Here is a 132,779-nt window from a genome sequence, read left to right as displayed (position 1 = left end):
CACCTGCATAACAGCTCTAGCCAACAGCTCACAGATATAATGTGGGTTTAGTCTACTACATCAGTGGTTCCCAAAATGTGGGGCGCACCCCCCTGGGGGTTGGCGGGTGGGGCGGGGGCGCATGGATATGCCCACCCATCCCTCAGTCTGCGGGATGTTCCCCAATGCTGGAATGGGGGTCTGAGTAAAATGGTTTAGGGACTTCTGTACTAGATTATTATGGACAGAAGAGAGAGATTACTTTTGCTTGTCAAACAGCAGTCAAGCACGATCAACATGTCACCAGAATAAGACCCTCATTTACTGGAAAGGAGAATTTTCACCAACTTGTGAAACTCATCGTAATTCATTTAATCTGTAGCCTAATAAACTGTTTGCTTTCCCAAGTCTTAGTGGGAGGATCACACACCATATCATAGTGTAACTCCAAGTTTACTTTGATATAACGGTTGGTTATTATATCAATATTTGTTCTTGCATGCGTTCCCACTGATATTTCTCGCATCATTTACCAACACAAAAAGATCCCCCGTTTGTCTGGCATATTTAGTTTTGTCGACATTTGGAAAGTTTACTGACAAATTAGATGTTTCCATCACGCCTGTCATCACATTTTTTATCTGAGGTACTTTACTCATATAAAAAGGTTGGATGGAAACCTAGTTACTGGTGGGTAATTAAGTGATAATGCCCGAGAAGCAAGTGTTTGGAGGATATATTGTCACCGGTGTTGTTTATACAGCTGGTTAAAGAGCAGTGTTACTATCAAAAGCTGTGTGCGAGTTTCTTCTTTTTTCTCATTTTATTCAACTGTTGCCATGCGACTTCAAAAGAAAAGATAGCTCAGATGTGCGAGTGCTTTTGGAATTTTGAAATACAACGGGTTACCAACATATTCAAATAATGATGAACATATTTTAATTAAAAACATTATTTTGATGAATTTATTCATACTATTTCATCCTTCAACAAGATATAGTCCCAAAGCAAATTTAGGGTTGCTACCCATGCCGGCTGATCGTTTGCCAGTCGTTCAGTCTTTTTGTCTATGGACGCGACCCAGTTGTTCGTTCTAAATGATCCATTGCCACACTGGCTGACAACGTTATTATCCCTTGCATACTAGCTGGCCAACTACAACTAACTTACAGTCATGTCAAACAGTGCAGACAGAATAACAGCAGTAGCTGCATTTGTTTAAGCTGTTTTCTAGTGACATTTATTTGGATACAGTGCCTTGCGAAAGTATTCGGCCCCCTTGAACTTTGCGACCTTTTGCCACATATCAGGCTTCAAACATGAAGATATAAAACTGTATTTTTTTTGTGAAGAATCAACAACAAGTGGGACACAATCATGAAGTGGAACGACATTTATTGGATATTTCAAACTTTTTTAACAAATCAAAAACTGAAAAATTGGGCGTGCAAAATTATTCAGCCCCCTTAAGTTAATACTTTGTAGCGCCACCTTTTGCTGCGATTACAGCTGTAAGTCGCTTGGGGTATGTCTCTATGAGTTTTGCACATCGAGAGACTGAAATTTTTTCCCATTCCTCCTTCCCATTTCCATCAATTTCCATTATTAAAGTGGCTGGAGTTGTGTTGGCAGCAGCCACTCAATGTTAGTGGTGGCTGTTTAACAGTCTGATGGCCTTGAGATAGAAGCTGTTTTTCAGTCTCTCGGTCCCTGCTTTGATGCACCTGTACAGACCTCGCCTTCTGGATGATAGCGGGGTGAACAGGCAGAGGCTCGGAAAGTTGTTGTCCTTGATGATCTTCATGGCCTTCCTGTGACATCGGGTGGTGTAGGTGTCCTGGAGGGCAGGTAGTTTGCCCCCGGTGATGCTTTGTGCAGACCTCACCACCCTCTGGAGAGCCTTACGGTTGTGGGCGGAGCAGTTGCCGTACAGCCCGACAGGATGCTCTCGATTGTGCATATGTAGAAGTTTGTGAGTGCTTTTGGTGACAAGCCAAATTTCTTCAGCCTCCTGAGGTTGAAGAGGCGCTGCTGCTCCTTCTTCACAACGCTGTCTGTGTGGGTGGACCAATTCAGTTTGTCCGTGATGAGTACGCCGAGGAACATAACTTAATACCCTCTCCACTACTGTCCCGTCGATGTGAATAGGGGGGTGCTCCCTCTGCTGTTTCCTGAAGTCCACAATCATCACCTTTGTTTTGTTGACGTTGAGTGTGAGGTTATTTTCCTGACACCACACTCCAAGAGCCCTCACGTACTCCCTGTAGGCCGTCTCGTCGTTGTTGGTAATCAAGCCTACCACTGTAGTGTCATCTGCAAACTTGATGATTGAGTTGGAGGCGTGCATGGCCACGCAGTCGTTGGTGAACAGGGAGTACAGGAGAGGGCTCAGAATGCACCCTTGTGGGGCCCCAGTGTTGAGGATCAGCGGGGTGGAGATGTTGTTACCTACCCTCACCACCTGGGGGCGGCCCGTCAGGAAGTCCAGTACCCAGTTGCACAGGGCGGGGTCAAAGCACTTCATGATGACGGAAGTGAGTGCTACGGAGCAGTAGTCGTTTAGCTCAGTTACCTTAGCATTCTTGGGAACATGGACAATGGTGGCCCTCTTGAAGCATGTGGGAACAGCAGACTGGGATAAGGATTGATTGAATATGTCCGTAAACACACCAGCCAGCTGGTCTGCGCATGCTCTGAGGACACGGCTGGGGATGCCGTCTGGGCCTGCAGCCTTGCGAGGGTTAACACGTTTAAATGTTTTACTCGCATCGGCTGCAGTGAAGGAGGGTCCGCAGGTTTTGGTAGCGGGCCGTGTCAGTGGCACTGTATTGTCCTCAAAGCTGGCAAAAAAGTTATTTAGTCTGTCTGGGAGAAAGACATCCTGGTCCGCGATGGGGCTGGTTTTCTTTTTGTAATCCGTGATTGACTGTAGACCCTGCCACATACCTCTTGTGTCTGAGCCGTTGAATTGCGACTCTACTTGGTCTCTATACTGACGCTTAGCTTGTTTGATTGCCTTACGGACGGAATAGCTACACTGTTTGTATTCGGTCATGTTTCCGGTCACCTTGCCCTGGTTAAAAGACAGTGGTTCGCGCTTTCAGTTTCACACGAATGCTGCCATTAATCCACGGTTTCTGGTTTGGGAATGTTTTAATCGTTGCTATGTTTGTCAATGTTGTTGTTGGACGCAATGCGGAACATATCCCAATCCACATGATCGAAGCAGTCTTGAAGCGTGGAATCAGATTGGTCGGACCAGCGTTGAACAGATTTGAGCCCGGTAGTTTTTTGTTTTAGTATCTGTCTGTAGGCTGGGAGCAACAAAATGGAGTCGTGGTCAGCTTTTCCGAAAGGAGGACGGGGAGGGCCTTATATGCGTCGCGGAAGTTAGAATAACAAGGGTCCAGGGTTTTACCAGCCCTGGTTGCGCAATCAATATGCTGATACAATTTAGGGAGTCTTGTTTTCAGATTAGCCTTTTTAAACTCCCCAGCTACAATAAATGCAGCTTCAGGATATGTGGTTTCCAGTTTGCATAGTCAAATAAAGTTAGTTCAGGGCCAATGATGTGTCTACTTGGGGGGGACTATATACGGCTGTGATTATAATCGAAGAGAATTCCCTTGGTAGATAATGCGGTCGACATTTGATTGTGAGGAATTCTAAGTCAGGTGAACAGAAGGACTTGAGTTCCTGTATGTTGTTATGATCACGCCACGTCTCGTTAATCATAAGGCACACCACCCCGCCCCTCTTCTTACCAGAAAGATGGTTGTTTCTGTCGGCGTGATGCGTGAAGAAACTAGCTGTCTGCACTGACTCCGATAGAGTCTCTCGAGTGAGCCATGTTTCCGTGAGGAAAAGAACGTTACAGTCTCTGACGTCTCTCTGGAATGCTACCCTTGCTCGGATTTCATCAACCTTGTTGTCAAGAGACTGGGCATTGGCGAGTAGTACGCTAGGGAGTGGTGCGCGATGTTCCCGTCTCCGGAGCCTGACCAGAAGACTGTTGTTGTCGTTGTTTTGGGTGGAAGGCAGAACACAGGATCCGCTGTCCTGGTTGGAAGGCAGAACACAGGATCTGCTTCAGAAAGTCATATTCCTGGTCGTAATGATGGTGAGTTGACGTTGCTCTTAAGTTCAGTAGTTCCTCCCGACTGTATGTAATGAAACCTAAGATTACCTGGGGTACCAATCTAAGAAATAACACGTAAAAAAAAATACTGCACAGTTTCCTAGGAACGTGAAGCAAGGTGGCCATCTCTGTCGGCGCCGAAACAATCTGCTGTCTCAGCCACTGCCTGTCACCAAGAGAGTACTCCAAGGATTGATCCTAGGCCCCACGCTCTTCTCAATTTACATCAACAACATAGCTCAGGCAGTAAGAAGCTCTCATCCATGTATATGCAAATGATACAGTCTTATACTTAGCTGGCCCCTCCCCGGATTCTGTGTTAAACGTTCTACAATAAAGCTCTCTTAGTGTTAAACAAGATTTTTCTGCCCTTAACCTTGTTTGGAACACCTCCAAAACAAAGGCCATGTGGTTTGATAAGAAGAATGCCCTTCTCCCCACAGGTGTGATTACTATCTCTGAGGGTGTAGAGCTTGAGGTAGTCACATCATACATGTACTTGGGAGTATGGCTAGACAGGAACACTGTCCTTCTCTCAGCACATATCAAAGCTGCAGGCTAAAGTTAAATCTAGATGTGGTTTCCTCTATCATAATCGCTCCTCTTTCACCCCAGCTGCCAAACTAACCCTGATTCAGATGACCATCCTACCCATGCTAGATTACGGAGACGTATTTTATAGATTGGTGAGTAAGCGTGCTCTCGAGTGGCTAGATGTTCTTTACCACTCGGCCATCAGATTGCCACCAATGCTCCTTATTGGACACATCACTGCACTCTATACTCCTCTGTAAACTGGTCATCTCAGTATACCCATCGCAACACCCACTGGTTGATGCTTATTTATAAAACCCCTCTTAGGCCTCACTTCCCCCTATCTGAGATATCTACTGCAGCTCTCATGCTCCACACACAACACCCGTTCTGCCAGTCACGTTCTGTTAAAGGTCCCCAAAGCACACACATCCCTGGGTAGCTCATCTTTTCAGTTTGCTGCAGCTAGCGACTGGAACGAGCTGCAAGAAACACCCAAACTGGACAGTTTTATCTCAATCTCTTCATTCAAAGACTCAATCATGGACACTCTTACTAACAGTTGCCTCTACCTTCTTGCCCTTTGTGCTGTTGTCTGTGCCCAATAATGTTTGTCCCATGTTTTGTGCTGCTACCATGTTGTGCTGCTACCGTGTTGTGCTGCTGCCTTGTTGTGTTGCTACCAGTCTGTGTTGTCATGTGTTGCTGTCTTGCTATGTTGTTATCATAGGTCTCTCTTTATGTAGTGTTCTGTTGTCTCTCTTGTCACGATGTGTGTTTTGTATATATATATATATATATATATTTTATTTATTTATATATATATTATATTATATTTATTTATTTATCTTATTTATTTCTTTATCCACCCTTTTGGTAGGCCATCATTGTAAATAAGAATTTGTTTTTCACTGACTTGCATTGTTAAAAACGGTCAAATAAAATAAATATAAATTCCATTTAGGATACTGTTTGTTTTGTCCACATAATTGAGGAAACACAAATGTTATGATTTTGTGAAGGGCGTGTATGTATTTATTTTATTTTTATAAAGAGGTCATCATGGTTTAAAAGGCATGACATTTAGACATGCGGCTATTAGTTCAATCATGGATGATTTGTAAGGTATTTTTAGTTGATAAAAATGTATTTTCTAGCCACGAAATTGCGTTAGAGCTTTTTGCGCAATCTGTGGGCAGACAGTCTTCACAAACGTTGCTTCACCTTTGCCCTTTCATTCAGAAGCAAACTAACCAATCAGATTGCACGTTATTGTAGCGTGGCTGCTGGATGCGCATCGTGAAGTCAATATGGTGAGTAAAGTGTATTGACAATATTGCCAAATGTTGTATTACTACTCATTTATATCGCCTACTGTATGAAGCGTTTATCATAAACAATTGTTTTATGAATGGGTATAACCCACATAGCTATCTGTATTTAATTATTTTGGTGTGTTTCTGACTGCAATGTTGTTAGCCGGCCAGCTAGGTAACTTAGCTAGTAGCTAGCTAAACCAACAGTTAGCTAACTAGCATCTATTCCGCTTAAGTTAGCGTGCTGTTGTAAGGACACCTTTTTCATAAGCTAGCAAGTTAAAGTTAAACGAGGCAAGTGGCTAGCGACCTAATAATGTTGTATGTGCAGGACTTAGACGTATGTGGTGTGAACAAATCACGTGTAGTAGTAGCAGCAGCAGCCATATACTTTGCCAGTTAACAAGCTTACAGCTAGCTAAGTTAGCTACAAGATGCAAGTACGCATTGTGTATGCTGATGGATAAATAGCCATTTAGCTAACTATCTAGTTAGGAATGACTGAATGTACCTACTATCGACAGTGAAAGAATGGCAAGCAGACGCTTCAGCTTCTAGGTAGCTACACCTAGTCGTGGACAGAACTGCGTCTGTGTAGTTGCCTAGTAGGCTAACTAGTTCGTAGTATGCGAACCTGGTTCTGTCCAGGGCCAGCTCCTTACCTAGCCCAATATGTAATAAGTAGGCGCGCTCCTTTCCCAGATCACGATACATGATTGAGTAGATAGAATAGCAAGAACAGAGATCACTGACATATTCAACTCTCTTTTTTTTGGCAAATGTAGCAAGATGTTATGGCACATACTAGCAGCATGTGTTATGTAGCTAGTTATTTATATAATGTACAATATCAGTACTTGTATCAGAATGTCTTTATGTACCCTACATCAGTACGCCTCGGTTAAATGTTACTGTGCATAGCAGTAAAGGACAGATATGAGCCTTAAAATAAAAGTTATAGTAGTAACTGTATTGGGCCTCTTGTTCATGTCCAGTCTTCAGATGATAATAATGGCCAGAGCCAAGCACCTTCTTTTGCTGGGGTCCCACCCTCAGGGATGCCACCACCTTTTGTAAGTTGGTGTTGGAAAATCTTCACTGTGTTCCCAATGGCATCTCAAAATGAAGTTACATTGAGTGTGTTGAATCTCACAGCTTTGTTTCTCAATTTTCTCCTGTCTAGATGGGACCACCAGGAATGCCGCCTCATTATCCACCAATGGGAATGCCACCCATGGGACAGAGGCCTCCCAACATGGCTCCCATGCCACCTGGTATGATGCCACCTGGCATGATGCCACCAATGGGAGGGCCACCCATGGGACAGGTGAGCCTACTATCAAGCTTAGATGTCCACTTGGAGTCCCAGAACATAGGCTAGACCTACAGATTAATAATTTTTCCTTTGTTGGAATTTTCCAGTTTAGCGCTCAACAACCTAACTCACCAATATGTGCCCCGTGTAATGGTTCAAATTTCATTTGTAAGTCGCTCTGGATAAGAGCGTCTGCTAAATGACTTAAATGTAATGTAATGTAAATGGTAGCCTATTGATTTGGGCCTGAGAACAAGAAAATACAACGTTGGGGTGGGATCAGCTTTGGTTGACTTTCCAGTTACAGTACCTTCAAAAAGTATTCACACCTCTTTACCTTTTCCAAATTTGATGTTACAAATTGGGATTAAAATGGATATAATTTAACTTTGTTTATGATCTACTCAAAATACTCATGTCAAAGTGGAATATTCTTTTTTAAATTATATATTTTTAAATTAATGACACGGACACTAATATCTATATTTGGAAAATCATAATTGGTCGACGTCTACTGAGGAACATGTATAAAAGAGTTAGGGTAATGTGGCTGAATTGTCTTTTCATGAGGTCACCCACGTGAGTCAGAACGGGCTGGGTCTTAGCTGGCTTCTCCACCGACTGTTTCCACATTCTATAAATTAGGAATAATGTTTAGTTCTCCAATTTGGGGAGGTAGGAGAATTTGTCAGGAGAGTCCCTTTGTCTTACTGTGACACGGGCGGCAGGGTAGCCTAGTGGTTAGAGCGTTGACTAGTAACCGGAATGTTGCAAGTTCAAATCCCCGAGCTGATAAGGTACAAATCTGTCGATCTGCCCCTGAACAGGCAGTTAACCCACTGTTCCTAGGCCGTCATGGAAAATAAGAATTTGTTCTTAACTGACTTGCCTAGTTATATAAAGGTAAAATAAAATAAAAAATATATTTAAAAAACACTGCATGTTGCAAGGGAGAAGAGAGCCTCTGCCAGGAATTTATGACACCGTTGTAAAGTCACAAAACTGCCCCCTCCTGACAAAGAGAGGGAGGGGGGAGGTCACATCTCTGCTACAGGGCTAGCAACATGATAGTTTAATACTTATAATAATTGACTCAAGACATTTCAGCTTTACATTTTTTTATGAATTAGAAAAAAGAAAATAAACATTATTCCACTGGGCTATTGTTTGTGTAGATCAGTGGCACAATCTAAATTTAACCCATTTTAAATTCAGGCTGTAACACAACAAAATGTGGAAAATATCAAGGGGTGTGAATACTTTCTGAAGGCACTGTATGCAGGCTGAATTAGAAATGTACATGTCTAGATCATTCTTATATATTATATACATTTGAAGTCGGAAGTTTACATACACCTTAGCCAAATACATTTAAACAAACATTTTCACAATTCCTGACATTTAATCCTAGTAAAAAATTCCCTCTCTTGGGTCAGTTAGGATCACCACTTTATTTTAAGAATGTGAAATGTCAGAGTAATAGTAGCAAGAATGATTTATTTCAGCTTTTATTTATTTCATCACATTCCCAGTGGGTCAGAAGTTTACATACACTCAATTAGTATTTGGTAGCATTGCCTTGAAATTGTTTAACTTGGGTCAAATGTTTTGGGTAGCCTTCCACAAGCTTGCCACAATAAGTTTTGGCCCATTCCGCCTGACAGAGCTGGTGTAACCGAGTCAGGTTTGTAGGCCTCCTTGCTCACACACGCCTTTTCAGTTCTGCCCACAAATGTTCAATGGGATTGAGGTCAGGGCTTTGTGATGGCCCACTCCAATACCTTGACTTTGTTGTCCTTAAGCCATTTTGCCACAACTTTGGAAGTATGCTTGGGGTCATTGTCCATTTGGAAGACTCATTTGTGACCAAACTTGAACTTTCTGACTGATTTCTTGAGATGTTGCTTCAATATATCCACATCATTTTCCTCCCTCATGAAGCCATCTATTTTGTGAAGTGCACCAGTCCATCCTGCAGCAAAGCACCCCCACAACATGATGCTGCCACCCCCGTGCATCACGGTTGGGATGGTGTTCTTCGGCTTGCAAGACTCCCCCTTTTCCTCCAAACATAACGATGGTCATTATGGCCAAACAGTTATATTTGTGTTTCATCAGCCCAGAGGCCATTTCTCCAAAAAGTACGATCTTTGTCCCCATGTGCAGTTGCAAACCGTAGTCTTTCTTTTTTATGGCGGGTTTGGAGCAGTGGCTTCTTCCTTGCTGAGTGGCCTTTCAGGTTATGTTGATATAGGACTCGTTTTACTGTGGATATAGATACTTTTGTACCTGTTTCCTCCAGCATCTTCACAGGGACCTTTGCTATTGTTCTGGGATTGATTTGCACTTATCGCACCAAAGTATGTTCATCTCTAAGAGACAGAACGCGTCTCCTTCCTGAGCGGTATGACCACTGCGGGTCCCATGATGTTTATACTTGTGTACTATTGTGTGTACAAATGAATGTGGTACATTCAGGTATTTGGAAATTGCTTCCAAAGAATTAACAAGACTTGTGGAGGTCTACACAATTTTTTTCTGGGGTCTTCTGGGGGTGATTTCTTTAGATTTTCCCATGATGTCAAGCAAAGAGGCACTGAGTTAGAAGGTAGGCCTTGAAATACATCCACAGGTACACCTCCAATTGACCCAAATGATGTCAATTAGCCTATCCAAAGCTTCTAAAGTAATGACATAATTTTCAGGAATTTTCAAAGCTGTTTAAAGGCACCGTCAACTTAGTGTATGTAAACTTCTGTCCCACTGGAATTGTGATACAGTGAAATAACTGTAAACAATTGTTGGAAAAATTACTTGTGTAAAATAGATGTCTTAACTGACTTGCCAAAACTATAGTTTGTTAAAAATAAATGTGTGGAGTGGTTGAAAACAGTTTTAATGACTCTAACCAAAATGTATGTGAACTTCCGACTTCAACTGTATTTGACATATTTCTGCTGTTTGGAAGAGAATAAGATCTTATGCAGAAAAATATGTTTGTAGGACAAGGCTATGTACAGTGGGGCAAAAGTATTTAGTCAGCCACCAATTGTGCAAGTTCTCCCACTTAAAAAGATGAGAGGCCTGTAATTTTCATCATAGGTACACTTCAACTATGACAGACAAAATGAGATTTTTTTTCCAGAAAATCACATTGTAGGATTTTTAATGAATTTATTTGCAAATTATGGTGGAAAATAAGTATTTGGTCACCTACAAACAAGCAAGATTTCTGTCTCTCACAGACCTGTAACTTCTTCTTTAAGAGGCTCCTCTGTCCTCCACTTGTTACCTGTATTAATGGCACCTGTTTGAACTTGTTATCAGTATAAAAGACACCTCTCCACAACCTCAAACAGTCACACTCCAAACTCCACTATGGCCAAGACCAAAGAGCTGTCAAAGGACACCAGAAACAAAATTGTAGACCTGCACCAGGCTGGGAAGACTGAATCAGCAATAGGTAAGCAGCTTGGTTTGAAGAAATCAACTGTGGGAGCAATTATTAGGAAATGGAAGACATACAAGACCACTGATAATCTCCCTCGATCTGGGGCTCCACGCAAGATCTCACCCCGTGGGGTCAAAATGATCACAAGAACGGTGAGCAAAAATCCCAGAACCACACGGGAGGACCTAGTGAATGACCTGCAGAGAGCTGGGACCAAAGTAACAAAGCCTACTATATCAGTAACGCACTATGCCGCCAGGGACTCAAAATCATGCAGTGCCAGACGTGTCCCCTGCTTAAGCCAGTACATGTCCAGGCCCATCTGAAGTTTGCTAGAGAGCATTTGGATGATCCAGAAGAAGATTGGGAGAATATCATATGATCAGATGAAACCAAAATGTAACTTTTTGGTAAAAACTCAACTCGTCTTGTTTGGAGAACACAGAATGCTGACTTGCATCCAAAGAACACCATACCTACTGTGAAGCATGGGGTGGAAACAGCATGCTTTGGGGCTGTTTTTCTGCAAAGGGTCCAGGATGACTGATCCGTGTAAAGGAAAGAATGAATGGGGCCATGTATCGTGAGATTTTGAGTTTATCTTACATTTTTATTTTACCTTTATTTAATTAGGCAAGTCAGTTAAGAACAAATTCTTATTTTCAATGACTGCCTAGGAACAGTGGGTTAACTGCCTGTTCAGGGACAGAACGGCAGATTTGTACCTTGTCAGCTCGTGAAAACCTCCTTCCATCAGCAAGGGCATTGAAGATGAAACGTGGCTGGGTCTTTCAGCATGACAATGACCCCAAACACACCGCCCGGGCAATGGAGTGGCTTCGTAAGAAGCATTTCAAGGTCCTGGAGTGGCCTAGCCAGTCTCCAGATCTCAACCTCATAGAAAATCTTTGGAGGGAGTTGAAAGTCCGTGTTGCCCAGCAACAGCCCCAAAACATCACTGCTCTAGGGGAGATCTGCATGGAGGAATGGGCCAAAATACCAGCAACGGTGTGTGATAACTTTGTGAAGACTTACAGAAAACGTTTGACCTCTGTCATTGCCAACGGTATATAACAAAGTATTGAGAAACTTTTGTTATTGAACAAATACCGTAATTGCTGGACTATTAAGCGCACCTGAATATAAACCGCACCCACTGAATTATTAAACAAATATGTATTTTGTACATAAATAAGCCCCACATGTCTATAAGCCGCAGGTGCCTACCGGTACATTGAAATAAATGAACTTTACACAGCCTTTAAACGAAACACGGCTTGTAACAAAAATAAATAGGCTTTAACGAAACACGGCTTGTAACAAAAATTAAAACAGAAGACTACCAAGAAAGTCATTGGTCACTATCTTCCTCCTCCTGTGCACTGAAACCACTGAAGTCATCTCCTTCGGTGTCGGAGTTGAATAGCCTCAGAATTGCTTCGTCCGATGTTGGATCGTTTTCATTGTCGCTCTCGTCACTTTCATCCGGAGGCAAATACCCCGCTGAGCTCATGCTGCCCCTTCAACACGCAGCAGTCCAGCCTTTCGAAACCCGTTGATGATGGTGGATTTTTTGACAATGCTCCACGCTGTCAGGACCCACTGGCAGACTTGACCATAAGATGCTCTTTGCCTGCAGCCCGTTTTAGTGAAGGATTTCTCCCCACTTGTCATCCAAGCCTCCCACTGACCAAGGAGCGCCACCTTAAATGCACAATTTACACTGATGTCGAGTGGCTGCAAATACTTTGGGCCATCTGCTTTTCTTCCCTCTGAAAGCTTTTGTTGTCTTTCTGCACTGAGTCAGTTCCTCACGCTGCTGTTTCAAACGTCTTATCATTGACTCATTAAGGCCAAGCTCCCATGCAGCAGCTCTTATTTCCTTTTCCAACAGCCAGATTTATCGCCTTCAACTTGAAAGCTGCATCATATGCATTTCTCCGTGTCTTTGCCATGATGAGGATGACAATTACTACCGTAATCAGAATGATGGGAAGTTTGAGCGCGCTCGATTTACGTCACATTATGTGACGGTGCTCAGTTTTTTGGCGTCATGAATCTTGTGAAAGCGGGAAAAATCCATAAATTAGCCGCGTCATTGTGTAAACCACGAGGTTCAAAGTGTGGGAATAAAGTAGCGGCTTATAGTCCGGAAATTACGGTACTTATTTTCCACCATAATTTGCAAATCATTTAATGAAAAATCCTACAATGTGATTTTCTGGATTTTTTTTCTCATTTTGTCTGTCATAGTTGAAGTGTACCTATGATGAAAATTACAGGCCTCATCTTTTTAAGTGGGAGAACTTGCACAATTGGTGGCTGACAATACTTTTTTGCTTTTAGTAAAATGATTAAGACTATACTAAGTCTTAGAAATGGTGCCAAATATTTCAATCACTTTGGTCATCATTTGCGATTGCATTATCCGGAAGAAAAGGCTGTGTGATCCGGCTGCCTGACTGAGAAATGGGGCTCAGGAGGTGGCGAGGAGCTGCAGATTGTAGCGTCACCGCTTCAGAGTACAAGCCGAAGCTCGATTCGCTTTGTAAAAGACTGTCAGTCGCTCTCACCCCGCCACGGCGTCTCTCACTGTGTATTAATACCCAGCGTGCGCCTGGCGGGAGGGAAATGAACGGGTCAGATGAATATTTCATGGTACTCTTTTATTAGATGCCAGGCATGATGCCACCTATGATGCCCGGGATGATGATGCCACCTCGCATGCCAGCTGCGACGATGCAGCCAACAGGACCGGTAAACTGACTCGCCTTACTGTTCTGCTTCACACTTTAAAAATAGAGCCCGCAAGCTGTCACGACTGACATTAGCATAACTAACACGGCAAAGTGTAGGAACACTTACCAATATAGACATAGGCCACCAATATAGAGGGATTAAAATATGCATCACACAACCTGAATGTGTACATCCCATCTCCATATTAAGTATACACTCCTCGTTATAAAAATGTAATTAGGCAACTTATTTTCTTCTTTGAATCTATGTGTACACTTTATTTCTTCGTTTAAGACAATAACACATTGGTTCTCTTGTATTCCTGCCACAATAATCTATTATCAAATGATCATTTGGTGTTGTGTTAGGAAAAGTATTTCTGTTTGTTTACTTTGGATCAATGCTATCTCAAACAAATACCATTTGTATCTCAGTAGACATTAAGGGACAAGATCATTTCAATCTTAAATTGGAGAAAAGTCCAAGAAAAAAGCACCTTGTTTAATGGAACATTTCCTCCTCCAGTAGATGGTTGAGTGAGTTATGAAAGGGTTCTCTACATTTTAGTCTGTTTTGCTTTCGACAGCAGCCAGCTGTTTAACTCGATGCACTTGCCTGCCAAATAAATGTTTCACTTGTCAACTGGGATGCATCAAGGCTGGAGAGAAGTTTGTATTCATGTTAGAAGCTCAAAGGTACCGTGTTGTGTTAAAGAGCAACTGCTACTAAAAACCAATGTGGCGTCAATGATTCTAACATTTTATTATACAGTAAAAATGTACTACAAAGTGTAAATAGGATAATTTAGTTCATAAAGTCTTGTAGTTGTGACTGCATAACAATGTAAATTAAGGTTGGGTTGGTTTCAATTCTGCCCACAGCTGGCAGCACACAAGTAATCATCCATTACAAGTAATCATCCAACCCAGTTCCGCTAGCGGAACCCCTCGCCAACAGCCAATGAAATTGCAGGGTGCAAATACAAATCAACAGAAATATCATAAATCAAATTTCTCATACAAGTATTAGGCACAATTTTAAAGATATAATTCTCGTTAATGCAGCCACAGTGTCTGATTTAAAAAATGCTTTACAGCGAAAGCTCCACAAATGATTATGTTAGGTCACCACCAACTCACAGAAAAACCCCGCCATTTTTCCAGCCAAAGAGAGGAGTCACAAAAAGCACAAATAGAAAAAAAATGAATCACTAACCTTTGATGGTTTTCAGCAGATGACACTCATTGGACTTCATGTTTCACAACACATGTATGTTTTGTTCGGTAAAGTTCATATTTATATCCAAAAATCTTATTTGGCTTGTTATGTTCAGTAGTTTCAAAACATGCAGTGATATTGCAGAGAGCCACATGAATTCACAGAAATACTCATTATAAATGTTGATTAAAATTCAAGTGTTATGCATGGAACTTTAGATAAACTTCTCCTTAATGCAAACGTTGTGTCATATTTCAAAAATACTTTACGGAAAAAGCATAATCTGAGAACGGCGCTCAGAGCCCAAACCAGCCAGAGAAATATCTGCCATGTCGGGTAAGTCAACATTATTCATAAATAGCATTATAAGTATTCACTTACCTTTTGATCTTCATCAGAATGCACTCCCAGGATCACAGTTCCACAATAAATGCTTGTTTTGTTCGATAATGTCCATAATTTATGTCCATTTATGTCCAATAGCTTCTTTTGTTAGGGCGTTTTGGTAAACAAATCCAAAATCGCGTTCAGGTCCAGTCGGATGAAAAGTTCAAAAGTTATATTACAGGTCGAAGAAACTTGTCAAACTAAGTATAGAATCAATCTTTAGGATGTTTTTAATCATAAATGTTCAATAATGTTCCAACCGGAGAATTCCATTGTCTGTAGAAAAGCAATGGAACGAGAGATGACTCAACTATAAACTATATATTGTAGAAATACATATGCATCTATTGAAAGCATTTAATGACAACTAAAAGGTGTGCCACACAAATATTGTCTCATTTACATTGTGTAATTTATTGACGGCCCCTTAACTAGCCCCAGAGAGAGGCTATTCAAAGTCAAAACAACTTTGCTTCAGACCATCCGGCTGAAGCAAATTATCTAAGCAATTCAGTTAACTCTTTCTACCTGCGAACACACACACACACACACACACACGAGACACCCACATGAAACCACACCAGGAAGTGCAGTTTTCCTTTAATGAGCAAATTTGGGTCATAATAATTTTGTTAACTAATGAAGATATCTCTTCCACAGCCTGGAGTGGACACAACTGGTAAGGCTGAAACAACATATTCTTGAAAAAAAAATATATAATTTGAGTGATTTTAATTCATTTTAATTACTGCGTTGTTTTTTTATAGTCATCGCTATGCCTGGAACAGTTGTAAGTACAACCTATTTTTTGTGGATAAGTTCATTTAGTGTAATGATTCTAGCACTATATAAATTACCGACCCTACTATAATATATCTGTTGTTCAACAGGGTACCACAAATGGCTCGCCACGGGATGACCAACCAAAGAATGTTAGTGAACATGTCTTTAAGTGGAAGCCTTTACTCTTCCTGACCTCAAATGAACTATTGTTTTCTGTCTGAAGATATAGCCTTAAAGGAAAGACTCACCCATTTTGAATGTTATATTGTTTTTGTGCGGCTCTGCGCGATGTTCTGTCGATTCCCGGGGTCATTTCATGTTTTCGTGTATATCAGAGCTATTATCAGAGAAAATTCAGACGTTTATGACAAGTTTTGCATAATATGAATAGCTCAGATAAACATGAAATTATCCTGGGAATCGATGAAACATCACTCAGAGATCCACAAAAAAATGATAAAACACTCAATGGGCGACTCTTTCCTTTAAAAACTTTCACACTTACTGCTTGCTTAAGGCTTTTTGAAGTATAATAATTTCCATGGAAATGTAGAATTTGTATCACAGTGCCTCCTGTTGTCGTGTGCTTAAGGCAAAGTGTTGTCATCCTCAGAAGTCTGTGTGGACAGAACATAAGTCCCTGGATGAGAAGACCTACTACTACAACACAGAGACCAAGCAGTCTTCCTGGGAAAAGCCAGACGACCTGAAATCTCCTGCAGAAGTAAGGCCCCACACATGTCTGCGTCCCAAATGACACCCTATTCCCATAGAGCTCTGGTCAAAAGTAGTGTGCTATATAGGGAAAGGGTGCCGTTTGGGACACACAACCACACTGTTTTTGCATTAACAGTACAGGCCATTCCCAGACTCTAGCTGCTGCCACAATTTGTCCCCACTGTATTGTGGAGCGTGTCTAGATGTACTGTTTTCGCTTTGTGTTTTGCAGCAAATGCTGTCTAAATGCCAATGGAAGGAGTACAAATCAGACAATGGGAAGGCGTACTACTACAACTCCCACACTAAGGAGTCCCGGTGGACCAAACCCAAAGAGCTTGAAGATCTGGAAGGTGAGCCGGGCATTAATGATCCTTTTCTACTCTACTCTACTGTAGCGGACTGGGCCCGTATCCGCCCGTAAACCTGTTTAAAAACAAAAAAGCTCCCAGCTCAGTGTAGGTTTTAGGATGATGTTAAGACACTGCCCAGACAAACTCTGAGCCAGGTGAAACATCAACTCCTAAAAGTTTCTCAGCTGATTTCCACAATATTTTGAGGTACCGCAAAGATTGTGAGAACGCTCATTGACATTGTTGCAAATGATGGTGAACCAATCGAGATGAGGCATCGCCAGCTGTAAACTCTATAGCACACTTCAGACAACCACAGTGAATGTGACTGTACATCAAACATTGCAATGTTAAGTGTTTTTTAGCCTAGTGGTTATAAGTATTAGGCATATCATGTGAAATTGGCCTTGTGAAATCATTGTCAAAAGCGCTAGAGATACTGTCGCATGTACAGTACATTTGGGAAAGTGTTGCTGCACAGCTATTCTCGGGTCTCTCCAGAGATGTTCGATAAGGTTCATCTCCGGGCACTGGCTGGGCCACTCAAGGACATTCAGAGACTTCTCCGGTGTTGTCTTGACTGTGTGCTTAGGGTCATTGTCCTGTTGGAAGGTTAACCTTCACCCCGGTCTGAGGTCCTGAGCAGGTTTTTGAGCAGGTTTTCATCAAGGAACTCTCTGTACTTTGCTCCTTTCATCTTTGCTTCGATTTTGACTAGTCTCCCAGTCCCTGCTACTGAAAGATATCCCCACAGCATGATGTTGGCACGGCCATGCTTCACCGTAGGGATGGTGCCAAGTTTCTTCCAGATGTAACACTTGGCATTCAGTCCAAAGAGTTCAGTCTTGGTTTCATCAGAACAGAGAATCTTGTTTCTCATGGACTGAGAGTCCTTTGGGTGCCTTTTAGCAAACTCCAAGCAGGCTGTCATGTGCCTCTTACTGAGGTGTGGCTTCCGTCTGGCCACTGCCATAAAGTCCTGATTGGTGGAGTGCTGCAGAGATGGTTGTCCTTCTGGAAGGTTCTCCCATCTCCACAGTGAAACACTGGAGCTCTGTTAGAGGGACCATTGCATTGGGTGCTTGGTCACCTCCCTGACCAATGCCCTTCTCCCCCGGGCAGCCAGCTCTAGGAAGAGTCTTGGTGGTTCTAAACTTCTTCCATTTAAGAATTATGGAGGCCACTGTGTTCTTGGGGACCTTCAATGCTGCAGAAATGTTTTTGTATTCTTCCCCAGATCAGTGCCTCGACATAATCCTGTCTCTGAGCTCTATGGACAATTCCTTAGACCTCATGGCTTGGTTTTTGCTCTGACATGCACTGTCAACATTATATAGACAGGTGTGTGCCTTCCCAAATCATGTCCCGACAATTGAAGGAAGACTCCAATCAAGTTGTAGAAACATCTTAAGGATGATCAATGGAAACAGAATGCACCTCAATTTTGAGTCTCATAGCAAAGAGCCATTAAATAAAGGTTACATTTAAATAACTAATAGAAAATATTTAGAAATATCAAAACATTTTATTTTTAGCAAATCCAAAGCAATTGCGTGTGGGGCAGAAACCATTGACTTGCTGCACTTTTCTATTATCAAGGCGCCTGCTGTAACTGGTTAGGACAGCTCACGAGGTGTCCTAAATATCTGTCAACTAGGTGTGACACTTACTCCTACCCATAAGAGTAGGAGTAAAATGTCTCTTCTCAGCACTTACGACCAATTTTCTACTCATAAGACGCTTTGTGAATACGGGCCCTGGCCAGGTGAAGCATTTACTCATCATCTAGGCCAGTGTAAATGGTAGCAGTGTCATCAATGGATATAAACAGCTATTGGTAATGATAGATCAGCCAGCACTTTGCACAAACTCCTCTTAATGCCAAATTTGTTCCTAAAAATATCCTGCGTAGGCATTGTTAACATGCGTTTCTTCTTTTTTAGCCATGATAAAAGCTGAGGAGAATGGGTAAGAGCTGCTTATTATTACCAGTGCTCAACAAACTTTGTCGCCAAAGCATTTTACTTTGTATCACAGCCAATTACCTTTTAGAGCATAAAAGATCTTTGTAGATGACGGAACACATTACCTTCATCAAATGATTTTAAAAAAACATATCCTTTTTAATATTTTGATCTATTATTTACAGATGTGTGAATGGAATGACCTGATTCTTTTTGACATATTTGAGAGGCACTCTGCTGTTATGTCTAACAACAACATGGTGGATGATGCTGTATGAAGGTCCACCGTCAATAACAACCAAACTGATTATAGGATGGCGGAGGTATGTGCTCCTGGCACTGTCATCATCACCCCCAACCTTCAGCTCGACAGCGCTGCTTCGATGGCGACCATGATGATGGAAATGCCGGCCATGAGGCCAGCTCCAACCGTCTCAGTGGAACAGATGTCCCTGGTGCCCATGCTTGTAGCTGAGGTCAACGCTGACTCGCCTGTCAACTCCACAGAGGACTTGGCCGGCATGGAGGCCTCAGCCAGGTTGGTACTACAGACAGACCCTTTAACCCCAGAGAGTTTAGAGACAGGCACTCAGCACAGGCTTACAATGAACTCACCAGGAATAGCAAGAAAGCACGGGCCCGTTTACCTATTTCCCTACCAAAAACATGATTTTGTTTTTATCTTAGGACAATGGTAAGGTCTTTCTCTTTCCTTTCTGTCTTTCTTTTCTTTAGTAATGACGCCTCAAAAGAGGAGAGGCCAGAGCTGGTGAAGAAAACGTACAAGTGGAACACGAAAGAAGAGGCCAAGCTGGCCTTCAAAGAGCTCCTGAAGGAGAAGGTGAGCCTTCCGGGATGGGTTTTCATTATTCCCCGGCTCCTCAGTCGGGGCTCCTGCGTGAATCATCAGCATGCATCATCTCAATGATCGTTTCGAAATTACAATCTGAACATTACATCAATACAACGAGCACATAAAGGCAAAGAACGGTCATCGACTGTGTCCATGAAGCCCCGCAGCTCTGCTAGCTAGCCGTCATCATGAATCACACCCACACACTTCTGTCTGAGAAGCACTTTCACTGGGCTTGTAAATAAGGTGCTCAACGCGCTATGACTTGACTGTAATAAAGCTGGAGTGTCCTCCCGACCTAAAGATTGTTTACCAAAATGGCCCTCTTGGACTCTAATTAATCCATCTCGCTCAGCGTGAGCACTCTCCGGGTCTTTCGCGTGATTGCTAAGCCTCGCCGCTCCTCCTGTTGCCATTGTGGCGACGGATGTGTTGTTTTTGACCAAGGTGGCTCGGCGTAGCTATATTTAGGTACTTTTAATTTGGCACACAACGCTCGCCTCTGAGATTGCTCCTTGCCATTTCCCTGCGAGCTCTTGATGGCTCTGTCTTTGTGATTGGCGTTATTGGGTGAAAGCACGTGTCCGGATTAGGACAGCGGAGGTTGACATGCTCCACTGGATTAGAATAACTCTGGTTGCGTTTTGAAATAACAGTCTATTCCCAGTTTAGTGCGCTACTTTTGACCAGGGCCTGTAGCCTAACTAGTGCATTTATATAGGGAATAGGGTGTGTCTCTTGGAGACAGATGGACAAAAAGTAACCATAGCAACTATTAGTAATTAAGGAAAATGAATCGCCGTGCCTGGAACAAGCCAGAGAATTGCATCACCGCTCATTGTTGCATCTTTCAGATAGGCTACACAGGCATACGGGTTCCTCTACACGGGTGCATAGATTCAATACATAGGCTACTCCCAGCATAATCTATTGTTTACTGTTGATGGAAATGTGAGCTGTCCTCTTACACAGTTTTGCTATATATGAGCTGTGATGCAGATTATACAGCTGGGTTGATTTGTGTTGACTAGAATACTTGATATTTTTCATTCAAATCTTAATGCTCGATATACTCTTTCTACATGTCAGGGCGTTTCATCCAATGCGTCTTGGGAACAAGCCATGAAAATGATCATCAATGACCCACGCTACAGGTATCCACCAACTTCCTCAGTTTTCTGATAATGCTAATGTTCGTCCATGAATATTAAACAACGTCTCTAACCAGCTGTTTGTCCCTATTTCTCATTTGAAGTGCTCTGCCGAAGTTAAGTGAGAAAAAGCAGGCCTTCAATGCTTACAAGGTGCAGACGGAGAAAGAGGAGAAGGAGGAGACTAGGATCAAGTACAAGGAATCCAAGGAAATGTATCAGCGATTTTTGGAAAACCACGAGAAAATGACATCTACAACCAGATATAAGTAAGTACCTTTCTTGGTCAGGTCAAGGTGCGTCCCAAATGGTACCCTATTCCCTATATAATGTGCTGCTTTTGACCAGGGCCCATAAGCATATGGTGCCAGTTGGGATGCAGGCCTCAGTCTTTATACTTCTACATTTCTGTCATTGATATGTGCTTCCTAGAGTTGCTAATATGTGGAGATATTGAGATGATCAATATAAAATTGTAGTTAAAAAAATCAAGTTGTTTAAGCAATAAGGCCAGAGGGAGTGTGATATAGGGCCAATATACCACGGCTAAGTGCTGTTCTCAGGCACGGAGCATTATAAACTGGGTGGATCGAACCCTGAATGCTGATTGGCTGACAGCCGTGGTATATCAGGACGTATACCACGGGTATGACAAAACATATTTTCTTTACTCTTCGAATTTCATTGGTAACCAGTTTATAACTAGGTTTGAGTGGCGTAGCACTGCATCTCAGTGCTAGAGGCGTCACTGCAGACCCTGGTTCGATTCCAGGCTGTATCACAACCGACCGCGATTGGGAGTCCCATAGGACAATTGGCCCAGCGTCACGCCGGAGTAGGCTGCCATTGTAAATAAGAATTTGTTCTTAACTGACTTGCCTATTTAAATAAAGGTAAAATAATAATAGCAATAAGGCACCTTGGAGGTTTGTAGTATATGGCCAATATACTACAGCTAAGGACTGTATCCAGGCACTCCTCATTGCGTCGCGCCCAACAGCCCGTAGCAGTGGTATATTGAGCATATACCACAAACCCAAGAGGTGCCCCATTGCTTAATTATATGCCCAGAGTACCAATAATATACCCCCACTTAATCTTTGACGCTGACCATTCTGTTGTGCAGTTGTTGTGGCCAGTCCATGGCCCATATCTAGCCATCCCAGACTTATTATTAGCAGGGGGAAAACATTTTTTATTGTCACGTACACCGGATAGGTGCAGTGAAGTGTGTTGTTTTTACAGGCTCAGCCATAGTAGTATGGCGCCCCTGGAGCAAATGAGGGTTTAAGTGCCTTGCTCAAGGGCACATCCACAGATGTTTCCCCCTCTTCGGCCCGGGTATTCGAACCAGCGACCTTTCGGTTACTGGCCCTAGGCTACCTGCCGCCTGACAAACCCTAATAGATGAGTAAACACTAGTAGTACACAGACTGATTAACTCACAGGCAGATTGGCTTCTGAACTTCCCCATCCATCCCTAAAACGAAACATTGCTTTATCAGATAGGTTGTAGCATTTTGACTTCCCCTGCATGTGAATCCACCACATTACCATGCAGGCTCTCGCTCTCTCTCCCCCTACTTGCTCGCTCTCCCCCCCTACCCCTCTCCTGTCTGTCTTCCTGGGTGTGAAAGGCACTGACATGGCTCCAGGCGAAGTGATTGACCTTGACAACCAGCCAGTTTGTGCGCACGCTGGCCTGGCTTAAGACGGGGGGGGGGGGGGGTGACATCAGGGTCGTCAGACTGTGTCTTTATTCCTTTTCATGTTTTTAGGACTCACTCATTCCAGAAATACTACTACTCTGCTGGCCTCCCTGGTAGCGTGGAGATGAGGAACTTGATATGGTTTCACCGCGTTGTGACGTATTTTGAATCTACGTTTCTTCTCATGAAGAATTGTAGGCAAATGTTATGTCTTGTAAAAGTTTAAATTCAAATGGTCCTTTTTTTGGACAATTGTAATCGTCTCCAACAATAGCAGCAGTGCTTTGAGCTGGGCGAGCAGCAATAGTGATGGTTTTAGCTTGTGTAATGCTGCCCCCGTGGGGCGCAAAGTGTCATTGCATTTGGAGTCTGGATTTCCAACTTATTCCTTAATGATTTTGGCAATCTTGCAAACGGGATATCTGAAGTTAGCGGAATTTCGCAAACCCTATTTGTCATGCATGGCATTTTATTTATTTTTATCGAGAGCGGGAGGTCATGAGCAGATGAGCATCCCACAATTTTCAGCATGTTTAAAGGAAAAAAAGATTTAGAGTTAGACAAACTTAGATTTTTTTGGCAGGGACTTATACAGAATGCTACCCTAAACAACATAACCTTCACTCCAAATCAAAACTCCAAACCTACAACCTGATTTTGGATGGAATTACCTGGAATCATCTGGAATGCTTCCTACACCCAAGGATTATTATTCCCAAACTACACAGTAAATTCTCTGGGAAACAAACAGAAACCTGAAAACAACATCCAACCTGGAGCTGAGTGAGTAATGTTTAGTCTGAAGCTATTTTTTACTTTCAAAAGCCAAGAAAAATACATTACAAGGATATATTTGACTTTATATGGACTGAAAGCTACCAAGCTTGCGAGGACTAAGAAATTCAACTGACGTGTGAAGCGAGAGGCGTCGAAGCCTTTGAGCCCGACAAATGGCAGACTACCCCACCGAAACCCAGAGGTCTTGAAGTCCCCTCCTGCTGTTCAGAGACTGCCATTTTCCTCAAATCTGCCTCCAGAAATAAAAGCTTTTCCCAGGTGGGTTTGACACCTACTCCATTTGCCTGCTTCACTGCTGCTTGGATTCCACCTGCAAATCTGTTCACCGTCTCCCCTGGTTGCCCCGTCCTCTCTCCCGAGCTTTCGCTCGCCTCCAGCACTGTTGGGGCGAGTGACTCTGAACTTACAATGACTAGCCCCAAGTCGTTATAAATTAGATTTTTTTCTTGTGTATTTTGCTATTTGCCTCGTGACTCCTGCATGCTTTGTTGACTACGAACTTTCTTTACCTGACCGTGGGACAGACTGTTTGTTCCCACACTCGGGACTCTGGCTTTGGCCTCCCATCTCATTCTAACCATCTCTCGCCGTCTTTGTATTCATCTTACCTTATGAAATTGCTGTACAATATTATCTTGTTGCCATCTGATGCACATTCAGATGTCATAAATTAGCACGGCAGAGCTCTCCCTGTACTATGCCGTGCCATGATTGTATTACTGTTGATGATATCTGGAAATGTGCATGTACACCCTGGCCCATCTATAGTTGCTAGCCCTAATTGTGACTTGTGCTCTGATATCTGCTTCACTGATTTCTGCTCTTGTAAAAAGCCTGGGCTTTCTGCACGTTAACACGAGAAGCTTATTACCTAAAATGGATCAATTGAAAGTGTTGGTTCACAGCTCCAATCCAGATGTGTTGGTCATTACTGAGACATGGTTAAGGAAGAGCGTTTTGAATACAGATGTTAACCTTTCTGGACATAACCTTCTTCGGCAAGTCCGATCAAGTGGCAATCTTTACCAAGGATCACCTTCAGTGCTCGGTTGTCTCCACCAAATCTGTCCCCAAGAATTAAACTTTCAAATATCTCTTTGTTGACTGTTGCTGGGTGCTATCGTCCTCCATCAGCACCGGCCTGTACCCTAAATGCCCTAAGCTCTCTCCTGGCCCCTTATAATAAGTCTGAATTTGTCTTGCTAGGTGACCGAAACTGGGAAATGCTTAAACCACCTGACCAAGTCCTAAAGCAATGAGACTCCCTAAATGTTTCTCAGATTATTACCAATCCCAAACACCCAGAAAAGGCTACTCTCCTCTGCTATCCTCACAAATCAGTCTGGCGTTTTCTGTAATGACCTTAGTGATCACTGTTTTACAGCCTGTGTTTGTAATGGCTGCTCAGTGAAACGACCTGTCCTAATTTGTCATAGACGCTTGCTAAAAAACCTTAGTTTAGTTACTTCAAGGAGCAGTTCTCTCTCTGTGGGTCTAACCCCAAGAAATTCTGGAAAACGGTTAAAGACCTGGAGAATAAACCCCCCTCCTCACAGCTGCCCATGTCCCTTAATGTTGATGATGTGATTGTTACTGACAAGAAGCACATGGCTGAGATCTTTAATCACCACTTTATTAAGTCAGGATTCCTTTTTGACTCAGCCATGCCTCCTTGCCCGTCCAACATTTCCTCATCTCCCAGCCCTTCTAATGTGACTATCCCCGATGTGTCTCCTCTCTTTTTCTCCTGCCCCGCTACAAAGTTTCTCCCTGCAGACGGTCACTGAGTCCGAGGTGCTAAAGGAAGTCCTGAAACTTGACCCCAAAAAAAACATCTGGGTCAGATGGTTTACACCCTTTCTTCTTTAAGGTTGCTGCCCCTATCATTGCCAAGCCTATCTCTGACCTTTTTAACCTGTCTTTGCTTTTTGGGGAGGTTCCCATTGCTTGGAAGGCAGCCACAGTTCGTCCTTTATTTAAAGAGGGAGATCAAGCTGATCCTAATTGTTATAGGCCTATTTCTATTTTGCCTTGTTTGAAGTATTGGAAAAACGTGTCAATAATCAACTGACTGGCTTTCTTGATGTCTATAGTATTCTGTCTGGTATGCAATCTGGTTTCCGCTCAGGTTATGGATTAGAGGTTGACCGATTGTGATTTTTCAACGTCGATACCGATTATTGGAGGACCAAAAAAGCCGATACCGATTTAATCGGCCGGTATTACAAATAAAGTTGCAAAAAAATAATAATGACAATTACAACAATACTGAATGAACACTTATTTTAACTTAATATAATACATCAATTTAGCCTCAAGTAAATAATGAAACATGTTCAATTTGGTTTATATAATGGAAAAACAAAGTGTTGGAGAAGAAAGTAAAAGTGCAATATGTGCTATGTAAGAAAGCTAACATTTCAGTTCCTTGCTCAGAACATGAGAACATATGAAAGCTGGTGGTTCCTTTTAATGTGAGTCTTCAATATTCCCAGGTCAGAAGTTTTAGGTTGTAGTTATTATAGGAATTATATGACTATTTCCCTCTATACCATTTGTATTTCATTAACCTTTGCTTATTGGATGTTCTTATAGGCACTTTAGTATTCCAGTGTAACAGTATAGCTTCCGTCCTTCTCCTCACTCCTCCCTGGGCTCGAACCAGCAACACAGCGACAACAGCCACCATCGATGCAGCGTTACCCATGCAGAGCAAGGGAAACAACCACAGGCTCAAAGGGAGTGATGTTTGAAACGCTATTAATGTGCGCTAACTAGCTAGCCATTTCACTTCGGTTACATCAGCCTCATTTCGGGAGTTGATAGGCTTGAAGTCATAAACAGCGCAATGCTTGACGCACAACAAAGAGCTGCTGGCAAAACGCACTAAAGTGCTGTTTGAATGAATGTTTACGTGCCTGGTTCTGCCTACCACCGCTCAGTCAGATACTTAGATACTTGTATGCTTGTATGCTCAGTCAGATTATATGCAACGCAGGACACGCTAGATAATATCTAGTAATATCATCAACCATGTGTAGTTAACTAGTGATTATGATTGATTGTTTTTTATAAGATAAGTTTAATGCTAGCTAGCAATTTACCTTTGCTTAGTGCATTCGTGTAACAGGCAGTCTCCTTGTGGAAAAAAAAGTGCAACGAGAAAGAGGCAGGTCGTTATTGCGTTGGACTAGTTAACTGTAAGGTTGCAAGATTGAATCCCGAGCTGACAAGGTGAAAATCTGTCGTTCTGCCCCTGAAAGAGGCAGTTAACCCACCATTCCTAGGCAGTCATTGGAAATAAGAATGTGTTATTAACTGACTTGCCTAGTTAAATAAAGGTCTACTTTATTTATTATTTATTATTATTTATTTATTATTTCTACTTTTAATTGAAAAACAAATTTTAAAAAATCAGCAAATCAAACACCCAGAAATACCGATTTCCGATTGTTATGAAAACTTGAAATCGGCCCCAATTAATCGGCCATTCCGATTAATCGGCCGACCTCTATTATGGATGTGTCACTGCAACCTTAAAAGGTCCTCAATGATGTCACCATTGCTCTTGATTCTAATCAATGTTGTGCTGCTATTTCTATTGACTTGGTCAAAGCTTTTGAAATGGTAGACCATTTCATTCTTGTGGGCTGGCTAAGGAGTTTTGGTGGCTCTGAGGGGTCTTTGGCCTGGTTTGCTAACTACCTCAAAGAGTGCAGTGTATGAAGTTAGAAAATCTGCTGTCTCAGTCACTGCCTGTCACCAAGGGAGTACCCCAAGGCTCAATCCTAGGCCCCACGTTCTTCTCAATTTACATCAACAACATAGATCAAGCAGTAGGAAGCTCTCTCATCCATTTATATGCAGATGATAGTTATACTCAGCTGGCCCCTCCCCAGATGTTGTGTTCAATTCTCTACAACATAGAGTTCTTAGTGTCCAACAATCTTCCTCTACCCTTAACCTTGTTCTGAACACCTCCAAAACAAAGTTAATGTGGTTTGGTAAGAAGAATGCCCCTCTCCCCACGGTTGTTTATTACTACCTTTTGAGGGTGTAGAGCATGAGGTAGTCACCTCATACAAGTATTTGGGAGTTTGGCTAGATGGTGCACTGTCCTTCTCTCAGCACATGTCAAAGCTGCAGGCTAATGTTAAATCTGGACTTGGTTTCCTCTATCGTAATCGCTTCTCTTTCACCCCAGCTACCAAACTAACCCTGATTCAGATGACCATCCTACCCATGCTAGATTACGGAGACATCATTTATAGATCGGGAGGAAAGGGTGCTCTCAAGCGGCTAGATGTTCTTTACCACTCGGCCATCAGATTTGCCACCAATGCTCCTTATAGGACACATCACTGCACTCTATACACCTCTGTAAACTGGTCATCTCTGTATACCCATCGCAAAACCCACTGGTTGATGCTTATTTATAAAACTCTCACTCACCTTTATCTGAGATATATACTGCAGCCCTCATCCTCCACATATAACACTCGTTCTGCCTGTCACATTCTGCTAAATGTCCCGAAAGCACACACATCTCTGGGTCGCTCGTCTCTTCATTTCGCTGCAGCTAGCGACTGGAACGAGCAGCAACAAACACTCAAACTGGACACTTATCTCAATCTCTTCATTCAAAGACTCTATCATGGACACTCACTGACAGTTGTGGCTGTTTTGCGTGATGTATTGTCTTTACCTTCTTGCCCTTAAGAAGAAACCTAGAGAGGAACCAGGCTATGAGGGGTGGCCAGTCCTCTTCTGGCTGCGCCGGGTGGAGATTATAACAGAACATGGCCAAGATGTTCAAATGTTCATAAATGACCAGCATGGTCAAATAATAGGTCTGGGACAGGTAGCACGTCCGGTGAACAGGTCAGTATTCCATAGCCGCAGGCAGAACAGTTGAAACTGGAGCAGCAGCACGGCCAGGTGGACTGGGGACAGCAAGGAGTCATCATGCCAGATGGTCCTTGGTGCTCAGGTCCTCCTCCGAGAGAGAGAGCGAATTAGAGAGAGCATACTTACATTCACACAGGACACTGGATAAGACCGGAGAAGTACTCCAGATATAACAAACTGACCTTAGCCCCCGACACAAACTACTGCAGCATAAATACTGGAGGCTGAGACAGGAGGGGTCAGGAGACACCGACGATACCCCCGGACAGTGCCAAACAGGCAAGATATAACCCCACCCACTTTGCCAAAGCACAGCACCCACACCACTAGAGGGATATCTTCAACCACCAACTTACCATCCTGAGACAATGCCGAGTATAGCCCACAAAGATCTCTGCCATGGCACAACCCAAGGGGGGTCCAGACAGGAAGATCACATCAGTGACTCAACTCACTCAAGTGACACACCCCTCCTAGGGACGGCATGAAAGAGTACCAGTAAGCCAGTGACTCAGCCACTGTAATAGGGTTAGAGGCAGAGAATCCCAGTGGAAAGATGGGAACTGGCCAGGCAGAGACGGCAAGGGTGGTTCGTTGCTCCAGAGCCTTTCCGTTCACCTTCACACTCCTGGGCCAGACTACACTCAATCATATGACCCACTGAAGAGATGAGTCTTCAGTAAAGACTTAAATGTTGAGACAGAGTTTGCGTCTCGCACATGGGTAGGCAGACCTTTCCATAAAAATTGAGCTCTATAGGAGAAATCCCTGCCTCCAGGTGTTTCCTTAGAAATTCTAGGGACAATTAGGAGGCCTGCGTCTTGTGACCGTAGCGTCTTAGGTCTCTCTTTATGTAGTATTGTGTTGTCTCTTGTCGTGATGTGTGTTTTGTCCTGTTTATTTTTTAATCGCATCACCCGCAGGAGGCCTTTTGGTAGGCCGTCATTGTAAATAAGAATTTGTTCTTAACTGACTTGCCTACTTAAATAAAGATTAAATGAAAAATACTAATAATAAAAAAACTGTGGTCTCTGTGTGAACCAGGAAAGCAGAGCAGATGTTTGCGGAGCTCGATGTGTGGAGCACCGTCCCAGAGAGGGACAGACTGGAGATCTATGAAGACGTCCTGTTCTACCTAGCTAAGAAGGAGAAGGTCAGATTTATTGCCGTTAGGCTGACTCTTTTGGGTATTTGGCATTTTATTTGGATCCCTATTTAGCTGTTGCAAAAGCATCAGCTACTCTTCCTGGGGTCCACATGAAACATGACATAATACAGAACATGAATAGACAACAGCTCAAGGACAGAACTACATGAATAACTAGTCAGCCGGGCTTGTTTTTTGGAGTGGTGTCACAACTACCAGTTTATTCTCTTCCATCTACATTCACATCCCAACATTTTATCCTATTTCTAATTAAACATGTCTATTTACAAAATAAATGTATTGTGCTGAAAATAATGTATTTGATCCCTAGCTGTCTGAAGAACGGAGTATTACTATCAGGGTTGGGATCAATTCCATTTCAATTCAGGGAGACAAAATGTCTGTGTACTTCCTGAATCGAAATGGAATTGACCCCAACGCTGATTACTAAGGACATTATCTGTCAGAATGTGTTGACCTCCTCTTTACTCTACTCTGTTCCATCTTTGTTGTGTGTGCGGTACAGGAGCAAGCCAAGCAGCTGAGGAAGAGGAACTGGGAGGCTCTGAAGAACATCCTGGACAACATGGCCAACGTGACGTACCGCACCACCTGGTCCGAGGCCCAGCAGTACCTGCTGGACAACCCCACCTTCGCAGAGGACGAGGAGCTCCAGAGTACGCTACCCACTCATTCATACTATTTGCATCCCAAATGGCACCCTATTCCCTACATAGTGCACTGCGTTTGACCAGAGCCCTATATGGGACAGATTTGGGACACAACCTTTCTCAGAGCTCTGCATTCATTTAACTAAAGCAGCAGAGCTGTTACTTGTGAGTCATAAAAACAAGGGGGGGGGGGTGGTGTCTGTCTGTGCGTTTGAATAGGTGAATGACTGAACAGGCCGGGTAACTGAAGTTGGTGAATGACTGCCCTGTCCAGTCAGGTGCTGTGGTTTGCAGCGTGTGCCTGGGTGGCGCAGCAGTGTGTGTGTGTGTGTGTGTAAAAGACTGACTTTGCTGTGTGAGTGCTCTGTTGACGTTCTCCCCTTTCTCCTCTTTTCTCTCCTTGCTCGCTTCAGACATGGACAAAGAGGACGCTCTGATCTGTTTCGAGGAGCACATCCGAGCTCTGGAGAAGGAGGAGGAGGACGAGAAGCAGAAGACACTGCTGAGGGAGAGGAGGAGACAGCGTAAGAACAGAGAGTCCTTCCAGGTGAGAAAGACAGGCCTCCTCCTCTACCCCACCATGGAGCATTTTGGGAACAGTGTACACGGTAGAGGATTATGATACAAAAAATGCTAATACCATAGAATTACATACAGAACATTAGAATGGATATTGGTAGCCTAGCAACATGGTACGGCTCATTCTTAAAACGGATCATAGGGAATTATAGGATTCCTATGACTAACACAGACAGACTGAAGAAAAAGCCAAATAATTTGTCAGGCGTTTTGACTGTAATACTGTACTGAAAAAGTACAGGAAAATATAAGTGAATTTTGCGTGGGTTGATCTCAGGGATGTCATATATCCGGGTTGCGTTCCAAATGGCGCCCTATTTCCTTTTTATATAGTGCACTATATAGGGAATATAGTGCACTATATAGGGAATATGGTGCCATTGGGACTTCGCCCAGTCATTTCAGTTGCTTTGCTGAGCCTTATGTTTCTCCCCCCCAGAAATTCCTGGACGAGCTCCATGACAACGGTCAGCTCCACTCCATGTCTGCGTGGATGGAGATGTACCCCACCGTCAGCTCAGACATCCGCTTCGCCAACATGCTGGGCCAGCCAGGTATGAGGACACCTGCTGCATGCTCATACTCTCGCTCACACCAGGTTTTCCATTAGCAGCTAATAGCTGCCTTTAGGCCCCAAAAAAAACAAAACCAAATATGTATGTATATATATATATTTTTTTTTACAGTACAAAAGCCAATCTTTTTAATTGGCGCCTGCAAAAGTGTCCAGGAGAATAAAAAATCCCATTGCGAAATAATGCTTTTTAGCATATTCGTCGATGGAAATACATTTGACTGGTCATGCTTATCGGTCTATAGGTTAATTTGCATAATCTAATAATTAAATTGGCGTGCGTGTGTACAGTATATTCGTTATGCATCTTATTTATCACACGCGTACAGTATACAGATACAGAGCCTTTGAGTGGAAAATCAGTGCTAGAGCTCCTGCTACAGCATCTCAAACAGCAAACATAGGCAGCGGAAGGCAGGTTTCATCAGCGCGTCACACACCACTTTACAATGAGCTGGAGGCAGTATGCATTTTGAAAACATATATGTAATTGTTTGAACCCTGAACTTTTTAATACGTATTATGAGGCATGTGTTACTTTACTTCAAAGCAGCCTAGCCAAAATCAGACCATATCCGTGGAGGCAATTATTTTTACATCATCTTTCTTTCATCGTCCAGTAGCCCACAATCCTAGTCATATTAGCAACCCATGATAGTTGTTTGCATATGAGATCTTCCCTCTTTCTACATTTCGAATGGATATTTTAATCTCTGTCGCATGAAACGGCTTGCTGCATTATGCCCTGTGCGCTTATAATGTGAAGAAATAATAGTTGAGATAAATGTTCTGATCGTTTGCATCAGACTCTGAGCTGTTAAACTTCATTTTTTGAATAATTGTTTTGTGCCGTACTGGTTGAATGAATTTGGGCTCTATCGTCCCACAACTGTTCCCAGAGTCTGTTTGGAATAGTCTATTTCTTTCTCGACAAGCTGACCAATAAAATAGGTAAACTTTTCTACGATGGGGGATATTAGATTGACATTGGCTAGTAATTTTGCACTCGTCTTCGTGGCTACGGAAAACTCTTCAAAGTGCGCATCGGAATTGGGTAAGAAGGACCACGCATCGTTCCTCCTCGACTTGCATGTTCTGTTATTTAATATGAATTACCATACTCAAAATGTGGTTTCTGTCATTCCGCGCGCTGTGGGTGGACGCCCTAATCAAGTTACGCACCCAATTCACATGGACAGTAAATGAAAATGCTGCCGGTCAAATGTCCGGCGCCACATTTTCCTGACGGAAACCCTGGCTCACACAGGTATACGCATACACACACACACGTGGATACCTACACTGATAGGCACGCATGCACGTTATCAATATTGTTGTTCTCTTGTCCACTTGTACTGCGGTGATAATGTCGTATTATACTTCTGCTGCTCTGGTTTGTGGTCGCTGCCTTTTTCTTTAGCCTTTGGTGTTGCGGTAACTATGTGTTGTCCGAGCACATCTTGAATAACGCGTGCCTGTTAGTTTATGGTGTCTATTCCGCAGGCTCCACTCCCCTCGATCTGTTCAAGTTCTACGTGGAAGACCTGAAGGCTCGCTACCACGACGAGAAGCGGATCATTAAGGATATCCTGAAGGTGGGAGAATGTTACCGTCTGTGTTTTCTCACACGTTGTGGTCTCAAATGGCGTCCTTATTCCCTATTTAGTGCACTACATTTTGCCTATATAGTGCATTATCTTTCACCAGAGCCCTATGGTGCCTGATCCAAAGTAGTGTATGAAATAGTGTAGGGTTCCGTTTGGGATGCAGTTAAATCTACTTTACAGCGTAGATATCGTGTAATCTGCACCATCGCCTCAATGGTAGTTTTCATTTTATTAACTCCTTCTCCTCTTTCCTCCACACAGGACAAAAACTTCTTGGTCGAGGTAAACACTAGCTTTGAAGACTTTGGCACTGTGATCAGCTCAGACAAGAGAGCCACAACGCTGGACGCAGGCAACATCAAGCTAGCCTTCAACAGCGTAAGAGCTCTTTGATTTATACCGAGACCACCATTTCTGTGTCCGAAAACACCATTTCTGTGTTTGAAAACTATGCACTGAGTGTTCAAAACATTAGTAACACCTTCCTAATATTGAGTTGCAACCCCTTTTGCCCTCAGAACAGCCTCACTTCGTCAGGGCATGGATTGTTCAAGGTGTTGAAAGTGTTCCACAAGGACGCTGAGCCATGTTGACTCCAATGCTTCCCACAGTTTTGTCAAGTTGGCTGGATGTCCTTTGGCGTGTGGACCACTCTTGATACACACGGGAAACTGTTGAGGTTGAAAAACACAGCAGCGTTGCAGTTCTTGACACAAAACAGTGCGCCTGGCGTCTACTACCATACCCTGTTTAAAGGCACTTAAAACTTATGTCTTGCCCATTCACAATCCATGTCTCACTTGTCTCAGAGCTTAAATATCCTTCTTTAACCTGTCCGCTCCCCTTCATCTACACTGATTTTGAAGTGGCTTTAACAAGTGACATCAATAAGGTATCATAGCTTTCACTTAGATTCACCTGGTCAGTCTGTCATGGAAAGAGCAAGTGTTCTTAATGTTTTGTACACTCTATGAGCCCTGGTCAGAAGTAGTGGACTAAATAGGGAATGGGTGCCATTTTGGCGATCTGACGATCAGTGACCTCGCTGGGCTTCTAATAACTACTAAGTGACCTCCCTCTCTCCTCCTGTACCGATGTAGTTGCTGGAGAAGGCGGAGGCTCGGGAGAGGGAGCGGGAGAAGGAGGAGGCCAGGAAGATGAAGAGGAAAGAGGCTACCTTCAAGAGCATGTTGAAGCAGGCTACCCCAGCCCTGGAACCAGAGGCCACCTGGGAAGAAGTATGTGTTAATCTGTTACCTTTCTCACACACACAGTGTTACTGTTACCTTGCACCAGAGGTGTGGACTCAAGTCACATGACTTGGACTTGCGTTTGACTCAAGTCACAAATTTGACAACTTGAGACTGACTTGGAGCCTCAAGACTCTGGACTTGACTTTTACTTCAGACTGATGACTTGAAATTATCTGGTAATATTTATCACTCATTTATGGCACAGTCTCCAGGGATTACTTTCCAAGCAACCAGTGAGAGTAGCCAGTGAGCATGCACTTGCAAAAAAATAAAATAATAAAAGTGCAAAGGGCACACTCTGCCCTTTGATTGGACCAGCAAACTGTCAATCAACACCGGTTTGGGTGAGCTAGCGCAGTGATACAGTTCCAGTCAAAAGTTTGGACACATCTACTCATTCCAGGTTTTTTTATTTATTTATTAGATTTTCTACATTGTAGAATAATAGTGAAGACATAAAAACTATGACATAACATATGGAATCATGTAGTAACAAAAGTGTTAAATCAAAATATATTTTATATTTGAGATTCTTCAAAGTATCCACCCTTTGCCTTGGTGACAGCTTTGCGCACACTTGGCATTCTCTCAACCAGCTTCATGAGAGTCACCTGGAATGCATTTCAATTAACAGGTGTGCCTTATTAAAAGTTCATTTGTGGAATTGCTTCCCCCCTTAATTAGATTGAGCCAATCCGTTGTGTAAGGTAGGATTGGTATACAGAAAGCCCTATTTGGTAAAAGATCAAGCCCATATTATGCCAAAAACAGCTCAAATAAGCAAAGGGAAACAACAGTCCATCATGACTTCAAGACATGAAGGTCAGTCAATCTGGAACATTTCAAGAACTTTGAAAGTTTCTTCAAGTGCAGTCGCAAACACCATCAAGTACTATGATGGAACTGGCTCTCATGAGGACCGCCACAAGAAAGAAAGAACCAGAGTTACCTCTGCTGCAGATGATATGTTCATTAGAGTTACCCACCTCAGAAATTACAGCCCAAATAAATTCTTCACAGAGTTCAAGTAACAGACACATCTCACCATCAACTGTTCAGAGAGGAGGCTGCGTGGACCAGGCCTTCATGGTCGAATTGCTGCAATGAAACCACTATTAAAGGTCACCAATAAAGCACAAGCAAATAGACATTATGGGCTATTTTACCAAGAAGGTTAGGGATGGAGTGCTACATCAGATGACCTGGCCTCCACAATCGCCCACTCAATCTTATTGAGATGGTTTGGGATGAGTTGAACCGCTGTGAAGGAAAAGCAGCCAACAAGTGCTGAGCATATGTGGGAACTCCTTCAAGACTGTTGTGAAAGCATTCCAGATGAAGCTGGTTGAGAGAATGCCAAGAGTGTGCAAAGCTGTCATCGAGGCAAAGGGTGGCTACTTTGAAGAATCTCAAATATAAAATATATTTTGATTGAACACTTTTTTGATTACTACATGAGTGTCTTCACTATTTTTCTACAATGTAAAAAATAAAGAAAAACCTTTGAGTAGGTGTGTCCAAACTTTTGCCTATTTCATGTTATCTAGTATAGGCCTATGTTATTGGACCAAATTATTGTCTCAAACATTTTAATCTGTTGACCAAATCATCAGCATTGGCGCTCAAAGGCAGGCTCACATATTCAGATTAGTGACCAGAAAGCACTTGCATCATTTTCTATAAACATTAGTATGTTTACATTATCCATATAAAATACCATTTAGCAATCTGCTACAGACGCATCCTTGCCAGAACAATGATAGGCTTCCTGGTAGGCTAACAACGATAGCTATCAATTTTCATATTTCAGATAGGCTGAGTTTGGGTGGCTACTTGCCTTATGACTAAAGATGGTTGTAACATCGCACTTCCTTCAATATTATGGGATGAAAATGGAACATTCTGACAAATTTAATGACAGTATCTGTGAGGAAGAAGAGGGCTACACAGTTGGCGAAGAGCGGCAGGGTAGCCTAGTGGTTAGAGCGTTGGACTAGTAACCGAAAGGTTGCAAGTTCAAATCCCCGAGCTGACAAGGTACAAAATCTGTCGTTCTGCCCCTGAACAGGCAGTTAACCCACTGTTCCTAGGCCGTCATTGAAAATAAGAATTTGTTCTTAACTGACATGCCTAGTTAAATAAAGGTAAAATAAAAAAAATAGGCGGCCATCCAAAGTGATATCGCGTGGTGCAGATAGACCATGCTTTCCATCCGATCCTGCAACTTCTGCTGCTTGCAGGTAGGCAGTATGATTCTGCTTGCTCTGGACTCCAGGTAAGTGACTTGATATTGGCTGCTAACATGTACAGTGCCTTGCGAAAGTATTCGGCCCCCTTGAACTTTGCGACCCTTTGCCACATTTCAGGCTTCAAACATAAAGATATAAAACTGTATTTCTTTGGTGAAGAATCAACAACAAGTGGGACACAATCATGAAGTGGAACGATATTTCAAACTTTTTTAACAAATCAAAAACTGAAATATTGGGAGTGCAAAATTACTCAGCCCCTTAAGTTAATACTTTAGCGCCACCTTTTGCTGCGATTACAGCTGTAAGTCGCTTGGGGTATGTTTTGCACATCGAGAGACTGAATTTTTTTTCCCATTCCTCCTTGCAAAACAGCTCGAGCTCAGTGAGGTTGGATGGAGAGCAATTGTGAACAGCAGTTTTCAGTTCTTTCCACAGATTCTCGATTGGATTCAGGTCTGGACTTTGACTTGGCCATTCTAACACCTGGATATGTTTATTTTTGAACCATTCCATTGTAGATTTTGCTTTATGTTTTGGATCATTGTCTTGTTGGAAGACAAATCTCCGTCCCAGTCTCAGGTCTTTTGCAGACTCCATCAGGTTTTCTTCCAGAATGGTCCTGTATTTGGCTCCATCCATCTTCCAATCAATTTTAACCATCTTCCCTGTCCCTGCAGAAGAAAAGCAGGCCCAAACCATGATGCTGCCATCACCATGTTTGACAGTGGGGATGGTGTGTTCAGGGTGATGAGCTGTGTTGCTTTTACGCCAAATATAACATTTTGCATTGTTGCCAAAAAGTTCAATTTTGGTTTCATCTGACCAGAGCACCTTCTTCCACATGTTTGGTGTGTCTCCCAGGTGGCTTGTGGCAAACTTTAAACAACACTTTTTATGGATATCTTTAAGAAAAGGCTTTCTTCTTGCCACTCTTCCATAAAGGCCAGATTTGTGCAATATACGACTGATTGTTGTCCAATGGACAGAGTCTCCCACCTCAGCTGTAGATCTCTGCAGTTCATCCAGAGTGATCATGGGCCTCTTAGCTGCATCTCTGATCAGTCTTCTCCTTGTATGAGCTGAAAGTTTAGAGGGACGGCCAGGTCTTGGTAGATTTGCAGTGGTCTGATACTCCTTCCATTTCAATATTATCGCTTGCACAGTGCTCCTTGGGATGTTTAAAGCTTGGGAAATCTTTTTGTATCCAAATCCGGCTTTAAACTTCTTCACAACAGTATCTCGGACCTGCCTGGTGTGTTCCTTGTTCTTCATGATGCTCTCTGCGCTTTTAACGGACCTCTGAGACTATCACAGTGCAGGTGCATTTATACGGAGACTTGATTACACACAGGTGGATTGTATTTATCATCATTAGTCATTTAGGTCAACATTGGATCATTCAGAGATCCTCACTGAACTTCTGGAGAGAGTTTGCTGCACTGAAAGTAAAGGGGCTGAATAATTTTGCACGCCCAATTTTTCAGTTTTTGATTTGTTAAAAAAGTTTGAAATATCCAATAAATGTCGTTCCACTTCATGATTGTGTCCCACTTGTTGTTGATTCTTCACAAAAAAATACAGTTTTGTATCTTTATGTTTGAAGCCTGAAATGTGGCAAAAGGTTGCAAAGTTCAAGGGGGCCGAATACTTTCGCAAGACACTGTAGGTGTAAAACTGCTGTTTATTTCCGTATCTTAAGTTCTGAAAATGCATCGCCGTTTTAAGGCTGTAAATGACTGGCTATATTTGTGCGCTCGTGTTCGCAAGCTTTGAACCACTCCTTTTTGGAGGGGGGTCGCTAACGAATCAGATTTCTGATTTGCTGTACAGCGCAAACGTCAAATTGTATGTGGAGAGGATTGTCGTAAATAAATATGCAGCTCCAAAAATTGTTCGGTGATCAAGAATAATAACTGTTTACTTTGCAAACTCACCGGCAATGGGACCTCAAGCAACAATTACTGGCATAGGCATACTGGTCTTTTAGTATGTCAAAATGTCTTGATATTGACAATTCAGTTATGAAACTTTCATTTGGAAATTGTTGTTAAAATGAATTATTACATAATCAAATATATATTGTAGACAAAATAATGACGAGGGCCTTCTGGTAGCCTCAATAAATAGACAAAGCTTTGTAGTTGAACAAGTCATTGCATGTGTATATATATTTTTTACTTGAGACTTGACTTGCTCTTAGAACGCAGGACTTGGACTTAACTCAACTTGAGACTCAGATCTTGTGACTTGCTTGTGGCTCGAAAGTAGTGACTTTAACCCACCTCTTTCACACACACACACACACACACACACACACACACACACACACACACACACACACACACACACACACACACACACACACACACACACACACACACACACACACACACACACACACACACACACACACACACACACACACACACACACACACACACACACACACACACACACACACACACACACACACACACTGTTACTGTTACCATTCTCACACACACACGTTGTTATCAATGGGCTACTGTCTGGCACATGATTTGATAGTCATGCAACTGTTCAAAAGCAAACCTTGTGTTTTCTAACTATTAATTTTCTCTCTTTGGTCGTCTTAGGTCCGAGAAAGATTCCTCAAAGAATCTGCATTCGAAGACGTGACTCTGGAGTCTGAGAGGAAAAGGATATTCAAAGACTTCATGCATGTCTTGGAGGTAAGACTCATTTAACTCTGGTAACCTCTGTGGGGGGGGATTACCCCAACAATGTCAGTGGTTGCATCTCAAATGGCACCCTATTCCCTATATTGTGCACTACTTTTGACCAGGGCCCATAGTAGTGCACTATATACGGATGAGGGTGCCATTTGGGACAGAACCAGTGTCACGACATACAGTACTCAAACCTGGCTGCTGTTTCTTCTCACAGCACGAGTGCCAGCATCATCACTCCAAGACCAAGAAACACTCAAAGAAGTCCAAGAAGCACCACAGGAAGCGCTCCCGCTCTCGATCGGTTAGTACTATGCCCCGACACTGCACAAACCAAGACCCCTCTGCGTCCTTTGTAGTGTGCGTACCAAATGGCACCCTATTCCCTAGATGGTGCACTGCTTTTGACCAGAAACCCTATAGTTTATAGGAAATGGGGTGCCATTTGGGATTTCGCCTTCAATTGTATCAGCATGGCACCTCACTAGACAAACCCTCCTACTACACCCACTTCTCTTCTCTCTGCAGGGCTCAGAGTCTGAAGGTGAAGACGATTATCACACCAAGAAGAAGAAGCGCTCACAGTCCAAGTCCCCGTCCGAGCGCTCCTCCAGTGGGGAATCTGGTCAGTGGTTTTCCTATGTATAATCCCTTTTGTTTATTCTTTTATCATTCCAATTAAAAACTTGAATGATAATTGTGATATAAGGATCAGGTATGATGAAAAAGTATATGCTGATAGGAATGTATTGTACCTATAACCTTGACTAGAAATGATCAAATAAAAATAATCACTATTAAAAAAAAACACAAATGAAGGAATATTGTGTGGCGGCCAGTTTCTGACATCCCTCTCCATTCGGTCAACAGATAGAAGTTATAAGAAGTCCAAGAAGCACAAGAAGAAGGGGAAGAAGAGGCGTCACAAGTCGGTAGGTTCTCAGGACGGAACTACATTTTCGAGGGGAATGTTTGGGCCACTCTGGAAAGATTGGGAAGCCAAATGGCGGAACGGCGCGCTTATTCTTGTGACCCTGTTTTTCAGCAATCTCCTGAATCCGAAGGCGAGCGGAAAGAGAAGGGAGGAAGAGAGAGGGACAGCAAGCGGGAGAAGGACCAGGAGAAAGAGAAAGAGAACGACAAGTCCCGGGGGAAGAGTCGCTCCGAATCCAAGCAGAAGTCACCTAAAAGGAAATCTACCAAGGAGGAGGTAAAACGTCCCATTCCGGTCACGAAACCCAGCCAAGCGTCTGGGATTTGAATGCTTTAAAAGAAAGAAATACTCCACGCCAGTTACACAGCGGTTGTATCCAAGCATTTTGTCTCATCCTAGTCCCCGTGAGGTGTTTACTATTCTATTTCCTAGTGCAGGGGTCCCCGATTACATTCAACCTTGGGCAGATGGTCGGGGTGACGGAAGATAGATGTTCACAGAAAATCGACCGCAAGGATCCCAAACAGATATAGTATTTGACAAAATCGGAGTCATTTCAAACTTTGATTACATTGGGATACGATGACATATGTCTTTATGCGTGGGAATAAATAGGAACAGATTTTTCCTACATTTAAAATCACTTCCTGGTGATTTTAGTCTTCTGTCCAACAACAAAAATGATTTAAAGTGACTGCGGTTCTGGATTTGCTGCAACCCAACTTGCTGTGTCTATTGATACGGAGATTTCTGTACATGTGCAGGATTCTTTTTTCTTTTTTGTACGGAGCTGCTGCCCACTATTTTGTCTATGTGGCTTCTGCTCAGTGCTTCCACCGCCGCCTCCCCCTTAACATGGAGGGGGAAACGTCATGTTCTCCTCTAAAGAGTAAAGATATGGATCGACATGTTTGAACAGTGCATTCCATACCTCGAGCGATTTTAATGTCTGGAGGGGCGGTAGGCAGCCTTCAGCCTTCATGTTATACACAAGACATGATCAACATTTTGGTACAAACTTTGTCATCTAACAGTATATTTAGGCAAGCATATCAAACACAAGCAAGTTACATACAGGAAGTCAATAGTGATTCTTTATTCATTATCGTTGCAAACATTGGCTTAGCTCTCTTTTTCCCCAGCTACTCTTTCTACTTTGTGGCAGCATATCTATGAAGATGATCACCACAAATAGTAGGAAGTCTAAAGCAGTATTGTGCAAATGAAGTAAGGAATAATAGCGCTTGGTCAGACATGCTCAGGTTGCCTAGAATGTTCTTTTTACAGGAACTCGTAGTGGCTGTGATATGGCAGCAACTATATAGATTAGCCTACATCACACAAAATGCTGATTGTTTATTTTGTTGCTCCAATGCAATATCTCTTACATCAGACACAGAAGGTTGTATACTTTAAAGACTTCAATAAATATTTTGGAGAATGTTTGTTGAAATCGCCGCGTTTCAATTATTTTATTTTTTCCCGGCTGTTTTAGAAATATGGGCAGGGGCCTCCCAAGTGGCACAGCTGTCTAAGGCACTGCAGTGTTAGAGGCGTCACTACAGACCCAGGTTCGATCCCGGGCTGGATTACAACCAGCCGTGATCGGGAGTCCCATAGGGCGGTGCACAATTGGCCTAGCGTCGTCCTGGTTATAGGGAGGGTTTGGCCGGCAGGGCCACCACCTTGTGGTGGGCTCCTGCAGGCTGACATCTGTCGTGAGGTGAACAGTGCTTTCTTCCAATACATTAGCGCGGCTGGCTTCCGGGCGAAGCGCGGTCTGGCGGGTCATGTTTCCTAGGACGCGTGACTCGACCTTCACCTCCCGAGCCTGTTGGGGAGTTGCAGCGATGAGAAAATTTGAAATTGGGGGTAAAAATAATATGAGGCAAAGTGGGTAGATCATGCAGAGGTTTCCGGCGGGGTGCGGCAGGGGCAAGAACTCTATTGGCAGCCGCAGCCTTTTTGTTTTGGGCTCAGAACTTGTTTTTTTGGGGGGGGGGTAAAATCACCTTTGGGCCGCTTGTTCGGGAACCCTGTCCTAGTGCATCCCAAATGTCACTCGACTACTTTTGACTAGAGCCATATGTATGGGTTACATCCTGGTCAAGAGTAGTGCATTACATAGGGAAAAGGGTACCATTTGAGAAGCATACCTAGTGAAACTCCTGGAAGTAGTGCTGAGCTATTAGCGCTTTTAGAGGTCAGTTTGATATTTCATTTTTTTAAATGACCACGGATTTAGACATCAAATCAAATGTATTTATATAGCCCTTAGATCAGCTGATATCTCAAACTGCTTGTACAGAAACTCAGCCTAAAACCCCAAGCAATGCAGGTGTAGAAGCACGAAATGTGGATTGTTTGTTTGCTCCATGGCAATGTGTAGGGACTTCGTCCTGCTTGTGCAACTGCAATAGCCATTACAACAGACAAGGTTGTGTACTTTATAGACTTCAATAAATCTTTTGGAGAATGTTTGTTCAAATCGCAACGTTTATTTATTTATTTTTTAAATGTACTATATGTGCGTTGAATGCTGTAACAGAATAAACCAGGCATACTGTTGACTGCTGAATTACCAACCGTCAATCCCGTAGATCATGTTTTAAGGCTTGCGAAGCAACTGCTTTCTATCCCTCTCGATTGCGCGGTCCCAACGAAGCGGCATTAAAATAATTGAACCGATGTCGGTCCGTTAGTTGTTTAAAAATCCCCAAATAAGTTATTTCGGTTAATCGCTCAGCACTACCTAGAAATCACCAATGTGGGTTTTGATGTTTTGTCTTTGTTGTGTAGGGTGGCTGGGACACTTCAGGCAGCGAGCTGAGTGAAGGAGAGCTGGAGAAGAGGAGGAGGACTCTACTGGAACAGCTGGATGCTCCTTGATCCTGTTTTTCCTCATGCTTCCTTTCATCCACCATAGATTCCCCCCCGGTGCTTATTTTTCAGCGTAATGCCACACATGCTTGGACTTAAGGTTATACAATTCCGGTAACTTTCCCAAACTTCACAGGTTTTTTCCACAAATCCCAGTTAGAAGATTTGCTTAATTCCTGCCAATTTTTGTCTAAGTTACCAGAATGTTTCAACCCTTTTTGGACTGTGTGTGAACTATTCCCCTTGTGCTTTGTATAATGGGAATGAACCCACCACACTGGCACTAGAATGCTTGGTAAATATTTGCTCTGTTTTCTTACGTTATTGGAAGTGGTCACAGGCTGAGTTGAGTGACTACTTTGATATCAGGTCAACTGTGTGGACATTTAGTGACACACTTCAGAAATGTGGTACCTTTTTATAATGTTTTCTCACTAGCTATTTCATTTTATTTGTTTTGTAGTTGTTTGATATTGAAATGGATTCAAAGAGCATCTTAATGCCATGCTCTTAAATGTGATTGCCTTGCAGTTCTCAGGACAATTCTTATCCGAGTCACAAATGGCACTGTATTTATTCCCTTTATAGTGCACTACTTTTGACTAGGGCCCTCAAAGTAAAAAAATAAATAAAAGTTTAGTTTAGGAAATCTGTTGACAAAATATCCCGCAAATAAAAAGAGATGTGATTGTGTCTCAGTGTAATCAAGGTTTGAAATTATTTTCAAATACAATAAATACATTTTTGTGCTTAGTTGTGTTCAGTTTGCAGTGTACAAATTGTAATGATTTTCCGGACCTCCGACCATCCGCTTCGACAAAAAATCGCCCCGCAGCTGAATCTCGTTGCATATCGCTGCTTTGGACTGATGTAGAACTCTTTGGCAAAGGTCCACGTCTAGACTGAAGTAAATGTCTCTCTGAAACAAGACCCTTTTAAAATACATTTTTTTATTGTATTTTTAGGATTGGTTCGCTAGATTTTCACAAGAGGAATTGTGAAAGTCCTCGTTGCATGATCTATACATGTAATAAAATACAGTTGACATCAATTTGTTTTGTCTTCATGTACCATCACCAGCAGCCACCATAGATCGGAGCTCATTATTTTCTTTACATATGACCTCTCTGTTATGAGTACCACTTGTTCAACTAGGCTTAGTAGCCTTGTATCCATTTCCTGTGGATCATTACAATGCTAGGCAGGCTGAAGGTAATAATTGCTACTGTAAGAGTGAGTGCCCGAGACAACGTGGCTCAGGACAATCTAGATTAAGCTCCAATAACATCACCGGGACTGTGGCACGGTGGCCAAAGACCGCCAGAAGAGGCAAATCCAAACCTTTGTTGATGCCCCAAGCCCGCCAGACGGGCAAGTAATGATTTCCACAGTTTACATACACGGAGATGACAAGACCCTACTTCTCCTGTTGTTTTCATATCAATGAGTATGCATTGAAAACCAGAGTGAATCTGAACAGCTGTCTGCCAAATGAATGACTAAAGAACAAAATTGAAATAAAGATGCACACGCTATAATAGTGTAAATAGTTTATTTGATCATGTCCAGAACTCGGTCTATCTTCAACTAAATGTTATTTAAAAGTATTTTGTAATAAGCACACAATGCCTAAAATACATTTCTGAAGAAAAAACAAAAACATGCCACTATTATCCAGTCTAATGAGTGAAGCTGATGAGTGGTCAACAGTTCACATAGGAAGTATAGAGATGAGTGGTTTGTTGCACATGCCTACATGGACAATTATGGTCCCAAGACCACAGAAAGCTTCTCTGAACGTCAATGGGTTATGGCCCAAATGACTCCCTATATAGGGCACTACTTTTGATATTTTTTTTTACCAAGGCCCATAGTGTCAAAAATAGTAACCTAGATAGGGAATAGAGTGCCATTTGGAACATACATTAATATAATGCCTCTTTACTCAGGCAAGTGTGACACCAGGGCATTCTGCTTCACACAATAGATCTGTTGTGTTAAAGTGAACCCAGATTTGTTTTTCCCCCCGGCTTAATTAAATATACAAAATGGACAAACCTATAAGTTAAAATAACATTCAAATTGTGTATCACAGGGTGATACACATTTTGTTTTAAACAATATGTACAATAGTTACCTTATAGTAATGAGTGGATTAAGAAGTAAAAAACAATGCAACAATTTTTGTAGCAAAATATCTGTACATTTACAAAACCTTTTTGTTGTGTACTTTTTGTTTGTTCTGACATTTTAAAAATATAACTAGCTAAACACTTTAAAAAATGACTGTTGCTCACGTCAAAGTGGGTCACGTGAGCAAAACTGAATGGATACCGTTTACAGTGGTTAAATACTATACATTAAATGTACAATAATAGTGAGTGGACAGTTGCCTAGAGATTCATTAGCCGATTGCAGGTTTTCAGAGTAAAAAAACAAACTTGGAATCCAGTTTCCATGACAAGCTCCTCAAGTAGCCTAAAGTACCTTCCTTGTAAGCCACTACACTTGACTGGAAGTGTATCTGCTGATAAGTCTTAGTTTTTGCACCTTTCCTATTCACTCTGAGTCAATTGTGGCTCTAGCTCTGGTCCGGGGAGTCGTTAGGGTGTGCTCTCGCGGTCCTTCGACCGAACGACTCCCTGGACCAGAGCTATTGTGGCTCAAGAGCCCCACCATCCACTTAACAGCATTGCATTTGAATGGCACTTGAGGTCTACATGAGCAGACAATGTACAGTACCAGTCAAAAGTTTGGACACAACTACTTATTCAATGATTTTTTTTTCTTTAGTTTTACTATTTTCTACATTGTGGAATAATAGTGAAGACATTACAACTATGAAACTATGAATAACACAGAATCATGTTGTAACCAAAAGTGTTAAATAAATCAAAATATATTTTATATTTGAGATTCTTCAAAGTAGCCACCCTTTGCCTTGACGACAGCTTTGCACACTCTTGGCATTCTCTCAACCAGCTTCATGAGGTAGTCACCTGGAATGCATTTCAATTAACAGGTGTACCTTGTTAATTTGTTGAATTTCTTTCCATCTTAATGTGTTTCAGCCAATCAGCTGTGCTGTGACAAGGTAGGGGTGGTATACAGAAGATAGCCTTATTTGGTAAAAGACCAAATCTATCCTTTGGACTGATAAGTCAACATTTTGGAAATTTGGTTCCACCCGCCATGTCTTTGTGAGATGCAGAGTAAGTGAACGGATGATCTCAGCATGTGTGGTTCCCACCGTGAAGCATGGAGGAGGTGTGATGGTGTGGGGGTGCTTTGCTGGTGACACTGTCTGTGATATATTTAGAATTCAAGGCACACTTAACCAGCATGTCTTCCATAGCGTTCTGCAGCGATTTGACCATTCCCATCTCGTTTGCGCTTAGTGGGACTATCAATTGGTTTTCAACAGGACAATGACCCAAAACACACCTCCAGGCTGTGTAAGGGCTATTTGACCAAGGAAAGTGATGTGGTGCTGCATCAGATGACCTGGCCTCCACAATCACCTGACCTCAACCCAATTGAGATGGTTTGGGATGAGTTGGACCGCAGAGTGAAGGAAAAGCAGCCAACAAGTGCTCAGCATATGTGGGAACTCCTTCAAGACTGTTGGAAAAGCATTCCAGGTGAAGCTGAAGAGAATGCCAAGAGTGTGCAAAGCTGTCATCAAGGCAAAGGGTGTCTACTTTGAAGAATCTATTTTCATCTGTTTTAACACGTTTTTGGGATACTACATGACTCCATATGTATTATTTCATAGTTTTGTTACCTTCACTGTTATTCTACAATGTATAGTCAATAAATACAGAGAAACTCTTGATTGAGTAGGTGTGTCCAAACCTTTGACTGGTACTGTTCACGACTTGGTCCACTAACCATGTTAACACCGATGAATGAGATGTTAATACCGTAATATAGAGGCCTAGCTATACACAATTCACATTAGCCTGGTCTCATTTCGAGAGAGCCACACCTCTGAGTTATATTATTTCCGATACGATTTCTCTAACTGTGGTCACACGTTGGTGTACAGAAGTCTACCTGATACTTGCTTAAGTACTTTCATTGAGCATATTAGTTTTGGATCACTGCTTCATAGTATTTCATCTAAGACTTGTCCCCTTTAATAAGGCCATTAGCCCTTTAGCAACGATGGAAAAGCTAATGCGTTTTTTTAAAGTGCCACTCGAGCACATTGTTGGAATTCCAAGAGCAATGGCAGTAGCACCAGGAATGTAATAAGATACTTGCTATTGAATATCATATTCATCACCTGTGGCGGAATACTTTGACGCCTAACGCCTCGAACACACCTGCAGTGTCATGCACAAAATGGCACGCGGCCTCATCTGGATATGTGCACAACAGAAGTTCCACATTCGCCTTTCTGCTACCGTTTCTGTCAAGCCGTCTATACGCATGGAATGTGATGCGTGCGTTTGGTTTGTCCGACGTACGCACCGACACTCGAGCGCACTGCAACTTCCAATGCCACGCGGCAAAGGCAAACGCAGCGCCTCCATTGGAAATGCATGTGCTTCTGGTGTACCATGACGCTGGGAGGTGTGATCGAGGCCTAACGGGAACCGTGTCACATGTACATTCTACACTTCTTTCTGGAAAAGTCTCTTCCAGGAATTCCCCCTACAGACGTTCGAGTCCAGTTTTACACATCAAAGGAAATTACAGTTAAAGCCAGGTCAAGTTGCATTGCTTGAAGTAATGAAAAAATAAAACTGATCACATAAAAAGTACGTTTCAGGCACTTGGCTTGTCTAAGGTTCCCTATGACTGACCTTTCAGACCCATCCATCTCTCTCTCCTTCAGTCCTTCTATTTCTCTTTCAGTCTAGCCATCTCTTTCAGTCCATCCATTTCTCTTTCAGTCCAGAGTGAGAGGCTGTTACATCCACATCACCCCCCCCTTCACCCCCCTCCGAGCACATGCACTGTTCCCTCGTCACATGACAACTTCAGTGTTGTTGACCGGCCGCAAGTTTTGGTCGTCAAAGCGCTTTCTGACGCTCCTCCTCACCGCGTCGGCTCTCCTGTAAGGCTGATTTCGAAGATCTGGGATGGAGGGAGGAAGGGGGGAGAGGAGGGTGGATAAAAGAAGTGTCAGTCATGCCAGGGCCTTCAGATGAGGCTGTTTGTTGGCAGCCAATCAGGCAAAGCAGCTTGAGTTGTAAAGAAACATTCCCCTTCAGTTCACTCCTCTAAAAGGAAGACAAAAACAGTCCCAACAGAAAAGATCTTATTGATTTGACATTTTTCATATTTACTAGTCCTTCTGTCGATTAAAAAACACAAGCTATGGACAAGTGCCCCCCAATACAAGCCTTTCCCTCCCCCAAAAAAGATGCAACATTTTGTCATGTTAAACAATCAGGGGAAAAAAGAGGAACGTAAATCATTTCCCATAAAGGGCATTTTACACTGAATTTGCATTCTTTGATTTTAGACATGCAACATTTGTCTATAACCTTATTAGGAAATGGAAGGTGAACAGAAAAGGAGGGAGGGGGGACCAACACAGTCAGTCTAGTATGAAGTAGAGAAAGCCCTCAGTGGTAGGTAACTCAAGGGGAGGTAAAAAAGAGATGCTTGCCAGGTCTGGGACACATCCACCACCACAGGGGTGCTATTGGAGGAATTCCTTACCCTCGAGTGGACATTGGGAAATTTAGTAATATTATTCTTCTTTAGGGCTGGATGGATGAAGAGAAGACAAAATGGAGGTTAAAGAAGCAGGGTGACCAGAGGGGTGTTTTTACACAGTGGAGGAGCGCTGAGCGAGCAAAGCGGCCAATGGGGGGGGGGGGGGCAGGCAGAGGTCATTGGACAGGATAGGGCAAGACTAAGGTGTTAGAGGGGTAGAGCTTACTAAGATATGCTGCTAATTGATACTGCAGGCACAAAGGACGAGTAAATCAAGAGTTTTATTTTTCTCTGTTTTTCTGTCTTAAAAAAACACCCAGGCTGCTTTCCAGAGTGACTACCAGCATGAGCAAATAGTGCCAAACACATTTTGAACGAAGACTTAGTTATCACAAACAAAAACCCAACAAGTGATTTTTTTCAACATACACGAAAAAGTTATGTTGAATAAAAAAACAAACCAAAGAACGGCATGCATTCAGCCAGATACATGGGCATGGGACGTGAACTCAACTGTAAGTTATGAAACATTTAGAAACACTGAGGCCTGTCCCTTTTTAAATGGCTCAACAACAATTCAGGACATGTATCTGGCTGTGTGTTAGTGGCACAAAATGGAAATAAATGTGACATCCAAGTCCGAGAACGCGTGTCAGAAATGAATCATTCATGCTTCGTGCAATACGTTAGAAAGGTGACCAGACAAACCACAGAGAGTCATGTGATACGAATATGATCCAGCACCAAAGAGTTTGAGCCGAGCACAAGGCAAGGGAAACTGGAAATCTGGTCCAGGGGCGTTTACATATAACTTACAAGGCTCAGAATCAGCCACACATAACGCCCTAGACCAGAGCTAGGGGGAACTGGGAACGGGGTATTGTGGGTTTGAAGCGGGAGAAAGCCAGAGGCATGCAGGAACCCAACCCACAGCACAGTAATACATGAACACAACACTCTGTTTTCATGATGGACAGATGAACACAACACTCTGTTTTCATGATGGACAGATGAACACAACACTCTGTTTTCATGATGGACAGATGAACACAACACTCTGTTTTCATGATGGACAGATGAACACAACACTCTGTTTTCATGATGGACAGATGAACACAACACTCTGTTTTCATGATGGACAGATGAACACAACACTCTGTTTTCATGATGGACAGATGAACACAACACTCTGTTTTCATGACAGATGGTTTTCATGATGGACAGATGAACACAACACTCTGTTTTCATGATGGACAGATGAACACAACACTCTGTTTTCATGATGGACAGATGAACACAACACTGTTTTCATGATGGACAGATGAACACAACACCCTGTTTTCATGATGGACAGATGAACACACAAGCAAGGTATAATGCCACAGCCATTTTAAAATAAGTCAAGGCTATCAATGCATCAAAACTGACAATTGATGAATTACTATATAATTATAGGCAAAAGAATACTCTGCTATGCTGATTACAATACTGACTAGTATACGATATATACTGAAGCAGAAGTTTTACTATATAGTAGAACTACTAGCACTAATACTAGTCAGCATAACATGTAGGAGTGTAAACTTGGATGATGGCCAGTGAGATCCGTTTCGGTCTAAGACACACTTCCTCCTTTTTAACAGCAGAGGGCACTTACTGTCCCATTGACATGTACTCTGTAACGCTGTAGTATTCCTTGTACTGTATAGTGAGACGTGGTACATTTCTTAACCATCTACCCATCTCACCCTCCCCAGGGCAAATGTCAATAGCCTGGCTGACTGCTAGGAGCATTTCTGTGACATTATGGTTTGCTATGGTTGGTGACACAAATGGATGAGGTTGAATAACGGGGATGACTCGCTTCATGCAGGGTAATGGAGGTGACATCGGAGACTCCTCCCACAAACCGCTTCCTCTCCCTGCTAGAAGTGGCGGCGACACACCACACCCACACGCACACACACGACTGACAGGGATAACACAGAGTGAGAGGGAACACAACATGCTGTGAGAGTACGGAGAAAGAGAGAGACGAAGAAGAAGGACAGCACAGTATTTACAGCGACCTTTCAGAGAGAGAGTTCTAAGCTTTAGTAATGGTTCTCTTCATTGCGAGCGGGCTCGCAGTAGAACCGAGAGCCCCGTTTGGCTGTGCGGGCGGTAAAGGGCACTGTCTTCAGCACTGCATTGAAACAACAACAACAACAACAACAACAGCCAAGACACGACAGTAAGGAGTAGCACACATCTACAGGGTTTTAGCACAGGTTAGCACACCCTACAAAGCATCAGAAGACTGGAGCAGAGAGACACTAACACATTCTATAGAGGGTTACAGTCTACAATAGGCCTTCAGGGCTGAACTTTCCCAATCCCGCTTGGAGGATTCCTGGACTTGCTTACGTATCCCCTCCTGATTCCGGGAATCTTCCAACTGGGAAAAACCTGGGCATTTTGGGGAAATGTCCTTGAATTTTGCGCCCCTAGGGCAATTATACTGTATCTTATGGAGCGCCAAATGTTAAAATGTTACAAGACAGGCTTTTAGCTTGTCAGCTAGAATACAGTTATGTGTGATTGTTATAGAGAATTAGTGTTAATAGTATTATATATGCCAAACCACACAGAATGTAAATGGCCTACGGTCGTATGTCTTCTCTGTGGAACGGAGGGGTAGTGTATTTTAATAAAGCAGATCAATACATGGGGCTGCATCCCCAAATTGCACCCTATGGCCTACAAATTGCACCCTATGGCCTATATAGTGCCCCATAGGTCTCTGGTCAAAAGTAGTAGGGAATAAGTTGCCATTAGGGACGTAACCATGGTATCTGGTCCGGGAGACTATACCCTCAGCCCGGCCCGTCTACACCCCTAACTGTCACAAAGCTACGACAGGATAGCAGACATTACTGACTGTTACAAAGCTACGACAGGATAGCAGACATTACTATCACAAAGCTACGACAGGATAGCAGACATTACTATCACAAAGCTACGACAGGATAGCAGACATTACTGACTGTTACAAAGCTACGACAGGATAGCAGACATTACTATCACAAAGTTACGACAGGATAGCAGACATTACTGACTGTTACAAAGCTACGACAGGATAGCAGACATTACTAACTGCTACAAAGCTACGACAGGATAGCAGACATTACTAATTGCTACAAAGCTACGACAGGATAGCAGACATTACTAATTGCTACAAAGCTACGACAGGATAGCAGACATTACTAACTGCTACAAAGCTACGACGGGATAGCAGACATTACTAACTGCTACAAAGCTACGACAGGATAGCAGACATTACTAATTGCTACAAAGCTACGGCGGGATAGCAGACATTACTAATTGCTACAAAGCTACGACGGGAGAGCAGACATTACTAATTGCTACAAAGCTACGATGGGATAGCAGACATTACTAACTGCTACAAAGCTAAGACGGGATAGCAGACATTACTAACTGCTACAAAGCTACGACGGGATAGCAGACATTACTAACTGCTACAAAGCTACGACGGGATAGCAGACATTACTAACTGCTACAAAGCTACGACAGGATAGCGGACATTACTAATTGCTACAAAGCTGCGATGGGATAGCAGACATTACTAACTGCTACAAAGCTACGACGGGATAGCAGACATTACTAACTTCTACAAAGCTACGACAGGATAGCAGACATTACTAATTGCTACAAAGCTACGATGGGATTAGCAGACATTACTAACTGCTACAAAGCTACGACGGGATAGCGGATAATGATCCTACGGACATTTGAGCTGGCTCCGAGTGTCTACGTTAGCTGGATGGTCAAAGCATGTTTCTACCGTAGGATCAAGGTGTAGTAAAGCCTTTCGGATTGACAGTTCAATCAGTTCCAGAGTTAAGAGGTACTTATTAGCGGTTTAGATACCCAGTGTTAATGATCGGATTGGAGCAGAGGAGAGGACCTGCATGCAGAGCGCCCTGTGTTTAAGTTTGTGTCTTAACTATGCTAACCGTACTAGAGCAGGGGGAGAGCTTCTTCTGCACAGGCCTGCCTGCGTGTGTGTAGATGTGTATATCTGTGTGCGCAATGAATGTGCGTGTGTACACATTTGTATGCGTGTATTTATGTGCACGTATATAAGTAAGGTGTGTGTGATATGTAGAACTGATGGTGATTGGCCCCCCGGTCCTGTTTACCCGTGATGATATCCTCGATGGCTCCGTCCTTTCCCTCGTAGACGTGGCGGCTACCCGTATCCTTCACCTGCTTCTTCCTCAGCTCAGCTATCACCTCCTGCTGCTGACTCCTGCCCCGGGTGTTCTTATGGGACGGAGACTGGTGGTGAGACCACACACACACACACACACACACACACACACACACACACACACACACACACACACACACACACACACACACACACACACACACACACACACACACACACACACACACACACACACACACACAGAGGAGGAGTTTACTCCTTTGTACAAGCTGGTCCCTAATGTGTCCACTAGAAAGGTTATACTGTCTATATTATATATACTGTTTATGTTTACTAACTGGTTCTATTGACTGGTTGCTTTACTAACTGGTTCTATTGACTGGTTGGTTTACTAACTGGTTCTATTGACTGGTTGGTTTACTAACTGGTTCTATTGACTGGTTGCTTTACTAACTGGTTCTATTGACTGGTTGGTTTACTAACTGGTTCTATTGACTGGTTGGTTTACTAACTGGTTCTATTCACTGGTTGGCTTACTAACTGGTTCTATTCACTGGTTGGTTTACTAACTGGTTCTATTCACTGGTTGGTTTACTAACTGGTTCTAGTTACTGGTTGGTTTACTAACTGGTTCTAGTTACTGGTTGGTTTACTAACTGGTTCTATTGACTGGTTGCTTTACTAACTGGTTCTATTGACTGGTTGGTTTACTAACTGTTTCTATTTACTCGTTCGGATTACTAACTGGTTCTATTCACTGGTTGGTTTACTAACTGGTTCTATTCACTGGTTGGTGTACTAACTGGTTCTATTCACTGGTTGGTTTACTAACTGGTTCTAGTTACTGGTCGGTTTACTAACTGGTTCTAGTTACTGGTTGGTTTACTAACTGGTTCTATTGACTGGTTGGTTTACTAACTGGTTCTATTGACTGGTTGGTTTACTAACTGGTTCTATTGACTGGTTGGTTTACTAACTGGCTCTATTCACTGGTTGGTTTACTAACTGGTTCTAGTTACTGGTTGGTTTACTAACTGGTTCTAGTTACTGGTTGGTTTTCTAACTGTTTCTATTGACTGGTTGGTTTAATAACAGGTTCTATTTACTCGTTCGGATTACTAACTGGTTCTATTCACTGGTTGGTGTACTAACTGGTTCTATTCACTGGTTGGTTTACTAACTGGTTCTAGTTACTGGTTGGTTTTCTAACTGTTTCTATTGACTGGTTGGTTTAATAACAGGTTCTATTTACTCGTTCGGATTACTAACTGGTTCTATTCACTGGTTGGTTTACTAACTGGTTCTATTGACTGGTTGGTTTACTAACTGGTTCTATTGACTGGTTGGTTTACTAACTGGTTCTATTGACTGGTTGGTTTACTAACTGGCTCTATTCACTGGTTGGTTTACTAACTGGTTCTAGTTACTGGTTGGTTTACTAACTGGTTCTAGTTACTGGTTGGTTTTCTAACTGTTTCTATTGACTGGTTGGTTTAATAACAGGTTCTATTTACTCGTTCGGATTACTAACTGGTTCTATTCACTGGTTGGTGTACTAACTGGTTCTATTCACTGGTTGGTTTACTAACTGGTTCTATTTACTGGTTGGTTTCCTAACTGGTTCTATTCACTGGTTGGTTTACTAACTGGTTCTATTCACTGGTTGGTTTACTAACTGGTTCTATTGACTGGTTGGTTTACTAACTGGTTATATTGACTGGTTGGTTTACTAACTGGTTATATTTACTGGTTGGTTTACTAACTGGTTCTATTCACTGGTTGGTTTACTAACTGGTTCTATTCACTGGTTATATATATACTTGCTGATACTGACTTGATGTGACACACTAGGTGTCTGTCTGCAGTACCTAATATAGCTGCCCCACCAGCAGGAGATGATCCTCCCATCATTAGTCCTGGGGGATGAGGGAGAGGGTGAGAAGGGAGGGGGAAGGAGAGCCTACCATCTGGGAAGAGGGGAGAAGGGAGAAAGAGAGGGGGAGAAGGAGAGGGGGAGAAGGGAGGGGGAAGGAGAGCCTACCTTCTGGGAAGAGGGGGAGAAGGGAGGGGGAAGGAGAGCCTACCTTCTGGGAAGAGGGGGAGGAGGGAGAAGGAGAGGGGGAGAAGGGAGGGGGAAGGAGAGCCTACCTTCTGGGAAGAGGGGGAGGAGGGAGAAGGAGAGGGGGAGAAGGGAGGGGGAAGGAGAGCCTACCTTCTGGGAAGAGGGGGAGGAGGGAGAAGGAGAAGGAGAGGGGGAGAAGGGAGGGGGAAGGAGAGCCTACCTTCTGGGAAGAGGGGGAGGAGGGAGAAGGAGAGGGGGAGAAGGGAGGGGGAAGGAGAGCCTAGCTTCTGGGAAGAGGGGGAGGAGGGAGAAGGAGAGGGGGAGAAGGGAGGGGGAAGGAGAGCCTACCTTCTGGGAAGAGGGAAAGGAGGGAGAAGGAGAGGGGGAGAAGGGAGGGGGAAGGAGAGCCTACCTTCTGGGAAGAGGGGGAGGAGGGAGAAGGAGAAGGAGAGGGGGAGAAGGGAGGGGGAAGAAGAGCCTACCTTCTGGGAAGAGGGGGAGAAGGGAGAAGGAGAGGGGGAGAAGGGAGGGGGAAGGAGAGCCTACCTTCTGGGAAGAGGGGGAGAAGGGAGAAGGAGAGGGGGAGAAGGAGAGGGGGAGAAGGTGGGGGAAGGAGAGCCTACCTTCTGGGAAGAGGGGGAGAAGGGAGAAGGAGAGGGGGAGAAGGTGGGGGAAGGAGAGCCTACCTTCTGGGAAGAGGGGGAGAAGGAGAGGGGGAGAAGGGAGGGGGAAGGAGAGCCTACCTTCTGGTCCTCCTGGTCCAGCATGGCCTCCTGCTCCAGAAGCTTCTCCATCATCATCAGCTCTGCTCTCTTCCTTTGCTCGTTGTCCTCCTCCGCTTGCTGACAGAACACGCACGCACACACACATATTTAGACAGAGGGCTCAAACACACAGCCGTACCAGCGCCCTGCGTAGTGTGTGGGTGTGGGACATGACGGGTGTGTAAGAGAGCAATGTCAGTCTCACCCTGTAGGCCTTGACGAAGCGCACAAACACCGGGAAGAACACGGACGGGGGCGTCGTTTTGGAATTCTCGCCGAAGAATTTGACGGCCTCGTCGAAGGCGTCCTGTCAGAGACAAATAGCACAGTTTGCATTTGTTGATCTGTCGATCATAAAGGTAATAGTTTGATCAAACCTATATAAAAAGGGGCAATCTGGGATTGGCAAATGCATTTGAAAACTTTTGGATAAATGACATATAACCATTGATTCTTGAAGAATATAATGTATAAATGCCTTGTGAGCATCGCCTTAATTGCACATGACAAATTCAGCGAGGTGAGGTTTACCAGCGCGATCTTGGCTTCGTCCTGCAGCTTTTTCAGCTTGCCCTCGTTGTGTGTGATGAAGTCTTTGAGCATGGTATTGTGACCGTGCATGCTGTACTCTCTCTTGGTCAGGTCCATTCCCCGCTGGAGCTCCTTCACATCCAGCAGAACGTTCTCTAACGACACTGAGATCACACACACACACACACACACACACACACACACACACACACACACACACACACACACACACACACACACACACACACACACACACACACACACACACACACACACACACACACACACACACACACACACACACACACACAGATACACGCACGCAGAATTGGATACAGTTTGAAGCGGCGCGCTCCCCATTAAGGAGGGCCATACAGCACATCTCCCTAGAGCAACACACAGCGTGGAGGAGCCCCAACAAGTGAACAACATCATCACCCATTCTCTGAGATGATGGCTGTGGATACAGCGCAATGGAAATGCCTGCAGACCAAAGATAGGCTACAATTCTGCCCAAATCCATCATTTAGGTGGCATGTCCTAAACAGCACCCTACTCCCTATTTTAGCGCACGACTTCCGGTCAAAAGTAGTAGCGCTATATAGGGAACTGGGTGCTATTTGGGACCCACGCTAGGATCTCTTGTAGCATCGTCAGCCCTTCATCGCTGCAATCACACGGAGCTCCACGGTGAACCGTACCTGCTGCGGCCTTCTCCACGTAATGCAGTTCGTTGTAGAACAGATTGACCTGCTGGTACTTCTCCTTCACCACATTGGCTATGTAGTGCAGCAGAGTCATTTTCCGGTCTGTCGACTTGGTGTCCAGTAGCTGGGGGTAAAAAAAAAAAAAAAAGTAGTGTGAAGACAGTGCTTGCGTCCCAAACGGCACCCTATGGCCTACGTAGTGGACCAGTAGCAATCCTAAAGCACGTCATGCACTAGCAATACATTCGGGAGAAAATAATCTCCTACCAAATCTAAACTCTGCAGCTTGAAACCGTATACTGCTCCCCGTTTGCTGCTGTTCATGTAGTTTCCGAGCGCCAGGATGATCTGAAGAAAAAGAGCATATTAGAACAACACAGAAGGCAGCCAGGAACAATATTTTCAACACATTGTTCAGGGCAGGATATTTCCGACGCGTAGAATTTCTGCAACGAGTCGCTTACCTCGAGAATTTTCTTGAGTTTCTGCGAGGACTTTATTGACACAGATGCTGCGATGACCGCATGGAGTTGCTGTGAAGAACAAGAGAGAAGGAAGTAGAACTAAAGTCAGAGAAGAGGAGGATAAGTCAAACTCAAAAAAAGCCAATCCTCCTCTCCAGTCACCTACAACCTGAACCAAATCCTTATTTTGTGCACTACTTTTGACCAGGGCCCATATGGCTCTGTACAAAAGGAATGCACTATGTAGGGAATAGGGTGCCATTTGGGGCACATCCATGGAGTCCCGGCCCTCACCGGCGTCAGCATCTGTACGCTCTCGCAGAAGTTGCCAATGAAGGCCATGATGGTCATCTTCTGCATGAGCCGCTCGATCTTGCTGAAGTGCATCATGAAGCGGTCCTCGTCCGTCAGCGCCTCCACGGGCTTCCTCTCCTTCTCGTACTGACGCATGATCTTCACCTCGCTCTCCGTGGGCAGGAAGCGCATCAGACACTCCACATAGTCCACCGACAGGGTGCGCAGGTCAAACCTGGCGGGGCGGGGGGGTTAACAGTTAATATGGAGACTGGAGACATAGACACACACGCTATGCAGACACAACCTGTCAATAAAGGCTAACAAGCACACACATGCACACCACCGTAACCAAATGGACCCTCATTTATAAAACTACATAGGTAAAGAAGACAACAAGAAATTGCATCCCAATTGGCACCCTATTCCCTACATAGTGCACTACTTTTGACCAGCGTTGTGCACCATATAAGTAATAGGGCGCCATTGGGACGTAACCCAAAGAGGCCACTGTGTCTTACAGCTGGATGGCCTTGCAGATCTCCTCAGGGGCCTTTCCCACTTTCCTCAGGGTGATGGCCATGTTCTTGGCCCGGTTGGCGTCCAGCAGTGCCACCTTGTTGGGCCCCTTCTGGATGACCTTGGTCTTGCTCATGATCAAATCGATGGCCGGGCCCTGGGCTTTCGTCTTGAACATCTCCTCAAACTCATCCACGTTCAGGTCCTGAGGTTGAAGACAGACACATCAAATCAAATCAAATTTCAAATAAAATCCAATGTATTTATAAAGCCCTTGTCATGTATTGTCATATTATGTCTTGTTCCTGTTCTTTCTCTTCACTCAGTCTCCCTCTGCTGGTCGTATTAGGTTACCTTCTCTTCCTCTCCTTCCCCCAGTTGTTCCTCATCTTCTCTAACTACCTCGTTCACCCTTTACCCACCTGTTCCCTTTTCCCCTCTGATTAGGTCTCTATTTCTCTCTCTGTTCCTGCTTCTGTCTTTGTCAGATTCTCGTTTGAGTTTCTCATGCCAGAACCAAACTTTCGTCTCGTTTGCTTCACCCTTGTCCCGTCCTGTCGGAATCTGCCTGTTCATCTGATGCTACGTGTGATCAGGTACCTCTGTCCTCTATGAACCGCGCCTACCCAGAGAGACCAGCAGTCTGTCGCCGCTAACCCAGCTATTCTCCTCTGCTGCTAAGAAGGGGACTCTTCTGTAAATATCAGAAGGACTTTATGATTCATTTGTCGCCCTCTCTGCGGGTTGTCTATTTTGCCATTATATATATCTGAAGAGGATCTATGTCTTCCCTGTGTTTTGACATTAAAGGACTCTGTATTTGTTAAACCGCTTTTGGGTCCTCACTCACGTGCATAACAGCCCTTCTTACTGATGTCACAAAGTGCTGTACAGAAAGCCAGCCTAAAACCCCAAACAGCAAGCAATGCAGGAGTAGAAGCACAGTGAGCAGTACAGTGCATCAAGTGAGAAGGTTTGAATCGTAAGCAACCTGCCCTGTGGTGAGCGGCCTACACGTTGTTTGAACTGCGGTAGACCATCATAGCTTTAATAGTAGTTCCGAGTGTGAAGTGCATACACGTGGGGGCGAGTGGAGGGTTCCCTACCTCCAGTATCCTCTCGTCGTCGATCTCGTTGAACACAGTGCCATTGATTTGGTTGGGCTTCAGCGCCACCCAGTTGAACACGGGCAAACGGAACTTGGTCTTGATGGGCTTTTTAATCTTCACGGCTGCACAGTGAAACACAGATCAATTATTCAGTAAAGCACTCCATCCGCCATGTCCATCATCACGCTCACAAACACACAGTGCACGGTCGTGTGACGGAGGGGTAGACAGGGTCGGCATCCCAAATGGCACCCTATTCCCTTTATAGAGCACTAACTGTGACCAGAGAACGTATGGTTCTGGCCAAAAGGTGTGCACTATATAGGGCATAGGCTGCCATTTGGGACGTACCCAGGATTTTATGTGACTGGAGGTGGTGTCACACATGGAGAGTTCTCCCTCTGCTGTAACAGGAGGCTTAAGAGCCCATTCATTAAAATCCCACAGTGAAAGCTGGAGAGGTGCTCTACAGTTATTTCCATAGCAGGGCCTGATGTGCCCTGGCTAGCTCTGTACTGCTAGCCATAGCTACTACAGTTTATTGATTTAACCTTTTTTTAACCAAGACGTTGCATTCAGTAGTGGGCCCAGAATAGAGCCTTGGGGTACACCAGATTGAGTTAGCTATGATATTGAATGTGCATATGGCCAGGCTTGTCATCCCTGGCACAGCAGCAGATTATGTTTTTATAGACTAGGATTATGACCATACTCGTGATGCCACGAGGCACAGACAGACTGACAGACTGACAGAGGTACCGCCGGTGGCGGGGCAGAGAGATAAGGATTAGGACCGGAGAGTGTGACAACCAGGGCATTCCAGGCCTGTGCAACACTCTCCTATCTTACTATCACCATCAGCCTGCCTGCAGCGGCACGTCAATGTGTTTCAACATACAACAACAGACACTACCAGACATCACAAAAAACACACACACACACACGTTACAGTACAACAGGGAGACCATGCAAGAGTTGGAAATGTGTCATTTTCAGTGCTTTCCCATCACAACTGTCAAGACTAAGTCAGACTGTACCTTGTCTCGTCCCATTACATTTAGCAGGCTAAGGACCAGCATTTCAGGATCCCGTAATGTTGACAAATGACTGTTACCAGGTGTCCATGTACTGTGGTCCACGTTTTGTGGGGAGACTGTTGTTTCATATTTTGGTGCGCCCAAGACTTCTACAGTCCAGCAGTGAAAAGTAAAGAATATTTGGGGGGGAATTTGCCAACAGTCGTCAGCAAATTCAAAGAGAATGCATGAAACAAAGAGTCCAATTTCATTCTTGGCGAGACTAAAAGAATATCAATGTAGTGCCTAGGGCATGAGTGGCCATCTCTTTACGTGGACCTTGTTCCTCTCTGTGTGTGTGTGTGTGTTTGTGCTTTCTTGCGTGCGTGTGCATCCATCTTCACATTTGAGGTTGAGACTAAAAATACAATTTCCAAATACTCGGAGGGGGGGGGGGGGGGGGGTAAAACACAACCACATGACAGAGAAAACCTACAGAACAGTTTGATGGGCCCCTCTGGTTTGCAGAAAACAAAAGTGGAGAGAAAACAACCAGAGAAATCATTGAGAACAAAATAACATTGTGCTTCCATTTTGAAGAGAGAAAGAGAGATTAGTCAAATAATATATCCCCACTAGACCAAACCAACCATTCCTTTGTGTGTTCAAAACAAGCTTTATACCTCAACGTGTACTAATGCTATTACTGTCATACTGCATGGTAGATTCTTTAGACAAGAGTCACATATTCATAGTGACCGGTCAAATTCTGTAACGGTCTTGTGCTACATTGCAACTCTGTATCAACTGGTCAAAGGCTGCAGTGATAGGTTAGGGAGGTGAGTGACCGGTTAAGGAGGAGGCTGTCCCATCAGCTCTGAGTCACCCATGGCTGCCCAGTGTCCAGATGGCCCTGATATCCAGGAAGTCAAGCAGCTTGAAATAGACAGCATCGGACACACTGATCAAGGAGGACTGCTGTGACAGGAGGAAAGCAGGGTAGAAAAGGCCTAGAGGATCTCAGGAGGCTTGGCTCCTGTTCTACTGCTGTCAGTCATACCCACACAAACAGACAGACTGCTCAACCAATGAGGCGACACGGTGTCCACGTAGACAGTGAATTTAGAAGCAATGGAGAGCACACGGGTGTCCTTTCAGTGACCTATTGTGATAAGGGCTGAGACAACACTTGATAATGACCGTTCATAAATGCATCGAAGGAGGGTTGTCATTGAGATCGCTGATAGCCGACACCGCCAGCACACATCGACAGAACGAAAGCTTATCATGAAATCACATCTTCCATTGTCTGCTACAGTGTGATTCATCCACATCCACACACATAGCGAGCGTCTCAAATGGCACCCTATTCCCTATGCAGTGCACCACAAAGGGAATAGGGTGCCATTTGAGACGCAGGGGCAGTCTCTCATGTGGGTGGCGTCTGAGTGTGAGGACCTTACCTGCTAACCCTGAGTTGAAGATGACGGTGGGGGATCCACAGCCCGGGAGCGGGGGGGCCATGGGGGGTGGAGGCGGGGGCAGGGGAGCAGACACCTCCATGGGGCCGGGGGGAGGCGGGGGAGGAGGGGGCGGCGGGGGAGGGGGAGGAGCTGCGGGACCAGCCAAAGGCCCATTTGGCACTGGAAGAGAGGGAAAGAAATAGAGAAGAGGGAATGAGAGAGAGAGAGAGACAAAAAAAAAAGAAAGGGAATGAGAAAGAGAGAAACAAAGCGTGGAATTGAGAGGACAACATGCCAAGTGCTCTCTCCCTCCCTCCCGCTCACTCTCTCGGCTATCTTTCTCCAGCTCTGCCTCTGCGTCTGTTTGTCACAACTCAAATGCCAGAACAGAAAAAAATGTAAGGGCGTGTTGTGAAACTAGCAATCCAGACTGTTTAGCTACCGTCTGGGACTAAACAGTAAACCTGTATGGGATTGGTCTAGAACTCCACCTACCCGTCCCAGGCACAAGCGGTGGGGGAGGAGGAGGGGGCGGCGCGGGCATCCCCGGGACCCCATTCGACCCCATCGGGCTGACCGTGCCCCCGTTATAGACCCCTGGCACGCCAGCCACCAGCGGGCCCCCGGGGGCGGGCGGCGAGGGCAGGTTGGAGATGTCCCCGTCGCCCTTCTTCTGGATCGTCATGGTGCCCTGCTTCTCCAGCTCATGGATCTTCTTCTCCAGGTTGCACTGCCTCTGGATGGCCTCGTCCTTCTCCTTCACCATCCGCCGCAGCGTGTGCACCTGCGAGTTGGCGTCCTTGTACACCTCCTGGGTGACGGGGAAAGGAGATGTCAATGTATGTACGCAGACCAGGGGGCGGTTCACTATGAAGGCATCTCAGAGTAGGAGTGCTGACTCACAGTATAGGGATCAGTTTTGCCTTTTAGATCACAATAAATAAGATCGCTCGGACGGGGTGGACCTGACCCTAGATCAGCACTCCTTAGAAGCTCGATACAAACAGGCGTTGAGAATGATCGACCTGTGTCTGTCCAATAGTGTTATTCACCCCCCCCCCCCCCCCCCCGTTGATTTAGGCCACAGGGTTGAGTTGTAGGGGAGCAAGTCTCACCCGGATCGAGTCGAGCTCCTTGTTGCGCGTCATCAGCTGTTTCTCCAGCTCCACGATCTTGGACATGGCCTCGTTCTCCGTGTCCTGCAGCTTCTCCGTCATCTAGGAGAGCAAAGGTCAAGGTTCAACGTGGCATGGACACACAGAGAACTGTGTGAGGGTGTTGTGCATGCAGGAACAGCCATGTACACTTTTGTAAATAACAGTGTAGACTAACGGGACGGATACACCGGTATCCCGATATGGCTTGCTCAACAATATCATATCGAATGATTGATACTGGTGCTCATCACTAGTCACAACCCAATAAAAGTGGTTGTAGCCCTTAACACACATGTATGCAAGTCATATCACACAGGGGTGTATTACATAGAAGGTGTACGTGTGTGCAAATCATGCATCATTTGACATCAGCCATGTGTTGTGACACACGAAGGAAACATTAGCCATCAAAGCATTCATGTCAAATGCCCTTCCTCTGGAGTTTGTGGACACCCTGATCTGAACATAAATGTGGACTTTTCTAGAGTTAGGCTAGGAGGGCAGTGTGTGTGTCTCTCTGTCTGTGTGTGTGTGTGTGTGTTGATGACTGCTAACTGAAAGCATGAGACTAATCTAAAGGGCCTTTGAGAGAGAGGCATTTGATGGAAAGCCTGTGTGACAGAGATTTAAAGGCACACTGTACATGCTGTCAGATCCCTCTCCGACACGGCTGTGCAGCGCAGCACGCTGACGTCTGTACGGCATCAAATAGTGGTCGGTAGGTCAAAACAGACTAGATACAGTCACGAGAAGAGGGCAGACTGGGTTCTTATAGGGGGGCGAAGAGATGGGACTGAAGTGGTGAAAGAGCAATTGAGGATTCAGAAAGTAGGGACGGGTGGAGTGAGTTAGTGAAAAGTGTCAAATGTGGGGTGGCAAGAGTCAGTGGAGAGCGTCACGAGCAGTCAAGGGATGGAGACAGGAAGTCTGCGCGTGGTTGTCGTGTCCTCTCACATGTGACATGTTCTCCTCCAGCTCCTCCACGCGCTCCAGCGCGGCGTTCTTGGTCTCGGCGTCCTCCAGCAGGGCGCCCACGTCAAACACGTTGTCCAGGTAGGCCTGGATCTGCACCGACAGCTTGTCACTCTCCGTGTGCTTCAGCTTCTACACAGACAGACGGGAGAGGCGAGAGGAAGCGTCAGTGAAACGCCTATGACGCGTAGATCCATGTTGTTACCATATACCCCACTGTTGAACAGCTTCTTTGTATATTTGCGGTCTATAAATCTACTGTACGTCTACCTCAGATCAAATCAAACTGTGTTTGTCACGTGCTTCGAAAAGCGACAGGTGTGGACTGACAGCGAAATGCTTATTCCACAAAATAGTAGAAAAATAATAACGAGGAATAAATACACACAAAGAGTGCCGATAACTTGGCTATTTACGCAGAGGACTTACATCCAGGTAGGTGTCCAGACAGAGCTTGGTGAAGTCGTACTGCAGGTGAACCCGGAAGTTCATGTCCTCTACTGAGTGGACCACGATGTTGATGAACTGCATACACGCCACCTACAGGCACCGGCAAACATTAAGAAAAGCATACAGAGTGAATTTCACACCAAGCGAAACCAAATCCAATGCATTTACAGGGGGACGTACGTCTCAAATGGTACACTGCTCCCTACATAGTGCACTACTGTTGACCGGAGCCCCATTGGCCCCGGTGAAAAGTAGTGCTCTTTAAAGAGAATAGGGTGCTGTTTGGGACTCATCCACAGACTCCAGGGCCTGTAAATAAGTGTGTGCATGGAAATGATCTGGCTGCATCCATCTTGTTACATGGGCAGATGAAGGGAGTCACGTCAGGCCGTGTCCCAAATGGCAGCCAAATCCCTACGTAGTGCCCTACTTTTGACCAGGGAATTAGGGTCCCACTTGGGACACGGCCTCCTCAGTCTAATGTGCGCAGTGGAGTGTCACCGTGTCAGTGCATTCTCCTTGCTAATACTGTCTTAATGGACTTCCTTAAGAAGCTCAGAGTCGACTGTGTGAGAGACGCCAGGCCCCGTCTGACAAATCTGTTTGCTTTCGTGCTTGTGTCAAATGACTGGCCCGCTACCAAATGGCTCAGAGTTGACTTGTGACTGGTTGGACTCTCATGCACACACGGACCAATGGGGAGCCTCGGAGGGGAGGCAGTGTGGCACATTTAGAAAAAGCATGTATTTTGTTGACACACACCACACAGCATGCTGCCTCATCCATTTCTATTCAAACATATTAGTAGGAACTCTGCGGCAAAACAAACTGAGCTGGCGAGGATTCCGCGCGCGTGGTTGGCTAATGACAGAATTCATTCAATGGCAAGCGACAGGGTCTGTGATTTCAGGATACGATGTAGCCTAGCAATCGATAGCTAGTCCAGTGGAAATGTCGTGTACCATAAAGTCGATGTTGTTGTCCATGTCCTTGAAGTGTTCCATCAGCCTCTCGAACCGCTGCGTCTCAGCACACACCTGCCAGAGAAACAATCAATCGTTCATTTTGTTATTGTAATAAAATAGGATGCCATTTAGGAAGCAAGCCTTATCCGTTGCAACGCAACATACATATTACCTCAGGTTGAGAAAGGAAATGTTTCTGTCATACCCATGTATTGTCTCCTCACTCCCTCCCTGCTAAAATATGAAGCGGAGCCCCTGACATAGGGCTTCTTAAACACACGCGACCTCATTTCTCCCACTGCGATTACCATACCTACGTCTCTGAGAGAGAGGGAGGGGGAGGAGAGAAGAGCGAGAGAGAGGGAGAGAGAGGGTGGGAGGAGAAAAGAGAGAGGGATGCAGCTCTATAGTTCAGACGGTGCTCAGAGCCAGGGAAGGGGAGACAGACAGGGGAGAGATGAAGAGTCAAGGAGATGAGGAGGAGAGAGGGGAAGAGATGGGATTGGAGTGCATAAGCGCAGCCTTCATACACAATGCTCTGTGCCCCAGACTGCACCCTGCCCCCCACTCAAACAACCCCTTCTAGCCCACGGAGAGTCAAGAACCCCCTCACAACAAGCCTCCTCAAAGAGGGAGAGCTCGATTTCAACTTAAGCAAGCCAACATAACACTCGGATTGTATCAGTTCTTTGCACAAAACACAAAAAGCTGAACAAGAAAGCACTGTTTTTATATTACAATTTATATGACACTGCCAACCAACAAGATAATCTAAATCAAATACAATTGTTATTTGTCACATACACATGTTTAGCAGATGTTATTGCGGGTGTAGTGAAATGCTTGTGTTTCTAGCTCCAACAGTGCAGTAATATCTAACAATACATAACAATACACACAACCTAAAATTGAAATAATGGAATTAATGAATATATAAACATTAGGATGAGCAATGTCGGAGTGGCATAAACTAAATACAGTAGAATAGAACAGTATATACTTATGAGATGAGTAAAGCAAAATTATTAAAGTGACTAGTGTTCCATTATTAATGTGGCCAGTGACTTCAAGTCTATGTATATGGGGCAGCAGCCTCTAAGGTGCCTCTCTAATGGTGGCTGTTTAACAGTCTGATGGCCTTGAGGTAGAAGCTGTCTTTCAGTCTGTCGGTCCCAGCTTTGATGCACCTGCACTGACCTCGCCTTCTGGATGATAGCGGGGTGAACAGGCAGTGGCTCGGGTGGTTGTTGTCCTTGATGATCTTTTTGGCCTTCCTGTGACATCGGGTGCTGTCGGTGTCCTGGAGGGCAGGTCGTTTTCCCCTGGTGTTTCTTCGGACAGACCGTACCACCCTCTGGAGAGCACTGCGGTTGCGGGCGGTGCAATTGCCGTACCAGACGGTGATACAGTCCGACAGGATGCTCTCAATTGTGAGGGTTTTAGGTGCCAAGCCAAATATCTTCAGCCTCCTGAGGTTGCTGAGGTGCTGTTGCGCCTTCTTCACCACACTGCCTGTGTGGGTGGACCATTTCAGATCGTCAGTGATGTGTACGCCGAGGAACTTGAAGCTTTCCACTGCGGTCCCGTCATCTGGATAGGGGCGTGCTCCCTCTGCTGTTTCCTGTAGTCCACGATCAGCTCCTTTGTTGTATCGACATTGACCCCTCTAACCACATCTATTGCGAAGGGTCAATCGCTATCCATTGACTTGAATAGATGCATTGGCACACATGGCTATGTCTCTACCTTCTGCTTATGGGTGAGCAGCTCTGAGCAATAGAAGCTGATATTCCACCTCTAATAACAGTGAAACGCAATAGACTGTAATGCTCAATATTTCATTCTGGGTGTAAATATTGCATTAACTGCAGTCGGCCCAAGTTCCCCGAGCCGGCCTAGAAAATGGGACTGCTGTAGAGATGCCAGGCCACCCCAGACTCCACCTTACTCCCCTCCTTTCTAGAGGAGATCAAATACACAATTCACTGCATAGAACACAGGGTATGAGCGCTGATCTAGCATCAGCTCTCCCTTTTAGATCGTAATTAACTGAAGATTACATGGACAGGGCGACCTGATCCTGGATCAGCACTCTTACTCTGATACATACAGCCCCCTGATCAGGCTGTACTGAATACATCTTTGAAGGGCCTGTAAAATCACTAACAAAACACAGAACTGATTTCTCTGTGGGCCTGAGAGGCCAGTGAGCTGTCATTTCTGTCTGAGAGATGCGAAGCAACATGTCTAAAGGCTTTGATACAGCCGGCGCTGCGCCCCTCGATAATATCCTCCTACCACACGACTCACGGAGTCAACTATGTCAAATTCCACTGCTTAGACACAATAGCACAGCATTATCCTCTTGCTCCGCGCGTCCCCCATACCGCACCTCCTTGAAGTTGTCGAACGCAGAGAGAATGATTTCGTGTCCCCCCCTCACGAGACACACGGCGGCCAGCAGCTCCAACACCAGAGCTTTGGTTCTGGGAAAGGAGAAGAAGAAGAGAAGGAACGGTTAACGTAACGCGGCGCCACTGCCAACACCGACCCATCATTTCTGCCACATGGTTACATAACGGTCGGATCCCAAATGGCACCCTATACCCTTTCTAGTGCACTAGTTTGGACCAGAGCGCCATGGTCAATAGTAGTGCACTACTACATGGTCAATAGTAGTGCACTATGAAGGGAGTAGGGTGCCGTCAAATCAAATCAAATTGTATTTGTCACATGCGCCGAATACAACAGGTGTAGACCCTTACCGTGAAATGCTTACCTACGAGCCCCTAACCAACAATGCAGTTTTAATGAAATAGAGTTAAGAAAATATTTACAAAATAAACTAAAGTAAAAAAAAATATGTAAATAGTAATAATAGAAAATAAAATAACAATAATGAGGCTACATACAGGCGGTACCGGGTCAATGTGTGGGGGTTTCAGGGTAGTCAAGGTCATTTGTACATGTAGGTAGGGGATAATAAACAGCGAGTGGCAGCAGTGTAAAAATAAAGGGGTGGGGGGGGGGGGGGGTCAATGCAAATAGTCCGGGTGGCCATTTGATGAATTGTTCAGCTGTTTTATGGCTTGAGGCAGAAGCTGTTAAGGAGCCTTTTGGACCTAGACTTGGCGCTGCCAAAATTAGACAGGTGCATAAATTTGGGCACCCCAATAGAAAAATCACTTCAATATTTAGTAGAGCCTCATTTTGCTAAAATAACAGCCTCTAGACACTTCCCATAGCCTCTAATGAGTGTCTGGATTCTGGATGAAGGTATTTTGGACCATTCCTCCTTACAAAACATCTCCAGTTCAGTTAGGTTTGATGGTTGCCGAGCATGGACAGCCCACTTCAAATCATCCCACAGATTCTCAATGATATTCAGGTCTGGGGACTGGGATGGCCATTCCAGAACATTGTACTTGTTCCTCTGCATAAATGCCCGGGTAGATTTTGAGCAGTGTTTTGGGTCGTTGTCTTGTTGAAATATCCAGCCCCGGCGTAACTTCAACTTTGTGACTGATTCTTCAAAATGATTCCCAAGAATCTGCTGATATTGAGTGGAATCCATTGCGACCCTCAACTTTAACAAGATTCCCAGTACCGGCACTGGCCACACAGCCCCACAGCACCAAATTTTGCTGTGGGTAGCAAGTGTTTTTTTTTTGGAACGCTGTGTTCTTTTGCCGCCATACATAACGTCCCTTGTTATGACCAAATAACTCCATCTTTGTTTCATCAGTCCACAGCACCTTATTCCAAAATGAAGCTGGCTTGTCCAAATGTGCGTTTGCATTCCTCAAGCGACTCTGTTTGTGGTGTGTTGGCAGAAAAGGCTTCTTCCGCATCACTCTCCCATACAGCTTCTCCTTGTGCAAAGTGCGCTGAATTGTTGAAAGATGCACAGTGACGCCATCTGCAGCAAGATGATCTGGTAGGTCTTTGGAGGTGGTCTGTGGGCTGTTTTTCACCGTTCTCACCATCCTTCGCCTCTCCGATATTTTACTTGGCCTGCCACTTCTGGCCTTAACAAGAACTGTGCCTGTGGTCTTCCATTTCCTCACTATGTTCCTCACAGTGGACATTGACAGCTTCAATCTCAGCGATAGGTTTTTGTAGCCTTCCTCTAAACCATAATGTTGAACAGTCTTTGTTTTCATCATCTGAGGGTTATTTTGAGGCCCCCATGTTGCCACTCTTCAGAGGAGAGTCAAAGAGAACAACAACTTGCAATTGGCCTTAAATACCTTTTCTCATGATTGGATGCACTTGTCTATAAAGTTCAAGGCTTAATGAGCTCACCGAACCAATTGTGTGTTCCAATGAATCAAGTATTCACAGGTATTCAAATCAACAGAATGACAAGGGTGCCCACATTTTTGCATAGCCTATATTTCACATCTAATTTAATTTCATACAACTTAATATTGCTACACTAAAAATACTTGTCAGGACAATACCCCCAGTACTCAGCTTTTATTAGAAAATGAATGGCATGCCACCTTGGATCTACAACGCAGCCTCAGAGGGGTGCCCAAACGTTTGCATACGACTGTAGGTCCGGGATGGGAGGAACGCTTTGCCCCAGTGACGTTCTGGGCCGTACGCACTACCGAGGTTCATCCGAGGTAACATCATGTGTTTCTATCAGATCACGTGACTGGATCTAAAAATGTCTACCTGATGTCTGAACATGTAATATGCAGGTCCGTTGATATAATCGAGAGGATTAAATAGAAGCGTATATTCCAGAGTGAATCCCTCAGCCATAATCCCTACGGGTGATGGAAGAAAAGTACCGTCAGCTCATTCATTAAAAGTCCAAATATGATATTCTATTCTATTCTTAAAAAAAAAAAAATATTCCACTGTAATCCTGGAGGAATTCTCTGCCTGGGTCACAGACTACGGTAGAGGTGTTATTTGACAGACGATTCGAGACAGCTCGGCAAACCCCCTTTCAACCCAGTATGAACACACACGCATACACTCACACAGGGGTTGGTGTTCACACAAGTGCGCGCGCGACGCAAGCGGACACAAAGACACGCACGCGCGCTACACACACTTCGATAAACAACCCCCCCCCCCCCCGAGTAAAAAAGGCGCCTCCTGTCGCCTGGTGCTCTGTGCAGCTGCCGGTGTTTAGCAGTGTGCCAGCGGTGCCCTGAGCTGGCTGTCTGTCTGGCTGGAGGAATGAGTTAGTGCTGGATGCTTGGCTTCGCACACAATTTGGACACTGAAAGAGCAGGTGCAGCAATAAGGGGAGGGAAGGGCCTGTATTCGTGAAGCGTCTCAGAGTAGGAGTCAGGAGTGCTGATCTACAACCAGTTGTGCATTTTAGATCCTCATGAATGCGATAATATAGACAGAGGGGGGGACCTGATCCTAGATCAGCACTAATACTTTGAGGCGCTTTATAGATAGTGGACGTGTATCACTAAGTGGAGGAGCTGTTTAACACCAGACACAACGCTTCCATCTCACCTGGGATTCTTATTGTTCAGACTTAGTGCAATTTCATTCACAGCGTGCGGGTGGGACATCACCATGTTGAAGCCGTACTGGGTCGTCAAAAATGGATGGAGCAAGAGAGGGATGGAGGGAGAGAAAAAGAGAGAGATCTCATTTAATAAACAGGGAGTGACTCCTTTTACGTAACAAAGAGAAACCTGAGACATAATGTGTTGCGGAAAACATGGTAGACGACAAACTGAATTGGGCCGATGATGGATGAGGGCGGGTGCGTGTGCGCTTCAACCCGCCATTTTACGTCCCATTTTGCGTTCCATTTGGGACGCACCCTATGTGCTGGGTTAGCCCGGGGACCGGAGAGACTCTCACCTGGTAGTTCATGATGGCTCGCAGGCACATGATGCAGACGTGAACATCGTCCTTCTTACAGACCAGCCGGGAGTTCTTCAGAGTTCTCCGGCTCGGCAACGCGTTGCAACTGAAACACAAGGACACAGGAGCGTCTTCACAGCAGAAGGCGTCTCCGAATTCATACCGACAAAGAGACACGCGGTAAACAAGAAGACAGATGCCCTCGGTGAACCGTAGCAGCACACGTACCATTCTTGCACCCTGTCGTTTTCAAAGTAGACATCCAACTCCATGGCATGTTACATGGACACACAAAGAGCTGTGTAATCCACTCCCTTACTCAGAAGCCAGAGGGGAGACCGTGTGATTGTTTTCATTTAACTATCCTGCACAAGAATATCACTTACAACTAGTACAATGGAGGCAAGTCATTTGCATGCATGGAGGTGATCAGGCCGGCTTTGTGGAGACAAAACGTTCGCGAAAGAGGGCCTTTCTCCTGACCCCTTTCTCCCAGTGAAAGGAGAGCGCTTGAGTAGCACATCGCTGGTGTGTGTGTGTGTGTGTGTGTGTGTGTGTGTGTGTGTGTGTGTGTGTGTGTGTGTGTGTGTGTGTGTGTGTGTGTGTGTGTGTGTGTGTGTGTGTGTGTGTGTGTGTGTGTGTGTGTGTGTGTGTGTGTGTGTGTGTGTGTGTGTGTGCCACAGAACACAGCCCAGTACAGCCAGAGACATAAGACTGATTATTTCCAGCCCTGCATGTCATAAGACTTTATCCACCAGCCATGGTTCTGGGAAAAGGTGCCTTCAGCCGACCCACACACACACACACACACACACACACACACACACACACACACACACACACACACACACACACACACACACACACACACACACACACACACACACACACACACACACACACACACACACACACACACACACACACACTGATTCATGTCAGCACTGACGCCTTGAAGCTCTGAATCCGTCTTCAGTGTGTGTGTGTGTGTGTGTGTGTGTGTGTGTGTGTGTGTGTGTGTGTGTGTGTGTGCGTGCGTGCGTGCGTGCGTGCGTGCGTGCGTGCGTGCGTGCGTGCGTGCGTGCGTGCGTGCGTGTGTGTGTGTGTGTGAGACAGAGACAGTGTGACTAAGCTCTGATAAGGATTTATGATGATGTAAATAAGAACAGATCCATCATACTGGCTGTAGTCTGATGGTCTGATGCTTCTCACTGGTTCCATGAATGAGAGCTATTCAGCAGCAAGCAAGCAGTTATGACGTTTGCGTGTAGTAAAGGAAAAAACAGCAAAACATTGTGTGGGGTGTGTGTATGAGTGACTTTGTTTGTCTTTGTGTGTGTGTGTGTTTGTTTATCTGTGCTCTTTGTTCTATTTAGGTGCATGTGGCGCCTACGTAGTGCAAAACAAGTTTCCTCACATAAACGCGACTGCTGCTTCACGAGACCGGTGACAGAATTTGAACATCGCCTCACACGCAGCCGGCGACGGGCGGCGGTGTTCCAAAAGAACTGCGATTTGACAGAAAACTACCTCCAGCACTCAGGCTGCCTGCAACCAGGCAGCGGAAACGATTGGTAGAACGACACTCATTTGAGGGAAAGAGACTTCGGCGTGGACACGTCCCAAATAGCGGACTATAGGTCCCTGGTCAAAAGCAGTGCGCTACATAGGGACCAGGGTGCCATTTGGGACGCGTCCTCTGCTTCGTAACCACACAGACGGAATGACGTGCGGTGACAGGACTATGAGTGAAAAGAGACGGCGCGGTGGACTTGCTTTGACAGGCCTTGTGGTGCACCGACTTAGAACCCATAAAAGATCCTCAAAGGCCTTCCAAACTATGTTTTCATGGACATTACTTCAACACTAAAGCTAATAAACAGCATAGTCTAAGGCGGAGTCCCAAATGGCACCTCAATTCCGATATAGTGCAATACTTTACATTGGGCTCTGGTCAGAAGTAGTGCACCACATAGGGAATAGGGTGCCATTTGGGACGTGCCTATAGTCGAAATCACAACAAACACAACTACAAACTAGACCAGCCTAAATATTTCTAGGTAACCCTGGGCGAACCAGAAGACGTACCATCGTCCTTGCGAATACTTTGGGCATTTCAAAGAGCTCGGTGTCCTTCGAGTTTGCCGTGAGTTTTTAAGAAAAAGACATGTAAATTCAACATGACATCAGAAAAGTGACAAACAATGATTGACTTTCGGAGGGATACAACTGTGACAAGGCAAAGGTGCTGTACGTTGGAAATGGGAATAAATACTGATAACGCTAATGTTAATTACCTTGACTTGTCAGCCTGTGTCAGGAGGTAACTAAGGAATAACAGTACAGATAACATCGGATTAGTTTATACATAAGAAGGGTTTGGTTGTAGCCAGCTACTACTTGCACAACTACCCGCCACATATAGCCTGCTCAAGGAGACATAAAGCAATAATCAGAGGGGGCCAGGAACAATGCCGGTATAAAAAGCCATTTGCTCTAAATGGGAACAGAAATATCTACAGTAAGACCACGACAGAGGTAGTAGCATCTCCCCTTCAACGCCTCCACACACTGGACCACAGCTTAGCAATGGAAGCAGGTAGGAGTGTGTGTGTGTGTGTGTGTGTGTGTGTGTGTGTGTGTGTGTGTGTGTGTGTGTGTGTGTGTGTGTGTGTGTGTGTGTGTGTGTGTGTGTGTGTGTGTGTGTGTGTGTGTGTGTGTGTGTGTGTGTGTTCGTTGGCGCCTGCGTTCCCGCGCGAGCGCACTCCTGTGTGGCAGGTAGTGAAGACAGGGGAGGGTGGGGGAGGAGGTGTTGAGGTAAGGCTAGGGGGGTGGGGCGAGCTAGAGCTATCAGATAGCACCGTGAGCCACACTGTGTAATGTGTAGACCTGCCTGCTGCTGCTGAAGACTGGAGCACAGAGCAGGAGACTAGAGGAGGAAGGCCGGGACAGAACACCAGTCAACATCAGCTCTCACCGTCGCCTAGTTAAGTTCATACAGCTGCCATTCACACACAGTTCCTCCAGAAAGTATTCCCGCCCCTCCATTTGTTCCACATTTTGTTGTGCTGCAGCCTGAATTTAAAATGGATCACATTAAGATTGTGTGTCACTGATCTACACACAATGCCCCATCATGTAAACGTGGGATTATGTTTTTTCGAAATTTGTACAAATGAATAACAAGTGAAAAGCTGAAATGTTTTGAGTGTAATACATATTTAACCCCTTTGTTATGGCAAGCCTCAATAAGTTCAAGAGTGAAAATGTGCTAAACAAGTCACATAATAATTTGCATGGACTCACTATGTGCAAAAATAGTGTTTAACATGATGTTTGAATGACTGCCTAATTTCTGTAACCCACACATATAGTTTTCTGTAAGGTCGGTCCCTCTGTCGAACAGTGAATTTCAAATACAGATTCAACCACCAAGACCAGGGAGGTTTTTCGCTAAAAAGGGCACCTATTGGTAGAAAAAAAAGCAGACATTGAATATCCCTTTGAGCATTATTGATTACACTTTGGATGCTGTATCAATGCACCCAGTCACTACAAAGATACAGGAGTCCTTCCTAACTCAGTTGCCGGAGAGGAAGGAAACCTCAGGGATTTCACCATGAGGCCAATGATAACTTTAAAACAGTTACAGAATTGAATGGCTGTGATAGGAGAAAACTGAGGATGGATCAACAACATTGTAGTTACTCCACAATACACACCTAAAACAACAGAGTTAAAACAAGGACGCCTGTACAGAATAAAAAATCCAACACAACACATCCACCTAGTACCACTCTTCATATGTTCAAGCATGGTGGTGGCTGCATCATGTTATGGGTATGCTTGTCACCGGCAAGGACTAGGGAGTTTTTTTTAGGCTACAAAGAAACAGAATAGAGCTAAGCTTGAAAATCTAAGGCAAGACTTGAAAATTAAAATGGCTGTCAAACAATGATCAACAGCCAACTTCACAGAGCTTGAAGAATTTTTGAAGAACAATGTGCAAATATTGTACAATCCAGGAGTGCAACGCTCATAGAGACATACCCAGAAAGAAATTCTAACATGTATTGACCCAGGGGTGTGGATACTTATGTAAATTAGATGTTTTAGATGGGGTATTGTGTGTAGATAGGTGAGATTTAAAAAAAAATAATAATAAATAAAAATCCATTTTGAATTCCAGCTGTAACACAAAATGTGGAATGAGTCACGGGGTATGAATACTTTCTGAAGGCACTGTATGGGTCCCAAATGACACCCTATTCCCTATATTGTACTACATTTCAAAACCAGTGCACTATATAGGGAACAGGTTGCCACTCGTCAAAGGTAGTGCACTATATAGGGAATAGAGTGTCATTTGGGAAACACACACATATAGCCTTAGTCTCTTATAGTATCTTCCATCTGATGGCACAATTGCTTGACAGAAGTACTAACACAAACCCCACAGGCCCTTGTACATAGGCGCTAGCACCCACATATCCTATAAAGTGTACTACTTTGGAACAGGGCCCATAGAGCTCTGGTCAAAGGTGTGCACTCGGCGACATTCTATAGGGAATCGGGTGCCATTTTGCGGGACACAAACTGGCCTGTGTGTTTCCTAAGAGAAGAAGCCTAGCGAGTCCAGATTCGTTCGTCCATTATATGAGAGTTAGGATAACGTTGGTTGTTCAGAAGACGCGTGCGGTCTCAGTGGTGCCCTCGGTGTAACGTCTCTCGTTAAAAGACCTGCGAGTTACTGACGGTCAGAAAAATTGGGATTAGCCGTGTACATGTGAAGTCAACGGGACTAACACACCGGGACATCATTGAAACGACTGCGGCGATTAACAGAGTCAGAAATATGCATGGACTATGTTTGCCGCCTATAATCCAAATGAAATGACCACGGTTTAAAGGAAACGGGGACAATTTCAAATGTTAAATGTTTGCCAAATCATTCAAAAAGACGTCGAACTCGCGTCATATTCATGACATAACAGGTAATATCTGTAAAATCCCCGTGGAAAAGATGGTGCTAGAAGAGAGTTCTTGCAGATTGTTCAGAAGCCACGAAAACCCCCGTGTCAGAGATATCCTATTCCATAACATCATGAGTCAGACGACCCAATAAAAGGTCTTCTCCCAAATGGCACCCTATTCCCTATATGTAGTGCCCTACTTTTGACCCGTGACCCATCAAAAGTAGTGCACTATATTGGGAATAAGACGCCGCTTGAAACACAGCTCTGGAAAACAACCCCCCCCCCCCTTATCCTTCGTCCTGCCGTTCCATGCCACAACGAAACGTGTCTTAAGCCATTTAAAGACTTAAAGGCCTCATGACCACAACAAAAGGCCTTCTCAGACATCACATGCAAACGCGTGAGCGTATTAGCGAACCCGGGAACTGTGACAATCCAGACTAAGTCAAAAACAATTATGACATTTCAAGCCATCTCTTATACAGCAAACATGTTACGTTTTAAATAGAGAACTAGGACTTGGTTATCATTGCAGCGCGTTCTTAAGAGTAGCCTCTAGGCTACAATGTACGGTGGTGAGGTGACGCGTGCGTTGCTTACCGTAGCGTGGCGTGTCGCCCGGCGCGGGTAATGCTGTTCCCGCTGACGGGGGACGGGAGGTTACTCCCCCCATGCAGGTCCTCTATGGATCTGCTCCAGGGCTTGTCCTCCGACTTCTCCGGGTTCTTCTCCACGCTGTCGCCATCAAACCTGGAGAGGGGAAACACACAGGACAAAGGGGCTTAGAGAACCTAGTACATTTCTGTACTCTCTGACCACAGTCCGGCAATGTCCCAGATAGCACCTTATTCTCTTTATAGTGCACTACTTTTGACCAGGACCCATAGGGTTTCTGGTCAAAGGTAGTGCACTGCAATAGTGGATCGGGTGCCGTTTAAGACACAATCTGTTTAATACATTATCAGAGTCTGGAAGGAAAAGGAGAACTGTATAAAAGTCACATAGAGGCATCTCTTACTTAACATTTTAGGGCAGATATCCCCCACCCCTCCCCCTGTATTTATTTTAATTTTATTTTTTATAGCTGTGGCTGTTTTCTAACAAAAAGGCAGGGGACTAACTAGTACCTGGGTAATCAAGGTAAACCCGCACTGATGGGGTAACCATTAGAAACGTGTTGGACAGACCAATAACGTAGGATCAGAAAGCAAATACAAACGTAACTAAAAACGCCATTGGCTCTGAATGGAAACCCCCCCGGGACCGAGTAATCATGCCATCAATGAATAGAATCTACATGCCACAGAGTTGAACGTATGCACAGCAAATGGCACCCTATTCCCTATGCCGTGCACTGCTTTTGACCAGGGCCCACTATATAGGGAATAGGGTGCCAGTTGGGACGTAGACAGAGTCTACGGGAGCAGGGCCGGTCGCCACATACGACCAGTGACTCTGTGTTTCTGAGAACGAAGCAGGCTGCAGGGTGTCGAGGGGATGCGTGGTTGATTAGGCTAACAAACCAAAAAAGGGCCATTGTGCTCATTGTCTGGCCCGCGCTATAGGAGGACATGGAGAAAGGAGAAAGAGCCGTGGAGGGGGACTTACGTGACAGCGTACTGCGCAAAAGACAGATACTCCACCAGTACGTCCAGGCCTTTGTTTTCTTCGTTTAAGAACTCTCTCACCCACCTAGAAGGAGAAATGACACACAGTCTTTAGTTCAAATACAATGCGCAGACGGTGCTCGGCATGTGGTTCACGTGCAACACACAGAGTTGTGAACGGTCTGGGATTCTCATTTGACATTGTGATACACTACAAGGAGAGGGAAAGAGGGAGAGAGATAGAGAGAGAGAGAGTGAGAGAGTGAGAGAGATGAAGAGAGAAAGAGAGAGAGAGAAAGAGAGATATAGGAGAGAGATAGAGAGATAAAGAGAGAGTGAGAGAGATGAAGAGAGAAAGAGAGAGTGAGAGAGAGAGAAATAGAGATATAGGAGAGAGAGAGTGAGAGATGAGAGAGTGAGAGATGAGAGAGAGAGCGAGAGAGAGAAAGAGAGAGAGGGGGGGGGCATCTCGTGTTGTTGGGATGCTGAGATTGTGTGACTGTTGTAATGTAACAGAGTCTGCCTGGGGTTGTATTGTCTAGGTAGGATTTGGCTGGCTGGCTGGTCTCCTGGCTGGGGGCTCGGGTCAAAAGTAGTGCACTGTGTAGGGAATAGGGTGCCATTTGGAATACATACTGTTCCTTCCTGTCCTCACAGGGTCACAAAGTGGTGCCGTGTCGCCAGTGACCTTGCTCCAGTCCCATCAACCCCCGCTGCTTCCTGCTGACCCTTATCATCCCTTATCCTGCCTCATCCTGCCTCCAGCATGCACCCTGGCCTCATTACCACCTGCGACCACAGCTGACCTGGGATGAGACCCAAATGGCACCCTAATCCCTTTCTAGTGCACTATTTTTGACCAGGGCCCATAGGGTACCAATTTGGGATGCAGACCTTCACATTCACATACTTAGTCTTAATTATTACTCACCCTATGTGATTGGTCCTTAACGAAATTTCCAGTTCTCTCAGGACCTGGGTGGACTCCTGCACCCTCCGTCTGAATTTCTGGGGTTAAAGAAAGAGACATTTTGAACATTTCATCGCTCCGTTCCGTATTCAGTAGACCGATATGTCGGGTAGAAACGTTGAGTGATTTGTGGGGCATTTCACCAACCATATCATCATCAACAGAGAGCCAGGAAACATGAAAGTCAACATAATGGACAATCCTGCTCATAGAATGCTTGACTTTACCGTAGTCATTACAATGTCTGCTTTGCGTAGAAGCAGTTCCTTCATCCGGAGCAATATAATCGCCAGCATCCCAAATGGCACTCTATTCCCTATACAGTGTACTTTTGGTCGAATGTGGTGCACTACAGTATATAAAGAATAATGTGCTATTTGGGATGAGGCCATAATCGACTCATTAAATTGGATTTGGCTTGTGTTTGAACTGTCAGGGCCTTCACACAAACACACACACAGCATATATCCATTCTAGTCCCGTTGTGGTGTTCCCGTGGTTACATGTCCAGGAACAAACGCTGGGTGGACTGAAGTGTATGACCTGCCCTGCATGTGAATATGCAACGTGAGACAAGTGTTCGCGGGGAGGTTGTTCCCTCTCTCTCTCTTTCTCCCTCTCACCTCTCTCTCTCTGCTTTCATTTTCAGACAAAAAGACCCACGACTCCAAACAAAAGCCTCGCAGCCTGTTACGCAAAAGTTGCGGGGAGGAATCCAAAAAGCAACAGCGTGAGCGACAGGGCTTTGCCATTAGCATTCATAATCACCGCCCAGAAGAACCGGTGTTGATCACTACTCGTTCAGTGGAAGAGCCTCCCTGATGGCAGACCGTGAATCATTGCATCACCAATGACAGAGACAGAGGAGGAGGCTCCCAGTCTCCATATCAACCCATTTTTGGCTGAGCTGGAGCCTTCCCTTTCCATGATGTGTCTATGGCTGGTGGCATCCCAAATAGCATTCCCTTTATAGTTTATAGTTTATATTCCCTTTATAGTGCACAGGGCTTTGGTCAAAAAGTGGTGCACTAGGTAAGGAATAGGGTGCCAGACAAACAGAGCAGGGCCCGGTGTTATAAACACAGAGAGAGAGAGAGAGAGAGAGAGAGAGATGAGTACAGGGATGTTCCCATTGGCAGGGTTTCTCTGGTCCTTGGCCTGTAGTACGGAGCTGGGGTGTGTGTTTGGCACATGTGAGATGAGAAACAGTGTTTTTATTGGGGAGGAGCCCCGTTGTGTGTTTATATGGAAAGCGGCGCTAGTGTGAGGTGTACTGCGCAGACTCCCTGACCCACACACACAGCGGTCACGTACACACACACACAGCGGTCACGTACACACACACACACACACACACAGCACACACACACACACACACACACACACACACACACACACACACACACACACACACACACACACACACACACACACACACACACACACACACACACACACACACAGCGGTCACGTACACACACACACACACACACACACACACACACACACACACACACACACACACACACACACACACACACACACACACACACACACACACACACACACACACACACACACACACACACATCACTCCTCACTAAGTACTACCAGCTGCCGCTCAGATCCAGAGAGAGCAGGGGGAACGAGACGAGAGAGAGAGAGCAGGGGGAACGAGACGAGAGAGAGAGAGAGCAGGGGGAACGAGACGAGAGAGAGAGAGAGCAGGGGGAACGAGACGAGAGAGAGAGAGAGCAGGGGGAACGAGACGAGAGAGAGAGAGAGCAGGGGGAACGAGACGAGAGAGAGAGAGAGCAGGGGGAACGAGACGAGAGAGAGAGAGAGCAGGGGGAACGAGACGAGAGAGAGAGAGAGCAGGGGGAACAAGACGAGAGAGAGAGAGAGAGCAGGGGAACGAGACGAGAGAGAGAGAGAGCAGGGGGAACGAGACGAGAGAGAGAGAGAGAGCAGGGGGAACGAGATGAGAGAGAGAGAGAGAGAGAGAGAGCAGGGGAACGAGACGAGAGAGAGAGAGCAGGGGGAACGAGACGAGAGAGAGAGAGCAGGGGGAACGAGACGAGAGAGAGAGAGAGCAGGGGGAACGCGACTAGAGAGAGAGAGAGCAGGGGAACGAGACGAGAGAGAGCAGGGGAACGAGACGAGAGAGAGAGAGAGAGAGCAGGGGGAACACGACTAGAGAGAGAGAGAGCAGGGGGAACGAGACGAGAGAGAGCAGGGGGAACGAGACGAGAGAGAGAGAGCAGGGGGAAACGAGAGAGAGAGATAGAGAGCAGGGGGAACGAGAGAGAGAGAGAGAGCAGGGGGAACGAGACGAGAGAGAGAGAGCAGGGGGAACGAGACGAGAGAGAGAGAGAGCAGGGGGAACGCGACTAGAGAGAGAGAGAGCAGGGGGAACAAGATGAGAGAGAGCAGGGGGAACGAGACGAGAGAGAGAGAGAGAGCAGGGGGAACGAGACGAGAGAGAGAGAGCAGGGGGAACGAGACGAGAGAGAGATAGAGAGCAGGGGGAACGAGACGAGAGAGAGAGAGCAGGGGGAACGAGACGAGAGAGAGAGAGCAGGGGGAACGAGACGAGAGAGAGAGAGAGCAGGGGGAACGCGACTAGAGAGAGAGAGAGCAGGGGGAACGAGACGAGAGAGAGCAGGGGGAACGAGACGAGAGAGAGAGAGAGCAGGGGGAACGAGACGAGAGAGAGAGCAGGGGGAACGAGACGAGAGAGAGAGAGCAGGGGGAACGAGACGAGAGAGAGATAGAGAGCAGGGGGAACGAGACGAGAGAGAGAGAGCAGGGGGAACGAGACGAGAGAGAGAGCAGGGGGAACGAGACGAGAGAGAGAGAGAGCAGGGGGAACGCGACTAGAGAGAGAGAGAGCAGGGGGAACGAGACGAGAGAGAGCAGGGGGAACGAGACGAGAGAGAGAGAGAGCAGGGGGAACGAGACGAGAGAGAGAGAGCAGGGGGAACGAGACGAGAGAGAGAGAGAGCAGGGGGAACGAGAGAGAGAGAGAGAGCAGGGGGAACGAGACGAGAGAGAGAGAGAGCAGGGGGAACGAGACGAGAGAGAGAGAGAGAGCAGGGGGAACGAGACGAGAGAGAGAGAGAGCAGGGGGAACGAGACGAGAGAGAGAGAGAGCAGGGGGAACGAGACGAGAGAGAGAGCAGGGGGAACGAGACGAGAGAGAGAGAGAGCAGGGGGAACGAGACGAGAGAGAGAGAGCAGGGGGAACGCGACTAGAGAGAGAGAGAGCAGGGGGAACGAGACGAGAGAGAGCAGGGGGAACGAGATGAGAGAGAGAGAGCAGGGGGAACGAGACGAGAGAGAGATAGAGAGCAGGGGGAACGAGACGAGAGAGAGAGAGCAGGGGGAACGAGACGAGAGAGAGAGCAGGGGGAACGAGACGAGAGAGAGAGCAGGGGGAACGAGACGAGAGAGAGAGAGCAGGGGGAACGAGACGAGAGCAGGGGGAACGAGACGAGAGAGAGAGAGCATGGGGAACGAGACGAGAGAGAGAGAGCAGGGGGAACGAGACGAGAGAGAGAAAGCAGGGGGAACGAGACGAGAGAGAGAGAGCAGGGGGAACGAGACGAGGGAGAGCAGGGGGAACGAGAGAGAGAGCAGGGGGAACGAGATGAGAGAGAGAGAGAGCAGGGGGAACGAGACGAGAGAGAGAGCAGGGGGAACGAGACAAGAGAGAGAGAGCAGGGGGAACGAGACGAGAGAGAGTGCAGGGAGAGAGAGAAAAAAAGCAGGGAAAGAGATAGGAGGAAGAGAAGAGAGAGAACAGAGAAAACAGGCGGAAGGGAGATATAGCAAACAGAGAGTGAGAGAGGGGAAAAGAGGTCGAGTGGGGAGCTGTGATGAGTGGAGGACGGTGCACACTCCGGGGAGGTCATCCTGGAAACAAATAAATGGCCGATACATTCTTAGGGAGTTTTTTGGAATGAACCTCTTCCTATTTGGCTGCCTATTGGCTGAGAGGAATGCACGGGGGCCTGCATATGTAAAGAGGCGGCAATGACCTCCAGCTCCGGCTCTCCACAGAGGCACAAAGTGGCAATTGTTCCGAGTCGAAAGAAAAGGGGGTTGAACAGGAATGTAAAACCATAACTCTCTTTTTCTGCATCTCTCTCTCTCTCCCCTACTCTCTCTTTCTCCCCTGCGCTCTCTCACACACTATATTTCCCCGTCTCTCTCCATTTTCCAACTCTCTCTGTCTCTTTCCCCCTCTCCCTCTGGTGCCGGCTGCTGACCTCCTGTCGAGGGACACGCGGGACTGTTGTTGGAGCTGTGGAGGGAGCAGACTCTGACGACTCACAGTTCCCAGGGCATGTGATAAACAGCCCAGACGTTTGGACGTGAAAATAAACACAGGAGCCCAAACGCTCGTCGTCGAAAAAACAGAGGCGTGTTTTAATAAGCGCTGTTGCCTCTCGCTGAAGGCTCGATTCCAGCCTGTGACAAACGGTTTCAATAAAGATAGAGGAAGATCATACTTTGGTCAGCGGTGTTAAACAAACAAAGACAGCGAGGGCTCGCTGCCTAAACGTATGCAGGCCTTGGAGTCAGTGAATGCGTCCCAAATGGCACCCTATCCCCTACATAGTGCACTACTGTTGACCAGAGCCCTATGGGACTCCCTATGGACCCTGGACAAAAGTGGACCACTATATAGGGAATAGGGTGCCATTTGGGATGCAGATAGTGTGTAATAAATCCTTCCTTCAGCCATGGCAGTGCTAAGTGTTTACACCCCGAGAGAGAGTTAAACCTGGACCAGTCATTTCCGTCATCTGGGAGCCATCCTCCCGTTCACCATGCCAACATCCCAAATAGCACACTATTTCCCTATATAGTGCACCACTTTTGGCTCGGCTCCAGTCAAAAGTAGTGCACTATAGGGACTAGGGTGCCATTAGGGAGGAAGCCTAACCCTGCCCCATCCCACAATGCACTCCTCCTCATAGTCTTGCATCTGACCACAACATGAGCACTTGTTATCTACCATACACCATCCTCCTTCCTCTCTCTATTCCTCGCTTCTCCTCTCCAATGTTGCTCTTCATCCTCCTTCCTCTCTCTATTCCTCGCTTCTCCTCTCCAATGTTGCTCTTCATCCTCCTCCTATCCTCCTTCCTCTCTCTATTCCTCGCTTCTCCTCTCCAATGTTGCTCTTCATCCTCCTCCTATCCTCCTTCCTCTCTCTATTCCTCGCTTCTCCTCTCCAATGTTGCTCTTCATCCTCCTCCTATCCTCCTTCCCCTTCATCTCCGTCTCCAGAGAGGAATGTTAGTCCTTCAGTCACGTTCTGTATCATCAGAGAGCCAAATACGGATGCGTCCCATATGGCACCCCTATTCCTTTTCGCCGTCCACTACTTTTGACCAGGGTCCATAGGGCTCTGGTCGAAAGTAGTGCACTGGAAAGGGAATAGTTTGCCATTTTTTGGATACAACCCTAAAGAGTAGGGCGAAGCTCTGAGGGAGACGTAGGCCCCGAGCTTAGAAGGGTTCATCGATAATGCAGCGATGGCTGCAAGAGTGCCAAAATACGAGGCGTGTCGCGATACAAGATGCAGAACATATTCTCTTTGCTTTTTCGATCAGGGAGAGACGAGGAACACACTTCAACACTAGGGGGAAGGGGGGCAGCATAGGCAGATATTCTATCTCCGTAGCAGAAGTCATATACATTGGCTGATCTAGAACTGCTTTCTTGCCCTCTTCACACTCCCGTAGCATATGATGTCGCTCCGAAACCTTCAATCCAGTCGGTCAGCGTCATTTATTTATCTGGAGCAATTTGATGTCCCTCTGGCAGAGTCGCTCGGCGCTAATCTGTTTTTATTACAGAGACAACTTTGTGGCCTCGTCCCAAATGGCAACATACATTTGAAAAGCATCCCATCGGGACAGCGGCACTATCTCCCTCCGCAAGCCAAATCTCTTCCTATTGGCGAGGCCTGAGTGCTGGCTGACACTTTACTCTGGAAAACCTTCTCGCCTCTCCAACTCCTGTGGCCAGAGAGTCCACCTCAGCCGGTACTGGCTGCTTCCCTCCCCTAACACTACCACAGGCACGATACCATAACGCTCCTGTTAGCTATGGCTCCGCAAGGCCATGTTCACGCCCAGGGCCCACTACTTCTCAGGGCAACACAGCTGTATGGTGGGGATACCCTGGGTAACATTCACTAGGAAGGAAACGGAAACAGAAGGGGCTAAATGGGAAGGGACTACGTGAACTTATCCAATAAGAAATGTTTAAAGTTTTTTTTACATTGCAACATGTTTTGCTACGTTTTGCTACAAATGAATGTAACACGGGTGGTGTTGAGCTGAAAGGGGAAGGAAGAAGCTGAGGCAGTGGAAAAGTTGGTCGGGAAGAATCCACACTCTCCCTTACCTTCCTGGTGGCGGCCGGGTCCAGAAAGCCCCTCAGCTTCTGGATGTATGTGTGGGGGGGGTTCTTCACTTGGAATCGTTCCTGTGAGAGGGAGAGATAGAGAGAAGAGAGAGAGAGGAGGAGACAGAGAGAACACAAAAACACGTTACTTTCACCCTCATTCTGTAGTTACTCAGCTAACTGTGGAGGGTTAAAGGGGACAACATTAACTGTCATTTGGTTTACTGGCGATTGTGCCAAACTACTGGGGCTAAACCACATCACTGTTGTTGATTTCCACTCAGTAGGCAAAACATTAAAAACGTGCTCTTTCCACGACATAGACCAGGTGCATCCAGGTGAAAGCTATGGTCCCATATTGATGTCACTTGTTAAATTCACTTCAATCCGTGTAGATGAAGGGGAGGAGACTAGTGGTCGACCGATTATGATATTTCAACGCCGATACCGATACAGATTATTGGAGGACCTAAAAAAGCCGTTAGCGATTAATCGGTCGATTGTTTTAATTTATTTCACAACAATAGTGAATGAACACTTATTTTAACTTAATATAATACACCAATAAAATTAATTTAGCCTCAAATAAATAATGAAACATGTTCAATTTGATTTAAATAATGCAAAAACAAAGTGTTGGTGAAGAAAGTAAAAGTGTAATATGTGCCATGTAAGAAAGCTAACGTTTAAGTTCCTTTCTCAGAACATGAGAACATATGAAAGCTGGTGGTTCGTTTTAACATGAGTCTTCAATATTCCCAGGTAAGAAGTTTTAGGTTGTAGTTATTATAGGAATTATAGAACTATTTCTCTCTATACCATTTGTATTTCATATACCTTTGACTATTGGATGTTCTTATAGGCACTTTAGTATTGCCAGTGTAACAGTATAGTTTCCGTCCCTCTCCTCGCCCCTACCTGGGCTCGAACCAGGAACACATCGACAACAGCCACCCTTGAAGCATCGTTACCCATCGCTCCACAAATGCTGCGGCCCTTGCAGAGCAAGGGGAACAACTACTCCAAGTCTCAGAGCGAGTGACGTTTGAAACGCTATTAGCGCGCACTCCGCTCACTAGCTAGCCATTTCACATCGGTTACACCAGCCTAATCTCGGGAGTTGATGGGCTTGAAGTCATAAACAGCGCAATGCTTGAAGCATTGCGAAGAGCTGCTGGCAAAACGCACAAAAGTGCTGTTTGAATGAATGCTTACGAGCCTGCTGCTGCCTACCATTGCTCAGTCAGACTGCTCTATCAAATCATAGACTTAGTTATAACATAATAACACACAGAAATACGAGCCTTAGGTCATTCATATGGTCGAACCGGGAAACTATCATCTCGAAAACAAGACATTTATTCTTTCAGTGAAATACGGAACCGTTCTGTATTTTATCTAACGTGTGGCATCCATAAGTCTAAATATTCCTGTTACATTGCACAACCTTCAACGTTATGTCATAATTACGTAAAATTCTGGCAAATTAGGAGGCCCAAACTGTTACATATAGCCTGACTCAAGTGACACAATTTCACCAGGTTGCCTGCTAACCTGTTTTTCTTTTAGCTAAATATTCATATAATATATACTTCTGTGTATTGATTTTAAGAAAGGCATTGATGTTTATGGTTAGATACACATTGGAGCAAGGACAGTCCTTTTTCGCGAATACGCACCGCATCGATTATATGCAACGCAGGACACGCTAGATAAACTAGTAATATCATCAACCATGTGTAGTGAACTAGTGATTATGATTGATTGATTGTAAGTTTAATGCTAGCTAGCAACTTACCTTGGCTTACTGCATTCACGTAACAGGCAGTCTCCTCGTGGAGTGCAATGAGAGGCAGGTGGTTAGAGCGTTGGACTAGTTAACTGTAAGGTTGCAAGATTGAATCCCGAGCTGAAAAGATAGAAATCTGTCGTTCTGCCCCTGAACAAGGCAGTTAACCCACCGTTCCCAGGCCGTCATTGAAAATATGAAGGTGTCCTTAACTGACTTGCCTAGTTAAATAAAGATTTTAAAAATATGTTTAAAAAAATTATTAAAAAGTAAATCGTCCAAATCGGTGTCCAAAAATACAGATTTCCGATTGTTATGAAAACTTGAAATCGGCCCTAATTAATCGGCCATTCCGATAAATCGGTCGACCTCTAGAGACAGGTTAAAAATGTATTTTTAAGCCTTGAGACATGGATTGTGTATGTGTGCCATTCAGAGGGTGAATGGGCAAGACAGAAAATGTAAGCGCCTTTAAACGGGGTATGGTAGTCGGTGCCAGATGCACCGGTTTGGGTTAATACCTTTTTCACACTCAACAGTTTCCCGTGCGTATATCGGCAGTCTAATAAAAGGCCACAAGGTCATCACTCACAGCGGCTCCACTATCACAGACTCGTCAAATTAGGCTCGTTGGTCGAGGTGGATGTGTGGGCGTAAAAGCGCAAACGTCTAGCAAAGCGAAGGTTGCATGTTTGAATCTCATCACGGACAACTTTGGCACATAGTATATTATACTAAAGCAACGTAATATATCGTTTTGTTGCCAACCTTACTTTACTACCTGACAACTTTATGTTTTTTACTTTTTAATTACCGTTTATATATATATATTTTTTTTTTCATTCAACTTTTTCACTCCGGATGCTTTATCTGGACATGGTTACATACATACAAGTAGTAACATTAACATGATACCTTCTAATTGCAGTCGCTGTATAATATACAGGAGAACGATCGCCTTACGGCGAGGATAGCTGTGCTGCAAGCCCAGCTTCAGACGCAATCGTTAGGCAAGGGAAATTTCAGTGTAGGAAAGGATGAACAGCGTCTGTGACACCAGTAAGTACAGATAGTAACGTTAAAATAAATCTCCTCGCACGGTCCCCGCAGCCGGACAACTTTCTCATGGCTTCTGGAGGGAAATGCTGTAGGAATGCTCAACCGGTGTCGCTCATTCAGCCGACAGAAACTTTCAACAGGTTTTCCCCATTAAGCAGCGAGTCGGAGTCTGAGGCTGAGCCTTCTCTTGTCTCTACTCCTCCCGTTACGGGGTCTGAGACGCCGAAGCTTCCCACCATTAGCTCTGACAAATTGAAAACCCTAGTCATTGGAGACTCCATTACCCGCAGTATTAGACTTAAAACGAATCATCCAGCGATCATACACTGTTTACCAGGGGGCAGGGCTACCGAGGTTAAGGCTAATCTGAAGATGGTGCTGGCTAAAGCGCTGGCAAGTGTAGAGAGTATAGAGAGTATAGAGATATTGTTATCAATGTTGGCACCAACGATGTTAGGATGAAACAGTCAGAAGTCACCAAGCGCAACATAGCTTCAGCCTGTAAAATCAGCTAGAAAGATGTGTCGGCATCGAGTAATTGTCTCTGGCCCCCTCCCAGTTAGGGGGAGTGATGAGCTCTACAGCAGTCTCACAACTCAATCGCTGGTTAAACTGTTTTCAGCCCCTCCAAAAGATAGAATTTGTAGATAATTGGCCCTCTTTCTGGGACTCACCCACAAACAGGACCAAGCCTGACCTGCTGAGGAGTGACGGACTCCATCCTAGCTGGAGGTGTGCTCTCATCTTATCTACCAACATAGACAGGGCTCTAACTCCTCTAGCTCCACAATGAAATAGGGTGCAGGCCAGGCAGCCGGCTGTTAGCCAGCTTGTCGGCTTAGTGGAGTCTGCTACTAGCACAGTCAGTGTAGTCAGCTCAGCTATCCCCATTAAGAACCTGTCTGCGCTTCGACCTAGGTTGGGCAAAACTAAACATGGCGGTGTTCGCCTTAGCAATCTCACTAGGATAAAGACCTCCTCTATTCCTGACATTATTGAAAGAGATCGTGATACCTCACATCTCAAAATAGGGCTACTTAATGTTAGATCCCTCACTTCAAAGGCAGTTATAGTCAATTAACTAATCACTGATCATAATCTTGATGTGATTGGCCTGACTGAAATCTGGCTTAAGCCTGATTTAATTTACTGTGTTAAATGAGGCCTCACCACCTGGTTATACTTTGCATCCCGCAAAGGTGGAGGTGTTGCTAACATTTACAAATGCAAATTTTAATAAAAAAAAAAAGACGTTTTCTACTTTTGAGCATCTAGTCATGAAATCTATGCAACCTACTCAATCACTTTTATAGCTACTGTTTAAAGGCCTCCTGGGCCATATACAGCGTTCCTCATTAAGTTCCCTGAATTCCTATCGGACCTTGTAGTCATAGCAGATAATATTCTAATTTTTGGTGATTTTAATATTCACATGGAAAAGTCCACAGATCTACTCCAAAACGCTTTCGGAGCCATCATCGACTCAGTGGGTTTTGTCCAACATGTCTCTGGACCTACAAACTGTCACAGTCATGCTCTGGACCTAGTTTTGTCCCATGGAATAAATGTTGCGGATCTTAATGTTTTTACCTCATAATCCTGGACTATCGGACCACCATTTTATTACGTTTGCAATCGCAACAAATAATCTACTCAGACCCCAAACAAGGAGCATCAAAAGTCGTGCTATAAATTCTCAGACAACCCAAAGATTCCTTGATGCCCTTCCAGACTCCATCTGCCTACCCAAGGACGTCAGAGGACAAAAATGAGTTAAACACCTAACTGAGGAACTCATATGATTGTAGTGTAGTTTGGCCCAGGAGTGTGAAGGTGAACGGAAAGGCTCTGGAGCAACGAACCGCCCTTGCTGTCTCTGCCTGGCCGGTGCCCCTCTCTCCACTGGGATTCTCTGCCTCTAACCCTATTACAGGGGCTGAGTCACTGGCTTACTGGTGCTCTTCCATGCCGTCCCTAGGAGGGGTGCGTCACTTGAGTGGTTTGAGTCACTGACGTGATCTTCCTGTCTGGGTTGGCGCCACCCCTTGGGTGGTGCTGTGGCGGAGATCTTTATGGGCTATACTCGGCCTTGTCTCAGGATGGTAGGTTGGTGGTTGAAGATATCCCTCCAGTGGTGTGGGGGCTGTGCTTTGGCAAAGTGGGTGGGGTTATATCCTGCCTGTTTGGCCCTGTCCGGGGGTATCATCTGATGGGGCCACAGTGTCTCCTGACCCGTCCTGTCTCAGCCTCCAGTATATGTGCTGCAGTAGTTTTTGTGTCGGGGGGCTAGGGTAAGTCTGTTATATCTGGAGTACTTCTCCTGTCTTATCCGGTGTGACATTTACTACTGAGGTACTGACTTGCTGCACCCTCGACAACTACTGTGATTATTATTATTTGACCATGCCGGTCATTTATGAACATTTGAACATCTTGGCCATGTTCTGTTATAATCTCCACCCAGCGCAGCCAGAAGAGGACTGGCCACCCCTCATAGCCTGGTTCCTCTCTAGGTTTCTTCCTAGGTTTTGGCCTTTCTAGGGAGTTTTTCCTAGCCACCGTGCTTCTACACCTGCATTGCTTGCTGTTTGGGGTTTTAGGCTGGGTTTCTGTACAGCACTTTGAAATATCAGCTGATGTAAGCTATATAAATACATTTGATTTGATACTAAAGTAGTTGAATGTAATATATCATACTAAAGTAGTTGAATGTAATATATCATACTAAAGTAGTTGAATGTAATATATCATACTAAAGTAGTTGGATGTAATATATCATACTAAAGTAGTTAAATGTAATATATCATACTAAAGTAGTTGAATGTATTATATCATACTAAAGTAGTTGGATGTAATATATCATACTAAAGTAGTTGAATGTAATATATCATACTAAAGTAGGTGGATGTAATATATCTTACTAAAGTAGTTGAATGTAATATATCATACTAAATGGATCAAATCATACTGGTGTGGTCAAAACGTAGAATACTATACGTATTATATTGTATGACCGCTATTGCATTGGTAGGCCAATGTAATGTAACCTAATGTAAAGTAACATATCATACTAAATGAAGTGGCACGGATTTTAGTAAGATGTAATATGTTTGAGACCAGGTTGGCTACCATCTTGCCAGAGGTAGACTGTTGTGTCAGAGAGAGACAGTCTCCTCAGGTTTAATGAACTGACATTAAACAAACCCAGGCAGACCACACCACACTGTCCTGATATCGAATGATTAGTAGTCGGCTCGTCTGTAGGTGACAGACAGGGTTCCATCCCAAATGGCCACCTATTCCCTTCATAGTGCACAACTTTTGACCAGGGCTTGTAGGTCAAAGTGGCCAGTAGAGAAAGGTGATTAACTAGCCTTCAAAGCCCCAGATCCCAGATCAGAATCACCAGACTCTCATAGCTTTGTGTCTATGCGGTGGTGCCTTAGAAGGCTGTTCAGAGTGCATCTGGGACTGCAAAGAGCGCAGGACGCAGGCTGGCTGCCTTGTTTGCCCTGACCGACTGTCTAGGGCTGGTAGTAGGCAGGTTTTAGGCCATAATTTCCCCCACAGTCCTCCAAATTCAAGCAAGAGGGATTACCGGAGGCTTTGGATCACTCCGAACGGGAATGAGAATCACAAATCACACAAGAACCGGTAAAGCGGCCAATAACATCGCTCAGAGCTCACTACATGTCGCTAGGTCATGTCAACCCGGGTCAGACATGCAGATTGTGTAAATCAGTAGCCTTGTTCCAAATGGCATCCTATTCCCTATCAAGTGCACTACATAGGTAATAGGATGCCATTTGGGAGGCAACCTGAGCGTATTTTCTGGGTGTTTGATCATCGCATTGCTGGCTGTGTGATGATGCCGATGGCCTCACCATTACATTCATCACCGCGTGAGTGAGTGCTGTTGCCTCTCAGTCACAATAACAGGAAAGAGGACAGCTCCATGCAGGAAAGGGAGCTTGACTTGTTGATCCAATACAAACAGCGCGGCGTGCTTCCCAAATAGCACCTACAGTGAGGGGGGAAAGTATTTGATCCCCTGCTGATTTTGTCAGTTTGCCCACTGACAAAGAAATGATCAGTCTATAATTTTAATGGTAGGTTTATTTGAACAGTGAGAGACAGAGTAACAACAACATTTTAATGAGGGAAATAAGTATTTGACCCCTCCCAATCAGAAAGATTTCTGGCTCCCAGGTGTCTTTTATACAGGTAACGAGCTGAGATTAGGAGCACACTCTTAAAGGGAGTGCTCCTAATCTCAGTTTGTTACCTATATAAAAGACACCTGTCCACAGAAGCAATCAATCAATCAGATTCCAAACTCTCCACCATGGCCAAGACCAAAGAGCTCTCCAAGGATGTCAGGGACAAGATTGTAGACCTACACAAGGCTGGAATGGGCTACAAGACCGTAGCCATGCAGCCTGGTGAGAAGGTGACAACAGTTGCTGCGATTATTCGCAAATGGAAGAAACACAAAAGAACTGTCAGCAACCTTAGGCCTGGGGCTCCATGCAAGATCTCACCTTGTGGAGTTGCAATGATCATGAGAACGGTGAGGAATCAGCCCAGAACTACATGGGAGGATCTTGTCAATGATCCCAAGGCAGCTGGTACCATAGTCACCAAGAAAACAACAGGTAACACACTACGCCGTGAAGGACTGAAATCCTGCATCGCCTGCAAGGTCCCCCTGCTCATGAAAGCACATATACATGCCTGTCTGAAGTTTGCCAATGAACATCTGAATGATTCAGAGGACAACTGGGTGAAAGTGTTGTGGTCAGATGAGACTAATATGGAGCTCTTTGGCATCAACTCAACTTGCCGTGTTTGGAGGGGGAGGAATGCTGCCTATGACCCCAAGAACACCATCCCCACCGTCAAACATGAAGGTGAAAACACTATGCTTTGGGGGTGTTTTTCAGCTAAGGGGACAGGACAACTTCACCGTATCAAAGGGACGATGCACGGGGCCATGTACCGTCTTATCTTGGGTGAGAACCTCCTTCCCTCAGCCAGGGCATTGAAAATGGGTCGTGGATGGGTATTCCAGCATGACAATGACCCAAAACAGACAGCCAAGGCAACAAAGTAGTGGCTCAAGGAGAAGCACATTAAGGTCCTGGAGTCCTTAATCACATAGAACGTCTGTGGAGGGAGCTGAAGGCTCGAGTTGCCAAACGTCAGCCTCAAAACCTTAATGACTTGGAGAAGATCTGCAAAGAGGAGTGGGAAAAAATCCCTCCTGAGATGTGTGCAAACCTGGTGGCCAACTACATGAACCGTCTGTCCTCTGTGATTGCCAACAAGGGTTTTGCCACCAAGTACTAAGTCATGTTTTGCAGAGGGGTCAAATACTTATTTCCCTCATTAAAATGCAAATCAATTGACATGCGTATTTCTGGATTTTTTTGCTGTTATTCTGTCTCTCACTGTTCAAATAAACATACCATTAAAATTATAGACTGATCATTTCTTTGTCAGTGGGCAAACATACAAAATCAGCAGGGATTCAAATACTTTTTTCCCTCACTGTATAGGACTCTGGTCAAAAGTAGTGCACTGTAAAGGAAATAGTGTACGATTTGGGATGCCCACCCCCCCGTTGTTGGTGACAGACAAGCTGCATATGTTGCTGCTAAAATGACAGGGGAATATATACGTGGCAGGCCATGGCGTACGGAAAGTATATGAGATTTATAGGGGGACATATAAAAGAGTTCCCGCGTGGTCTATGACAGCCATGAAAGCCATCTGTGGGAGGAGGATCGTGATCTGGATTCCATCTGAGCTGTCGTAATAGTAGTAGAATCCCTCCTCTGCACCTGCAGCATGGGGCCCGAGTGGGACAGAGGAGAGGGATACTGCTGGGAGACGGGGGTTAACCGGGTGCAGTGCCAGCGGTGTTTGTAATATCCTGTGTGTGCTGTATAGCCACTAGATAAAGAGGAGGAGTGACTTCCTGGTAATTTGAACTGAGCTGCCATGTGAAGCCCAGAGTTCAAATCCTGCTGCAATGCGGATGGGCGGAGAGGAGTCTCTCTACCGAGTTCAAAGGGAGAGAGAACATACACTATACTGGGCAGGCAGGCTGCTTATCTATGAAATCATTACAATTCCACTATTAATGGTGAAGTTGATGTTTTATTTCACCTTTATTTGACGAGGCAAGTCAGTTAAGAACAAATTCTTATCTACAATGGCGGCCTACCCCGGCCAAACCCAGGCCAACTGTGTGCCGCCCTATGGGACTACCAATCACGGCCGGTTGTGATACTCCAGCACTGAGACGCAGTGCCCTAGACCGCTGCGCCACTCGGGAGCCCAAAGTAAGCAAGCCTCTCTCTTCTCTGTTGCTGGATGAACGACTTGAGAGGCAGAGATAGTTCCAGAGACACAGCACTTCAATGGCTTTCCCTATCTAAAGGCTGAGGCTGGAAGCATTAATAACTCTCAAAACCATTGCTCAACATACCAGTCTCAACATTCCACCCACGTGGCATTGACAATCGGAGGAGCCAGGCACTATGTCCCAAATGGCACCCTATTCCCTGTATAGTGCACTTAAGTAGTGCATTATCGGGAATAGGGTGCCGTTTGGGATGAAGCAATAATGTAGCTGAGAGAGGTCTACTGTGGGTCAAAGAAAGGCTCATTTGGCATTACATGATGAGGTCTCTGATGAGGATAATTGGACATTGGTCAATGCATCATGTTCTTCATGCAGGCATACTATAGAATAATCTCCTTTCCTTGTTTTCGTTGTGAGAAGAGCATCTTTAATATTTTATCGATCGTAATTGCCCTAACAAAGGTTTAATATTTCAACCCCCCCTGAATGTTTTTTTTTTTCAAGAGAAATACTGTTCAAAGCTAATGTACCTGTCGGCCTTGTTTCTCTGGCTACCCCTCCGAACATCACAGTTGCCATGGTTACATTACAAAATGAGCCGTTGTTGTAATATGACAGGGAAAACTTTTTATTCGCACAACTCGGCTTTAACACGGGTTAGCTATTCTGATGGCAAACATGAACCTGCAGAAGTCTATTTTTAGCAATACGACCCAACTTTGTTTCCGCAAACAGCGAACAAACTGTTGGATCCCGCCTCTCTTCTCACTTCCAAACTCCCCCCCCCCCCCTGGCCAAATCAAATCAAATCAAATCAAATTTTATTTGTCACATACACATGGTTAGCAGATGTTAATGCGAGTGTAGCGAAATGCTTGTGCTTCTAGTTCCGACAATGCAGTGATAACCAACAAGTAATCTAACTAACAATTCCAAAACTACTGTCTTATACACAGTGTAAGGGGATAAGGAACATGTACATAAGGATATATGAATGAGTGATGGTACAGAGCAGCATACAGTAGATGGTATCGAGTACAGTATATACATATGAGATGAGTATGTAGACAAAGTAAACAAAGTGGCATAGTTAAAGTGGCTAGTGATACATGTGTTACATAAGGATGCAGTCGATGTTGTAGAGTACAGTATATACATATGTATATGAGATGAATAATGTAGGGTAAGTAACATTATATAAGGTAGCATTGTTTAAAGTGGCTAGTGATATATTTACATCATTTCCCATCAATTCCCATTATTAAATGGCTGGAGTTGGGTCAGTGTCAATGACAGTGTGTTGGCAGCAGCCACTCAATGTTAGTGGTGGCTATTTAACAGTCTGATGGCCTTGAGATAGAAGCTGTTTTTCAGTCTCTCGGTCCCAGCTTTGATGCACCTGTACTGACCTCGCCTTCTGGATGATAGCGGGGTGAACAGGCAGTGGTTCGGGTGGTTGATGTCCTTGATGATCTTTATGGCCTTCCTGTAACAACGGGTGGTGTAGGTGTCCTGGAGGGCAGGTAGTTTGCCCCGGTGATGCAAACCCTCTGGAGAGCCTTACGGTTGAGGGCGGAGCAGTTGCCGTACCAGGCGGTGATACAGCCCGCCAGGATGCTCTCGATTGTGCATCTGTAGAAGTTTGTGAGTGCTTTTGGTGACAAGCCGAATTTCTTCAGCCTCCTGAGGTTGAATAGGCGCTGCTGCGCCTTCACGACGCTGTCAGTGTGAGTGGACCAATTCAGTTTGTCTGTGATGTGTATGCCGAGGAACTTAAAACTAGCTACCCTCTCCACTACTGTTCCATCGATGTGGATAGGGGTGTTCCCTCTGCTGTTTCCTGAAGTCCACAATCATCTCCTTAGTTTTGTTGACGTTGAGTGTGAGGTTATTTTCCTGACACCACACTCCAAACCTCCTCCCTGTGGCCGTCTCGTCGTTGTTGGTAATCAAGCCTACCACTGTTGTGTCGTCCGCAAACTTGATGATTGAGTTGGAGGCGTGCGTGGCCACGCAGTCGTGGGTGAACAGGGAGTACAGGAGAGGGCTCAGAACGCACCCTTGTGGGGCCCCCCGTGTTGAGGATCAGCGGGGAGGAGATGTTGTTGCCTACCCTCACCACCTGGGGGCGGCCCGTCAGGAAGTCCAGTACCCAGTTGCACAGGGCGGGCGAGACCCAGGGTCTCGAGCTTGATGACGAACTATGGTGTTGAATGCCGAGCTGTAGTCGATGAACAGCATTCTCACATAGGTATTCCTCTTGTCCAGGTGGGTTAGGGCAGTGTGCAGTGTGGTTGAGATTGCATCGTCTGTGGACCTATTTGGGCGGTAAGCAAATTGTAGGGTGTCAGGTAGGGTGGAGGTGATATGGTCCTTGACTAGTCTCTCAAAGCACTTCATGATGACGGAAGTGAGTGCTACGGGGCGGTAGTCGTTTAGCTCAGTTACCTTAGCTTTCTTGGGAACAGGAACAATGGTGGCATGTGGGAACAGCAGACTGGTATAGGGATTGATTGAATATGTCCGTAAACACACCGGCCAGCTGGTCTGCGCATGCTCGGAGCAGAATTCCAGAATTCCATCAGGCCATCTTTAAACAGCTGACTGATCACTCTTCACAAGGAGGAGAGTCATTCTGAATCTGTGTCCCGAATAAAAATCTGTTCCCATATAGGGGAGAGTGGGGTAAGTTGAGCCAAAGCGGTAAATTGAGCCACCCTTGTTTCTATGAAACCATACACAAAATAAACAATTTGACCAACAAAAATATACAATTTCATTGAGTCTGTGAAGGAAGAAACCACATGGATAAAAGTGGTAAGCAAGTTAGGTTTCAAAAAACAAACAATGTATTTCCACCACGTCACGTTCATTTATTGTGTTAAGAGGTTTCATGATGCTTATATCTAAACCAAAGTAGATCATTTTAAGATTGTACTATACATCAGTATACGCCTCAATATGAGGCCCTAAACCTAACATGAAAGTGCATCCTTGTAGCTGTGTGGGCTAAATTTAGTCAAAAATGTTTGCCGTGGGGTAAGTTGAACCAATAACCATGGGGTAAAATAAACCAATGGTTGAGCCAATGGCAAGTGGAGCAAATTGAAGTGTTTTCTTCACAGGCGTAATACAAGGCATTATCACTGGGATATGAGATAACAACAGGGCCTGACCTATGTTAAAAGCGCTACAACAAAAAAAATGCTTAAAATACAACAAAAACAAAAAGCGATTGCTATTGTGCTTGGGAAATAAAGATAGACATGGTCTAAAAAGGTAGTGGTAATATTTCATTCAGTACAGAAACTTACCGTCCCGCGGCTCAACTTACACCATACCCCGGGAGACCACTGTTTTTCTACAAGTTATGTTTTCACAACTGTAATGTTAACATGAATTCTGATTATTTCTGGGGATACACAGCATCCTGAAATATAAGATAAAAATCTTTGTTAGAAAGAATACTCTTGTTTTCCTTTGACGGAGTGCTACTGCGTGTAAAAACTAAAGGACTCAACTTACACCACTCTCCCCAGTAGTACACTCCTTTTGACCAGAACCCTATGGTACATGGACAAACATAGTACACTAAACAGGGACTATGGAGCCATTGAGAAATGCCAGACAACTTCGCTTCACTTGACGTGTGACGCTGACAGGAATTTGAACTCCGGTCACAATTCAAAAACGTGTCAACATGTCAAAACGACCAGGCAGCAAACTGCATATTCTGCCCACTTCCCCACTCTGTCTATTGTGTTCAGGGAGGCTGCGTATCAGTGGTATCCTGAGCCTGAGCGAGTGCTTGGTGGTCCCTCTCTCCCTCTCGTCTTTTCACTCTGCTCGGGGAAGCAGAAAACACACGGGTTCCATCCCAAATGGCACACTATTCCCTATATAGTGCACTCCTTTTGACCGGAGCCCTACTCGGTCTGCTGAACACACCGTGAAACCCCTGTCATCCTTCCCTCCACTCAGTGGAGAGAGTGAATGTACTGCTTTCTACTGAATCATCTGCACCCCAGCAGGGCCACCTCACCAACTAGGGAGGGGCTTGGGGGACCGAGGGCCACACACACACACAAAGTGCCCTCTCAGTTGTTTAGACTAGCGACTCAGAAATGGACCAGCCATACGGTAGTTCGGGCAAATGCCAGATGGGCTGGTCCATCTTTAGCCAAGTGTGCCCGTAAAATTGAGGGTTGTTGCACAAAATTAGTAGCATATTTTTATGGCAGCAGGGGCAGTATTGAGTAGCTTGGATGAAAAGGTGCCCATTGTAAACGGCCAAGCTCCTCAGTCTCAGTTGCTAATATATGCATATTATTATTAGTATTGGATAGAAAACACTCTAAGAACTGATATTGCAGGCAAAACCCTGAGGAAAATCAAAACAGGAAGTGGCTTCTATTTTGAAATCTCCATGTTCCATAGCCTCCCTTTGCTGTATTTAAAGGGATATGAACCAGATTCCTTTTCCTATCACTTCCTCAAGGTGTCAACAGTCTCCAGACATAGTTTCAGGCTTTTATTTTGAAAAAATGAGCCAGAACGATAACATCGCGTCAAGTGGTCACATGAGTTTTGATCGCGCAACAGAATTTGGATAGGTATTGCTTTTCCCTCTCCTACTGTGAAAGACATTTGCGGTTGATATATTATCGATTATATATCTTAAAAACAACCTGAGGATTGATTATAAAAAACGTTTGACATGTTTCTGTGGACATTATGGAAACTATTTGGAATTTTGTCTGCGTTGTCGTGACCGCTCTTTCCTGTGGATTTCTGAACATAACATAACGTGTGAAAACATCCGAAGATCATCAAAGGTAAACGATTAATTTGATTGCTTTTCTGATTTTCGTGACCAAGCTTCCTGATGCTAAGTGTACTTAATGTTTTGTCGTGCGATCGATAAACTTACACAAACGCTTGGATTGCTTTCGCTGAAAAGCGTAATTTCAAAAACTGACACGACAGGTGGATTAACAAAAGGCTAAGCTGTGTTTTCCTATATTGCACTTGTGATTTCATGAATATCGTAATATTTATTGAATGTAGCGCTATGCTATTCAGCGGTTGTTGATGACACTTATCCCGACATCGGGATTGAAGCCACAACAAGTTATTTAGCTAATAATGGGGATCTAGGAGAGAGAAAAAATGGTCCGGTGTGGGGGCCTCCTTTGGGGGGAAAAAATGGGCCGGTGTGGGGGCCTCCCTCGAGGGAGAAAAAAATGGGCAATGAGAAATTTTGATTTCTGGTCCAAGTCCGTCCCTGACTGACACAGTAGATTCTAAACTAGGATATTGTGAACAGGTTAATGAAGGTGAGTAAACAACATCCCACCTGATCACAGATAAGTTCCCACTTCTTCTCGTTGTCGTACTGCCGCAATAGTCGCGCTTTGTCTGGAGGAAGGTTCATAGAGTTCTGAAAGAGAAACAGAGAAACATCGCAATTATAAAATGTACGAAACGTCCACCCAAAATGGCAGATGCCACGGTCAGACCTGCGTCCCAAGTGGCACCCTATTCCCTGTATAGTGCACTACTTTTGACCAGAGCCCTATGGTTAAGGGGTGACGGGGCGAGGACAGAGTGTCTCCCCCTACTAAGGAGTCTGACTCTGGGGCTCTCTCTCTCTCATATAACAAGAAGCATGAAGCACCACTTAATCCCCCAGGCATCCCCAAGGCACAGCACGATGAGTGTTTGGTGCTGTATGTGTGCGTAATCATTCTGTGGGATTGCATTTTATGCACACAAACATGCAACCCGCGGGATCACATACTGACAGAGTAAGATAGGGGTGGGGGGGCAGTGCGGGAGGGGTTGGATTAGTCTATGCAGTGCTACGTCCTCATTGGCAAAATTCAAACTGCTTTCTGGCGTTGAAATGAGTCCTCTGCAATCGGCTGTGGTTGTCTCACATGCAGTATGTCATCTTAGATTTAGCTAACGTTACTGTAGCTAAACCACTCAATAAAACAAACTGTAAACATCCAACCGAATTGTTTAGCCACTAAGACAACTTTCTGCTTCGTTTTGTTTGGTAATTGGGATCTCAAACAGAAAGCTACTTTGTTAGGAGGATTTTAAAGTGACTTGCAGCTGACAGTAATGTGTTGTATTAGAGGCTTACTATTCAACACCCATGTGTTGGTTACATGTGTAGAGTGTGTGTGTGTGTGTGTCTGATGGTTAAACTGCTACATGTGTAAAAACAAGACCTCCATCATCCATTGCACAACCCCTTTCTTTTTCCGTTGGCTCGCCCTACTTTCAAATAACATCTGCTTCATGTAACGCCCCCCCGGACCCGACTATACCCTACCCCACAAGTGCATTCGAAAAGACTGAAACAATTAGCTGGTGCTTAAATCGCACCCACCCACCCAAATTCACGGGGCGGCGCACGTACACTCACCGACGCACACAAACCACACGTGACCATAACATTTCTAAATACTCTGAAACAACACATTTTATATGAATGAGTTAGGCTACGACCTATTATTCTTTTGATGTGAAAACTACACTTTCAACAAACAACCTAGATTTGGTAGAACATGTTTCGTTTCGTCTGAGTGACCGCCTGTCTGTGTTGTGAAACACAACCCAGTAATTCATGGGCAATTCCACAGTAACAGAACGATTGCTAAGGCCTTTCGCCTTCGAATATATGTCGAACAATAACCAATGATTGCAATGTTAAACAAAAAAACGTACAACACTATTGCAAAGAGTCGCGCGGTTTGTTTACTTTGCAATCATTGGTTTATGTTTTGTTTTGACATACATTTAAAGGTTTTGAGCGTCTGCATCATTCTGTTACTGTGGAATAGCCCACTATGACTGTTGGACATGTCTCGGTTATAAACACAGGCTACCAGTGGTGCAGGGCGAATGTTTTCCACTACTTAAGGAAGACAAAAATTGGCAATTTTACAGTGTACAGTTTTGGGTTCTTTTTTCTCCGTTTTAACTTGCAGGATCATCTATCGATGTGTGTTCAGCCCTGTGTGTGTTCAGCCCTGTGTGTGTTCAGCCCTGGGTGTGTTCAGCCCTGTGTGTGTTCAGCCCTGTGTGTGTTCAGCCCTGTGTGTGTTCAGCCCTGTGTGTGTTCAGCCCTGGGTGTGTTCAGCCCTGTGTGTGTTCAGCCCTGTGTCTGTTCAGCCCTGTGTGTGTTCAGCCCTGTGTCTGATCAGCCCTGTGTGTGTTCAGCCCTGTGTGTGTTCAGCCCTGTATGTGTTCAGCCCTGTGTGTGTTCAGCCCTGTGTCTGTTCAGCCCTGTGTGTGTTCAGCCCTGTGTCTGTTCAGCCCTGTGTGTGTTCAGCCCTGTGTCTGTTCAGCCCTGTGTGTGTTCAGCCCTGTGTGTGTTCAGCCCTGTGTGTGTTCAGCCCTGTGTGTGTTCAGCCCTGTGTGTGTTCAGCCCTGGGTGTGTTCAGCCCTGTGTGTGTTCAGCCCTGTGTCTGTTCAGCCCTGTGTGTGTTCAGCCCTGTGTGTGTTCAGCCCTGTGTCTGTTCAGCCCTGTGTGTGTTCAGCCCTGTGTCTGTTCAGCCCTGTGTGTGTTCAGCCCTGTGTGTGTTCAGCCCTGTGTGTGTTCAGCCCTGTGTCTGTTCAGCCCTGTGTGTGTTCAGCCCTGTATGTGTTCAGCCCTGTGTGTGTTCAGCCCTGTGTGTGTTCAGCCCTGTGTGTGTTCAGCCCTGTGTCTGTTCAGCCCTGTGTGTGTTCAGCCCTGTATGTGTTCAGCCCTGTATGTGTTCAGCCCTGTATGTGTTCAGCCCTGTGTGTGTTCAGCCCTGTGTGTGTTCAGCCCTGGGACCGGGCCCTATGTTTTTCCGCCGCAGAATTTTCCAAAGTCGCATGGCGAGGAGAGCGACTGGAAGACGGATGGAGAATATCCTGGGACTGTGTCGTTTTCCATGACCGAGTGAAACCAGGATACAGTCGGGAGACGGAGAGTAACCCCATGTCTCAGTCTAAGCCATATGTGTGTGGAAGGGCCTGAGCGACACAGCAGGCATCAGGGTTGGGAAGGAAGGTGATGACATGCCAAGTGTTGCCTGGTAAAACTAAAAACACCTGCAATTCTCTTATTCAACAAAAAAAGATATAAGAGGGATGGGCCAGTGTTCAACATCCTTCCCAAAATGCATATAACCGGATCAAAATGACCATGTATAACACGAGACCAATCTACCATACAGGCTTAACTTTACTGTACGGAACCAGTAACCGGGGAAGATATCGTCTGGTCAAATAAATGGTGTACTTTATAGGGAATATTGTGCTATTTGGGACAGGCACATAATTCCAATGACTGCCAATCGTGTGGGCTTCATGTGCAAAAACACTACACTGAATAATACTGTAGTATTTACTGTAGTGTTTTTGGGGATATGAGCGTAGTATACTGCAGTATTCGCTGTAGTGTTTCTGCAGACATTACTGTAGTATTTACTATAGTGTTTCTGCAGACATTACTGTAGTATACTTCAGTATTCGCTGTAGTGTTTCTGCAGACATTGCTGTAGTATACTGTAGTGTTTCTGCAGACATTACTGTAGTATACTGTAGTATTTACTGTAGTGTTTCTGCGGACATTACTGTAGTATACTGTAGTATTCGCTGTAGTGTTTCTGCAGACATTACTGTAGTATACTGTAGTATTTGCTATAGTGGTTTTGCAGACATTACTGTAGTATACTGTAGTATTTGCTGTAGTGTTTCTGCAGACATTACTGTAGTATTTACTATAGTGTTTCTGCAGACATTACTGTAGTATACTGTAGTATTTACTATAGTGTTTCTGCAGACATTACTGTAGTATACTGTAGTATTTACTAGTGTTTCTGCAGACATTACTGTAGTATACTGTAGTATTCACTATAGTGTTTCTGCAGACATTACTGTAGTATTTACTCTAGTGTTTCTGCAGACATTACTGTAGTATACTGTAGTATTTACTGTAGTGTTTCTGACATTACTGTAGTATACTGTAGTATTCGCTGTAGTGTTTCTGCAGACATTACTGTAGTATACTGTAGTATTTGCTATAGTGTTTCTGCAGACATTACTGTAGTATACTGTAGTATTTACTATAGTGTTTCTGCAGACATTACTGTAGTATACTGTAGTATTCGCTGTAGTGTTTCTGCAGACATTACTGTAGTATTTACTATAGTGTTTCTGCAGACATTACTGTAGTATACTGCAGTATTCGCTGTAGTGTTTCTGCAGACATTACTGTAGTATTTACTGTAGTGTTTCTGCAGACATTACTGTAGTATACTGCAGTAGTTACTATAGTGTTTCTGCAGACATTGCTGTAGTATACTGTAGTGTTTCTGCAGACATTACTGTAGTATACTGTAGTATTTACTGTAGTGTTTCTGCGGACATTACTGTAGTATACTGTAGTATTCGCTGTAGTGTTTCTGCAGACATTACTGTAGTATACTATAGTATTTGCTATAGTGGTTTTGCAGACATTACTGTAGTATTTGCTGTAGTGTTTCTGCAGACATTACTGTAGTATTTACTATAGTGTTTCTGCAGACATTACTGTAGTATACTGTAGTATTTACTATAGTGTTTCTGCAGACATTACTGTAGTATACTGTAGTATTTACTAGTGTTTCTGCAGACATTACTGTAGTATACTGTAGTATTCACTATAGTGTTTCTGCAGACATTACTGTAGTATTTACTCTAGTGTTTCTGCAGACATTACTGTAGTATACTGTAGTATTTACTGTAGTGTTTCTGCGGACATTACTGTAGTATACTGTAGTATTCGCTGTAGTGTTTCTGCAGACATTATTGTAGTATACTGTAGTATTTGCTATAGTGTTTCTGCAGACATTACTGTAGTATACTGTAGTATTCGCTGTAGTGTTTCTGCAGACATTACTGTAGTATTTACTATAGTGTTTCTGCAGACATTACTGTAGTATACTGTAGTATTTACTATAGTGTTTCTGCAGACATTACTGTAGTATACTGTAGTATTTGCTATAGTGTTTCTGCAGACATTACTGTAGTATACTGTAGTATTTACTAATGTTTCTGCAGACATTACTGTAGTATACTGTAGTATTCGCTGTAGTGTTTCTGCAGACATTATTGTAGTATACTGTAGTATTCACTATAGTGTTTCTGCAGACATTACTGTAGTATACTGTAGTATTCACTATAGTGTTTCTGCAGACATTACTGTAGTATACTGTAGTATTTACTATAGTGTTTCTGCAGACATTACTGTAGTATACTGTAGTATTTACTATAGTGTTTCTGCAGACATTACTGTAGTATACTGTAGTATTTACTGTAGTGTTTCTGCGGACATTACTGTAGTATACTGTAGTATTCGCTGTAGTGTTTCTGCAGACATTACTGTAGTATACTGTAGTATTTGCTATAGTGGTTTTGCAGACATTACTGTAGTATACTGTAGTATTTGCTGTAGTGTTTCTGCAGACATTACTGTAGTATTTACTATAGTGTTTCTGCAGACATTACTGTAGTATACTGTAGTATTTACTATAGTGTTTCTGCAGACATTACTGTAGTATACTGTAGTATTTACTAGTGTTTCTGCAGACATTACTGTAGTATACTGTAGTATTCACTATAGTGTTTCTGCAGACATTACTGTAGTATTTACTCTAGTGTTTCTGCAGACATTACTGTAGTATACTGTAGTATTTACTGTAGTGTTTCTGCGGACATTACTGTAGTATACTGTAGTATTCGCTGTAGTGTTTCTGCAGACATTACTGTAGTATACTGTAGTATTTGCTATAGTGTTTCTGCAGACATTACTGTAGTATACTGTAGTATTTACTATAGTGTTTCTGCAGACATTACTGTAGTATACTGTAGTATTCGCTGTAGTGTTTCTGCAGACATTACTGTAGTATTTACTATAGTGTTTCTGCAGACATTACTGTAGTATACTGCAGTATTCGCTGTAGTGTTTCTGCAGACATTACTGTAGTATTTACTGTAGTGTTTCTGCAGACATTACTGTAGTATACTGCAGTAGTTACTATAGTGTTTCTGCAGACATTGCTGTAGTATACTGTAGTGTTTCTGCAGACATTACTGTAGTATACTGTAGTATTTACTGTAGTGTTTCTGCGGACATTACTGTAGTATACTGTAGTATTCGCTGTAGTGTTTCTGCAGACATTACTGTAGTATACTGTAGTATTTGCTATAGTGGTTTTGCAGACATTACTGTAGTATACTGTAGTATTTGCTGTAGTGTTTCTGCAGACATTACTGTAGTATTTACTATAGTGTTTCTGCAGACATTACTGTAGTATACTGTAGTATTTACTATAGTGTTTCTGCAGACATTACTGTAGTATACTGTAGTATTTACTAGTGTTTCTGCAGACATTACTGTAGTATACTGTAGTATTCACTATAGTGTTTCTGCAGACATTGCTGTAGTATACTGTAGTGTTTCTGCAGACATTACTGTAGTATACTGTAGTATTTACTGTAGTGTTTCTGCGGACATTACTGTAGTATACTGTAGTATTCGCTGTAGTGTTTCTGCAGACATTACTGTAGTATACTGTAGTATTTGCTATAGTGGTTTTGCAGACATTACTGTAGTATACTGTAGTATTTGCTGTAGTGTTTCTGCAGACATTACTGTAGTATTTACTATAGTGTTTCTGCAGACATTACTGTAGTATACTGTAGTATTTACTATAGTGTTTCTGCAGACATTACTGTAGTATACTGTAGTATTTACTAGTGTTTCTGCAGACATTACTGTAGTATACTGTAGTATTCACTATAGTGTTTCTGCAGACATTACTGTAGTATTTACTCTAGTGTTTCTGCAGACATTACTGTAGTATACTGTAGTATTTACTGTAGTGTTTCTGCGGACATTACTGTAGTATACTGTAGTATTCGCTGTAGTGTTTCTGCAGACATTATTGTAGTATACTGTAGTATTTGCTATAGTGTTTCTGCAGACATTACTGTAGTATACTGTAGTATTTACTATAGTGTTTCTGCAGACATTACTGTAGTATACTGTAGTATTCGCTGTAGTGTTTCTGCAGACATTACTGTAGTATTTACTATAGTGTTTCTGCAGACATTACTGTAGTATACTGTAGTATTTACTATAGTGTTTCTGCAGACATTACTGTAGTATACTGTAGTATTTGCTATAGTGTTTCTGCAGACATTACTGTAGTATACTGTAGTATTTACTAATGTTTCTGCAGACATTACTGTAGTATACTGTAGTATTCGCTGTAGTGTTTCTGCAGACATTATTGTAGTATACTGTAGTATTCACTATAGTGTTTCTGCAGACATTACTGTAGTATACTGTAGTATTCACTATAGTGTTTCTGCAGACATTACTGTAGTATACTGTAGTATTTACTATAGTGTTTCTGCAGACATTACTGTAGTATACTGTAGTATTTACTATAGTGTTTCTGCAGACATTACTGTAGTATACTGTAGTATTCACTATAGTGTTTCTGCAGACATTACTGTAGTATAATGTAGTATTTACTCTAGTGTTTCGGCAGACATTACTGTAGTATACTGTAGTATTTACTCTAGTGTTTCGGCAGACATTACTGTAGTATACTGTAGTATTTACTCTAGTGTTTCGGCAGACATTACTGTAGTATACTGTAGTATTTACTCTAGTGTTTTTGTTTTGTTATCTTTTGTTTCATTATGTCTTTTTTTTATTAGCCTGTGTTACCTTGTTTGGGCGCTCTCCTTGAGGAAATCTGCTGGTCAAATACTAAAAGAGCAAATTGTCCATAACCTGTAAGTAGGTAAGACTGGGGTCTGAACAGATCGGTTCAGGGCTTCTGCTCTTTTCTATAACCTGTAGGGAACGCAATATACGGTCTATACTTGGCATGTAGGTTTCTCCCTCATGGGTGGCAGTAATTGGGATATTGGGGTAGGGGAATAGCGTATCAATACAGTGCGTAGTACTGTATTCGACAGTACAAAATGATATAGTCAGTACTACACATGATCGAGGGAGACTACAGAGTTCTACAGTACACTGTAGTATGTGTTTCTCGTGGTTGATGGCTGCTGGGGGGGAAAAGGCCTTGTGAGGCTACAACGCAAGCACTCGTGATCTTAATAGCACTCGTCTGCCTACTAAGCTTGCCATGCCCTCACTGTCTCCCACCACTGTATGAACAGAATATTACATTAGTATTCCGTAGGAGCACTGAGACGAGCAGCCTGCTGACTGGAGGGAATTGGAGGCAACTGAGCTCCATCGACTGTCTGGCCGGGAACCCGACTGCTAACATTGCTAGCTAGGAGCTACCCCCCTTTCTTTCCCTAAGATATATTAAAAGGGAACACTAGACCTGAGCAGCCCGTCACAATAAAGTGACATAAACCCGCAAGCAGTGGCCAGCGTATTAAATACACAGAGCCACTGAAACGCAACCCCTATACATCAATCAGATGGCATGTTCGAATTCGGGAGGCGAAACAAATAATGAAAGTTAATTCCTCCTTCCTGCTGCCTTGTTATGTTTGGAGCCCGGCAGTAGCCCTTGGCCCCGAGACAGATGGATTTGTGGCAGTGTCACTGACGTAGGTGCAGTTAAATGAGCAGTAGTGCAGACTGCTGGCTGGCTGACTCAGTGCTGCACGCTCGGCCCTGTGGGCTAGCTTCCTGTCCTTGGTGATGCTCCAACTCAAGCAGAGGCCACTTCTAGCACCTTTATATCTCCCCCTAATGAGCTGTGACATGCTCTTATGGCGCCCGGTTCGGCTTTCCCTCATCGGAGGCTACGGGAGAAAGTGTGCGTGTATGGATGGGGTGTCGTTGACTGGTGAGAGGAAAGGAACAGCCTCACAACTCCACTTGTGACCCCCTCTCTCACCTACAAAATGGATGACCATCCTCAGTTCAGTAACATGCTCAATTTGTGGGCCAAATGAAGTGGCTTGTGGAGAACAGACTGCATTGCATGCCTAAATAGCCTAGGTATTGAGATAGAAACAACACTAATGGTTGTTTTATGAGCAGTGGGATACACATAGGCAGTAGTGTTATGTACGCCTAGACATTTGCTGACAAAATATTGGCCAATAAACTTTGACGTGAACTTTATAGTCAAAATAAAATACGCCCAACGGGGATGTCATTGCACTACTCTTTAAATTGGCTCCCGATGTTTTGAAGTAGCCTCCCGTTGTCGACACAATCCCAGTGTACAAAAAAAGCTGCGTTACACAAGTTAAAAAATAGTCTTGAACAAACTGAAAGGCAGAGATAGCTAATTCGGCAGAACGAAACATGCGTGTCATTTCTTGGCCTTGGTTTGATTACCTGAGGTATTTTCTGTACACTGGGCTGGTCTTCCTCTTCAGCTTCTAAAAGGGTCTAACGTTTTCGCTAACATCTAGGCAATACATGGTCCGTTCAGTAGTAGCAAACCGAAAGATCAATCCAAGGTCACATTCGGCCTCGTGAAAACACAAGGGTCTGTGAAGACTTACTTCATACTACTGAATTGCAAAATCCCCCGCTGAGAATAGGAGCCCATTGGTGAAGGACATTCTCCTTTTGAACTCCTGGCTAAGAACTAGAAGTGTGATGGATATCCGGCAACCCTGGCCCGCGTGGCACATAAAACGCACCATGTGGACAACCTTCGTGAAATACACATTCTCTGTGTTTAAGCGGTGGACGGGAAATCCAGTCCCCTCCGTGCACCGTGAATGAGGACCTCCATTGACTAACGACTCCATCACCTTTAAATAAACAGCCCAGATGTTGATTTAAACTCAGTGTGCCATACAGACCACAGACACAGGGGACCGAGCAGGAGCTCTGCGCCAGCCTCCCATTACATGAGTCATACAGGCCAGACAGACAGACGGCACTTGGCTCAACCCTTACACCTCCCTGGAGGTCCAAGGAAAATGGCCTCCGACAGCTACAACAACAAAACCAAAAAAAAACATGATTTCTTTCTTTCTTTTGCTTCATTTGCTGTCGTCACAGACCAGCAGAGAACCTTCACCGAACATGGGCTATGCCTTCACTTTGAGATAGGCTACGTCAATTAGGCTAATTCATTTCTCGGCTTGGAAGAGTGAGTCAAGTTTTTCAAAGGTGAAAAAAAATCTGAAACAGGGCGTTGGATAAAAGCAGTATGCCAACTTCTTACATAGCCATGTGATTAGTCTATAAAAGAGCCAAATTGGGAACTTTGATCGCCAATCTTACTGAACGCACTGGTAAATCATAGGAAAATGGCTGAGGTCCAGAAGGAAGTTCAACAGCGTCTGTCTATTTCTGACAGGATTCATTAACCTCGTCTTCAAGAGGACAGTACACCCGATTGCCAGCTCTGAGTTCCCCTCTAGAAAAACACCTGCAAGTCATGCAAATATGTCAAAAGGAATAAAACAAAACACCTATTGGGTAATGGAACTAATTAACTGGCCATGCAACATTCAACGCATATATTTATTTGCTATATCAGGACAATCTAACCTTTAATAGAACTTCCAAAAATGCTTCATAGCATAGCTAGCCGGGCGCAGTACGAATCATTTAGACGCTCAGGTTAACTTTTTACACGGACAACAAATGATTGAGAAGATACCAAAAGTGTCTGCAATGCAGCAACTCTCCCCGCCCGCGTCCCCTCAGATAATTTCTTTGCCTTGATTGATAAGACCCAGGGGACTGTCTAACTACAATGAGGGATAGCGCATGCCGCTCTCTCCTCCTGCCCTCCTGCCACTGATCCAGGACCTGTCGGATGATCTTCTGGACTGCTGGGCCCTCCTACCCGCCTACAGTGCAACCATGAGATCCGGGCCCGCATCTACTGCATGCAATCGTGTCAGGAGGATCCAGGGGGCTGTAGTATAGTTGTAGAATAGCTGTACTAATATTTTTTGTACTATATATGTAGTATAGTTGTAGTATACCAGTAGTATTTTGTAATACAGCTGTAGTATAGCTGTGGAATAGGACAGACTAGGAGAACGTACTGGATGCTTTTCTGATCCTCATGGTTTGGCGAGATGGCTGTGCTCTTTGTTCAGCTCCTCTTCAGCCAGCCAGCCAGCCAGGCCTCTCCGCTTGGCTTTCCCACACGACTCTATTTCCTCAGCGTTTCCTGAGCCGTGTATCCAGTCTGGTTTTCTCCGGTCCAGGGCCGACATGAGATGGCTTTCCCAGCCGAGGCGAAGGCAGAGTGGGTTGGATCAGCGCTGTGCTGCGCACACCAGACCAGACAGTGTGAGGGGATAAACCCACAAGAGAGGAGAATGCTGATGACACGACGCCCGCTAATCAAATTCCATTCTGTTGCATAGTAGAACAATCAAAGCTATCGGCTCGCATCTCTGTTGGCTTTCTGACTAAACAGTCTGTAGACCACAACATGCACTTTGATTCTGTAGAGAGTCAATTCCGGTATCGACGAGTTGACGTAGTAACAATAATCTAAGAGTTGCTCAACGTTCAGGGGTTGACTGTGCATGCCGTGTTCTCTCAGACGGTCAGACACACGTGGCTGCAACAGTCGGGTCATAATAGTGTGGATGACTGCCAGAGAGAGCCATCAGGCAGCACTTCACTGTCCCTCCCTCAGGAGTTCCCTCCACTCTGTCCCTCCCTCAGGAGTTCCCTCCACTCTGGCCCTCCCTCCAGTAACACAGTCTGTCTGTGTCTCCTTGCCAAGCCCAGCCAAGCGTCCTCCCCTCATTAGCGCAGTGTGGCTCCATAATCCTCCAGTCTGAATTATGTGGGGGCACAGGTGTCCCTCGTCTGTCCTCAGATTAGCCATGTAATCCCGAGGACCCCCCTTGCCCGGCCCCTGGCTCTGCCCATGACCTAGCCCAAAACAACCACCCACCATGACGGGATATGGCATACGTTTGGAGAGGTGTTCACAGGAATGTGAGCCGAAACAAATGTGGAGACATTTGCTTCAAGCCTGCTTCATCATAACATCGCAATGCTAATATGATTACTGTCGCCAACTTGGCGGCTTAATATTTTTCCACACATTTCAAGAATTTCAACATATAATGTAGGCTATATCCTCCTTTGTCTCAACTTCCATGGCCAGAATGTGCTCCCAGGTGAATAGGTGTCTGCCAGGGTGCTATTCCAAGCTGAATGCCGATGAGCCTAATACGCTACATAAACTGCTTCACTCATCAATAGAGCGCCCGAGTGTCCCTGTTTGAGAAAGAGTTACGTTTAGAAAATATCAGAATCAGAATACGAGACACATTGTTGAATGGATTAAAGTTGTCCAATTTTTTTTAAGAACAAGAGCTCAAGTTGCGGAAGTGTGTCCATCTCCACACTAGGTGGGAACCCATTTCAATCCCAATGAATAGAAGATCGTTTTGACACATACTTATGGTCCTGTGCGATTTGAAATCGACAACATCGATGACACTTTGCTTGAAATGGGGAGCGCACCTCGATGAAGTTCAGGACTGGTAGTTCTAACCCTTCATCTGACCTGATCGGCACCCTGGAGCTTCGAGGCAGACTGCTCAGGCCCGGGGGTCTGCCTCTACTTTATCATATCAGATAGCCCAAGACATAGTAGTTTACTGCTGGATAAACAGGGCCAGTCTGGGAGCCATTAAGACTCTACCGTCAAGGCAGTGCGAGTCACATCCCAGGGAGGGAACATTCCTGACATGGTCCAAACCATGGGTGGCAAGGCTTTCAACCGAGACACTGCTCACTCATGACCGACCACAGCCATTTGGGTTTCATTTGGAGAAAGTGAAGACACTTTGTGATTTTTGACTGGGTTGTTAAGAGTGTAACTTGCAGGGGAAATGGCAACTTTTTTAAAATATCCGTCAGTCACCTGGACGCTTGCCTGAAACGTTGATTTAAAATAATGAGATCAGTATAGAACAAGCCTTTACTCAGCACATGGTTATAATCTATTGATAAACTATCGGTTAAGATTTGGCGCAATGTATTAGTTTCTTATTTAATCTGAGTAGGTGGAAAATCAACACTACGCATCTTGGTCCTGTTCATCTAACCAGTTCTGATACCCCTCTAAGGGCGTCTGGTTTGAGTGTGGGCTACGGTTCAGACATAAGAACTGCTAAATAGTTTCTCTTTCAGGCACAACTGTGAGGACGGAAACCTAAAACATGCCGTCTCTTTTTTTCCCGGCTCGCTGATGTGGAAAACAGAGGATGGTACAGTAGCAGAAGGTAACCTCGCCACCTTACTGGCCCACTTGTTTTCAGAGCTGTCAAAGCTGGTTAGCCTCTACCTAGCTACATCAGTGCCTCCTTCAAACTGGTCTCGGCAGCACCGATAACAGTTCTGACAGTACCAGGGACCCCAGTTCTGACAGTACCAGGGACCCCAGTTCTGACAGTACCAGGGACCCCAGCTCTGACAGTCCCAGGGACCCCAGTTCTGACAGTACCAGGGACCCCAGTTCTGACAGTGCCAGGGACCCCAGTTCTGACAGTGCCAGGGACCCCAGTTCTGACAGTACCAGGGACCCCAGTTCTGACAGTGCCAGGGACCCCAGTTCTGACAGTGCCAGGGACCCCAGTTCTGACAGTGCCAGGGACCCCAGTTCTGACAGTACCAGGGACCCCAGTTCTGACAGTGCCAGGGACCCCAGTTCTGACAGTGCCAGGGACCCCAGTTCTGACAGTACCAGGGACCGCAGTTCTGACAGTGCCAAGGACCCCAGTTCTGACAGTACCAGGGACCCCAGTTCTTACAGTGCCAGGGACCCCAGTTCTGACAGTGCCAAGGACCCCAGTTCTGACAGTGCCAGGGACCCCAGTTCTGACAGTGCCAGGGACCCCAGTTCTGACAAAGAGAACTGAATAACAGATAGAAGGCAAAGGACCCATTTAACCCTGTAAAACTGACGCCGTGATTAGGCCCATATCTGAGACGCTCATCTCTTCAAAAGAGAACTCGGAGGAGTTCCTAACAAAGGTAGCCTAGTGGTTAAGAGCGTGTGCCCTTGAGCAAGGCACTTAGCCCTCATTTCTCCTCTAAGGCACTCTGGATAAGATGACTATAATGTCAATGTGAAATTGACACTGAGCTACAGGTACCCACGGTAGAAATATGCACCCGTATCACAAACACATCGAGAGGTTAGGCTCGCATATCAAAGCATGGGCCTAGTTATCTGGAAACTTAATACAAGAAAACTCAGCATTAGAGAAAAAAGTGGCCTATACGGAGTAACACATTGTTAGAAGTATATCAACTAAAATAGGATGTTGACAGTGGATGTGCATGCTGTGGGAGGCCAGTCTTCAGTCCAATAAACCTGTAAAAACAGATTGCTGTAGTATTTGGAGCCTAAGGCGGTCACTGAGGCCTATATCAAACTCTGACAAGGCACGACCTCCCATTTTCACTGCAGATGTTGCTTCTGGCATGAGCTTACCCTACAAAACCCTCCTTTTACTCGGGCAGCTTCAAAAGGCAACAAATGTCTCAAGAGAACTTCGCCGGTCGGGTTGTGCATCAATCAGAACCGAGGGGAAAATTAGTCTGCAGAGCCTTCTCCAAAAGCCTAAATATTTTAGCATCCGTAGATCCGGGATCTAATACCTATGATAAGCAGAACCCACTGGCCACAAAATAGTTGAATCAACGTTGTTTCAATGTAATTTGTCAACGTATTGTGACGTAGAATCTGTGGAAAATACATAGGATTTCTGTTGTTATGACCTGGATTGCAGTTGTTTTGAGGGTGAAATTTCAACCACGGGATTATGTCCTCATTATAACCAATTTGACATAGACAATCCATGCATTTAAAGTTATTAGATTTAGCCATATTCTTTAACTTCTTTAATTCCCGTTAGTCATTTGCAGACAAAGTTAAAGAATAGGACGACATCAAAATAAACTTTTAATAAAGTTTGATTTGATTTAGTCCTCTTCTTTGACGTTGATTCTTGGTTGAGATGGAGACGTGAATCCAACATATAAATGATTCATTTGTAGACAAGCTGGAATTTGCAGAGGTATGGAAAATGAAGGAAATATTTGCTTAAATGGTCTGGGATTATTTGATAGAGCCAGTCACCATTTTGTATACTGTCAGAAGTAAAAAACCTTTGATAGCATGTAAATCCTTGGAATCAAAATGGCAACACTAGACAACATAGCCTCTGGTGCCAGGACACAGATTCTAATTTATCTGAATGACCTCAGTGTAAAATGTTTTCTCCTGTTTTAAGAGGGCTTGAAGCATGGTTGGCTTTAATCACACGGTTGAACTTCAGATAAAGTTCAGCTAGAACATAAAACAACTCAAAATGACAAAACAGAAAACACCAACACTTTTACATAAGACAGTCTAAACAGTGTCTCATATGGTGCCGTTTCAAACAGCTGTCACCTTGGACTGTGTACAGAACCACTCCATGAAGCAGTTTACTTCAGAGGAAGAGTAACAACCGTGAGCCTCCTCTCCTATTGTTGTGGGGCCTGTTGTTGTGCCAGTAGGGCTGGACTGGGCCACACTGAAGACTGGCTGTAACTGGCTGTGCTCAACATAAAGGAGCCAAGCTGGACCATGTCTAACTTGCCTCTCCCTACACCTGCTCATTACGCTAGGGTAGATCAACAGCTAACAAAGAACCAATACAAAAGACTGCTGTTCTAGACTCAATCATTAAATCAAATAAAAAATGGAATCACATTATATTTGTCACATGGGCCGAATACAACAGGTGTAGTAGACCTTACCGTGAAATGGTTACTTGCAAGCCCATAACCAACAATGCAGTTAAGAAATAATTGACTAAATAAACTAACGTGAAATATATATATATATAGATATATAAACTCAGCAAAAAAAGAAACGTCCCTTTTTCAGGACCCTGTATTTCAAAGATCATTCGTAAAAATCAAAATAACTTCACAGATCTTCATTGTAAAGGGTTTAAACACTGTTTCCCATGCTTGTTCAATGAACCATAAACAATTAATGAACATGCACCTGTGGAACGATCGTTAATAGAGGTCGACCGATTATGATTTTTCAACGCCGATAACGATTATTGGAGGGACAAAAAAAGCAGATACCGATTAATCGGCTGATTTTTGTTTATATATATTTGTAATAATGACAATTACAACAATACCGAATGAACAATGAACACTTTTATTTTCAGAGTCAGTAGAAAGGCCTTTTTAGTGCCTACCGTCTATACATAAATAACATCTATTTAGTCTCAAATAAATAATTAAACATGTTCAATTTGGTTTAAATGACGCAAAAACACAGTGTTGGAGAAGAAGGTAAAAGTGCAATATGCGCCATGTAAAAAAGCTAACGTTTAAGTTCCTAGCTCAGAACATGAGAATATATGAAAGCTGGTGTGTTTCCTTTTAACATGAGTCTTCAATATTCCCAGCTAAGGAGTTTTAGGTTGTAGTTATTATAGGATTATTTCTCTCTATACCATTTGTATTTCATAGACCTTTGACTATTGCATGTTCTTATAGGCTATAGTACTATAGTATTGCCAGCCTAATCTCGGGAGTTGATAGGCTTGTCATAAACAGCGCTGTGCTTCAAGCATTGCGAAAAGCTGCTGGCAAACAGAGGAAAGTGCAGTTTGAATGAATGCTTACGAGCCTGCTGCTACGTACCACCGCTCAGTCAGACTGCTCTATCAAATATCAAATCATAGACTTAATTATAATATAATAAACACACAGAAATACGAGCCGTAGGTCATTAATATGGTCAAATCCGGAAACTATCATTTTGAAAACAAAACGTTTATTCTTTCAGTGAAATACAGAACTGTTGCATATTTTATCTAACGGGTGGCAACCCTAAGTCTAAATATTGCTGTTACATTGCACAAGCTTCAATGTTATGCCATAATAATGTAAAATTCTGGCAAAAATAATTACGTTCCTTGTTAGGAAGAAATGGTCTGACTCTGCTTACACTGAACGCAAGAGAAGTGACACAGTTTCGGTGTCCAAAAATGGCAATTACCGATTGTTATGAAAACTTGAAATCGGCCCTAATTGTGAGACGCCTAAGAGAGCGCAACAGGGAGACAGGACGGACAGCTGATCGTCCTCGCAGTGGCAGACCACGTGTAACAACACCTGTACAGGATCGGTACATCCGATCATCACACCTGCGGGACAGGTACAGGATGGCAACAGCAACAGTCCGAGTTACACCAGGAATGCACAATCCTGCCATCAGTGCTCAGACTGTCCGCAATAGGCTGAGAGAGGCTGGACTGAGAGCTTGTAGGCCTGTTGTAAGGCAGGTCCTCACCAGACATCACCAGCAACAACGTCGCCTATGGGCCGTCACTGACCCAGGCAGCACTGGCAAAAAGTGCTCTTCGCTGACGAGTCACGGTTTTGTCTCACCAGGGGTGATTGTCGGATTCGCGTTTATCATCAAAGGAATGAGCGTTACACCAAGGCCTGTACTCTAAGGCGGGATCGATTTGGAGGTGGTGGGTCCCTCATGGTCTGGGGCGGTGTGTCACAGCATCATCGGACTGAGCTTGTTGTCATTGCAGGCAATCTCAACGCTATGCGATACAGGGATGACATCCACCTCCCTCATGTGGTACCCTTCCTGCAGGCTCATCCTGACATGACCCTCCAGCATGACAATGCCACCAGCCTACTGCTTGTTCTGTGTGTGATTTCCTGCAAGACAGGAATGTCAGGGTTCTGCCATGGCCAGTGAAGAGCCCGGATCTCAATCCCATTAAGCACGTCTGGGACCTGTTGGATCGGCGGGTGAGGGCTAGGGCCATTCCCCCCAGAAATGTCCGGGAACTTGCAGGTGCCTTGGTGGAAGTGTGGTGTAACATCTCACAGCAAGAACTGGCAAATCTGGTGCAGTCCATGAGGAGGAGATGCACTGCAGTACTTAATGCAGCTGGTGGCCACACCAGATACTGACAGTTACTTTTGATTTTGATCTCCCCCTTTGTTCAGGGACACATTATTACATTTCTATTAGTCACATGTCTGTGGAACTTGTTCAGTTTTTGTCTGTTGTTGAATCTTGTTATGTTCATACAAATATTTACACATGTTAAGTTTGCTGAAAATAAACGTAGTTGACATTGAGAGGATGTTTCTTTTTTGTTGAGTTTATATCAAAAAGTAACACACAAAAAATGTGCGGGGGTACACGTTGTCGAGGTAATTTGAAAAGTGACTATGGATCGATAATAAACAGCAAGTAGCAGCAGTGTAAAAACAAACGGGGGGGGGGGGGGTCAATGTAAATAGTCCGGGTGGCCATTTGATTAATTGTTCAGCAGTCTTATTGGCATGTGGGTAGAAGCTGTTAAGGAGCCTTTTGGTCCTAGACTGGGCACTTTACAAAAACAACTCAGCAGGACTGGTTAGGTCTAGAAGTTAGGTTTGAAAGAATGTGTGAGTGATTGAATTTACATCTATTTAAACTCATTCAAATTACTAGGCTATAGCTTAGGCTACAAGATTTGCTAACTTGGCCTAAGTCATTTATGCCTACCTATACAGTAGCCAAACTATCTAACATCTCTACAGCCCTAAAGCATGGTATAAAATTAGACATTATCCAAAACCACCGCCAAGGCGCAAATGCCCAAATTGAATTGAGCACAACAACAACAACGATTGCAGTCCCCAACGGTTTCGACCCAACGCTTCTTGCACACATCCAAAAGGCTGGTTCCCACACAACCAGATGATCCTGTGCCAGCGGAGGGAGCAAGGCTCTCAAGCTCTGCTGCCTGCCTGCAGTGTAGGCTTTAAAAAGCACATCACACACCACAGCAGCCTAAGACTTGTGACGGGTTTGAATGGCCAATGTGCCTCTGGCTGGATCACTAGCCCTACTACTTCTCACCAGTAACAGTTTAGTGTTCCTCGCTGCCACGGCTAATTAGGCACCTTAGTTCGGCAGCCTCCTGGACTTCCGACACCACGTTGCCTGTTGCCTCTCAATCAATCCCCTGAACGACCCAGCACCCCCAGTGATGGGACGGAAGCAGCCCCAGCCTCAACGCTGTGGACAGAGCTGGCCCCTGGACCCGGAAGGAACAGCCACAAGCCTAGCTGCCTGTCGGGCCGGGGGTTAGTGCCAGGCTCCATCCTCCTACAGAATAACGACCAGCTTTGTTCCCCAGCTACTGTTAGCCCTCTGCTGCATAGAGAATACCCATTGTTCTGCTCTTTTAATGCAGAGTCAGCATGAAAAATGCAAAGAATGCTGGCTATTCATTTATTTCTTCTTTTTTTAAACTCTGTTTGCATTTCCTTTCTCAAAAGATATACTGAGTGGCCAAAGAGAAAGGTAGGACACTTTAAAAAGGCTAATTGAGAACACGCCTAGCTGGCTCGACCAAGGACGCTTGAATTGAGAAGAGAAAAAGAACTTTTCCAAACTGTAGCCCACGTTTACCAAAATGGAGCAATTCGCAGATCATGGCCCTTTGGCTGCCTTTAAGCAAAGCGGCTTATATGTAATCTGGTCAGACTATTGAGAAGTCTATAACAAAATCTAAGCCCTTAGCCCCATATGGCATTTAAGCAAGTCCCAAAAACTGCCTCAAACTTCTCTGCCTCCCAGGCAAGCCAGGGTAAACAGCAATGGCTAAATCAAGATGTGTCCGTGTTTTAACATGGTGAACACGATATTTCCATGAGAGGCCAGTGGTTACTTGAAGCAGAGGGAAAGCAACATAGGCCTAAAAGGCTACATTTCTGCTGCGTCGCGTCACCTTCCTGTGTTCCCATGTGAAGCGTACACATTGCATGTGACTCACATACTCTCGGGTAGATTGATGATTTCCCAATGGTTTAGATCAGGGACAGGTAACCGCTAGCCTTTTTTTAGGGCCGTGGATCAATTTGACCTTTTTCTTTAAAAAAAAAAACGTTTTTAGGGAAATCAATCGGGGTCTCAACTTACTGTTGCGAGTTAGAATAGTAGAATACGCAAGGTAAAATTTTGAAATGCGGTTGTATATCAGCAGTTTTTCTATTATTATGTCGGCCAGCTATCTACACTTGTAGTTATCATGGTCGAATTACTGGACGGAGGGCGTCCCATTGATCAACAACAGCATTTAGCTTAGGGCCTCCAAAAGGCTAGGGCTGGCTCTGACTGCATGTGGGGGTATGCAGACGTGCAAGCCACTGCAGCCCCTCTTGATGAGTTTAGATTTTTGTTGGTGGCCCCCATGCCCATCAAAGTTGCCCATCCCTGGTTTAGATAATAACCATCACAAGTAGGGGACTTTCTAAAGACACAAAAGCCATTTTGTTTTGACTCCCTTAACTGATTGGCTAATTGTTGGAGTCACGCTTGATGAGAAATGAAACACCGTTAAATCCGAGTTGAGAAACAAATTCAAATGTACATCACTTGCCCTTCAGGAGAAAATGTCAACCTTGTTATGTTTAGGAAACAGGGAAAAATATGATTTCCATCCCTTTAATTCTTTCATATGTCGAAACAGCCAACACTCATGTCATGGGTGCTATGGCAACCAGGTAAGAGCGTACAGACATGCTCCTGAGTGAAAGAGACTACTAAATGCCAAGCATGTTCCCATAAAAAGTCCACATTTTGTATGAAAACTGTGCCTTACAGTGTAATGAGCAGTCTTCGTCTTCGTCATGCTTACAAAAACAGAGGGGCTAGCCAGTGATCAATGGAGGGACATTCAGTATGACAGAGCTCACTAGAAAATACAAGAAACTATGGCAATGCAAGCAACTACAGCAAGGGACAAAGCAGACTGTGCCGAAGGTTACATTAGATAGACAAAGTATAATTGGCTACACTGTTCATGAAGTGACAAATAGGCACACATACAATACCAGTCAAAAGTTTGGAAACACCAACTCAATCAAGGGTTTTTCTTTATTTTTGATATTTTCTACATTGTGAAATAATAGGGAAGATATCAATGGTATGAAATAACACATATGGGGCTAGCCAGTGATGGCAAACTTTTTTGAGATTCTTAAAAGTAGCCACCCTCTGCCTTGCCCTTGATGACAGCTTTGCACACTCTTGGCATTCTCTCAACCAGCTTCACCTGGAATGCTTTTTCAACAGTCTTGAAGGAGTTCCCACATATGCTGAGCACTTGTTGGCTGCTTTCCCTTCACTCTGTGGTCCAACTCATCCCAAACCATCTCAATAAGGTTGAGGTTGGGTGATTGTGGAGGCCAGGTCATCTGATGCAGCACTCCATCACTCTCCTTCTTGGAGGTGTGTTTTGGGTCATTGTCCTGTTGGGGAAAAAAGGATAGTCCTTCTAACCCCAAACCAGATGGGATGGCATATCATGCCCGTTCCATGATCTCGCCATCACGGTTGACAACTCCATTGTGTCCTCCTCCCAGAGCGCTAAGAACCTTGGCGTGATCCTGGACAACAAACTGTCGTTCTCAACTAATATCAAGGCGGTGGCCCGTTCCTGTAGGTTCATGCTCTACAACATCCGCAGAGTACGACCCTGCCTCACACAGGAAGCGGCGCAGGTCCTAATCCAGGCACTTGTCATCTCCCGTCTGGATTACTGCAACTCGCTGTTGGCTGGGCTCCCTGCCTGTGCCATTAAACCCCTACAACTCATCCAGAACGCCGCAGCCCGTCTAGTGTTCAACCTTCCCAAGTTCTCTCACGTCACCCCGCTCCTCCGCTCTCTCCACTGGCTTCCAGTTGAAGCTCGCATCCGCTACAAGACCATGGTGTTTGCCTACGGAGCTGTGAGGGGAACGGCACCTCAGTACCTCCAGGCTCTGATCAGGCCCTACACCCAAATAAGGGCACTGCGTTCATCCACCTCTGGCCTGCTCGCCTCCCTACCACTGAGGAAGTACAGTTCCCGCTCAGCTCAGTCAAAACTGTTCGCTGCTCTGGCTCCCCAATGGTGGAACAAACTCCCTCACGACGCCAGGACAGCGGAGTCAATCACCACCTTCCGGAGACACCTGAAACCCCACCTCTTTAAGGAATACCTAGGATAGGATAAAGTAATCCTTCTCACCCCCCTTAAAATATTTAGATGCACTATTGTAAAGTGGTTGTTCCACTGGATGTCATAAGGTGAATGCACCAATTTGTAAGTCGCTCTGGATAAGAGCGTCTGCTAAATGACTTAAATATAGCTGCAGAATGCTATGGTAGCCATGCTGGTTTAGAATGCCTTGAATTCTAAATAAATCACTGACAGTGTCACCAGCAAAGCACCCCCACACCATCACACCTTCTCCATGCTTCATGGTGGGACCCACACATGCAGAGATCATTCATTCACCTACTCCGAACCTCAAAATCTCAAATTTCAAAATCTCAAATTTGGAAGGACAGATTTCCACCGGTCTAAAATATATTGCTTGTGTTTCTTGGCCTAAGCAAGTCTCTTCTTCTTATTGGTATCCTTTAGTAGTGGTTTCATTGCAGCAATTCGACCCTGGAGACCTGATTCACGCAGTCTCCTCTGAACCGTTGATGTTGAGATGTCTCTGTTACTTGAACTCTGTGAAGCATTTATTTGAGTTGCAAGCTGAGGTGTAGTTAACTCTAATGAACTTGTCCTCTGCAGCAGAGGTAACTCTGGGTGCTTTCTTTCTTGTGGCGGTGTCACGCCCTGACCTTAGTTATCTTTGTTTTCTTTATTATTTGGTTAGGTCAGGGTGTGACAAGGGTGGTTTGTTTAGTTTTTGTATTGTCTAGGGTTTTTTGTATGTCTAGGGGTTTTTCTAGTCTAGGTGTTTATATGTCTATGGTTGCCTAGATTGGTTCTCAATCAGTGGCAGCTGTTTATCGTTGTCTCTGATTGGGAACCATATTTAGGTAGCCATATTCCTTGGTGGGTTGTTATTCTATGTTTAGTTGCCTGTTCTGCACTAGCCATATTGCTTCACGGTTTGTTGTTTTGTTTAGTTCTGTTCAGTGTTCTCTCTTTAAATAAAGTGTTATGTTCGCTTACCATTTATTTTTTATTTTTTTATTTATCTGTTATTTTACCAGGTAAGTTGACTGAGAACACGTTCTCATTTGCAGCAACGACCTGGGGAATAGTTACAGGGGAGAGGAGGGGGATTAATAATCCAATTGTAAACTGGGGATTATTAGGTGACCATGATGGTTTGAGGGCCAGATTGGGAATTTAGCCAGGACACCGGGGTTAACACCCCTACTCTTACGATAAGTGCCATGGGATCTTTAATGACCTCAGAGAGTCAGGACACCCGTTTTAAAGTCCCATCCGAAAGACTGCACCCTACACAGGGCAGTGTCCCCAATCACTGCCCTGGGGCATTGGGATATTTTTTTTAGACCAGAGGAAAGAGTGCCTCCTACTGGCCCTCCAACGCCACTTCCAGCAGCATCTGGTCTCCCATCAAAGAACTGACCAGGACCAACCCTGCTTAGTTTCAGAAGCAAGCCAGCAGTGGTATGCAGGGTGGTATGCTGCTGACCATGCTGTGCCTTGGTCTCCCCTTTATGACGACTGTGACAGGCAGTCCTCATGAGTCAGTTTTATCATAGTGCCTGATGGCTCTTGTGACTGCGCTTGAAGAAACTTTCAAAGTTCTTGAAATTGGACGGATTGACTGACCTTCACGCATTAAAGTAATGATGGACTGTCGTTTCTCTTTGGTTATTTGAGCTGTTCTTGCCATAATATGGACTTGGTCTTTTATCAAGTAGGGCTATTGTCTGTATACCACCCCTATCTTGTCACAACACAAACGATTGGCTCAAATGCATTGAGAAGAAAAGAAAATCCACAAATTAATTTGTTAATTGAATTCTAGATGATCAAATCAAATTGTATTAGTCACATATGCCGAATACAACAGCCGTAGACCTTACAGTGAAATGCTTACTTACGAGCCCCTAACCAACAATGCAGTTAAATATATATATTTCTTAAACGAATAAGGATAAGAAATACTAATTAATGAGCAGCAGTAAAATAACAATAGCAAGACTATATACAGGGGGCACCGGTACAGAGTCAATGTGCGGGGGCACCGATTAGTCAAGGTAATTGAGGTAATATGTACATGTAGGTAGAGTTATTAAAGTGACTATGCATAGATGATAACAACAGAGAGTAGCAGCGGTGTGAAAGGGGGGTAATGCAAATAGTCCGGGTAGCCATTTGATTAGATGTTCAGCAGTCTTATGGCATGGGGGAAGAAGCTGTTGAGAAGCCTCTTGGACCTAGACTTGGCGCTCAGGTACCTCTTGCCGTGCGGTAGCAGAGACAACAATCTATAACTAGGGTGGCTGGAGTCTTTGACAATTTTTAGGGCCTTCCTCTGACACCACCTGGTATATAGGTCCTGGATGGCAGGAAGCTTTGCCCCAGTGATGTACTGGGTGATTCGCACTACACTCTGTAGTGCCTTGTGGTCAGAGGCCGAGCAGTTGCCATACCTGGCCCTCACACGGCCAGGGTTCTGATCTCCTCCCTATAGGCTGTCTCATCGTTGTCTGTGATCAGGCCTACCACTGTTGTGTCATCTGCAAACTTAATGAAGCTGGTTGAGAGAATGCCAAGCGTGTGCAAAGCTGTCATCAAGGCAAAAGGTGGCTACTTTGAAGAATCTCAAATATAAAATATATTTTGATTTGTTTAACACTTTTTTGGTTACTACATGATTCCATACAGTATGTGCTATTTCATAGTTTTGATGTCTTCACTACTATTCCATAATGAAGGAAATAGTCCAAATTAAGAAAAACCCTGAAATGAAGTGTCCAAACATTTTGACTGGTAGTGTACATTGTCTGCTCATGTAGACCTCAAGTGCCATTCAAATGCAATGCTGTTAAGTGGATGGTGGGACTCTTGAGCCACAATAGCTCTGGTTCAGGGAGTCGTTCGGTCGAACGACCGCGAGAGCACACCCGAACGACTCCCCGGACCAGAGCTAGAGCCACAATTGACTCAGAGCGAATAGGAAAGGTGCTAAAACAAAGACTTATCAGCAGATACACTTCCAGTCAAGTGTAGTGGCTACAAGGAAGGTACTTTAGGCTACTTGAGGAGCTTGTCATGGAAACTGTATTCCAAGTTTCTTTTTTTACTATACTTATAGAATTTAACCACTGTAAACTGTATGCTCATGTGGCCCACTTTCCTTTTTAAAGTGTTTAACTAGTGATATTTAAAAAATGGCGGAACAAGCAAAAAGTACACAACGCAAAAAAAATGTTTTTTAAATGTCCAGATTGTTCCATTGTTATTTACTCCTTAATTCACTCATTACCCTAAGGTTACTATTGTACATATTGTGGTGTTAGTGTGATGGTTTGGGGATGCTTTGCTGCCTCAGGACCTGGATGACTTGCCTTAATAGAAGGAACCCTGAATTCTGCTCTGTATCATATAATTCTACAGGAGAATGCCAGGCCATCCGTCTGTGAGCTGAAGCTGAAGCACAGCTGGGTCACGCCGCAAGAGAATGAGGGAAAACACACAACAAGTCTACATGAAAATGGCAACAACTATTTTTTGGGGGGAAGTTTTGGAATGGCCTAGTCAAAGTCCAGCTCTAATCCCAATTAAGATGTTGTGGCAGGACTTAAAATGAGCATTTCATGCTTGAAACCCCACAAATGTTACTGAGTTAAAGCAGTTATGCATGAAAGAGTAGGCCAAAATTCCTTCGCAGCAACATGAGAGACTGATCAACAACAACAGGAAGCATTGCAGCTAAAGGTGGCACGACGAATTATTGAGTGTACGGGAGCAATTACTATTTCACGCAGAGGCAATGGGTGTTGCATTACATTGTTCATGAAATAAATATAGAATTGTTGTGTTATTTGTTCACTCAGGTTTCCTTTATCTAATGTTAGGTTTTGGTTGAAGATCTGATAATAATATTAACGATGTAGGCTATCACAAAAAAGAATATCCCGATACTGTATTTATTTATTCTCCCCATCACTAATCAGACATGTGGCCTATTCACATAAAATATACATTTTTACCGCCAGAAAGTATTAAGAGAGAAAGGATTAGGCTTACAAGTAAAAACAGCCTTTCGAACAAAAACATGTTATTGGAAATGAAATTCCTACAATTGAATCAAATCTACATGGAAGATTACAAGTCTGTAGCCTAAGCTTATAATGGACGTTTATATTATACTTGTTTCTCTCCCTGGTCAAGGTCGTATGTGAAATACTTTGCCTTATCTTGACGGAGGCCTTGCATGACAATTATGTCTAGTTTAAATCTCAGCCGTCGCTTCAAGTCCCCTGCAGCAGCTGTATCAATGAAAGGCAATGTGCTTTGTCAGGGGAAACAGTTAGGCTTAGTGGAATCAGCCAGCAGCAAGCATTGAATTTCCCAGGAAAAGCCTACCTGTAGTGCACTAAATCTGTTCTCAATGTTGACTCTATTCTTATGATTACAGTCCAAGTACAAATACACTCAATGGACAGTTTATTAAGTACACCACTCATTCATGAAAATGGTTCGCTCCTACAGTCAGTGAGTCACGTGGCCTGCTATATAAAGCAGACAGGCATTCGAGGCATTCAGTTACTGTTTGATTTTGAGCAACATTTTACCTTTATTTAAGTAGGCAAGTCAGTTAAGAACAAATTCTTATTTTCAATGACGGCCTAGGAACAGTTAACTGCCTTGTTCAGGGGCAGAACGACAGATTTTTCCATGTCAGCTCGGTGATTAGATCTTGCAACCTTTCGGTTACTGGCCCAACGCTCTAACCACAACACTACAAATAACATCCAGTCAGTGGCAGTCCTGTGGGCTGATGGCAGAGTCAGGATTTGGCGTAAGCAGTATGACTCCATGACCACATCCTGCCAGTACAGGCTGGTGGCGGTGGTGTAATGGTGTGGGGAATGGTATCCTGGCACACGTCTGGTTCCTTGATACCAATTGAGCAACGTTTGAATGCCACAACCTGCCCCAAAGAATTCAGGCTGTTCTGGAGGCAAAGGGGGGTCCGACCGGGTACTAGATGGGCGTACCTAATAGATTGTAGACTGGGTGTATACAAATCCACTCAAATCGGGCTATTTATTAGCCAATGTAACAACATGTGTTACAGTGTTACTACACAGCTACTAGCCAGCAGCATACCACCCTGCATACCACTGCTGGCTTGCTTCTGAAGCTAAGCAGGGTTGGTCCTGGTCAGTCCCTGGATGGGAGACCAGATGCTGCTGGAAGCGGTGATGGAGGGCCAGTAGGAGGCACTCTTTCCTCTGGTCTAAAAAAAATATCCCAATGCCCCAGGGCAGTGATTGGGGACACTGCCCTGTGTAGGGTGCCGTCTTTCGGATGGGATGTTAAACGGGTGTCCTGACTCTCTGAGTTCATTAAAGATCCCATGGCACTTATCGTAAGAGTAGGGGTGTTAACCCTGGTGTCCTGGCTAAATTCCCAATCTGACCCTCAAACCATCATGGTCACCTAATAATCCCCAGTTTACAATTTGCTCATTCCTCCCCCTCCTCTCCCCTGTAACTATTCCCCAGGTTGTTGCTGCAAATGAGAACGTGTTCTCAGTCAACTTACCTGGTAAAAAAACGGATAAATAAAAAATTTAAATTGTGACCCTAAACAGAATAAAGCTGTAATGAGTGCAACACATAGCCTAAAAAAAGCACAGTTGTCAGCTGAGCATGGAGAGGTCAAATGTTTTCATGTAGTCAAATCCCTCCCAACCCTGTTAACTCCACCTGGTTTCTCAATGTAGGAGTTAGTCAGGCCATAGCAGCTACCCAGCTACCCTCTAGATGGCTAATGTTCAGATTAAGAGGGAGCTAAACATGTTTTAGCCCAGTTCAGATACAACAGCCGACATGAAATGAGACGAGATAAAATTAGCTAGTTTGAGAATGTTGTGTTGTACAACTGGTTGACTAAAGACGGGGCAGGTGAGAGGTGCTGTTGAGCCCATTTCCATGGTAACGGTGTCTTTTAAAACGACAGATGAAACTTTGAAACAAAGTTGCCACTTGTTTGTAGCAAGGTGCTTTAGCAAACTTGAGTGTCATGGAATACATGCACCGGAAACAGGGTACACTTTGTGACTTGTCAGATGAATGTCAGGAAACTAGGTTAGCTATGTGCAGCAAAATAGCTTGCTAGCTCTCTGTTTGGCTAGCTAGCTACCTGGCTGAACACAGAGCATTAGTGCACGGTTCTTTGTTTGGCTAAATAAATCTGTCTCGCTTGAGACTAAAGATTTGACATGTTGAGTCTTGGAAACTCCAGCCGACGAAATGAGACGTTCTAAAACTAGGCCGTTCAAATTGTACAAACTCCTTAAAAAAAATGTTGTGTCGTGTCTCTTCTTATGTATCTGAACTAAGCTTAAGGGGCAATTCCACAGCAAAAGAATGAGCAAGACGGAGCTGCTCTTCCTCCCGGGGAAGGACTGCCCGTTCCATGATCTCGCCATCACGGTTGACAACTCCATTGTGTCCTCCTCCCAGAGCGCTAAGAACCTTGGCGTGATCCTGGACAACAAACTGTCGTTCTCAACTAACATCAAGGCGGTGGCCCGTTCCTGTAGGTTCATGCTCTACAACATCCGCAGAGTACGACCCTGCCTCACACAGGAAGCGGCGCAGGTCCTAATCCAGGCACTTGTCATCTCCCGTCTGGATTACTGCAACTCGCTGTTGGCTGGGCTCCCTGCCTGTGCCATTAAACCCCTACAACTCATCCAGAACGCCGCAGCCCGTCTAGTGTTCAACCTTCCCAAGTTCTCTCACGTCACCCCGCTCCTCCGCTCTCTCCACTGGCTTCCAGTTGAAGCTCGCATCCGCTACAAGACCATGGTGCTTGCCTACGGAGCTGTGAGGGGAACGGCACCTCAGTACCTCCAGGCTCTGATCAGGCCCTACACCCAAATAAGGGCACTGCGTTCATCCACCTCTGGCCTGCTCGCCTCCCTACCACTGAGGAAGTACAGTTCCCGCTCAGCTCAGTCAAAACTGTTCGCTGCTCTGGCTCCCCAATGGTGGAACAAACTCCCTCACGACGCCAGGACAGCGGAGTCAATCACCACCTTCCGGAGACACCTGAAACCCCACCTCTTTAAGGAATACCTAGGATAGGATAAAGTAATCCTTCTCACCCCCCCCCTTAAAATATTTAGATGCACTATTGTAAAGTGGTTGTTCCACTGGATGTCATAAGGTGAATGCACCAATTTGTAAGTCGCTCTGGATAAGAGCGTCTGCTAAATGACTTAAATGTAAATGTAATGTAAAAATGATGCTGACTCAAGATTTTTTTACTTTAAAACGTAGCTTATGTCAAACAAAAATCAATGATTGCAAAGTTTAACAAACCATACGACTCTGCACAAGGACGACGTTTAACAATTTCCACTTCCACGGAAGCTATACTGTTACACTGGCAATACAAGTGTCTACAAGAACATCCAATAGTCAAAGGTATATGAAATACAAATGGTATAGAGAGAAATAGTCCTATAATAACTACAACCTAAAACTTCTTACCTGGGAATATTGAAGACTCATGTTAAAAGGAAACACCAGCTTTCATATGTTCTCATGTTCTGATCAAGGAACTTAAACGTTAGCTTTCTTAAGTGGCACATATTGCACTTTTACTTTCTTCTCCAACACTTTGTTTTTGCATTATTTAAACCAAATTGAACATGTTTCATTATTTATTTGAGGCTAAATTGATTTTATTGATGTATTATATTAAGTTAAAATAAAAGTGTTCATTCAGTATTGTTGTAATTGTCATTATTACAAATAAAAATCGGCCATTTAATCGGTAGCGACTTTTTTGTCCTCCAATAATCGGTATCGGTGTGGAAAAATCATAATTGGTCGACCTCTAGTCAGGATGCTCTCGATGGTGCAGCTGTAGAGAATACCTGTTTTATCAAAGAAGTAGTCTGATTTACAAAAGTCCTACTTACACTGATTAAAATGATTTTGCGCGTTGGTGAAGAAAAATAATGGGCAGTGATAGCATCCAATCCGTGAAACCGTCATCCTCCTGCTGACTGCTCCTCCTGCTCCTCCTGCTGACTGCTTGTTGCAGTTTAACCCATGCTAATCAATCAGTGAAGGATGCATGGTGGTTTTGGATCAATCATTGAGGGGCCCAATACAGTTTTTCAATCATTAGCCTTGCAGGCTGAAGTGACACACTCATCTGAGTCACACGCACACTCGGGCAATTCGTGATGCCGCCGGCCAGCGGGCATTACTGACAATCAGCGGGGTTTAAATAGCAGTAAATAACGCTGTGCTGGTGATTAAAACGCTAAACTCGCCCAAGGATCCAGTCTAGCTGGTACTCCTTCATTCTCACATCCATCCCTCTTCAGTGAGCGACTGATCACTCCTGGTGCAACCAGACCCACTGTGTTATTTTAGCCTGTGCTTAAGGGATTCAACCAGTAGCATTAACTAATAGGATACGTTTAGAGTATGACTCATTAGTCCATCAATGACCTTTACAGGTGGAAATAAATACAGGTTATGAGCGTGTACCGACAACTAACAGTTTCAGTGATCTCAATGATACAGTATCCTTCCTATAGCGTCGTAAAGTGGTTACATTTGGTTCCTCTAGCCTACTTTTTTAGTTGAAAAGGAGGCCAGGCAGGCAGGCGTTCAAGCCGGGCATTCCTTGGTGTTGTTCACAGATCATGAAAAGCAGCCAGGTTATCCTAAAAGCAGACGGGATTAGGAAGAAGCCTTCAATCCCCTGGTAGGCCGAGGCAGTGTGACGTCAACCCTGGCTGTGTCTCAAATGGCACTCTATTCCATAGTGCACTACTTTTGACTAGGGCCCATAGAGTTCTGGTCAAAAGTAGTGCATTATATAGGGAATAGGGTGCCATTTGGGACGCACAACCTTACGAGAAAAAAAAGATTGCCGTCAGAGTGCTGTATAACTGCTGTACACTGTAGTATAACTGTAGTTAGAATGCAGTAGAACTGTAGTAGGCTGCAATTACTGAGTCCAAAATAACACAGTCGACTGCAGTTACTGCACTTTTACTGCAGTTTCAGAACTGTTATCTTTTTTTGTAAGGGCACCCCTCTGGCCAGAGGTCTGCTCCCTGCCTCCCTCTCCGCCAAAACATGCTGCAATTACACCCCAACGAGAACACAGTGACATGTATTAGTGACTCCCACGTTAAAAAAAAACAATTGCTCCATTAGGTAGCCTAATAACAGTCTAAATGGCTTGGGGCAGCACCAGTCAGCAAACAGAGTAACAGGTCATAGCCCAAGGCATAATACATTGGAAAACACAGAAACACAGAGTAAAACAGGGTTAGTTACAGTTTTTCCCTCTTAAATCAAACCGTTCCTTCTGACAGGTAAGGTTGCAGGAGCTCTGAAGTCACATGGCACTGCATAACCTTCTTAGTAGGTCTGTGTTGGGCTAATTGTGTTGCAGGCGACCAGGTCACACAACAGACTCACCTAGCCACCTTGTAGCGGAGTATTAGGTCTGACTACAACCATGTCTGTCTGACCCACATCTACACGACCTCACAAAACCAGGCTTTACACCCCGGAGCCCTTCACTGATCTAACCCCCCAGAATCTCTGAACAGGCTATGTTGTTGTTATGCTTGGTGCGTAATGCCATGTTTTAGGATGCTGAAACATTGCAAATGTGTAGTATAGTAATCAATGCATGAATTAGCTTAAAGTACAGAAAATGGAAGATAAAATGAATTGAGCAGGATTAACCTAAATCAACTAGCTAGGTTACTAATTTTGTCAAGACAGCTAGCTGTTCAATTGGTTATTTAGTATACACAGTTGGCTAACATATCACATTTACAGAAGCAGCGTAGGTACAAGTAAACCTAGCCTTGAAATATACAGGCTGATAAACAAGCATTCTCACTGAACACTGAATGTCCCACTCAGAAAGGCATTTTCGAATTTGCAAGATAGGGCCGATGGGGCAAACAAACAGCTGTTCTACTTTAAATTGCTGAGGTTTACATATCAAATCAACCAGGGAGTCAACTTGCTGAGTAGAGTTCAGTTTCCTCCATGTATAACTTCACCGCTAAAACAAAGGTAATTGAGTTCACAGACTACTAGATAGATACTTGGATTGTGTGCTTTTCGGATGAATTTGCGTGACATATTTTGTTCACGTGGTTTTCTACCCTCTCCCATTGATTATTTGATGCGATCAATGAAAGAAGAAAAAAAACGTAAACCAAAGAAAAATGAAAAATAAATAAGATCAATTGTTGCAACGTCTATCTCATCGTGATATTCCAACTTAGCTTGCTACTGTAGCTAAACACAAAACGGTGGAACATGGTTTGAGTTGAGAGGACGACTGAGCGGAGTAGCTAGGTAACGGTCGGACCAACACCGCTGCGGTGCCAGCGCAAAGTAAGAATGGCGCAAAGACAAATGGGAAACTTATCAGGGTTCGATAAGAAAGCACGTTGAATTTGTGAACATACCAAAACGATTGCGAATCTCTCCTCCAATTCGCCTGGCTCCGGCATAGGCAGCTTCAGGGGCATGTTATGTCCCCTGAAATCAGTTTGCTGGTCCATACTCCCTGCGTTCCCCATGTTTCAGCTTGTTTTTGTTTTTTGTTGTTGCTGGATCACAACTACAACTACCTAACGTTACACCTTCCTCCTCGACTTCAGAAATCACAGCAAGTCCAAAAAAAAAACGAAACAAATGTACTCGCGCTAATGCCTCTTGTTTGCAAATGTCCCTGTGTTTATCCCAGCCTCGCCACTTTTAACAGAAAACACACGTGAGGAAATCAGCACAACCACGATGGTTCCAAAGAGCCGACTCCTCAAGAAGCATTATAATGGAATGGGGGACTTTGTGGAAACTTGAATCGAAGCAACGACCGCGCAATATTTATAGGACCAACGGAATCTATCCATATCTTGCACAATTTCTGCTCCACTCCCATTTAGTTGTAATGACGATGTGCATGATTCGGGTTTAGGAATCCCTGTCTGTGTAGCAAGCTAATCTCTGCAGTGCTGACCCAACGAATACAGTAAAGAGTCTAGTCTACTCATACGTCACCGATTACACCGCACACACACACAATCACATCTCTACACAATGAGCCCTTTCAGAGACAAGCCTTCTACTTGGCTTTGCCAAAAGCGTAGTTAAGGAGACGATGTTGTGTAGCGTTGCATGCTGGTAGATGCAGACCCGTTCATGGTATATAACCTGTGTATAACCTGTTTATAACAACCTTATTACAACCAATTTACCTCATCTAAAACACTAATTGCAATAACACTAATCCAAGTCCAGTATTTACGCCTCATAGCCCCGAAGAATTAGGATAGTTGGGAAATCTTCAT

General features: G+C 44.6%; 2 protein-coding genes across 14 annotated transcripts; one reads left to right on the top strand and one right to left on the bottom strand.

Moving 5' to 3' along the window:
* Window positions 1-5,844: 5,844 nt before the first annotated feature.
* LOC124043815 (pre-mRNA-processing factor 40 homolog A-like) lies at window positions 5,845-43,969 on the top strand. 3 transcript variants are annotated; one of them, XM_046362807.1, is made up of 27 exons: window positions 5,887-5,964; window positions 6,963-7,040; window positions 7,151-7,294; window positions 13,407-13,490; window positions 15,738-15,756; window positions 15,845-15,867; window positions 15,968-16,009; window positions 16,474-16,584; window positions 16,810-16,930; window positions 18,874-18,898; window positions 19,208-19,432; window positions 19,630-19,735; window positions 20,837-20,901; window positions 21,003-21,167; window positions 29,358-29,466; window positions 29,987-30,137; window positions 30,545-30,678; window positions 31,150-31,264; window positions 32,788-32,879; window positions 33,153-33,269; window positions 33,992-34,129; window positions 39,012-39,107; window positions 39,322-39,408; window positions 39,633-39,729; window positions 39,975-40,036; window positions 40,150-40,314; window positions 42,838-43,969. In XM_046362807.1, exons 1-27 carry the CDS (start codon window positions 5,962-5,964, stop codon window positions 42,925-42,927), a joined length of 2,664 nt encoding a protein of 887 aa, XP_046218763.1. In that variant the 5' UTR covers window positions 5,887-5,961; the 3' UTR covers window positions 42,928-43,969. The 3 variants fall into 3 exon arrangements, with proteins under 3 accessions (XP_046218764.1, XP_046218763.1, XP_046218762.1); XM_046362806.1 differs by having other exon boundaries at window positions 32,767-32,879; XM_046362808.1 differs by lacking the exon at window positions 6,963-7,040 and having other exon boundaries at window positions 5,845-5,964; window positions 32,767-32,879.
* Window positions 43,970-46,507: 2,538 nt separating this feature from the next.
* Window positions 46,508-132,470, bottom strand: LOC124043814 (formin-like protein 2). 11 transcript variants are annotated; one of them, XM_046362795.1, is made up of 30 exons: window positions 131,895-132,469; window positions 99,699-99,782; window positions 85,125-85,205; window positions 78,663-78,739; window positions 77,733-77,816; window positions 76,725-76,874; window positions 73,446-73,475; window positions 73,237-73,281; window positions 71,146-71,254; window positions 70,789-70,865; window positions 67,691-67,784; window positions 65,296-65,370; window positions 64,313-64,423; window positions 63,866-64,015; window positions 62,870-62,971; window positions 62,250-62,565; window positions 61,755-61,934; window positions 60,788-60,808; window positions 59,273-59,397; window positions 58,169-58,371; window positions 57,648-57,882; window positions 57,354-57,422; window positions 57,157-57,237; window positions 56,884-57,013; window positions 56,183-56,346; window positions 55,857-55,958; window positions 55,631-55,729; window positions 52,794-52,932; window positions 48,542-48,641; window positions 46,508-48,003 (listed from the first exon to the last, which is right to left on the bottom strand). In XM_046362795.1, coding segments are annotated over exons 1-30 (3,348 nt in total). In that variant the 5' UTR covers window positions 132,009-132,469; the 3' UTR covers window positions 46,508-48,002. The 11 variants fall into 11 exon arrangements, with proteins under 11 accessions (XP_046218751.1, XP_046218755.1, XP_046218750.1 ...); XM_046362799.1 differs by having other exon boundaries at window positions 48,595-48,641; XM_046362794.1 differs by lacking the exon at window positions 48,542-48,641.
* Between the last annotated feature and the right edge of the window lie 309 nt (window positions 132,471-132,779).

Source organism: Oncorhynchus gorbuscha, linkage group LG09, assembly GCF_021184085.1.
Source record: "Oncorhynchus gorbuscha isolate QuinsamMale2020 ecotype Even-year linkage group LG09, OgorEven_v1.0, whole genome shotgun sequence".
Taxonomy (NCBI): Eukaryota; Metazoa; Chordata; class Actinopteri; order Salmoniformes; family Salmonidae; genus Oncorhynchus; species Oncorhynchus gorbuscha.
This window is presented reverse-complemented; position numbering and strand designations above follow the sequence as displayed.

Coding starts and splice junctions, on each gene's coding strand:
- LOC124043815 (XM_046362806.1), top strand. Junction 15,868..15,967: donor TCGCTATGCCTGGAACAGTT/GTAAGTACAACC, acceptor GTTGTTCAACAG/GGTACCACAAATGGCTCGCC. Junction 31,265..32,766: donor CAACATGCTGGGCCAGCCAG/GTATGAGGACAC, acceptor CGTGCCTGTTAG/TTTATGGTGTCTATTCCGCA.
- LOC124043814 (XM_046362794.1), bottom strand. CDS start 132,008: ATGGGGAACGCAGGGAGTATGGACCAGCAAACTGATTTCAGGGGACAT. Junction 64,016..64,312: donor GTCTGGACACCTACCTGGAT/GTAAGTCCTCTG, acceptor CTGTCTGTGTAG/AAGCTGAAGCACACGGAGAG. Junction 61,935..62,249: donor ACCGCTTGTGCCTGGGACGG/GTAGGTGGAGTT, acceptor CCTCTCTTCCAG/TGCCAAATGGGCCTTTGGCT.